The sequence below is a fragment of the Ambystoma mexicanum genome, chromosome 6q (genome assembly GCF_040938575.1).
Source record: "Ambystoma mexicanum isolate Mex_15411 chromosome 6q, UKY_AmexF1_1, whole genome shotgun sequence".
NCBI lineage: Eukaryota > Metazoa > Chordata > Amphibia > Caudata > Ambystomatidae > Ambystoma > Ambystoma mexicanum.
In genome coordinates this window covers 415,417,697-415,561,875 of record NC_090937.1, presented here as the reverse complement: position 1 = coordinate 415,561,875, position 144,179 = coordinate 415,417,697, and positions in this window count along the sequence as shown.

The window sequence follows — 144,179 nt, the reverse complement described above, 5'->3', positions numbered from 1 at the left end:
CTCTGTCGTGTCAGCGACCCACTTGCAATGGTACTTCATTTTTTTCTCCCGGTACAACTGTAGCACATAACACATGTATTCCAGTGGGGTAAGAATGTTCATAATTACATATGTTTCTACACTCAGAATAATATTCTGCTTTTTCGACACTGATCCAGCAGTTCTGATTTATACTGCCCTCCCAATACTGCCTGCAATCCCAGTTTCCCTCTCCCCATTCTTCTCATCCCACACACTTATTGTAGAACACCTCTCTTGACACAATCAATAATCACCACTCCACACTATGACCATTCCACAAAACACATTACACCACATATCAATAAAAGACAATTATGTACACAAAGGTCACCTGGTCTTTTACAATCCACACACTCCCAATCACTCACTCCACTCAAACTCTCTTCTGGTTGTTTTCTGTTGCAACATTGTACTTACAGCTATATGTTCTCCCGAGTCCCTCCAATATGGAGTTCCATCAAAGGCCTGCACAGCTGGGAGCAGTGCCTCCCTCCAAAGAGCAGGTAGGCCTTCTGGCAAAGTAACTACAAATTGGAGTTTGAAGGCAGTTGCCTCCTGTGTATACCTCAGTATTATAACACATATGTAACAGAAGGCTAGGTAATTACAAAAGTTATTCCTGACGCTGAGTCCCTAGCACAAAGTTAAATGACCCTACATGTAAAAAATCTTGTATCAATTGTAAGATGGCCCTAGTGAGTGCTGCTGAGCCGACTACAAAAGATGTTGAGATCCTGACCCTATCCTCTCTAAAACACTTTCCTAGTATCTACAAGTGCGCACAAAAATGGAGGTCGGTATTTTGTTTTTAATCTTTCCGCCCCCACAACGCGTGTCTTATCGTTAAAATAACAAATGTCCTCACTGACAGTTAGTCACTAGAGGAATTAAAAAACCCTATTACCTCACCACTAAGTTATAGTGGAGATAGAGTATATAGTGATAACTTCAACAATTTCTTTGTACAACCCCTTTCTCTATATAGAAGGGTATTGGAGTCTGGGTTATCAACCAGTACTCTTAAACCAACAGTCAACCGGTTTCAGCGGGATTCTTGGGTGGCAGCTTTCATCAGGACGAATACTTTTCTGATTTTAGTATTCTCAAATTGTATTCAATTTTTTGAAGAGTTTAGGGGTATCTTCCGTTGTCCAAAGTAGGTATAGTGGAAAAATCCCTGATCCTATAAGGACAAAGACAAGAAAAAACAAGTGGGACCGTTGTCAGACTCGAAGTACTTTTTTAAAAACCTTTTTAAACTATAGGCTACGTGGTGTTTTCTTTACCTATATCTGTCGAGGTACTAGATCGTGTATTAGTCCCGATCTCAGTCTTCGACTTTCTGTTCGGGGAGGAAGGTGTTGAGTCCTCTCTTCTCTCCCGGATTGTTCTCACTAGAATGAGAGCATCGGTGTCAGATCATTTGTGTGAGGTTTTACAGCCTACTATTAAGCATGTTTACTATCACCAGTGTTCAACGGCTTCACCCTGGCTTGATAAGGTTAGTCTGGTGTTCCTTCTATGTGTTCTAAATTAAAATATTATCTAGCTTCTATTGGTAGAGCAAGAGATAGCTTGTGCGTTATTTTCATCGCAGTTCACATGCATTATTGTTGGCAATGCGGTCACTCTCGGTAGTGCTTCCCTACTCACTGCGTTTCGTTAGTTTGGTTATCAGGTGGTTTGGCTTGATCTATCTTTTTGATTAATCATAGCGAACAAACACTGGACCGATTCCAGGCTCTCCTGTGAGTTTAGTCGTTACAATCTAGGCAAATATTTAAAACGCTACTTGGGAACGCTTACCTCTATTTAATCGTGGTGACCGCTTCTCGTTGCACGTACCGTTATCGCGCCATCTTGGATGATGTCTGTTTATATCTCAGCGTCACGTGTGCGCGATCAAGTGTGTGCTTCAGAAGGGACTCTGAACCCCCTGGGAATTGTAGTTCAACGCCGTTTCTGTTTTTCATGGACATGTTAGGGCTGTAAATGTTTCAAAAAGAAGAAATGTCTGGGCATTATGGCGAATAGTTTGAAGTTCCACAGTGGCCAGTGCATATATTCCTTTGGAAATTTGTGTATATCTGTGACATATTAGTGTTCGGCATATAGCAAACTTTTGAAAAACTGATCCTCAAAAAACTCGAAGAGATCGAGGCAGAGGATACTCATGGGGTGTTCCATAATATGACCAAAATGGAAAATATACCCTTAAAAGAACTAAAAACAAACGAAGATATAATCATAAAACCCGCAGATAAAGGGGGAGCCATCGTAATTATGAACAAAATGAATTACGACGGGATGGTAAACACCAACATCGGCTCAGCATCGGCTCAGCAGCACTCACTAGGGCCATATTACAATTGATACGAGATTTTTTACATGTAGGGTCATTTAACTTTGTGCTAGGGACTCAGCGTCAGGAATAACAAGGCCTTCTGGCAAGACAGTGGCCCTCATTACAGCACTGGCGGTAACCCATGGCGCTATTAGCACCATGGTTGCTGCCGGTGTTGTAACGAGTCCGCCAATGTTCAATGGGGAATTACCACCCCATTACAAGGTTGGCGGGGCGGTAATTCCCCATTGAACATTGGCCCTTCCCCATTCCCATTTTTGCCCCATAGGGCTCAATGGGACTGGGGAAGGTGGTAATTACGGTACTGCAAATTGCGGTAGCGTAATTACCTCGAAGGTCCCTTTGCGGGTCTCTAGTTTAATGGCTGGTCCAGACCAGCCGTTCAGGTTGGGTCCTGCAAAGGGACCTCGTAATTAGGCACTAATGGATTAATGGCGCTGCAGCCTTTTACGGCGCCGTTAACCCCTTAGCGCCAGGGTCGTAATGACCCCAAGTGCCTGCAAACCTCTTCAAGTCATGCACAGGGGACTGGTAGCAAACCATGGGCGCTGCGCCCCAAGATGAGCAACTGGGACACCTCTGGGATCAAGTCGGGGTCAACAATTTGTAAAGAGAAGCGGCAACCCAAAACACAAGCAATATAAATAATCCAAGAGATCAAATAATCACTGCACGTCTTTGCAAAGGAAAATCAGGTTTATCACACTGAAAAAGATCTCAGACAGACCCATAGAATCAAACTTACATGGTGCTCTCTATGTTCCAGGAGGTTACAGGTTATATAGCGGAAAACCGTAAATGGATATGGTATGATTTGATGTGGCATTTATAATGCACCTGCACACAAGTGTTACTAGGCGTGACAAGACAAGGAGGGGGAATCAAAGGGAGGACAAAATATTGATCTTACTAGGCCTTGTTTCATTCAGACTGTGCAATTGTGGTGAAGAGGGAAGGATAGAAGTGCCAAGGGGGAAGGTTAGGGGGAAGTGCAGTCAACTCACGAGTGCAGCAAGCAGGTGGCTCATAAGTGCAGAGAGAAGGGACTGTAGGGTTGCAAATACAGCTCCTTAATTGCTGGGTAGCCCGGAGGCAGTGCAAGTGTAATGGACATGCAGGAGCCTGCATACATAGGTTACAAGGTTATCCCACCACCCTCATTGGCTACCACCCATACAACATGCTAATGCCACCTATAGTCACTGGACCAATTAGCCACACTTTATCTAAATCCATTCCCCTTTCCTCATGGCCCACTATATCTTCACTACTAAATCCAGGGATGAGATTGGTTAATAATGACATTGTTACAATGATAAATCGTGACTGTCATGTGGTGTGCACCCCTCTGATCCAGACATTTTCAAAGTAAACTGGTGAGACAAACTCTGATTTGATAAGACAATAAACCTTCTCAATATACCAGATACCACAGCACACACAAGCTGCACCCCTGACCTTGTACTGAATTTATTGGCATCACCTGTGCTCCTCCTATCCCAAATCACGAAACGTTCCAGACATTTCTCCCACATTATCTCCTTCAAACCCCAGGTTCCCAGTTATGACATGACCAGGGCACAGCTCTCGATTCTGAATGTCAGGTATTTATTTTGTTTAGTTGTGCATCTACTTGTAATTCACATGGGAAGACCATTCCTTGCCTTGAGAATGTAGTGCACTAAATATTTGGCTAGCCTCTTGGCATCACAAAATGTAAATGCCCTATTCCGATGAATGTGTCCTTCAACGGACACATCCCTACCAGCTCTCCCAGCAGCTAACATTACATTTCCACCATGTTCAGGCCATGCAGTTGGATATAATTTGCATTTATCTGGACACTGCGGGTGCCTCTGACCTTACCTCCTCCCCTGGGGGACAGAAGAAGTGTGTGTCTTGGGATTGAGCTAAATGGATCTGCAGCTTCACATCCAGGCCTGCGTTCTATTCTGTTCATTTTGTACCTTGTCGTAACATCAAATATGTCTGCACTCTTGCCATGTTAACACACTGATATCACTCCTCCCTCAGTATCTTTCTGACTCCATCTTCTACCTCCTTCAGTCTTTCCTTGCACGTCACTAAAAAACATAACATTGTATACAACTACTAAACACAGGGCCTATGAACTGCCCCATCTATCACCTCTGTAACTGCAACAGTAGTACATGTGTTTCTCTTTCTGTGTTTCTATGTGTCAGTATCTAATATGTGTCAAAACTAACTACAAGTGATACATGCACCTTCTGCCACACAAACTCAACCTGCTCCCAAGTATATGCCAGTAGGTTTTACCCAGCCCGAACATTTTGACCTGGCTGAAACACTTTTTATGCATCCCAACCATTCCCTTCCATTGGCATTCCGTACTCCCAGAAATCAAAATATTACAAACAAACAAAGTTGTAACTGAACCCTAAAGAGACACCCTAAAGAGACACCACTGTGACCTGCAAGTTGTACCCATAGTGTTACTCAGCTTATTATCCTCCCTTTTTTCCTGGCAAGGCTAAACTGTATATGCGTGTAGGTAGTGCACACACTGTAAATAAAGTCGGTATCATCCCTTTAATGCTGTAATGGTCTTCATTACTCGACTGGTCATTCTTACAATACAATGTACATCGCTATCAATGCTTAGTACCCTTTAATCAGAATGCTCCATTGTGTATGATACAAATATCTTCTGGAAAAAACACATTAATTAATATTATTAATCTAATTGTAGCTGGTTTATCATACACTGATCTAATGCTTTCTGTATCTGTGTATGTTTGCTTTCAGTCTCTCTCTCTCTCTCTTTCTCTCTCTCTATATCTCTCTCTCTTTCTGTCTCATGTTTTCTTGCTGTTGTTATGAAGTTTGTGCTTGCCAGTAGGGTCTGACTGGGGCATACAATAGTTTCGGGCACCAATGAAAAAGTCGTCCACAGTTGAAAATGGCAATTCATTCCTTTTGTGATAGACTGCTTTTGTAGTACCCAACGAGGAGGTTTTTGATAAAATGCGAAGCAAATTGCGCATTTTAAAGAATATTTATTCAGTAACACTGGTCAAAACTAGTAGCCACACGGTGAAGCAACATATCAAACTGGCACAGATGGGCAAAAAAAGTGTTTTTTCGCTTGGGCATTGCCTTATTGCCTTATAGGCCAGTCTAAACCTATTTGCAAGAGACGACTGGATGTTTGTGACATCATGCAACCACAGATAGCTTGGCAAAAGAGGGGCTGCTGTGTGTTTGTATGCCTAAAAGTAAAATGAGTGGTATGGGCCAACCTGGTATTTGGAAATATACATTGCTGTCAAGTGTGTTTTTCAGGGATGTCACCTTCACACTGTGGATGCCTTGTCTGTACACTGTAAATGCGAGATGAGTGAGGATGCTGATAGTCTCTGCCAGGATTGCTGGGGTTTTGATAATCATGTAAGTTGCAATAACCCATCTAATTCAATCTTTGTGCATTATCCGTATCCATCCTTTCCTTTCATGTTGATCCCACCCATCCTTTTGAATATGTTGTGTTATGTTCTGTCTTGTTTGTCACGTATGTTTTAATCCCCTCCTCCCCAGATATTAAAATACTTTCGGTTTATTACCCCTTTTAGGCCTATATACATGAAAATCTTCAACTTATTCCAAATGATAATTTTGGATTTCTTCTTTCATTGTTAACTCATATATTCATCGGTTTCTGCATTATATTGTTAATCTGTTTTATGCTTTGTATGATTATTGTCGATAATAAAAATCTCTTAACCAAAAAAAAGGAATGTACTACATGGGAATAACATGCTCTATTTGGAAGTGCAAAACGTGGATGTGCGAAGTTGAAGTCGTGCCACCTGGTGACTAAATGATGTAGATGAGGATCCACAGGCATTTGATATCAGTACTTGTTCAGTTGAAGCTGTGTTTGTCGAATGATGGGAGCCCTTGGACTTGAGGGACTATACCTCTTAAAAGATTGATCTCTCACAAAATGTTCATGCTGCCGCATTAAAAGCATTTTGACATGTTAAGATGTCCCTGACATATTTCAATTGTACTAGCTATAGACCTTATGCGGAATACAAAGCCAGCACCTGCATATATGATGCTATACTTGGAATGCATGATAGCAGTTATATGGTCAAATATCCCTTCAGAACATACTCCATAGTAAAAATGAAGAGGGAAAATAATATTTGTTGTTAAATGTGATGTAATCAGTACAAATAGAGTAAGACAAATAAGGCACAAACATTTGTTAGGCAGAATTACATGCAGTGCCCTTGGGAACCATACACACAATCAAGACTACAGGTGTAAGAACAATCTCACCTTTGGTACAAGCCTGTACTACACAGTTATATAGCCGTGGCTGAGCAGACAGACTTATCTCAAGAGGGATAAAAATCACACACAATTACTTCCAGAGTCAGGGCAAATGGTTTCAGTTCACCACAAGAAGCAATTCAATTCAAAAGGCCCGGGTCAAAGTCAATGGTTCAGTGTCTTGGATAGGATAACACAGTTCAGGTAGTAAATGGTTAAGTCTTTGCCAATGTTCTTAGAAGTAGTTTGCCAGAAAAATAGTTATGTGTCAGAGTAGGAGCGAACAAGACTCCAAAGTTGGGAAAGTTTCACAAACTTTCACCACAGGAGAAAGGATTTCCACACCATGTTTGCACAGTACTTATTGATGAAGAAAAGTTGTAGGTGAGGCAGTTTTTCCAGGCAGTTCCTGCAGATCTCGCTGTTTCTGAGCTTCAGTCATGGGGACAAGAAGGAGAACGTCGCGTTTCTGCACTGTCCTGGAAGAAATCACAAGCTTGGTTAAATGTCGGTTTTAAGGTGTGAGTGCCTTAAAGTCCACAAACTGGTATCCTTCTCACTGGCTATCTGGTTTTCAACAGCACTCTGATGAAAATTCGACCAGTATGAAGACGGTGTCCAGGTGGCTTGCGAATTGGTTGTTCCCACCAGTTCAAGGGAAGAAGTCGTCCTTAAAGGGCTTTTCTGTCAAGGGAGTTTCAGGTAAGTTGGACCTGCAGCAGGGCTTCGCCGGGCAAACCAATTGTCCAGGAGTTGCAGCAGTCGTCATCCTTCAGCTCGTCTTTGGTTCTTTCGTTACAGTGGTCGACCCTGCCTTCCAAGTCCCAGAGACCTGCTTTTAAACAGTTTTCTCCCATTCATTCCAGCCTAGCTGTCACTCATCCAGCAAGGTGGCTGTCCTTCCTGGACAGTGAGCCAGCCAATAATGCTAGAGTGCATTCAGGTCTCCTAGGAGACTAAGGGCAGGGCATTTCGAGCACCTCCCTCACATCCTGTCCACCCCAGACACTCAGGCACCAGAGGAAGGCTTCATCACCAAAGCCCACCAAAGGGCATTGAAGAAAGGGACCAAACCTGTTTTAACACAAGAAGGACCTTTTCTAAAAGAAATGGCAAAAAAAGATGACCAGAGTCTGTTTTTACAGAGGGGTCTTGGGCGCCATAGTGGAAAACATGACTAGCCTGGTTTTTGGCCACCGGTGTTCGCGGTCGTGAAAAATAATGGTAGTTTGTTCTAAAACCACTGCTGGCCGCCATTTCAAGAGGAAAGGGTAACATTTGACTGTTACATGAGTGTTTAGACCTAAGGAATGTTAGGCAACCCCTCCAGCACTCTATAGGAAGATAGTGTGTGCTGGGTCTATGAATTTAAAAAGACTAGCAAAGTCAATTTAACTTTACATGCACTGGGGGATGGTAGTCAGTCCCAGAGAAGGTATTTAAACCTTGGGGAGTCTGAAAGACATCCCTGTGCCACTGCACTGAAGGTGCTGTGTGACACACAAGAAAAAGATGATGCCTATGTAGTTTGTCTAAACACTCCATATCCACAGAACACAAATGTAAAACACACATCAAAACATATGAGATAGTGGGAAAAAAGGCTCACACTCTTTCCAGGTAAACATTAAAATCCTAGAAATCCAGCAAAGTTGCTGTGGGTCTCAAAAGGTAAGGGAAATTAGCACAGTCTTGAGAATTCTCCCTAACAACATTGAAATGAAATAAGCCCTCATTTTTAAGTTTGAAAAATGACCTTCTGTGCAAATAATTATGTTTTCAACAAGGGGATGTTTATTTTATGTTATTGAGCATGTGTTAGGGCCATGTACAACTGAACAGTGTTTCAAAGTGCCAATGTTTCCATTGTAAACGGTGGGTTAAACCAAGAGGGGCCGTTCACCCTCAGCACCTCAAAACTTTGCCTTAGCAAAATCATTGTCAAACAATATAGTGTTGTTATATAATAATAGGGGACGGGCTATGTACCCTGAATATTCTGTCAATAGTCACACATTAACAACTGAATGACGGTTAGCTCGCTTGAATTAAAACGTCTCCCTTTCTTTAGTTCCCTGCTCAGTCAGCAGACGTCTTTACCCTCCTGCCTGCCTATGATTAGTTACACTTTTTGCATTCCAAATTGTAAACACTGTGATTCATGACGTTTTAAATGAGTCTTTTGACTTCATTACCTGTTATCTTAACTGTTTCAATGCAACTGCTCATGGCTCCTGAACATATATGCTCATATTTTCTTTGCTAACCTGATGATTATATTTATATTCAGATGCTTGTTTTATATTATCACACAAATGGAAAGATCAGTTTTATGATATAATTTATTATACTCATCTCTCCCCACCCCTCACCCTGCTCCCATCTGTTTCTTGTAGGTCTCCTGTTTGTCTCCCAGTATGTCTCCCCATATTTCTATTCTTTTCTCCATATTAGTTACTCTTTACAGACTTTTTTTATAATAATACTTGTTCAATTGGTACTTCCTCTAACTTCTATTCTTGTTCAAATTGGTACAATTATTTAATTCGATTCATGAATGTCTTGGATAAAGATCATATTCTTGCTTGTTAAGATTGTTAACTATGTTCATCATTTATGGTTACCTGTTCCACTCAGAGTCTGTAACTTCCTAACCCATGTATCATTATCAGTATCGTGAACAATAAAAATCATTAAAATAAAAAAAAGGGGGCTTATTTTTTCGAAAACCATGGCATGCTTTTTCTTCTTTATACGTGAATGTCATGTACAATTCATTCATTTTGCTATGGAATACTTGACCTGGTCTGCGCATTTGAGGCTGTACCCTACCCATGGAGACCTCATGGTAGACTATATCTAGCATAATATGGGTGTCAGCAGATATGTTTCTCTCAACTGACATGTGAAGACATTTGACTCAGTCGATTCCGCTTGTTGTACACGTGTGACCTATGATATCAGGACTGCAACCATGGCGCATGGATAACCCGAGCAAAGAAACTAGATATGGTTAATGGAAAGGCTTCCAGCCTTCACGTCTTGATTTTAATTTGTCTCCCTCAGTAAGAGACTGTGGGCCTGAATTACAAAGGTTTTTCTATGGGGTTACACCAGTGTTAAATGCATGTGTAAATCAGGCCCTGTATGTACAGGACCTTTATCAATGTGTTATAGTGAATTAAGCTGCCTTGCTGACAAGACCCAATAAGGCCGATAGATATCTGTATTTGCTTGTATTTTAGTACATTGAGAATGTGGCTGAACAGTTCGAGATTGGCTACTGCCATTGGTGGCAGGAAGATGACTGGCAGTTCCCTTTCCGTAAAGGCGAATATGCACTAAAAAACAATGGTATGAAAGGCTGCCCAGATGATTGCAAGTGGTTATGATTACTTAAAAACACACCTTCCATCACTTTTCTGCCATCCACAGTGATAGATGGCATGCCCTGAGATGAAACACCTGCTTGCTGTGCCAAAAAGGGACATGCTGCTCCTAGAAAACACGGCTGAGTCGTGTCTGCTGTTGCTTGTGGCCCTCTGCAGATAGCATGTGGAATAGCACTTCCGCCTTGCCAGCTCTCGTCAGTGGCAGAATCAAGAGTTATTTGTATATGGCGTGTTATCGTCTGCAATGGTTGAGAAAGCCTGAATATAATGGGATGCAAAGAATATCCGTGGTTACGATTCATTCAATGCCCTTCATCCTTCCGTTTGTTTTGGTTTCAGTGTGTTGCCTTAGATGACAGAGGGTATGCACATATGCGTTTGCCTACATGCTGCAGAGTAACTGAGCTGATGCTCACTGATGAAGCCCAAAAAAGCTGAAACATGTCTCGGGTTGCTTGTGTTTTTTATGGTGAGGTGATGTACATTAAACTGTTCCCATCAGTGGCAGAGCAAAGCCAGATTTGCATATGTCTGGTACCCTTTTGGAATAGTGCATTCAGGCTAGGAAAAGCTTGTATAAGTTTTCCCAGAGCAAAGCCATTGTTTATAATTCATTCAAAGGTTTTCCAACATTAATTGTTTGTTTTAGTCTGTCTTTCATGGGCTCCTTATTCAAAATATGGTAGGCAACTGAAAGGAATTTTATCTGAAACAGTGGCTATTCGTTTTATACATCTTAATATGTATTTGAGTTGTAATTATGATTTCTCTTATTTTCACAGAGTGACAAGCTATTCTATTTTACTTCATGGGATTTTGTCAGGTGTGAGATGCCACATCAACTACCCCGGGCATTTTGTTGAACAGATTTCCGTGGCACACACCTTTCTCACAAGTCAGTGCAGCATTCAATTTCCCTTTCATCTGTGTCTTTGGTCCCCTGATCGTATGTATATACCCAGGCCAGCCAGTATATACATGTCGATTCACATTTCCTCCCACAGATGTGTCTGTCAAACAGAGTAAAAGTAAACTTGTTTTCTGTATGGGTGAAAATGTATCTGTGGTCCATATCTTCTGATAAATGAACATGCGTAACGCATGCTTTCCTGAAAGCCAATGAGTTTTATGTCGCTTTTTAATGTGTGATGACACCAATCGTCCTATATTTGAGGTGCAACATGTAGCTATTCAAAGAGTATCAACATGATATAAATAATAATAGCTTTATTATGCACATATATTGGAAATGTATCTCACAGTTGCCATTAACACTTGATAACCGACCTCAGTCCACTCAGCCTATTAACTTTAGCGGGTTTCAACTAAACGCCAGTAAAGAGAATACAATATGTGTCCATTAATAACCTCATACAGTTGGTTTATTGGCTAATACGCATCAGGAATTACTACATCAATTGACCATTGAAGGGGCCTTCCCAAAACTGGACTTGGATCTCTTAAAGCTATAGAGCAGCCTGATTATCCAGGCACAATGTAATCTAATATGAGAAATACTGGAAGAACATTTTAAAAGCACCTTTGCAAAAACAACTGAACTGAGTACACTACTAGATTTTAAAGGCATCAAAGTGCTACAGAGCATACCACCTCTCTTCTAGCTCTTTCAAAGAATCCCAAACAACCGACTTTGAAAGTAGCCTACTCGCATAGAGAATACCTGAAACGTGGAACAACCAACCACAGAGGGAGGAGAACAGTCTCCCGAGACTAATGGAAATAGGGACGTCATTTCACCAAAATGTCAGGGGTAACGGAAGTGGCATCCTACAACATCTGATGACATCACAGGAAGTGATGTCATTTGACACCACCTCAAAGTGACATTATGGGAAGCGATGGAACACAACCTCTCACCCCGTGACAAAACAGGAAGTGGCATCACATAGCATTGTTCATAAGAACACTACGGAAAATATGGTTACGATATCACTATAATGTGATATACATTTCAAACAAGAATGCATCACCACATGTTTCATTAATATCAGTGTGTGTAGGCCAGTATTACCAAGTTACTGTGAATGTAAGCAGACGTCCAAGGCCAAATGATAATGATGTTTTGTTACATAGTGTAAGAGATATCAAGCAGGCACACACCCAAGTCTCGCCTAGCATGTAGTGTGCCAATGCAACCTTATTTTATTTTTGTCTATAAGTTCAATAGTCTGAATGATATACCATTCATACCACACCGTTCTCAAAATCCCCCCCAGGTCACACTGAACCAGGAATCAGACTAGTTTGAAAATATTTATTTATGTATTTTAATATTCAAATCACATATAGATTTAATTACATGGCCACGGTAGTGGCCACGCAGTTATGGTTAAGTTGGTGTTTCCATTGGAAGAGCACTTTTTGGGTGGCTTATAACTTCCCTCCCCCTGGATGAATCCTCACCAAACATAGCAAAAAAAGTATATGGCCCACTCTGAATTGTATTACAAAGTTTGGTGAGGATTCGTCCAGGGGGGGAAAAGTTATAGGGGGGGTCCCAAAATTTTTTTTTTTCCCATAGACTCAATGGGAAAAAAATGTTGCTTGCGCCAACAGCCCAAACCACTGGACGGATTTTCACCAAATTTGGACCAGGAGCAGCGGCTTGGTCTTGAAAGCGTGCCTTTGCAAATTTGGTGAAAATCCGTCCAGTTGTTTTTTTTAAAATGACCAAAAAGTAGGTAAAAAAAAATGAGTGATATCTGTGTTAGGTCCGCGGACACACTTCCCTGTGTTGCTCCGTGGACAGTGTCCTGATTGGCCGAGTAGCTTACGTCATGTCCGCGGACATATGGCGTGTTCGCTGATTGGACGGTGTTAAGCATGAAGCGTGTCAGATTTTCGGTAGCGCCCACCATCTTGGATTTGCAGATGTCCGCGGACAGTGCGGTGAAAGTTTGTTCAAAATCTGTATTTAGTAGAGGGTGTTGTTGTGTGGGAGTGTTTGGGGAGGATGGGAGGGTTTGAGATAGGTTAAATTGTGTGCTTTTTTATATGGTGGACGTTCTTTTTGTGTTCGATTTGTCTGGGGACATCGCAGAGTTTCTGAAATGTTCTAAATAAACTGAATGGGTGGTGTTCTGAGGACTCAACATGTGTCCGTTTTGTTTGCAAGTAAACTGAATGTGTTCTAAGAACTCTTGCAGTGTCCTGAAATGTTCGCAGATAAAACAAAATGGGGGTGTGTTCTAGGAACTCACGCGGTGTCCTCAAATGTTCGTAGGGGGTGTCCTGAAGACGCTGTCCGTATTGTTCTGTGGCAACCTGAATGTGTTCTAAGAACTCTCGCAGTGTCCTGAAATGTTCGCAAATAAAATGGGGGTGTGTTCTAAGAACTCTCGTGGTGTCCTGTAATGTTCGCAAATAAACAAAATGGGGGTGTTCTGAGGACGCTGTCCGTATTGTTTGTTGTCAAGTTGAAAGTTTTCTAAGAACTCTCGCGGTGTCCTGAAATGTTTGTAGGGGGTGTCCTGAAGACGCTGTCCGTATTGTTCTGTGGCAAGCTGAATGTGTTCTAAGAACTCTCGCGGTGTCCTGAAATGTTCGCAAATTAACAAAATGGGGGTGTGTTCTAAGAACTCACGCAGTGTCCTCAAATGTTCGTAGGGGGTGACCTGAAGACGCTGTCCGTATTGTTCTGTGGCAAGCTGAATGTGTTCTAAGAACTCTCGCGGTGTCCTGAAATGTTCGCAAATTAACAAAAAGGGGGTGTGTTCTAGGAACTCACGCGGTGTCCTCAAATGTTCGTAGGGGGTGTCCTGAAGACGCTGTCCGTATTGTTCTGTGGCAACCTGAATGTGTTCTAAGAACTCTCGCAGTGTCCTGAAATGTTCGCAAATAAAATGGGGGTGTGTTCTAAGAACTCTCGTGGTGTCCTGTAATGTTCGCAAATAAACAAAATGGGAGTGTTCTGAGGACGCTGTCCGTATTGTTCGTTGTCAAGTTGAAAGTTTTCTAAGAACTCTCGCGGTGTCCTGAAATGTTTGTAGGGGGTGTCCTGAAGACGCTGTCCGTATTGTTCTGTGGCAAGCTGAATGTGTTCTAAGAACTCTCGCGGTGTCCTGAAATGTTTGCAGATAAACAAAATGGGGGTGTGTTCTAAGAACTCACGCGGTGTCCTCAAATGTTCGTAGGGGGTGACCTGAAGACGCTGTCCGTATTGTTCTGTGGCAAGCTGAATGTGTTCTAAGAACTCTCGCGGTGTCCTGAAATGTTCGCAAATTAACAAAATGGGGGTGTGTTCTAAGAACTCACGCGGTGTCCTGAAATGTTCGTAGGGGGTGTCCTGAAGACGCTGTCCGTATTGTTCTGTGGCAAGCTGAATATGTTCTTAGAACTCTCGCGGTGTACTGAAATGTTCGCAAATAAACAAAATTGGGGTGTGTTCTAAGAACTCATGCGGTGTCCTGAAATGTTCGTAGGGGGTGTCCTGAAGACGCTGTCCGTATTTTTCTGTGGCAAGCTGAATGTGTTCTAAGAACTCTCGCAGTGTCCTGATGTTCGCAAATAAACAAAATGGGGGTGTTCTGAGGACGCTGTCCATATTGTTCGTTGTCAAGGTTGAAGTGTTCTAAGAACTCTCACGGTGTCCTGAAATGTTCGCAAATAAACAAAATGGGGTATGTTCTAAAAACTCACGCGGTGTCCTGAAATGTTCGTATTATTCTATGGCAAGCTGAAAGTATTCTAAGAACTCTCGCAGTGTTCTGAAATGTTCGTAGGGGGTGTCCTGAAGACGCTGTCCGTATTGTTCGCTGGTAAATTGAAAGTGTTCTAAGAACACTGATAATGTCCGCGGACATTAAAAGTTTCCATAGGCCATAGTTGAAATGTTTGAGTGTATGGGTGTGATATGCTGCGGTGGTTGTGGCCAGGGCATAGAGTGTTGGGTGCCTGACCATTTGGTCATGCACCCAACACTCTATGCCCTGGCCACAACCACCGCAGCATATCACAGTTATAGTTGCTTATAACTTTGGGTCAAATACAAATTTATAAGGAACAAAGTTATAAGATATTATGGGTGTGATATGCTGCAATGGTTGTGGCTATGGTATAGAGTGTTTAATATACTTACTGTTTGGTTTAGTAACTGGAGTACATGTATTACTTGTTCATTTCTGTGATAAAAGAAAATAGCATGTTAGTATTAGTATTTTGTAATGGCTTATTACATTGTATAATCAACATTTTTTTTTTGTTGGACCCTCATATTTAGTAGATTACAAACCAGAGTACTGTGCAATTTGCTCAGTTTCTGTGTTTGTTGCTAAAATCATTGGGTCTGTGGGAGAAAAAAAAAATCCATGTTGGATTAAAAAAAAAACTTTTTTCTGTTATGCTACAGTTTATTTGTTTTTTTTGTTTTCAGTGTTCACTTGTTGCTTCTGGCTAATGGTTTATACATTGGGTTGTTTCATTTTTTTGGAGCAGTAACATATTATTTATTTGTTTGGATATTATAACATGTTGGAGCAGTTAGATACCGGTAGGCGTATTCCAACTGTCTATTTATTGATATATTTCAGTGGTATTGATTTATTTGTTTGGATATTTTTACATTTTGGGACAGTTAGATACCAATTGGCGTATTCTAACTGTCTATTTTATGCTCTAATTTAGTGGTATTCATTTATCTGATTAGTTGTTGTAGAATCTTTGGGCAGTTAGATAGCTTTTGGAATAATCTAACAGTTTATATTTTTTTTACTACAAGTTTAGTTAAGGTTTAAGTACAGTTTAGTTATCAAATTATGGTTTTAAGAACATTAAATAAGCGTTTGTAAGATTTGCTGGTAATTTCTGCTTGAGAGTAATGGTACTATCATTACATTCAAACCATCCACATTTCTTTTTTATATATGCAGTGTAGTGACCTGCGTTGGTTGTGGCTCCTGCGTGGTAGATTATACCTATTGTTGTGAAGGTTTTCTTGCCAAGTGATATTTGACCATGTGTGAATCCAGTCAGCTTGCAGTTGTTTTTGGTACCATCTGCATTGTAACGTAGAAACATTAGTATTACGTATTTACTATGTGTTTGTATTACTAATGTGGAGCGATTATCTGAATTGCAGGTAGAACATCATCTACCATGGTTTGCATCTTGTACAAGTTGCTGAAATGGAATGGATTCACAATTAGGTATTGATATATATACAAAGCGTTCATTGGGGATTTCTTCTTGTGTCACATTGTTGCAGAGAGTGCATGTATGTTTCCACATGTATGAAATCTGGAAGATTTCATTTATAGGTATGTTTTTGTTTTCCAGTACTTTTAGTAAGTACATTAGAAATTCTTGTGGATCTTCCTGTGAGTATATATTGAATTTAACAATACCAGCAAAGTAGTCCAATTGTTGTCTTATTCCATAAACACTATATGGGTTATCAGGATTGTTTGCTGCATTTCTGTGAAGTACTAACATTTGCATACACAATGAGTCTGTACTGTGTAAGTAAATGTTGTCAACAATTGGTGGTAATTGAAATAGAATATCCATTGCTACATTTGCGTAGCAACTTACACCAACTATATTTGAGAGTTTAAATGGACCAGGTAGTTCTGTATCTGACTGCTTTTTCTGGAGTTTGTCTTCGTTCTTTGAAGAAGTACCTGGTTTACATTCCCTAATTGATTCTTTTTGGCTTGTTGTACTTGATGAAGTATTACTTTCTTTTACTCTCTTTGGAGGATTTGCAGTGACATCCTGTTGCTTTTCTGTTTGATTTATTTTTCTTTTATAAGGTTTTACTTTTTGTGGAACAGAATATGTGTTTAGATGGGGAGTGTATAGTGAGCGAAGTCTATTGTGTTCTAAAATGCAAGTAATATCAGTGTTTATTTTACTTGCATCAAAGTTGATTAGAAATAGACCGTCAAGTGTACGTAAGTGTGATAGTGCTACGTAGCTCATGCCTTCTTTAAAGACTGTGTTACCAATATCTATCATAGCTTTGTCTAGGGTAAGACCTTGTGATTTATGAATTGTGACTCTGTATGCAAGAGTTAGAGAAAATTGTTCTCTGCGTACATACATGTCTTTGAAGAGAAGGAATCGAGCTGTTGACCGTCCTATCCTTTTTACTTCTGAAAGTTTGTCAAAGAGTATATTGACAAACTGAATTTTGTTGTCACGTGGGTATGTTTGAAAGCCAACAACTGTACCCAGTGCTCCATTAACTAGTCCTTGGTCCACATCAAGGTTATGTTTAAGCATTACTCTGCAATTTAAAGATAATTTTAAAATCTTTTCTAAGCCTGCTGTGGTTGAGATTGATTTTTCTAAACTATTTAGTCTTGTTGTGGCTTGGTCACACATAGGTAGTGTCATACCATGTACATCTAGTTTGTCTGTGGTGCTAATTTCCATTATTGGTTGCATTTCTTTACTTAACATTATTTAATTAAATTTGAAACAGCTTGCAAGAGTTGGCATTAAGGCCACACAATTGACATTTTTGTGGGCTAATTGTTCCATAACATCTGTAGCACATTCATTATCGCCATAAAGTGCATTAATTTGCTGGGTTTTCAATATTGTTTCTGCTTCTTTAGAAAGTATACCAACTCTGATACTTTTTAAGATGTTGGCATAAGTGAGATCTGCAGATTGCCGCATGTTTTCTGTTAATTCTCTGTATTGAAAATGTTGCCAAAGGTTAACATTTCCAATGCTGCCAACAGTTTTACGGCAGAGTTTGTGTCCTAATGTTTTAAAAATAGGCTCACCTTTTACTGGTGTCAATTGAAGAAGATCTCCGAAAACAATAATGTCTTTTCCTGCAAAGAGCTCTTCATAGTTTGTTTTGAGTACTTCTTGTAATCTGAGGTGAATCAAAGCCAACATTAGGTTGGAGACCATGCTCACTTCATCTATTAGTAGCATTTTCATTTGTTTCAATACTCTGCGTAGTTCCATTGCAGCTTCTGCAGAAAGTTTATAATAGTCTAATTTGTTCTGGTGTTCTACTGGCCATAGTAGTAATCAGTGTAAAGTGACACCACCTATGTTGTAGGCAGCTAAACCTATGGGGGCAGTGACAACAGCTGACAGTTTGTTGTTTGTCAATTGTTGAAGGATTTTACTGATGATTTTGATTAGGAATGTTTTGCCAGAACCAGCTTCACCACTGACGTACAGTAGTATAGGTTTATAATTATGGCAGGAACATTCTTTATTTTCATGTTGTACACCATGTGCAATTTGTTTTGTTACTTCCTCATGAATGCTACATTGTTCATTGTTTAGTTTTGATTGTAGTATAGTTAAGTCTTCTTTATCTTCATACTGACATATGGTGTTTTCTACTTCTACCATAGCTAATTCTGCATCATTTAATATTAGTGGTTCTCCCAGTGGTTCTTGGCTTACTGTTACAGAAGGTTGACTACTGTCAGGAGTGTCTGTATCTAGTTGGGCCTGGAGTTCTTTTTCGTGTTGTTGTTCATTGTGCAACATTGTTTTGTATTGTGTAAAGTGTACATCAGTTATAGTGCTTTCATTTGCTTTGAAAGCATCTTCATATGAGACATAGTTAGCTAGTATGTCTTTGTTTTTTCCCCATGATTTAAAGAGTTGTAGCAGGGACATGTAATATACTTCTTTATGTTGTGGAGTCTTCAATGATATGATTAATTAAATTTGGTTTAGTGAGTTTAACTAAGCTTCCTTCACGTTTTGTCACTCTGTATTTACCTTTTTTTTCATCAGGTTTTATATTATTTTTGTATGTGTAGTTTTGGGCTATGTGGTATAGACACATGGTTTCCAAAGTATAACTTCTGTTTGGGTAGTATGTGTCCAATAAATTGTTTTTTAAAATGTCTTGGCTGTTGGGATCATGTTTGGCTATTGTTTCTATATCTTCGTATGATTTTAGAACTCTTTTTCTAGATTTAGCTGGACCAAGACTTAGACATACTATATTTTCTGATTTACCATACAATGCAGTACCAGTTAAACGATCAGCTGCTTCATATGATCCACATTCTCTATGGGAGAGCATTTTTATGCCCAAGCTGTATAATTTCTGAGACACTGTTTTATCTGATGACAGGTCATTCCAGAGGTCTTGGAGCTCTGTCTTTTCTGCTTTGGTTAAGTATGCTGTGACATATCGTGCAACTGCAGTAGAATTGTCTACAGATGTACTGCACATCTATGTTTGCATTCCATAAGTGGTCAATGATTGCATTATAATCATTGATATATTTTTATTCTTCTTTTCTTTTTATGTAATATGTATTTTTAGGTGACTGACCTTTAACACTATCTCTAACTGAAGACATGAGGTTGTTCACTTGACCTGTATTTGTAACTGATCTAGGGAAACCAAATCGGCATTTGGTGTAGTATTTCCCTTTGTTTTTGTATTTGCAATGACAATATTTGCCACATTTGTGTCTTTGAAATTGTAAAATGTGTGCATGAAGATAACTATTTGTGGATTCTGATGGAATTTCACAAGTGACATATTTTTCAATAAACTGTAAAACAGTGGCCTCACTGTCTTGACCAAATTTAGGAGCATCTTTAATCCATAAAAGCATGTGGATATGTGGTGCTCCTCTGGCTTGGTATTCTTTTCTCCAAAATAAGTGTTGCACTTCTCCAAGGGGAGGAACAGTTTTATTACAAATTAAATGTAGCATAGCAATGAAGCAATGATGAAAATATCTTGAAACATTAACAGGATCCAAAGACAAAGTTCTCCTGGTGTTAGTATATCTATGTTTGTTTTGTTTTTGTTTGATATGTGTAGGAAATCATGTAAATCTCCCCATGCATATTCTGCACAACTTAATGTAACAAACCAAGTGGATGGGCCAAGGTTTCTGATCATACAACTCCATGACGTCGAAACCAGTACTCTTTAGTACCATGCATATTTGCTAATAGATTTGTAATATTTGATTGTAAAACCTCATCCTTTTGTTGCACTTTTTGTAATAAGTGTGTAGCTGTCATATTTTGAAAATGTGATTCTGATTTTAGTATGTGTTCAACTCCGTAACATAAAGTTGCTAGTTTACTTTCAAAGAGTAGGTGGAATATGTATTCCACATTTTGTCTAAATCTGGGATCTTCAGAATACATCCGTAATGAGCGGTATTCTGATGCTGATATTTGAATAGGTCTATCATCATACCTTCCTCCTTTGCCAGTAGGAAAGAGTAGAGGAAAAGCATGTGCTTCTATACTTTTTTCCCATATGCTGATTGGTGATCCTTTTGTTTGACGCATTTGGTATGTTTCCAGTGCATCTTCTGTGGTGTCATTAGAGTGCAAAGGATGGATTGTATAATGGTCTAAAGTATTTCATATTGTAGCAGGATCTGGTAGCTCAAATTGACCAGCTCCTTGTGTTTCTTGAATTATTTCAGTTGTTTCTTTCAAGTTTTCTTCAATATTAATTTCTTTGTAATATTCATTATTCTCTTTAAGATAGATATTGCAAGGCTTGTCTAACTTTATGTAAATCTGCCAGCTGTGTCCATATTTTTTTGTCTTTTGTAGGTACTCCATTTACTAAGATAATTAAAGATTGCTGCATTGGACGTTGCACTCCTAGAGTATGCACATTTTCTTTTAGATCTAATGGTAAATAAACTACTTTTCCACAAATGCCTTTTACCAATTCAGAGGGAGGTAATTTTGCTGTTTTTGGTTGAAGGCGTATTATTGCTTGAAATGAGTGCACTGTTTGAATTATGATGCTCTCATATAAATTAAGTTGTTGTAGGGGTTTTGGTACTGGGTATAATTCCAAATTATTTGGATAGCATGTGAAGCAGTTGGTTGTTGTTAAGTTTTGTAGTGCAGTAACTGCAAAGTATTAAGGGGTCAGTTATTTCATATCTGTTTTCTGCTACAAGGTAGAGAGCTGATTTAAACCATTAAGAATCTTCATTGTCTTCTATTTTATATGGTAGGTCTACAGTTTTTGTGTTACTTGTATAAAATGTTCTGCGGCAACATACACATACATGGTTTGGTACTTCAGCTGATGTACTTTTACATTTCAGTATTTCTTTTTTGTATGTGTTTAGCAAAAGTTTGCCATGTGTAGAATTGTTGCTAATTTGGTTTAAAGCTATTTCATTCTGTAAATGGCTTTCACTTCCAAAATGTTTTTTCTGGATCTAGTCAATTTCCTGAAGTAGGTCTTTTGCTGTACCATGTAGAAGAATGTTATTTAAATTTGCTCTTGCTAAAACAGGACTTTTAGCATAGTACAGTTTATAGACTACATTTCTTATAGTTGAATGATGTGTTGATATTCTTTTGATATCATGGAAGGTGGTTTTACAAGTAGGTCCTGTAATGCAGGCCCATAAATGTCCTTGTAGTCCTGTGTATTTGCGCACTGGACAGGTATATATTTTGCAGTAGTTTAATTTTGATTTTGTCTTTGCTTTTTCCATATTGATTGAGGAATTGTCGTAAAGACTTGAAAACTTGTTTGGGAATGTTACACATTGGCGTGCATGGCCATTTGTACAATAGACGTTCTGATTCAGTTGAATGGAGGGGTAATTCTAAGTTTTCAGGGCATATTTTTGTAAGGAGTGCTTCTTATTCAATTATGGTATTATTCACTTTTTCATAACCTCGACCACTGCTATGTATGGCTATTGTATTTGTTTAGTTTTGTTTGTACGCTTCTTCATTAAAGTATGGTTCTGTGCTCGTAGTGTGATTCCATTCACCTCCGCAGATACTTAAGACGTTCTTTCTATTGACATTTTGTTTATTGTGAAGTATTTTTTGTAATTTAGTTATTAGTTTTGTTAGTGGTTTCATTTTGTTTAACACTAAAATAAATAACTTTCTTTTGAGAATAATTGCACTGTCTATCAACGTTTCTAAGATTAATTTCCTACAATAGGTTTTAAGCATTGGACCTGATTTCTCTCCTGTTTTTACAAGATTTTGAAGGACTTTGTGATGGAACATTTTGGCTAAAATATTTTTCTTGGTATGCTTACTTTGCACTATATCAAGATTTATAGAAGCAGTTTTATTTGTAGTGATATCTGATTTTCCGTTAATTGTTTTTTGGTTTGTTTTACATTTTGATAGATGAGGCAAAGTTTTTGTACTTGAAACTTCTTGTGTTTCAGTAAATTACTGTATTAGCTGTTTTGTTTCAACTTTTTTTTATAAATTCTGCTGGAGATGGATGCTTATGTTGGACACTTTTATTTTCATTTGCTCTACTTCTGCGTTGCTTTCTACGGACTTGACTTTTGGTAGGCATTCTTTAGGGTCTGTTGAAAAAAATAAAGATGGTATAGGTTGAGGTGTTCTGCAATGTATGTGTGCTGTGTGCATGAGTGTTTGAGTAAGATGATGTATGTAACAGTGTGTGATTGTGCATTGGGAACTACAACTAGTAGGGATGGGTATTCTTCAATTAATATGTTACTAAACTCAGGTTCAGATGACAGAAACATAAATAAGCTAGTGGTGTGCAGAAGTACAAATAGTAAATCTAATGTATACAATTAAAACAGTTGTTTTTTCTATAATATGAAAATTCTAGCGGTTGAGTTGGGTAATTTGTGTGTCCAAAAATAGGAATTTGTGCGCCATTCTGGCTGTAAATCACTGTTTAAGACATGGGGATTTTCGGACAGAATGGTGCACAATCTCTATTTTAGGCACAGAAATAGCATGAATTAACTTTACAATATGTTTGAATAATAATACAAATATTATGGTGATATTCTACTTACTATTTTTGTAAAATGAACAGGTTAATTCTTAGTTCTTCCTTGTTCTTCAAATTCGGCTGCTTCTTTTCAGGAGAATGATCTTCACTGCAATTGTAAAAGAAACAAATTAGTAATTTTGTTTGTATATAGCACTGTTTTAAATTTAGATATTGATTTTCTTAATTGAAATCCTCAGCGGATTCCTCAAAACCATTAAATCTATCGTATTTACATAAGATACGAAGCACAAGTTTAATACATATGATATGTTCTTAATGAACAAATTGTATTGCAATGACTAACTGTAACAAACAAAATATCTCTAGTATGTCTTGTGAAATTCATAATGTACCACTGAATACCACTATTTCTGTAACTTATCTGTTCTATGTAATAGTGCCTGAATGTCATGCTTAAAATAAAATAAATAAATAAATAAATAAATAAATAAATGTAATTGTATAAGTATTATTTTTGGAGATTTGAACATACATGTTCATGCATGCAATTTTTTTTGAATATATGTAATCTATAAGTTTCATTTAAAAAATGTTAGTTTAACATGATTTGAGTGTGTGTATAAAGCAAGTAAATAGTATAAAGGTTTGTAAGTGATAGTTGATTTTAGGAAATTGGAAAAAAGACAGTGGGCCTCATTACGACCCAGGCGGTAAGTTACCGCCTGGGCCGTGACTTTACCACCATGGCGTAAACTACGTTTACGCCATGGTGGTTGGCGGACTTACCGCCCCATTCCGAGGTCGGCGGGGCGGTAAGTCCCCAATCCCCATTTACCCTTCCCCATTCCCATTTTTGCCCCATAGGGCATAATGGGAGTGGGGAAGGCGTTAATTACGGTGGCGTAATTAACTCCATGGTCCCTTAGCGCCATGGATTTTAACACCTGCTAAAAGCAGGTGTTAAAAGCGCCATTGCGCTAAGGGACCTCATAATTGGCGGTAAGGGGTCGGCGCAGCTAACGCTGGCGTAAACCCCTTACCGCCAGGGTCGTAATGAGGCCCAGTAGGTTCATTTTACAGATTACACAAGCTAAAAGTCATTTTGAAAATGTGTTCATGTACTGTACAGAAACTATGCATACCTGTAGTTTGTGTTCATGCATATGGATATGCATGGAGCTGCAAGTAGAAATCTTGGAGACTAGTACAGTATTTCTTGTAGATGGTGCTTGTCAATGATATGACACTTGTACTCAGAGAGATTCACAGTACATTTGCAGTGCTGATCTATGATGATGCAGTTAGATGTTGAGGTCTTTACGATATGTTCGCGGACATGGCAGTAGTTCGCGGACATGAGGAGTTACATCTGGGGATTTTTGGGTTCAGAAGACATGCAAATGAGAATGAGCACTGAATTGGTCAGGAAAGTTTAGTGGGTGTGTTGTGCCAGGAGAGAGTTTCTCAGATATTTTTTTTGCTGAGAGAACAACAGATAGCTATGGCTGTGTGTTTCAGAAAACAGATTGTTTGGATTCTGGGAGATTTGTGGATACATTGGTTGACGGTCCATGCAGAAAGCTGTGGAGTAGCTGGAGATCTTGGATTTGCGCATGTGGAAGTACATTGGCATGGGGTACGTGGAATAAAGTGGTTGGACTTGCTACCTCTCTGTGGTACTTTGGAGACAGAGCACCATCCAGACATAATTGTAATTCATTGTGGAGGGAACAGTTTAGGACATGTGTCTGGAATTTCTTTGCAATTTGCTATGAAAGAAGGACTTGGGAAAGTCATGGACATGTTTCCTAATTCTCAAGTAATATTTTCACGGATTGCGCAGAGACAATGTGGCTTTGTTCTTCTACATTTGGTCCACAAATGGAAAAAGCAAGGCACAATGTTAATAAGGCTGTTTGTGTATTTCTAAGAGATTCTGGCATGTACTCTTTTCACAATGAAAATATTATGTTTCGTAGTACATACTTTTTTCGCAGAGATGGAGTCCATCTTAGTTATGCTGGCAATCAGATTTTTCTGAGAAATGTACAAAATGCATTGCAACCTTTTTTAGAAATACAGCATCCATTTTGAAGTAGGTGTTAAGTATTTATAATTTTTGACATACAAACACCTCTCAAAGGCTCTTTTCAGAGCCACCACTTCCATACAGAGAAAAATGCAATGGTTATAATAGGGTAGCACCCCAATTTTTTTCGCGAACTGTCTGCGGACTTCTAAGAAATACTGTGGATTACTTGAAAATGTACTTTTAAATTGTTCAAGGACACAAACAGTGTCCGCATTCAGAACACACGATTAGCGCGGCTGCGGTCACATGATTTCTTCGCGAACATGTCCGCGAAGGAAGTGCCTTTCCGCAGGACACCAGATACACGGACATTGGTTTGCGAATGCGCGCTGATGTTCTACGGACACTGTTCGGGCCCTGAAGTAATTAAAAGTGCGTCACACGGCAAACGAACATTTCAGGACACCGCTTGTGTTCTTAAAACAGTTTCAACTTGCTAGCAAACACCACGGACAGGTATAGTGTTCTTCAGGACATCGCCATATTTGTTTATTTATGAACATTTCAGGACAGCAATTGTGTTCTTAGAACAGATTCAACTTGCTAGCGAACAGTACGGACAGGTATAGTGTTCTTTAGGACACCTCCATTTTGTTTAATTACGAACATATCAGAACACCAATTGTGTTCTTAGAACAGTTTGAACTTGCTAGCGAACAGTACGGACAGGTATAGTGTTCTTTAGGACACCTCCGTTTTGTTTAATTACGAACATATCAGAACACCAATTGTGTTCTTAGAACAGTTTGAACTTGCTAGCGAACAGTACGGACAGGTATAGTGTTCTTCAGGACGCCTCCATTTTCGTTTGTTTACAAACATTCCAGAACACCTGCGCTGTCTGCGGACACCTACATTGTTTTTTTTTTAAGAAAGGAACCTAAGTACAACACAATACAAAAATGTAACTTTATTTAACATATATGAATAATTTATGATAGAGAAGGTGAGGCAGAAACGGAAACAAAAACAGGAGAAATAGCGGTTTCAACATGATTGGTATCAGGTGAAGAAGGGATGGAAGTCTCATCAAAATGTTTTGGTTCATGGAGAGGGTTTGGGGATAATTGACTGAGATATGGTGAGGGGGAACAGGTACATGTGGGACAATGGTACAAGGTTTTTGTTTTAAAATGATCTTCAACAAAAGTTTTCAAATTATTAAAATTGGTCAACAATAAATCATTTTTTTCTTTTATGCTGTCAAGCATGGTTTCCATAACAGCTTCTTCAGAGGTATTTTCTATTTTGGTATGCTCTGTACAAAAATATATATATATATATGTTAAATGTATATGAAATAATAAAAACTAGATGGTTTATATTGTGAAGTGTTTATCATTAGTTTCACTATCTTCTGAGATTTCCTCATGTGGGACATGCTCCTCTAGCCATTCTAGCGTACTAGACATTTCTGTGAGAAAAAAATATATATATTTTTTGTATCTAATACATAAAGTTTATAAATATATGAGTAAAATGAAGTACACTTACTATTTCAGGTAAGATATGTTCTAAGTACTCTGTAGGTCTGGTCTTGTTCTTAGTTCTGTAGTGTCTGTGAGGTAATTATGTTGGAAGCCAATTTATCTTCTTGTGGTATATTCCATTTTAGGACATATTGCATTTAAATGAATGGTTAGTGTGTTAAATATATGGGTTACATTTCTTATGCATTACTACATATAATGTGTATGTGTGCTGCTTTTTGAATTTGTTAAATGTTCATAAGTTATGATGTAAGAATCAAACATACTCCCCCCCAGAGTTTTTAGGTAGTGGTACTGTTCTCTGAACATGTCCGCAGACATTAAAAGAGTTCGCGGACATCAAGTTTAGTAGAAGAGGTTCAGTATGGTCCATATTAGATGTACATTAAGCCAAAGCTATTATTATTATGTTGTGCTACTAAAAACCTATGAAATTCAGTAAAAAAACTTTGTTAATGGAACGTCATGGTTAAGTTGCGCTACTAAAAACCTATGAAATTCAGTGAAAAAATGTTGTTAAAGAGACGTTATGGTTCCAAGTAAAACCAAAAAACCCTTGAAATTCGCCAGTTATGGTAAGCTAAGCAACCATAACTCACGCCACCATTGTACACTGCTAAGCCTAACACCCAGGACATCAAACTGTTGACCGTTTTCTTTCCCCATTGTCAAAGGGGTGCAGTGTGGCGCATTGGCTGGATAAAAATATTCCACCCCCCGACTCCCTCGTGACATCCGGTCGTGGGGGAGTTGGGCAAATGGGATTATATTTCTTTCGGTCCTTGTGAAAAATCTGGTTGCTTCTCCCATCAGCGATAGATGCAACACGCTCTGCTTGCTGGTTCTGGTTGGGAGTTTGGAGCGACACTCCGGCTCTTGGTTCTTTTTCCTTTCCGTCCTCAAGGAGCCCTCCTTGGTGATTAGCTGAGTTTTAGCTTCAGTGCTAGAAAACAGAACATAGCTCGGTTAAAGAAATATCTCCACTACTACTCCCCAAGGGTGTAGTGGGGCTGATGCATGCATTGAATACAATTTACAATATTTCCCGCCTACGTTTAATACTGGTCTTAACGCTCTTTCCTAGTATGTACTCCATGAACATTTATTAATTATTTTATGTCTCTGGATTTATCCAATCTGGGTTTCCGGTTGACTCCTCGATTTGCCACGAAGTATCCCTGGTATGGCAAATCTTCAGCTGGTTTATGTGGACCCACTTGTCTTCCCCTCTGTCAAACTGCCCTTGGGGATGCAGAATCTGTAGGCGACTGGTGAGATTCTGCCCGCAATTTCAAAAGGACCCCGCCAACTTGGGAGGAATTTCTGCTCTTTGGCTTGGTTCCTTTGGAAATTGTACAAGTAGACCCGTTCTCCTACTTGATATTCCCTTTTAGTTGTTTTAAGGTCGTAGTGGGTCTTCATACTGTCCGCAGATCTTTCTAGATTCTGCTGAGCATATGCAAAAGCATGTTGAAGGTGTTTTATCAGATTCTCAACATACTCATGAGTTGTGGAGGCATTTATCAAGGTCTGCTCTTGAGTTCTGTAGAGCAGATGCTGGGGTAGCACCATCCATCGTCCAGTCATCAGCTCAAATGGAGACACTTTTGTTGCAGAAGAAGGGGTAGATCTGATGGCCATCAGGAGAAGGGGTAATTGAATGTCCCAACTTGCCCCAGAATCTGCAACAAACTTTTTTAATATGCTCACAATAGTTTTATTGTACCTCTCAACTCCACCACTAGAAGACTGCCGGTAGGCAATGTGTAGTTTCCTTTTTACCCCAAGTATCTCCCACATCTTTGTCATCACTTTGCTAGTGAAGTGACTACCTCGGTCATGTCAATCCTTTGGGGTAGTCCAAAACGCGAGAAGATGTGATTGATCATCAGGACAACTTCTGTTTCTCCCTTGCAATTTGGGGCCGGGAGTCTTTCCACCCATTTAGTGAACAAGCATGTTATGGTTAACATGTACTTGTTCCCCCTAGAGGAGTGGATCATGTGCCCGATAAAATTGACTTGCAAATCTGAACAAGGCTGTGTCATCCCCTCTTTTGGATGGGAGCATGGTGTGTGAGTGTTGTGCACACACAAGACACCCCTTCAAGTATTGGTCGAGGTCCTGCCCCATGTGTGGCCAGTATGCAACCCCTTGTAAGATTTCTAATGTCACATGAGACCCCCAATGACCGGCTGTGGCCGCATCATGGGTGTCACTTAGCATCAGGCTTCGGAATGAAGTAGGGACCACCCACTGTTCATGGCCAGATATGGATCTCCTCACCATCAACACTCTGAGGTCCTCTTTCCCAATGCAATCGGTATCCGTCAGGGGAAAGTTCTTGGTGTCCTCAATGTGTTGATAAAACGTATCAATTATTGGATCCCCTTTTTGAGCCGTAATTAAATCAGCATCTGTGGTCTCCTTACTCCACTGGGCAGTTGAAAGTGCATTTGTCTGGGACCTAGTGATAGCAGTGACCTGGATTTCCCCCAAAAGGGACTCAATCTCAAGTAGATCCCATTTGATGGCTCTGGTTTTAGCCAGCTGATCAGCTATGTCATTTCCAGTTTTGTCTGGTCCCTCTACTTTAGAATGACCCTTGATCCTTTTCCAGTAGATGGTCATCCCATTCGAGGTGACCAGATCATCAAAATTCTGTATTCATTTTCCATGTTTTAGTGGTTTATTGTTAGCACATAGCATACCTCTGGTTTTCCAATTAACCAGGTGCTACACGAACCCATTCTGTACATAATCTGAATCAGTGATTATGACCAGTTTGTGGAGTTGGTGTTGGACAGCAGTGAGAATGGCTTGATGCACAGCCATCAGCTCTGCCACTTGACTACTATGGGGACTGGTTTTGTACCCAGCAGAGGGTTCTGGGGGATCATTCACTCATGCATTTCCCACGACAGTGGGCATTCCCTCACACTTGTCTTCTTCATAGACCTTGTGTAGGGAATTAAGGTATTCCTCCATGTTGTCCTTGATTTTAAGACTTTCGTCCTCAAGACAGCTTTCTCTGGCACAATCATGCAAGTCAGCCAGACCTCTTCTGTTTTGGCCATATCTGACCTCCACAGGAAAGCCTTGCATTTACAGAATCCAGGAAGTAATTCCGGAATTACTCACATTTCTGGCCTGGATTATGTAACTTTGAAGATATTGCAGAGGCTGGTGTGGAGGCTCCACTTTGATGTGTTCCCCCTTTATGAACAGGAAGTAATTCTTCAATGCCCACATAGCTGCCAGGAGTTCCTTCTCGCAATCGTTGAATCTTTCTTCCACAGAGGATAAAGTCTTACTCACATAGTAGATTACTTTAATGACCTTGTCATGCTTTTGGTATAATACTGCAGTCAAGCATGTGTTTGAGAATCCTGTCTCCAAGAAGAACTCCTTGTTTTTGACAGGGTAAACTGGCAAGGCGCTTATGAGAAGCTTTTTTTGAGTTGGCTTCCTTTTTTTTTGTGTTTTGTATTTAATCGTGGTTAACAATGTTTGCAAATTTGGTACAGGTTTTTGTTTTATAGTGTCTTTTTCTTTCTTTACTGAGAGAGAGAAACCTTGTCTTCAAGCCGCTTTGTCCTCTCCATGTGAGATTTGGTCTATAGTCTTTCCATCCAGGTCTAAGCTATGCAAACATTTTGCTGTTGCTATTGTCTAAGATGTGGAATCCCTGCTCATCATTTGGTTCCACCAGACTTCGTCAGTTGTCGTCTGATGTCTGTGCGGTCGGTTGTTCATAGTTTGTCTGTTCCTGGGCAGAGCAGAAGAAGATGACGCACTGTCTCGATGTTTTGTGTCACTGAGCAATAGCAACAGATATTGTTTTCGGATTGCTTTTGGAAGTATAAGACTTTGTTCGTCTTTAGGACGCTCAGATGTGCTCTTAAGAAGATTGTTCGAAGATGTTTATTCGGAGATATGTTTAGATAAGTTCTCACCTCATCTATTTTTTGAGTGTTGAATGCCAAGTCAAGGCTTGGGCTGCAAGAGTTTTTGTCCTTGCTTAAAGGTGTTCCTGCATGGAAATTTCAATTTTACTGCGGCAGTGTTTTATTGTTGATGTTTTTGACTTTACGATGATCACAATCTTCGTTTTGTTTGTATTAATATCCAAATCCTTTTTTTTTAAGTAGGCTGAGAGGCTGTCTAATTGGCGTTGTAGATCGATTGACCATACACACTCGGCATTATTTGTCGTTCGTCTTCTCCATTGGTTTTAAATAGGTTGTTGAAATGTTCCACCCATTTCTAATCACTGACACTGTTTGAGATAGTCGTGTCTGTTAGCCCTGTTGAGTTTTTGACTACAGACCAAAAGTCTTTCAAAGATCTTCCACAGACTGCTCTTAGCATAGTCTCAGCCTCGTGTTGATATAGCTTCCTTCGATGGTTTTTCAGCCATGATTTGTAGCCTTTTAGTTGTCCACATGCAAGGGCTATGTTTTCCTTAGTTGGGTGTTTTTGGGCACGTCTTGAGGCTTTTCTTTGCAAGGCTTTCCTGGCCCTGAGTTCCTCATTGAATTTGTGGAGATGTTGGTGGTCTAGACCTTTTCTCAAAGGCCTGGGTTGTAAGTAAGGGACTAGAAGTGGGCGATAGTCCAAGAATGTTTGTCGTTGTTATTCAGTTTCTGATTCCTTCTTTTAGTTGTAAGCCGTTGTGGTAGAGGAAATGGCTTCTTTCATCAGTTTTAGCCGATTCCCTTGGGCATTTTTTTCCAGCTGGTGTTGGGTTTCTTTTGGCGTCTCTTTGAATGAGGACCAGGTTGCTGTAAGTAGGTTGTGGTCACTTCTGGTAGTTTTTATTATCTCAAATGATTCCGTTAGGGAGTACAGTTCCTTTGAAGCGAAGATGTAATCGATGATACTTTTATGTCCCGATAGTTCCCATGTCGCCACAGGCAGGGAAGCTGTGTCCAAAGAGTTAAGGTTGTGCAGGTCACGAGAGTCCATTAATTCCGACCAGGCACTGCCTCTTTTCTTCACTTGTAGGCTATGATTTGATTGCATAGTGCTTGCTAGATGTCTTTCTTCTGGACCTGGACAGATGGCGCTTAGGTCGCCACAAATCAGTGTGTGGTTCACACTGAAGTTGATTATTGCTTCGGTTAAAATTGTTCCGACCTTGTTTATGAAATCCTTGATGGAGATCGCCACAGGGTTCCAGTAGGTTTTAAGAAGAAGTATAAGCTTGCACATTTTACTCACTGACGGCCAGCTGTGTTTATCCCATTCTAAAATAGTGGCTTGAATGAAAGCTGACGATGCCAGGGTTCTGAAATTCGCAGGCTCCCACCTGTGCGGACTAATGTTAGGAGGCCCGATATCGGGCGACCCTTGGTTCCTTTGTGTGCTGGTGAAAGATGAATCTCTAAGCCGTCTATGCTAGGAGGTAACTGAAGCCAAGTCTCTTGAATGCTTAGGTGATCAAATTGGCCTATGTTGATCTCTCCAGCCTGGGTGAGGTGGATGTGTCCTCGGGTATTCCATGAGCCAACAGTACGTTTTTGAGGAACCGTCTTCTCCACGGATGGTTCTGTGTTAATGCTCATGGCCACTTTAGTTAATTGCTATTTCCTTGAGTGTCGAGCGAGCGCGGAAGGTATCCATGGCCACCTTTTTGTTTCTTTCTCGTTGATTTTTCGTTGTCCTTCTCTTAGCACTGTCGGAGTTGTGGATTCTCTATTCTTTCCATTGTTAGTTTGCAAGTTTGCAAGCAGCTGGTTTTCTGGATCCATTTTCCTCCGTGTCTCTGGTCATCTCTTCTCTTCCCAATGTTTGATTTCTCTTCGGTTTTTCTCATATCTGTTTTTTTACAGTTAATGGCTGGTTGGTCTGATCTTTCCCCCGCTGGATCATGCTCTCATTGTGTCTGGCTCTCTCTGTGTTCTTTATGATAGGAAGGTTGAGACCTCTTTCTTCTGCAGTTGTTTCTCGGAGTAGGTATCCCCTCTTCAGTAGTTCCCAGCCACCGACAACAGAAAGTTCTTCACTGAGTGAAATTTAATATGCAAGAAGATGCTATCTGTACATCGTTTGTGAGCAACTTCAACCACCTTTATGTCAGTGGTTCGGATACGGTCATCTTTCCTGGTTTTTTCAAAGTCTTAACGTTGCTCTTCTGTTTAGGAGTATTCTCTCTCTTGAGCCTGACTGTTTTTCCAATTTCAGTGTTCTCGTTGACTTGCTTCTATGAGTAAAGAGAGCTGACGTTATTGTTTGGTTGAGAAATGAAGAAGTGCTGGAAGTTCTCTGTTGATGTCTGTTGTTTTTATTGAAGAGGTTACCTTCCGAGCTATTGCTTTTGGTAGACGGATGGTGTATTCGGTCATTGTGGTAAGCCGGTTTTGCTTTAGTTTCCTTTGCGTTTGCGTGGGTTTCTCTGTTTTTCCTTTCGCTATTAGGCGTTCTTTCATTGAGCCTAAAGTCTGTTGCATTTGAATGGTTTACTCTGTTTTTCCTTTCACTATTAGGCATTCTCTCGTTGAGCCTAGACTCCTTAAATTTTGGGTGGTTTTCTCTATGTTTCCATTCTCTACTAGGTGTTCTTGCATTGGGCCTTGGGTCAAGAAAAGTATGAGTTATCTCGTGTCTTGAGTTTGGTGTGTTTTGACCGTTGTGGTTCCTTTCTTTAATTGGATGGCCTTTGTTTGGGTTTTGGCCAGAAAGCCGCTCAAATGTGCTCTTTTTTGGTAAGACCACTGCCTCTTGTTATTTGTTTAGTTGTTCTTTTGATCGTTTTTTTGAGGCATTACTTTGTGTTCCGGACCATTTTAACTCAGAGTTTCCGTTGTTAATTCTTCATCCTCGAATGACACCTTCCTTTTTTTTGGTTTTGGACGTGGGATTTCTGAGTTCTCGATAGAGCAAATGCTAATGTCCAATAGATCAATCGAATTATCTTCGTGTTCTTGATGGAGCCCCTCACTCCTTTGGCTGTGCGTTTTCTATATTTGGGCTTTTGTTTTCTAGGATTGTTATCCATTTTGTCATAGTTTCTTTTGGCTTTGCAATAGTCTCCGTTTGCAGCTGAGATTGCTGTGTTTTTGGGCTTTTAGATGCTGAAGCTGATGTCTGTTTTTTAAGAGACGTCTGTCCAGTAAGTTTAGCTCTGTTTGCCCCAGTGTCTAGTGATAGTTTAAGTTTTTTGATTTTTCTTTCGCCGTTCCCCTTAGGATTTTTTTTTTGACCAGCGGTATCTGTTTCGGGTGGCTCCTTTTTTCTTGAGTTACACTCAGTAGGCTCTTCTTCAAGTGGTATTTCCTTCACACCTGTTGGTTTGTTCACTTGAGTTTTCTCCACGATCTTTTGAGGACTGCTTGTTCGGGCGTCTCTCGGGTGCCCGTCGTTGGTTGGTCCATTTCTGTAGTTGTTTCTGGAGTACTGTGTCTGGAAGATTGGGTCCTGTAGTTGAGGATTTTTTTTTGTTGTAGTGAAAATCCTCTTGTCTTTGGTGGTCCAGCAGGATACTAGGTGTTTGTCGCTTGTCTGTCATTGTACCTTGATCTCTTGTATTCTCCTTCCAGGCTTCTTCGGCCGTTATGTAGCCTTCTAGGTGGCTCAGTTTTTGAGCTTACAGATGCTAGCAAATATGTATGATCTTTTAAAGTTTCGTTGAGGGATTCATATAGCTTCCGAAAGGTGCCAAGGCTATGGTCACTGTAGACATTGTGGCAAAGATGTCTAATCTTTTGCCAGGCAAATGTTTTTCTGAGGATTTGGAAGATTCTCTGTCGCTTTATCCTTTGGATGGAGTGGACAGGAATGTCCACCAGGGTGTTATCCATTGTGGTGTTGAAGTGTCAATTTTGGCCTAGGATTCTTCTCTCTTTGTTTTGAAGCTATAAAATCGTTATGATTTGGGGAGTCCTCTTCGGATTCAGCTTCCTTGCTGCCTTTTTTGTCAGAGGCTGTGAAGTTTGTTGTCGGGGCTTGAGTAGACTGCCCCGGGCTAGTCTTCTCTTTCTCTGGGGTCTTGTTCCTTGTGTTTTCGTTGTAGACGTTTGTTTCTGATCTTGGGAGGACTCCTCACCTTGTGGTTTGGTTGGCTGTGCTTTGGGAAAGGAGCTCTCTCCTATAGTGCTGAGAGTTTTGGGTTGGCCAAAGTGCCAGCGGGCTTGGCTGGCAAGTGGAATGTTTGTAGGAGTCTGTTGTATTTCCTTTTTTATGGAGAGTTTCTCACGGGGTGATGATGGAATCCCCTCTAGTATTGCAGCATCTGATAGTTCAAATTGGCTTGTAGATTGAATTCTTGCCAGTTTGTTGAAGAATTTGCCTATCGGGTTGCTGAGTTAAGCTAAGTTTTGTGTGTTGAAGCTTCGTTGACGTTCGCTGGTTCGGGGTTGATGGCGTCGTTGTGGTGGTTTTTTTTCTGTCTTTTACTTAAAAGACATTGGGCTTCAGGGGGTTTATTCAGTTTCAGAGCTGGGGTGTTCCTTTCTATATTTGACCTGAGGGCAGGTGATTTTGAGAGGTGTTCAACTCACTGTTTAACTCACTCAAGTTGGACTCATCTAAGTGCTTGTCCGATGCCGAATCGTTCCAATCTTTTGCCCAATTATGTTCACTCAGTATGTTGAGATCACCTGTGTCCAAATCCGCTGAGTCTCCTGAGTTAATTATTGTAATGTTAAGGAAATTGTTTTCTCTTGGATCTGATAAATGTTGGTATGGGCTTGGTAGTTCCGCCCTTGCTGTTACTGGGTGAGTCTCATTATCTGTGATTGGGTGTGAACTGTTTGGCAAAAGATCCTTTTTAATTTCCTCTTTTTCCTTGGTGATGTTTAGGAGTAATTTAGGCATTATTGCCTTGCTGATTTTAGGTGGGAACAAGGGTTGTTTCTGGTGTGTTTTTTCAATGAGATTAATGTTCCCACTTATAAGGGGTTTCTGTGGGTTTGAAAGTTTGGGGTCTTTCACTGTGCATTCCCACTTGCTCTCTATCGGCCATTCCTGCATGAGTGGCCGAGAGGACTCCTCTGTACATATGTCTGTCTTCCCGGCAACAGACAAGCCTCCTCCCGTGGGCAGAGCTAACAAGATGTCGGGAGCCAAGGCAAATTCATCGTCCTCCAGAGCTCTCCCACCCGTGCTCTCCGGCGCCACCAGAGCCGACGGTGCCATTGAGGGTCCAGTGGGCTTCTCCAGCTCGCAACCACTGACCCCGTCATGTTTCTCTCCCACAAACCCCCGAGCCTTCAAACACCTGGGCCGCGCCGGAGAGGCGGGTCCTGCCAGCAGGCCCAGAGTGCCGCAAAGACACGCCGAGGACCCCTGCCCAGAGGGGCCAGGTGGGTCGCTGGCAAAGCCCTTGTTCGCTGCCCCCCTCCCTTGGTCCCCTGATCCTCCAGACGATCGCACCACGCCGAGGAGGGGGAACCCACCCCAGGCGCGAGACGCCACCAAGTCCAGCGGGGATCCGACGCTCGGAGGGGCCGAGCAGTTCACTAGCCGGGCCTTCGACCAGGGGTAAGTTGTGTTTCTGGGGGGACCTCAGAGTGGGCATTGGGGGGGAGTGTCTGACTTTCAGCAAGGCTGTTGATCGTATTGCATTATTGACAAGGAGTTCTGGGGACTTCAATCTTGTGTGTATTTGGCTTAGTCCTTTTTCGGAGTTCAAGGAGGGAGGGGGTGAATTGGAGGCTGGGTGCTGTGAAGGTGTTTTACAGTCTGCTCTTACTAGCGGGTCTTTTACTGTGCAACAACCACTTCGAAGTAAACAACCTTCTTCCTGGGTTACCTGGAAATCCTGAAAGTCTTCTGATGTGATCCTCTGCTTCAGACTTTCGTGGATGCAGGAGTCTTCCCGTCCTGTTTGGTCGTAATGTCTTTATTGTTGGGCAGGGCGGGCCAGGCTGCCATCCTGCTGGATGGCCAGACTGCACTTCCACGCAGCTCCCCGCGGCCGCTCCGCAGCTGGAATGGGTTTTTAAGCCCTCCTTCCCTTTCAGTAGCAGGAAAGAAAGACTTGCTTCTTGCTGCTAGAAAACAGAGATTACTGCCTGACTCCACCTCCACGTAGCTCTCAGTTGGCTTACTGCCTCGGTTTGTTCTGGACCCCACTCCCACTTGACCCCCCATTCAACAGATGGATCAGGGGTCTTGTGATCTCTTCATAATCCTCAATTAACTTTGTACTGTAATTAGTCAGTCCAAGGAGGCTCCTTAGCGCATGCATAGTTGTGGGGTCTTTTAGTTTCTGGAGTGCTTCTACTTTCTTTTCCTGGGGAAAGAGCCCCTCAGGAGTTATCTCATACCCCAAGAAGTTGCCACGGGTCCTGCACCACTGTGCCTTTCGGAAAGAGAGTTTTGCTCCAGCAGCCCTCAACTGTGTCAGAACATAACGGATCTCCGCTATGTGTTCCTCCACAGTTGAGCTTTTGATTAGAACATCATCTACATAGGCCAGGTTACCCCTTTCACCCAAGTCGGGCATGGCCTTATACAAAAAGATATTAAATGAATTGCCGGAGTTGATGTATCCAAAGGGAGTCTGGGTCCAAGTGTACTGCTGCCCCCCAAAGGTAAAGGCCAGCTTGTATTGGTCCACTCTACTGATAGGTACAGTTCAGTACCCATTAGTCAGGTCAATGCAGTGTATACCTTTGACCCCTGTATCTGGGCCAGCCCTTGGTCAATGTAGGGGAGAGGACATCGGGAAGTGTGAACCTGTTTGTTTAGCTCCCTTAGGTCAGCACAGAGTTTCCATTGGCCGTTTGGTTTCAGAATCCCCAGCACAAGATTATTGAAGGTGCTGTGGACTGGACAAATTATCCTGCAGGACTCAAGGTTCTTAATTATTTCTGTAAGGGACTTCATTGATACGAGAGTCAAGCAGTATTGCTTCACAAACAGTGGAGTCATGCCAGGGATCGTGGGAATTGTGTGGATTTCGGTGCAACCACAGTCATATGAGTCCACTGCAAAGAGATCTTGAAAATCTAAGAAAACTTGTTTCAATTTTTTACTTTTTCTCAAGAGTCTCACAGGCATCAGCTAGGTTGACTCTCTCTTCAACCATCTGCCTGAAACCCGCAAAGACTTCTGGTTTGGCTATCTCAGCGTCCTCTTGAGCTGGGTGTAGAAGTCCCTGGTTAAAGTACTGATTTGGACTGATGGCTTCAGGTGGGGAAGGAAGTCCTGGGGAACTTGAAAGATCACCTCATCCCTCCTGAAGTCACAAGTCACCTCTTCCTTACCATAAGGGCAGGAAGAGTACACCAAGAATTCCTCCCATGCCGGGTGAAGATCCTATCTGGTGTTGTGTCATTGTCGCTATCGCTGTCAAATCAGTCATTGGGGATTGGTCCTACCAGTTAATTACCTAAATCTATGGAAAAATTTCGGTCATCAACCGCCATTGCAATAATGGTGCCTGCGCCCAGAGTGGTACTCCTAAGGTCGCTGTTATCCAGCACTATTGGAATGGTGTTGTGTTCTGTATTGACTAGTGGTGTTGGGTTTAACCCCAACCCTTGCTATTGGAAATGGGCATTGAGGTGAACGTATGCATCAGGATTTTGCAGTTTCTGTCCTCTTTTAATTTTTAGTTCAAGTGTGAATTGTCGGGTCCGTTCTGGGATGGTGACTTACTCTCGAATCTGAATTCAACTGCATATGGCAGCAATTGACCTGACCAAAATGCTTTCTCTGGATCATCAAAGTCCATGGGATTACTCACTAATCGGGACCAGACTTTAAAGTTTATTAGGTCCAAACTAATGGCAAAGCGATTGAGAATGTCACTGACTAAATAAAATGCAGCAGGTACATCTCGCACGACCCAACAATTATGGACTATGCTCTTGTTGCCTATGGACATTTTGAGCATACACTTGCTAGTCAGGAGATGTTTTGAATTGGGTGTTTCCAGGTCCATTTCCCATTTGTCTATCAATTTAAATGTGGGAATGGCTGGATCTTTTGGGAGTTTTCGGAACATCGCTTTGCTGATGAAGCTCTTACCGTTGTTCATGCACACTCGGGCAAGAACAGAGTCTTCCCCCCTCATTTAACTGAATAGGGATGAACAACTGATCTCCAATTTTCTGAATGTCTGCTAAGATTGGAGCTGGTTTCCCATCATTTTGTACTATAGAGGTGGGATTTTCTGATTGTGGATTGGTATAGAATTTCAGAGTGTTTCCTTCCAGTGTGGAATGCCACGTGAGACTGGAAGGAAGGTTGCTTTTCAGAGATAGAGATGACTTCCCATCACCAGTTTGTTGTCCTACTGCAATTATTGTCATGTCAGAGATAAGGTTGTTTTGAAAATGGAATTCAATTTGGTCAGGGTTTTGTTCAACCATGTGGCATGTGCCATTTAAACGAACATGGTTGACACTATGTTTTAATTTTATTGGTTGGTTAATCTGAGTCCAGGGGACCTTGTTTACACATTCTATGAGGGGAGACAATCTATGCAGGATGTCACTCCCTAGTAAACATGGTGTGCCCTCTGGAGTCACAACTATGACCGGGTGTTTCACCTTATGTCGACCAATTTTAATGTCTAAATCCGCAGTCCCCTCGACAGGAATTTCATTCCTATCGAAGTTCTGAAGTTGTCTAGGAAGAGGGGTGAGAGGGATCTGGTATCTCTCCACTTTCCTGAATTCAGCTTATCAAAGGCCCTTTTTTGACAGAAGGGTAGCTTGGGATCCAGTGTCCACCAGTGCCAAAAATGTACATTGCCCCTGTATTTGGACCGGGACATAAAAACTTCCATCCTTTTCCTCAAGGGGGCAAAGATAATGCACATTTTGGGCCAATTGGTGGGTCAATTTCTTTACTTTTGATTCTGACAGACGGGTAGTTTGGGCAGGATTTTGTTTGGGAGCTTGGGAACCTGTAAGAAAAAGGTGGCAGTTGGATATTGGGGAAGTTTTGAGCTCCCCTGGTTCTGATTCTGGGTTGCCCCCGCCCTTTTTGGAGGCAGTCACCAGAATTGGTTTGGGCAAGGTGATTTTCTGGCTTGTCATTCTGGGGTTCGGTGATGGGCACTTTCAACTCAGTCCCCACATCTACCCAGTCTGGTTTAGGATCTCTTGGGACCCACATTTCTTTGGGAAGAGTTCCCCCATCCCTGAAGGAGAAGATCATGTTCCCATAATCCTCTGAGGACCCCTCTGCTTCAAATCGGAAGATTCTAACCTCCTCCACAAAATTGGTCTTTTTAGGCCCTTTATTTCTCCTACCCACCCTCTGTTCCTTAGGTTGCAGACTTTCGGGGGCAGGAGATTCTGGTTCCAGTTCCTGGGTTTCCAGGGGCTTTTCACAAGTGGGGAAGGAAGCTTCCGCTAAGGCTTTACACCCTCCTTCCCCCTGTGCCTCCTCCCTTGGAACCAGCAGATTTTCTGGGTGCTCTCCCCATCATTGCTCTGGAGTACCAGACCCTTGATTTGAGGGGTTCTGGGCAGCCATGTTCAACATGCAACACAGATCCTGTGACAAGTTGTAGACCTGGCGCTCCAGTTGGGACACCCGCACTGGCTGGTATGGGGGTCTTGGGTCCATCCTAGCTTGATCACGGGAAGGGTAACTGTCCCTTCTCACATAATACCCTGTGTTGGGATAGTTCTGGTACCCCTCCACCCTTGGTCTCCCCTCTCCTGGATTGGGCTGTCTGGGCTCAGGAAAGTGGGGAAAGAAAGAAGAGTTGTTTTGGGGGTTGATGTTTGGTGAGTACCGGGGAAAGAAACTCAATGCGGCATTTGGGGGATTACTACCCTCCTGGGGAAAGTTAGGAGTGAAGTTTCCTGGGTTTCCAGCTACTTGGTTGGATCCCCCTTGGGCTGGGGGAGTCCACACATAGCCCAGGATGGGTCTGTTGCTCTTGTAACAGGGGCTGATATAGTAAGGGGTGTTAGAGGTCCTATTTGTGGGATTACATCCCTGACTACCTATTTGGGATTGGCCAGAGGGCCTTCTGGGTCTTTGGTTATCAGGATTTTTCACAGGAATATTTTTAGCCCCCATATCTCCAGATCTAAAATGGGGGCAAACTTCACCTCCGCCACCTTAGCAGCAGCAGGGGTGTTGGCTGGTTTGGGGTTTATATTTGTATTTTTGTTCTCAACCAGTTTCTGCACTTCATAAATGCGAGTCACCTGAATGCCCAGTCTAGTGATCTCTTCTCATGAAAGTCCTCACCAGCTGGGTCATGATGTATTTAGGGAGTGCATGAAAGAAGGTATTAATGAACTCCCTACTGTCTGTGTGCACCTTTCTGGTGGTCTGTGCAGAGGCACGTTTTAACTCTTCTACAAATTCTTGTGGGGCCAGGTCTTCCCAACATTGCAGATTGTAGGCCACCTTGCAGGCCTCTTGAGGGTTCCTATGTATGGAGAAATGCTTTAAGATGGCCACCCTATAGGTTGACCATCTTGAGTGCTTCTGATCCCCCAGCCCCACAAAGAAGCTGGAGTATTCAGGGGAAAATGTCCACTTGACGTATTGAATGCAACTCTGGCTATCTTTCAAATGGAAAGTATCCACCTTTTGCTCATATAACTCGAGGTGCTCCCAAAATGAATATTTGGCATTTTTATGATATGGAGTTATGACACTCCTAATGGCCTTGATTTGTTTCAGAGGATATTTCAGTAGGGCCCTCTTAATTTTGTTTGCCTTTTTAGTCTTAGTCACACTTGTCCACTCATCCTCTGACTAAGAGGCACTGCTACTGGAGGTGGCTATCTGATCCTCTAGGCTCTCCCTGATTCTGCACACTTGGAATGGCTTGCAGAATGTGGGGGCTTAGTCTCTTGAGACCTGTGGCGCTCGGAAGAGTCTTCTGACTCTCCCTTGCTCACAGGATTGGCTGAGTACACCGCCCACCCCACTGCCCTAGCTGGGAAGAGGTCTTTAATATACTCTTTGTGGGCCAAGTTTCTGGAATTCCCCACCAAATTTGACAGACTGATCTTTTGTTAAGCAGTATTTTGAGGATCCAATTCTCCAATTCTCCCCTCACTGGAGTCTTCCTGAGCAGAGAGGCTAGCCCTAACATTTGGGAATCTTTACAGAGATGCCCGCCCATCCATTTATGGGAGGCGCTGATCTGTCACTCCCATGTTTCCCATTCTACTGAAGTCCACCATCACTGTGGCCCTTGGTTCATATGTGCCAGTGGACATGAGGGCGGCAGGAGTCCATGGTACTGAAGGGGTTAAAGCCCCTGATGACAGGGTTCATGAGGTTATGCTCAGGGGTTTCTCTGTCTCTTCTTACCTCATCTCGTTCAGCCCTATTCCCTGGTGACATTGCTCCTCTATTAAGGCCTTACTGGTCTCAATGATTTGCTCCTGCATAGCTATCTGTTTGTGGAGCCTGTCATTCTTTTCAGAGATATCCTCATTGTCTCTCTGTGCTTCCTACCTGGATTGGGAATACTTGGCCAATGTTTGCTGCAGGAGTCTCACCTCTTGAGTTTGTCCTTATAGGTCTGAGTGTTCTTTGCCAGAGCATCCTCCACTCGCCTGGTGTGCCCTAGTAGCTTATCATATTCAGTTTTAACTTCACTAAACTCCTGAAGAGCCAGCTTTCTTTCCTCTAACTTAGTTTTTAATTGGTTGACTTCCTGGCCTAAGGCATCCCTTTCCTGACTTAGAGTGCCCCTCTGAGCAGCCAGGTCATCCCTTTGTCTTATAAATGCATGGGATTTCTGGCGCTCCTCATCAAATTCCTCTTGAGAGTGGATGTCTTTAATAATTAAATTATTATTTTCCTCTTTCAAGGATTCTATTGGTTCTGTAATGTGGCTACCTGCTCTACGCAGGATCTATTAAAATGTAATTGTTGTGCCAGCTTTTGTTGACTCTGTTGTAAAGAGTCAAGCCTTCCCTGGCATTCCTTTTGCAGTGTCAGCACTTGGGTATTGTGTTCTGCATTATCTTGCTGTAATAGAGCCAGATCTTCCTTTAGTTTGGTAATGTACTGCCTATCCTCTGTTTCTGATTCTTGGCTTTCCTGGAGTTTTTGCTCTGCAGAGTCCAGATTAGCCTCTTTGCCAGATGTAAGTTGTCTGCATGCTTTTCCTGTATTACTCCTATGTGGAGGTACAGGTAGGCCGCCATTTTGGCAATTTTACACTTCTCCGCTTTTATTTCTGGGGCCATGCACAGTTTGCTAAGCGCTTGATGTAATGGACCCTTTTCCTGCCATGTATTCAGGTCTATTGCAATGACTTGTTCTTTTATTTCCTGCAGCCATGCCTGTTCTGGTCACTCACCCCTGACAAACAGTTTGTGCAGGAAGTGTTCCCTAGCAATATTAATTTCCACTGGGGTCGCCATCTCAGAAATATCAATTTCCTTATGGCTTATTTCGGGGTTGATTTACTTTTGCAAACAGGCCCAATTCTTTTGAGTATTTCTTTTTGAGGGGTGCTTGTACAGTGTAGCACAGTATGCCAACCCAGCAAGGTGTCTGTACCCTGCAGGCTAGTATGCTGTGTTAGACAGTCACAGCTTGTATTTCAATTAAGAATTGCTGCACGAGCTCCCAAGCTGTAAGGGATTTCAATCAGACACACACCCAAGTCTCGCCTAGCATGTAGTGTGCAAATTAAACCCTTATTTCATTTCTGTCTATAAGATCAATATTCTGAATGCTATACCACTCATATCACACCCTTCTCAAAATACCCCCAGGTCACACTGAACCAGGCATCAGGCTAGTTTGTAAAGGTAAAGATTTACTTATTTCTTTTAATATTCAAATCACACATAGGTTTAATATAGATATATATGGGGCAGCAATCACCCAAAGGGTGACAATACAATTCAGAGAGATAAGCAAACCAATTGAATTCACTTCTAAGGAAGCAAAATAGAAAACACGGGGAAAAAGAATAGGTTTTTTTGCACACAGATACCGTTTAGGTTAATGTTCCCCCTGCAAACTTTTGTTTGAATACAAAGGAGCAATCCTACACCAATGTGAGTTATCAGCAGGTTTTCAGGAATGAAATACAATGTCTAGAGTTATAGGCAATCTTACTCCCCAAACAAGAGAGAAAACCTTATTTTGGCAAATGACGCATTGAAAATGCAGGTGAAAATGGCTTTGTGAAATACTGCAAAAGGTGCAAAAAAGCTTAAATGGAGACAATTTCTAAAGAAAAGAAGCAACACTAATAAGGTCCTAACATACATGAGCTATAATATAAACAACAATACACACTCGAGATTAGGATGGCATGGAAAAAAGCACTTTGAAATGGGGAAATGACACGTGTAAACTTGGAAATTTTGCAAATTCACAGCAAACTTTTACTACTATGCTATATTGAAGAAGAATGGGTCAAGTACACTATTCCATGATGTAGATTTTAGGTATCAGTGAGAGTTGAAATTTCATTTCTATCTTTAAAAATTAAGGATTTATAGAGGTTTTAGTGAGAGGTGTTTTTGCAAAACAGGCGCGAAAATGAAAACAGAAAAGCACTTGTGAAAATGACAGATGGCTTTATTACGCTATATTATGACTATAAACAAGAGAATGCCACAGATGTTTCTTACAGTCACGTGATCAGCATAACCCGCCCTGTTGTGGATACTCTACTTCTTCCAGGGATTTACTTTAGTTATTCAAAATCACCAGGGAGTTATGGTTTTGGAACACAGGTGAGACAATCAGCGCAAGAAGGATTCTAATAATACTGGATTTCTGAATTAAAGATGGGATGGGTTTGAGATAGGGATAATACAACACAACTATACTATGGGTCACTGTTCTTCCTGTTAATACTTACAGAAGGAGTTATTAAATTGGACCGTCAGCTCTGGTCAATAAATTTGATCTGGTCTACCGTCAGCAGGGCCCCTTTAGCGGGATTGGATCAGCAAGGCGGTTCTGGTCAACTGGACTGCACCTCAGCCTGGATTTGGAAGGGCACCTTCTGGTTACTGGACACGGTAGACAGCAGGATGCACGTTTTCAGTGGGCAAGCCTAAGTGGTAGCAAGCCAAGCTGAATCAGAATTAAATCCCTTCAAGTTTGGGATGTTTGCAATTGGGTCAGGCTAGCAATAATTTTGCAATGCTAGAGTCTGGATTCTGCAAAGACATCTGGATCTTTCAAGGAATTCTGGCGTCCACTACAAGTTGAAGAGTTCTGGAATAAGGTGTTGTGCAGACATCTGGATGGGTTCTGAAAGCAGGGTGTTCTGGAAACAGTGTGTTCTGGAAGCAGTGTGTCCTTTGTGTAGTAAAACTTCTATATTTATACATTACAAATGCCATCCCCCAGTTTATGGTGTGGGCAGAACTTCAAAACACCCACCCATGTCTGTGAGTGGCTACTAGCGTGTGCTTTGTCCTGGTTGGCAGTCTAAACATAGCTGTCATCTTATGACAGGATTTAGGAACTACCACCTGGATACCACCCAAAACATACTTTTGCACAAATGTACTTTTCTACCATTATATACCCTCATACAATTGTACAAATTTACTTTATACTCGATTATCTACATTTACATTCACTTCCCATCTTTGTGAAAGCTGTATTGGTCATTCTATGGATTTTTATCAATTTTACCCATAACACTTTGGATTAATCATTTCTAATTCGATACATCTCTCGGTGCTGATCAGGGGATCATGTGCATACAATTTTAAGTTTGCAACATTAATAGTGTTGCCACAACCAGTGTTTTAGTGTATCTTTGGTTCCATATGTAGTAATTCCTACCACATCTTCAACTGTCTAGCATGAGTTCAGATTTATAAGTTTGTATTTTAGACTTGTCCACCTATTTTGGCTGTCATGTTAAATATCATAAAGTTCTGAGGCAAAAACAGGTAATTTCCATTAAAAATCCAGTCCACATTTTTTTTTCTTACTTTCAAAGTGAACAAATTGCCAGTCCTTTGAAGTTCACTGAGAAACCTCTTCCACATCCGGCCCCTCCTTTAGGAAGATGGGTGTCCAAGCCTTAAATTGTCCTTGGGTCAGCTAGGAGACAAATATCTGAGGCTTTCTTTGTTTTCATTATGCAGGAACCATTAACAGCCATTAGCCTTCCTGTTCTCAAGGAAGTGTCAAGCAGAGTTGTCAGTTTTCCCAGGCCAGGCACTGTCAGATCAGAAAAAATGTTGATTCGCTCCAGACTGGGTTCCTATACATTAAAGTCTTTTCAGTTCACATATGAAATACAAGCACCACATATAAAATACAAGCACAGTTTATAAAGGATTTAAACATTTTAAAAGAATTAGCCCTTCACCAACAGAGGCGATTTTTGCTATTTTAATTAGAAAATAGAAACGCTTTTAAACTGTGATTGGCAGCTAATTTTCTGATGTAGCTGTCAGTCAGTGAGGCCTGGATTCCTCTGACTGCCTGGAGAATCCATGATTTCAGCACACTTTCCTTTCAATAATTCACTGGGTAAAATGACTGAATTTAGCGCCAAAACAGCACTTTGAAGGTTGCCATTGATTAGGAAACTGTAGCAGAAAAGGCATTGATGTTCAGGAGTCTGTTCTCTGGGGCCCACTTACCCCCATTTTTCATGAACCCACAGGCTCGACGCCTGGCTACCGACTCAAGAACTAAGTCTGGAACCGAGTGCAATGCTGTTCTGCCATCCAGGCTTCCACGTCATAAATGTTTTTGAGGGATGAGTCCTGAATATAGGAAGCCTTTGTGAAGATGAGGGTCTTGAAGCCCCCAAAATCCCCTGTAAACCAGAGGGACCATAAATATGTCTTGGATCATAGAGCAGAAAAGAGATTGCCCTGCAAATGTAGTTATCTTCTGAGAAGGAATTCATAGGCATGAAGATAGAGTGGTTACTTCAGGATGGGTTGGAGGGCAACATTGCATGGTCTAGCACATTTTCCATTAACCACTTAACTGCCAAGAGCCGCCCTCTCCGCCAGTGCCAATGGCTTTTTTTGGTGATTTGGTTTGTCGCCATTCAATCCCTTGTAACTGTCTTGTTACATAAGATATCTCGGCCAAATTTGGCCCCTGTTCTTCCCACATGTAGCCGGTCATAATGCCATCAAGGATTCCTAGTTTGCTGCATGGGGGCAAGAGAAAATATCCCAAAAGTGAGAAAATGTTGGGGGTTTTCAGAAAATGTCAATACAATGATGTTACAAAGAAGCCTGTGGTTTTCTCCATGTAAGAGCTAGGAACACATGGTTTGCTGTGCTGAATTCGCCATTTTCCAGGCTTTCAGGAACAGGCTCAGTGGAAACCAAAGGTTAGGCAAGATTGTATGCAGTACCATTTGGATGCACTACAACAAGCCTGATCTCCTGGCAATAGGAACCTAACCTTTGGTATAAGTCTGTACTACCAGGTTGGTAGCTTGTTGAGCAGCCAGGCTTATCTCAAGAGGGGTCAATGTGAGCTGTAGGGGTGTTACACAGAGATTCACAGTGGCAAGTATTCAAATAAACTCTTACACACACGGTTTCTTGGTTAGACAAATATTGATTTATTTAACAGTCAATTTGAGTAAGCCTTTTTCAGAAGGGGCAATATAATAATAACACCCAAATACACTTCAAAATACACACTCTTAGTTTTCCTAAATCAGCAAGTACCGATTTGGGATGGCACACAGAAACTTCCTACACCCTGAGGTAAATTCAATAGCCAGGATACTGTGGACTTTAATATATCTTTGTTGCGTTTAGGGCAGTACTTAGGAGTATGTCAAAGAAAAAGATTATTAGAATAAAACAAGAGATCTCACAAATATTCTGAAGCAGGTAAGTACTTTTGGTAACCCCCAATGCAAAGTAAGTTAACCCCTTCCTAGAAGGAAGACAAAACACACAGTCAGAGGGAAGAAGATGTGTTCAGGGACCCAGGCTTGCCCAAAGTCAATTGGACAAAAGTCTAGGTGAGCTGAAGCAATTCTCGCAGGTAGGTAAAAGTCTTGCACAATGTTTTAGAAGTCTGTGTAGAAAAGAAGAAATCAAATTAGGACCACAAGCTGATTATGCTTGTGAGGTAAATAAGTTGTTAGTAACTCTACAGAAGCAACCAAGACAAGTCTCCACTGTGAACAAGTGAGGTTTCAAAACAAGAGGTAAATTCTCTTAGACTTTCAGTACCTTTAGTTAGAAGAAAAACGGTTCCAGATGGCTTCTGTTCCTGTGCAGCTCTGCAGATCCTGTGTTCCCGGGCCTCAGTCATGGGGACAAGAGGGAGGACTCCTGGAGGACTCTTGCGCTGCAACGGGACAGTCAGTGACAGAAAAGGGCAAATTCTATTCAGTGGCACTTTGCAGTTTCAGCTCCTTGCATCTCAGCAAATAACACCACTGCAGACTCTTGGCTGTTGAGATGGGCTTTTATAGCATCTGGGGTCCAGCACTCTCTTGAGGTGGCTCAGTCAGTCCTGCTTCCTGGGAGTCTCGAGGATATTCCTGGAGCTCTTGGCCAACTTAAAAGCAATGCACACAATCTGGTGTTCCTCTCCCTGGCTCTTCAGTTTCCAGCAACAACTGAAGTGAAAATACAGACAGCTTCGAAAGGATGTCCAGGTGGCTTACTTTGGAGTTGATTGGTCTCACCAACTCAAGGGGAGAAGTCGTCCTTGCAGGGCTTTTGTAGCCGAGGCATATTCTGAGCTTCCGCACAGCAGCAGTGCTTCACCGGGCTAACTTACGGTCCAGGAGTTGCAGCAGGCGTCTCTTTCAAGTTCTTCTTCAGATACCTTCATTCAGTGGTCGACTCTACCTTCCAAGCTAAAAAGCTGTACCTTTTATGTAGGTTTCTCCCATTCATTCCAGCCTAGCTGTCAGTCACCCAGCAAGGTGGCTATCCTTGCCAAACGGTCAGCCAGGCAATCACCTAAGAGTGCATTGTTGTCTCCTAGGAGACTATGCACAGGGGGTTTGGGGCACCTCCCTCTCTTCCTGCCCCAGCCAGACACCCTGGAACCAGAGGTGGGCTACACTTGCAAATCCTGCCAAAGAACAAAGGGACAAAACCTGGTAAATCTCAGGAAGGACCTTTCCACAAAGAAATGGCAAAAAAAGAAGACCTGGCCATTTTGACAATAATGGCACCCATGGGCGCTTTACTGCAGCTATGGACGCAGCCCGCTGTAAAAGAACACCACAGTAGTTAAAAGTAAACCACTGCCAGCAGCCATTTATCAAGGAAAGGGTAACGTAAAAATGTTACATGAGAAACTAGACAAAGGGGATACTAAGTAACCCCTCTAGCACCCTATTGTAAGATAGTGTGTGCTGGGTCTAGAAAGTTACAAATGTAAGTAACGTCAATTTCACAGTAGTTTATCCAAGAAAAGTTATTTAAACCTTTGGGAAATCTGAAAGTCTTCCCTGTGCAACTTCACAGAAGGTGCTGTGTGACACAACGTAAAGATGATGACTATGGGTTTGTCAGACTCCATATTTAACAAAGAAACACAGAGTTCAAACCACATTAAAGATACATGAGAGAGCAGGACAAGGGGTCTCATGTCTCCAGGTTAAAATTTAAAAGTCTTAAAATCCAGCAAAGTTTCTGGAGGTCTCCAAGGTAGAGAGGAATTAGCACATGTCTGAGAATTCTCCCTAACAGTTAGAGGTAGGCGATTTTGCCCTTTTTTTCCAATAGGACATGTGTGGATGGAATGGAAGAAGAGGATAGGAAAGCTGAATGGGAAGACAGAAAGGCATTAATTTCTGAAAAGTAGGCATAGTTCCAAGTTTAGGAAGGGATGATTTGCGCAGGTCAGGCCACAACTATGTCGGGAAAATGCCCATAGTATGGGGAAAAAATTGAAAAATGACAGAAAAATGATATTTGGTGGACATGGTGTACCCGGTAAGGAAATGAGAAAAGCAATGCTCTGCTACATTTCCCCGACTCTTCCAGTTAGGAAATCACACATTTTTCATAATGTTTAACAAAACAAGCAAAACCACATGCCAAAAACAGAGCCATGATACACAGGATTTGTATGCTTATGGCCTAAACAGACATACTTAGCATGTCTAAACTAGGAAAGAAATGTAGTGAGGAATGGCAAGCATACATTTTTTGAAAGAGCACAAGCCAACCCTTTGAAGGGTAGGTGACTTATGCAGATTTAAAAAGTGTATAGTGCCTAAAGAACCAACTAAATATAGGTCACATTTGATAAATGAAAGGGTTATGTGACAAAGGGCAGCAGCAAAGTATGAAAAATGTATGAAAATCAAGGGAATACAACAAATGTCCTACCTTCCCGTGTTCCCAAATGTATCACGATGACAACAGTACCTCAAATGTGTGGGTGCACCTACCTGGGCGTAAAGGCTAAAGACTAAACCAATGGTTACCCCAAGTCTTTCGTCAGAGCAAATTTTGCAGGAATCTGCTCTTGTGCACAACCTACAGATTTGGGACTGGGGTGTCGCAGCCACCAAGGAAAACAGAGAACTACATGCATTTCCAAAAAGAATGTATTACGCACAATCCCCGGCAAAGTCTGCAATTTGACAAAGAAAACACAATTTTCAGATATTTCCCACCGAAACACGCAGCCAACAACACATGTCCTGCCTTCCCATGTTCCCTGTAACGCTCACCTGATTCCCACGGAGGCGCAGCTCTGGCCTTGAGTGCTGATGCTTCTTCAATGGTGAAGCACAGGACTCTGAAGATGGACAGGAAGGGCCCTCTACTCTGGCTTCTCCGGCTCGCAGGAATATTCCCCTGTGCGTGAAAAGGGAGTATTACCTACTGACTGAGTTATGCTCAAGCCTCCCACTCTCTTCCAACCCTCCACGATACCCTTCCACGATTCCCTGTGAAGTCTCACCTTAGGGTCAGGAAGGAGGAGCTCTCCATCCTGCTTCTGATGCAGGGGCGCGTTCAAACCCAGTTACTTCACTGGAGTGAGGATTGATGGGAGTTCTGGTAAGCTTGACTATTCAGGTAAGGCTCTGTAAAAGTTCTTTTGCAGATTCAAAAGTCCAAGCTTAATGATAATGTTCATTGTCTTTTTGCAGCAAGCGCTAATGCTTATGTCTTTTTTCCCCTTACGGGCCGGGGTTCGGAATGCCAGAGATATGGCGCCGACCCGAAGTGAAACGTGCAGTTCCAGTTCCAGTAAATGGCAGGTTAGTTCTGGATGAGCGCTCGGGAACTGTCTTTGCATATGCTCATTCAATGTCTTTGTCTTTTTTCCCCATAGGGGCCGGGGTCTGGAAAATGCCTGGAAGCGGCAAGACCCGAAATGAAATGGGAATGACCCAACAGGTAAGTCTTATTCCCTTCCTTCTCTCACCTCTTATTCTTGTCTTTTTCTCTAGGCTCTGGGAAGTGGCTGTGTATCCGGATGATCGCTGCTGAAGATGGAGGAACCCAGGAAAGGTGAATGAAATGCAGCGCTGCAGCGATCGTAACGAAATGCTTTTAAAAATAATGTCTTCCCTTTCAGGATCGTCGGTGATGTCCCCTTGGTGCAGATTTATCTGGTAAGGTCTCTTGTCTCCCTTTGCAGGTTACCCAGGATGCTGACAGGCGTGGCTGAAGTCCAGATGCAGGAGCTGACACGGTGAGCGTCCAGCTGCGAGGAGCAGAACAACGCGAAGCGTGAGTTGCTGATCAGGTGTGGTTTAAATAGCTTTGGAAGAAGTTCCAAGTGTGTATCCTTCCTCCGATCAGGTATGTATCCTTCCCCGACCACACCCGGGTGGAAAGTAATCCCACAGGTAAAGTAGTTCCATTCAGGCCTCAAGAGGGCCTGGATGTGGCAGCATGGTCTGCATCAGGTAAGTGTACATTAAAACACTTGAACACATGTATAGCTTTATGAGCCTGGCGCTTAAGGCGCCAGGAGAGGGGTCCAACATGAGCCTGGTACCTAAGGCACCAGGATTGCGTCCAAAGGGCCCCAGCTTGGGCCTGCTGGCACTCCCCTGGGGGAAATGATGCCTGCCCCTGGGGTTGCTGGGTCGGACCTGGCTCCTTGGAGGTAGGCATCATGACAGTACCCCCCTCAAGGCCCCTCCCAAGGTTCTTCCCTCCGGGGGTTTTGGCTTGTTCGGAAATCTCCGGTGAAACCTTTGTACTAATCGAGGTGCGTGGACATGGTTACTAGGCTCCCACAATCTCTCCTGAGGTCCATATCCCTTCCAGTCAACAAGATAGAAGAGTTTCGACTTTACCACCTTGGAGTCTAAAATGTCTTTAACTTCGAATTCTAATTCCCCTTCAATTTGAACTGGATCTGGAGGCTTGGACAATCGGGTTCCTGGTTGTACGGGCTTCAAAAGTTATGCATGAAAAACTGGATGTATACGCATGTTGGACGGTAGATCCAGTTTAAAGGCCACTGGGTTGATTATAGCCTTGATGGGATAAGGTCCTATGAATCTGGGATTGAAGGTTTGCTGGCCCTTGAGGGATAAGTGTTTAGTTGCTAGCCATACCTGGTCTCCTACTTGGTAAGGCAGAGTTTTACTCCGGTGCAAATCTGCGTTTTCTTTATACTTTTTCTTGGCTTGCTGTAAATGAGTTACAGCTTCTTTGAAGGCTCGGGTTATTGTGGAATGCAGATGATTTACTGTGGGCATTTCCAGGGTCAGAGGTGGATCTAGGTCAGAGGTCCGAGGATGGTGACCATACAAATTATAAAAGGGGGTTTGTCCGGTTCCAGAATGCACTGAATTTTTGTATGCATATTCTGCGATCCAAAGGATGTCTTTCCAATTTAACTCGGATTGGTGCAACATGCACCGAAGATATTGCTCGAGAGTCTGATTGGTTCTCTCGGTTTGTCCGTCGGTCTGGGGGTGGTGGCTGGTGGATAATCGCACATCTATTTGTGCTAGTTGGCAACACTTCTTCCAAAAATGGGAGATAAATTGACTTCCACGATCCGAGACTAATATGGAAGGGAAACCATGTATGCGAACTACATTCTCCAGGAATTCCTTGGCCAAGGTGGAAGCAGAAGGCAAACCCTTTAAAGGGATAAAGTGGGCCATTTTGGTGAATAGGTCCACAATTACAAGGATTGTGTTGTAACCAGCACAAGGAGGCAGGTCGGTTATAAAGTCCATTGACAGGGTGTGCCATGGCGCCGGTGAAATATCCAAGGGTTAAAGTAGGCCAGCTGGCCTTTTCTTTTGAGCCTTGTTTTGGGCGCAAATTCCGCAAGACAGAACAAAAGACTTTATGTCTTTTCTCCAAGAAGGCCACCAGAAGTGACGTTTAATTTTTTCCTCCGTTTTAGCGATACCAGGATGTCCTTCCATTAAAGATTCATGATGATGGGCAATAACAAGTTCTTGCAATTCTTTACTTGGCAGAAACAACCGCTCCTGGAAGTAGGGTAAATCATCCTTAACGGTGTAATGAGGACCCTTCTGACTCCATTCCAGTAAGGTTGAAGAGTCTAGAAGTAGTTTTACTTGCGTTTGGATGTCCTCAATAGTGTGCAATGAGGTTAAGTCTAAGATTCTTTGCTCAGGTATGATGGGCACAGGTTCTAAGCTCGAATTAGGTTCTTCCATGCCAATCAGGGATAAGGCGTCCGCTTTTCCATTCTTGCAGCCAGGGCGATAGGTAATTACAAAATCAAATTCCGCAAAGAATAGAGCCCAGCGGAGTTGTCGTGAAGATTGAGCTTTGGCCGTTTTTAAATACTGTAAGTTTCTGAGGTCCGTAATTACGGTGATGGTGTGTCTTGCCCCGAGAAGGTAGTGACGCCAAGCCTTGAAAGCAGATTTGATGGCCAGTAACTCTTTATCAGTAATTGCGTAGTTGATTTCAGGAGGAGAACATTTTCTGGACCAAAAGGCCACTGGGTGTAGTTGGTTAGTTTTTGGGTCTCTTTGCGACAGGACAGCTCCCATGGCCGAACAGGATGCATCGGTTTCCACTATGTACGGGAGATCTGGGTGCGGGTGCTTCAATACAGGTGCAGAGGTGAATTTGGTTTTCAGGTCCTGGAAGGCTTGTTCGGCCTCAAGAGTCCATTCGAAGCGTTTGTTTTTCTTTAGGAGAGCGGTGATGGGTTGGACTGTTCGGGAAAATTCCGGGATGAATCTTCGATAGAAATTGGCAAAGCCGAGCATGCTCTGAACTTCCTTCACCGAGCTTGGAGATGGCCATTTGAGGATGGCGTCCACCTTTCGCGAGTCCATTCGGACTCCTTGAGGTGTCAGGATGAATCCGAGAAACTCAACTTCTGTGGTATGAAAAACCCATTTTTCGAGTTTTGCAAATAGTCTGTGCTGGCGCAGTTTCTCAAGAACTGCCCTAACATGTTTACTGTGATCAGATTCTGAAGAAGAGTACACCAGGATGTCGTCAATGTAAACAATGACACAGACATCGATAAGTTCCCGAAGAACATCATTCATAAATTACTGAAAGGCGGCAGGTGCATTGCACAACCCGAAGGGCATCACCTGATATTCGAAGAGCCCAAACTTGGTGCGGAATGCAGTCTTCCATTTGTCGCCTTCTTTTATGCGCACCAGGTGATAAGCTCCTCAGAGATCTAACTTGGTGTACACACAAGCATCTTTCACCTGGTCGATAAACTCAGGGATCAAGGGCAGAGGATAACGATTCTTAATCGTTATTTGATTTAGGGCGCGATAGTCTATACACGTTCTAAGGTCGCCTTCTTTTTTCGGCACGAAGAACAGAGCTGAAGAGACAGGAGACTTGGACGGGCGAATAAAACCATTGGCTAGGTACTGATCTAAATACTGACGCAAATGCAGGTTCTCAGGTTCCGTAAGAGCATAAATCCAACTACAAGGTAGTTGAGCATTGGGTACCAGATCGATTTGGCAATCATAAGACAGATGGGGAGGTAACGTGTTAGCCTGTTCTTTCTGAAAAACGTCTTGGAATTCTTGGTATTCTGACGGTAGCTGTACAGGGGTGGAAGTTGCTGAGGCTAGACCCATAGCTGGATTTCTTGGATAACAAGTTGGTTCACAATCAGGAAACTTATCTTCTTTGCTCGCCAGTCAATTCTGGGATTATGTGTTTCTAACCAAGGAATTCCGAGAATTACTTGAAATTGTGGGGCCTTGATCACATCAAACATGATTGCTTCCCAATGTCCATCCTGACTCACCAGTGTCACTTCAAAAGTGGAATGCGTTACAGGCCCTGAGGCTATTTCGGTTCCATCTACTGTAGTAATGACATCTCGGGTTACTTTCGGGCAGAGAGGAAGCTTAATCCTGGAAGACAATTCACGGTCTATGTAATTTCCAATAGCTCCACTGTCGATGTATGCTTTAATAGCATGCAACTGCTGAGACTGTTTTGGGTCCACGAGCACCATTGGCATGACAAAATGCGAGGTCAAAGAGTTAGTTTTCAAGCTCGGCAAGCGGACCCCTACGCTTGCCGGGCTAGGTCGTTTCCCGAATCAGGTGTCACTTATTCGTTATCAGTAGCTCCAACCACCTTCTTAAGTGGTTTAACTGGACAATTTCGAAGAAAGTGACCGGAAGTCCCGCAATACAGACAAAGTTGCATTTGCCGCCTTCTCTCTCGTTCCTTCTGCGTTTATAGTCCTTTAACACCACCGATTTGCATAAGTTCAGATACGTCGGTACTCTTGGAGTTAGCGTGGGTTTTGATCGGTGCTCGGTTTTCATACTTGAACCGATATGCTTTTCTATTTTGAAGTCTGTGATCAAGTTGAACCACCAAGTCAATGTAGTCTGCGCAGACCTGGGGTGGGTTTACTATCTGAGCTAGAACATCCTTAAGCTCTCCGCGCAGGCCTCGATGAAACAATGTGATCCTTTTGCTTTCTGGCCATCCAGTTTCCACAACCAGTCTGTTAAAGGTGGCTATGTAGGACAGAAGATCCTGATTACCTTGTCGTAAAGATAGCAGTTCGTTATCAAGGGCCTGTCCTTGAGAGTGTCGAGCGAACAATCTTTCCATGCTGGCCTGGAAGCCCTGAAAATTCTGGAGGATGGGATCTTCCTGATTTACCAATGGAATAGACCAATCGGCAGCACTGCCACTGAGGTAAGATAGTATAAAGGCTAACTTGGTCTGGTCATTAGGGAAGGCTCCGGGTCTGCATAGAAAGTGTAAACGACATTGGTTCATAAAGACGGCATATTTCTTGGGATCCCCCGCAAAACGTTCAGGCGGGGCCAAAGGCATGTGTCCAGGTAGATTAATTTGTACCGGGTTACTCAAACCCATTGATGTGGAAATGTCTCCGGAATTAGGTAAAGGAGTGTGCCCTGCCTGGGCCTGTAATAACCTTTTGGCTAGGTCATCTGTTCTTTCCTTGGATAAGATCAGTTCTCTTTTGAGAGCGTTAGTCTCCTGGCGGGCTGAGTGCACCTCCGCCCGTAATTCCCCCAAAAGCTGGGCCAGCTGGTCAGTCTCGCAAGTCTCCTTAGCGCCCGGGTGGGAAATTATGGGTAGGCTTCGCGTTCTGTAACGCTCACCTGATTCCCACGGAGGCGCAGGTCTGGCCTTGAGTGCTGATGCTTCTTCAATGGTGAAGCGCAGGACTCTGAAGATGGACAGGAAGGGCCCTCTACTCTGGCTTCTCCGGCTCGCAGGAATATTCCCCTGTGCGTGAAAAGGGAGTATTACCTACTGACTGAGTTATGCTCAAGCCTCCCACTCTCTTCCAACCCTCCACGATACCCTTCCACGATTCCCCGTGAAGTCTCACCTTAGGGTCAGGAAGGAGGAGCTCTGAATCCTGCTTCTGATGCAGGGGCGCGTTGAAACCCAGTTACTTCACTGGAGTGAGGATTGATGGGAGTTCTGGTAAGCTTGACTATTCAGGTAAGGCTCTGTAAAAGTTCTGTTGCAAATTCAAAAGTCCAAGCTTAATGATAATGTTCATTGTCTTTTTGCAGCAAGCGCTAATGCTTATGTCTTTTTTCACCTTAGGGGCCAGGGTTCGGAATGCCGGAGATATGGCGCCGACCCGAAGTGAAACGTGCAGTTCCAGTTCCAGTAAAGGGCAGGTTAGTTCTGGATGAGCGCTCGGGAACTGTCTTTGCATATGCTCATTCAATGTCTTTGTCTTTTTTCCCCATAGGGGCCGGGGTCCGGAAAATGCCTGGAAGCGGCAAGACCCGAAATGAAATGGGAATGACCCAACAGGTAAGTCTTATTCCCTTCCTTCTCTCACCTCTTATTCTTGTCTTTTTCTCTAGGCTCTGGGAAGTGGCTGTGTATTCGGATGATCGCTGCTGAAGATGGAGGAACCCAGGAAAGGTGAGTGAAATGCAGCGCTGCAGCGATCGTAACGAAATGCTTTTAAAAATAATGTCTTCCCTTTCAGGATCGTCAGTGATGTCTCCGTGGTGCAGATTTAGCTGGTAAGGTCTCTTGTCTCCCTTTGCAGGTGACCCAGGATGCTGACAGGCGTGGCTGAAGTCCAGATGCAGGAGCTGACATGGTGAGCGTCCAGCTGCGAGAAGCACAACAACGCGAAGCGTGAGTTGCTGATCGGGTGTGGTTTGAATAGCTTTGGAAGAAGTTCCAAGTGTGTATCCTTCCTCCGATCAGGTATGTATCCTTCCCCGACCACACCCGGGTGGAAAGTAATCCCACAGGTAAAGTAGTTCCATTCAGGCCTCAAGAGGGCCTGGATGTGGCAGCATGGTCTGCATCAGGTAAGTGCACATTAAAACACTTGAACACATGTCTAGCTTTATGAGCCTGGCGCCTAAGGCGCCAGGAGAAGGGTCCAACATGGGCCTGGTGCCTAAGGCGCCAGGACTGCGTCCAAAGGGCCCCAGCTTGGGCCTGCTGGCACTCCCCTGGGGGAAATGATGCCTGCCTCTGGGGTTGCTGGGTCGGACCTGGCTCCTTGGAGGTAGGCATCATGACATTCCCACAGGTGTCCCAACGAAACTGGTACCTCACATGTGTTGGTACACCTACCTGGGCGCAAAGGGAAAAGGCTAAACCACTAGTAACTACAAGTCTTTCGGCAGAGCAAATTTTGCTGTATTTTGCTCTTGTGGACGACCTACAGATTTGGGCCTTGGGTATCGAAACCACCAAGGAAAACAGGGAACTCCATGCATTTAAAAAAAGAAGACACCCATGGGAATCCACAAAGATCTGACTTGCGCTAATCAGCCAAGGATTTATTACCCCGAATCAAAGTCTGAAATTTTGTGAAAAAGCCACAATATTCAGACATTTCCCCCTGCCAACCTGCCGAAACACACCGGCAACAACACATGTCCTACCTTCCCGTATTCCCCAAGGTGTCCCAACAAAACTTGTTCCTCACATGTGTGGGTGCACCTACCTGGACGCAAAGGGAAAAGGCTAAACCAGTCTTAACCCCAAGTCTTTCGGCAGAGCAGATTTTGAGGGATTTTGCTCTTGTGGAAAACCTACAGATTTGGGCCTTGGGTGTCGATGCCACCAAGGAAAAAGGGAACCCCATGCATATCCAAAAAGAAGACATCCGTGGGAATCCACAGAGGTATGACTTACGCCAATCGGCCCAGATATTATTACCTATAATCCCAGGCAAAGTCCGAAATTTGGCGAAAAAAACAAAATTTTCAGATATTTCCCCTTGCCATCCCTCCGAAACACGTGGCCAACAACACATGTCTTACCTTCTGGCTTTCCCACAGGTGTCTCTACAAAAACAGTACCTCAAATGTTGCTCTTGTGGAAAACCTACAGGTTTGGGCCTAGGTTGTCGAAGCCGCCAAGGAAAACAGGGAAACCCATACATTTCTAAAAAGAAGCCTCCGGTGGGAATCCACAGAAGTATGACTTGCTGTTAGGAAAGATTTCATCTGTGTATGTAATTTTCCCTCCATGTGTCAACCCCCAAACCTTTTGCTGCTGTTTAGACACAATTGACTGACTTTGCCAGAGAAGCACAGCCTTCAGCTGCACTCCTCTGGGCTTTCGCTCACTTTTTATGGGGAAACTGACATGCCTTTAAGACAGTCAGTACTGGGAGACTTTGTTTCCCTTAGTCCTTTCCTCATGTTGCATCCTTTGTGCAACATGTAACAAGTGTGCAATGTATCCTACCATACAGCACACTTGGGTCTCTAGTCATTTCCAAAGGCCCTAGATACTCTCGCTGGACTTTTTATGAACTGTGCAGATATGTCAGGGACAGGACTGGTGGCAGCTATCGTTTTGCATTCTTTTGAACCCTTTCCTGCCATGTTAACTACATTAACCGCGTTTGGCATAAATAAGTGGCCTGGCTCCAAAATGGCCATGCAACGAGGTTCTTTGTCCTGTCCTTTGGCCATATTGCCCCTTCACCTTCCCCAGGTCGAGTCAACCCGGGCCAGTCCTTATTTGGTCAAGCATTTTCCAACGAATCCCAATGCTTTTGCGGTCTTCTGCATGTCTTGTGTGTGTGCCTCCAGGATGTGGACTGGGATGTCTGGTACCAATACACATCCTGGGTGCCAGAGAGTCTGTACTGTCCTGAATGCCTGAAACCACCGTGGTCTGTGATTGGTCCACATATGGAGTATTTTTTTTGTGAGCAGATCTCCCATCCGGTCCTCTCCGTTTTGGCACAAAGGAAACTTTGGATAAGAGGAGGCTGGAAACACCACTACCATGTCGATCTCCTGAGTTCACACTGAACAAAGGATAGGATCCAAGTATCCTGCAACTACGAAACCGAGTTGAGGAACCGCTGGTGACCCGCTGGAAGGTTTGGCACCCTGAGCCCGCTGTCGTCCCATGGGACCCCTCTGCATCTGATCATCCTAGAAGGTCTGCAAAGATGCTTAGACCCATTGAAATAGTAGGACCAACTATTCTCTGCACCTTCACCAAACCCTGCAAGTAAGCCTTCTCGGAAGTGTCCCTGGGACAACCAGTGGGCTGACCAGTTTATGCAGGACCTTTGCTCTGTCTCTGTCGTCGTTTCAAGGTGAAACGTGGTATACTGCTAGCTCTGTGTCCACAGCACCCTCACACTGAATTTCATACACATGGCATTCCCAGGTCTGAAGTGAGACGAGTGCGCCTGGACCGGAGTATCTGCTGTTACCGTGTTGCCCTGCTGTGGCAACGTCCTTTGCAAGACCACTGCATCTGTGACCCTCTTGCCCCTGAAGCCTGCTGCAGTGAAACTGGGGCGATTCATCCACCAGGAGCAGAGAAATCACCACTGTCCCGTTTGGGAGTCCTCGCTGGAACTCAGGAACTAAAAGGCGCCGAGCTGTCCTTTTTGCCGCCTTTGAACCTGCAACCAAACTGGACTAACCTGCCAAAGTTTGGGTCTCCTTGCCTCAGGGACCGGTGAGTAATCTTTACACCAACCGGTGGCCACTAGCGCCAGAGCCCAAATTACGCATGAGTGACCTCTGGGGGCTCCTCTCCTGTCCACTGCTATTGCGGGATAGCGAATCCATCCCGCTCTCTAGAACTGCCTCTGCCTTCAAGTGGAGATCCTTTTTGAATAGTGGGAACTTATTCTTCATCATCTTATCCACCTTCCTGAGCTGCTAGAGACCCCTGAAGAGACCCTGTTTTGTCCATTGGAACAACCGTGTGCACCTGCACTACATGTACTATTGAACAATTGATGTTGAACTGGGGCTAAAGATTAACTGCACTGCCTGTTTCCTTCCCCTCTAGGTTGTCAACATATTTTGTGCAGTCACCCCTTTAGGCCCTCCTGGTCTTGTGTATATATACTGTATTGAGTGTGATGTATTGGTTTACTTAGTGTTACTGTGATTCTTTGCTCTGGTCTTTGTTACAAAGGCCTTGTAATAAATGTGTCTATATTTTTAATATAGCACCTGTCTGAAGTAATTTGTAAGTATCCTTGCTCTGTGTGCTCATTGAGGTCCTTCAGTCACCCTCACTGTGATGCTGGAAATGCATCAGAGGGACCGGGCCTCCGTATCCTTGTCCTTTACTGCTTTTTTATTGTGTGTTCTGTCGTGTTTTCCACACAGGAGTTCATGTGGAGCTCCTGGCAGTGCAGCTCTCTCTCTTTTGGTTTGGTGAACGGACCCGTGGGATACCCTTATGGCACCCATGGGTGGGGGTACAACCCTGTGCCCCTAGTGTATGTTTTTGGCACCTGTGGGTGGCCCGCAGAGCAGGGTAGGGGCTGGTGGCAGCTCCATGCTGAAATTGACAGGTGCGCGGACTATCCTCCATTTTGGGATACCCCGGCCCTGCCATCGGGATCAGTTGATTCCTGGTGGAAAACAAGATGGCCCCTGTGGCCTCTTGCTTTCTATTACCCATTACCTTGTTTTCCCAAAGTCCTGGGAAGCCCTGACTCTGTCCCTTCCCCCTGACTGGCTGTTGGGTGGAAATGCCATATATGGTGTTGTTGTGAAGGGCCGGCCAGACTAGCTGCAGCCTTCCCGGTTATGTATGTTGGGGGTACCTCCTGTGGGTGGGACCTGGGTGAATAGAGTGTGTGACGAATATACATTCTGTGTTGTGGATGTCTAGTATCTGGTGGTTGACACAATGACTGAGACAGCCCTGCCCGAAACCGGTATGAATGCAGCTTGGAGTGTTGAATTGCTCGGTACTTGTCCCAATACACATAACTTTTTGTGAGTGTCTGGAGAGAAGTGAATGGCCTGAATACCTTGTGTGCCTGATTGGCTGCCTGCCTGCATGAATGCCCTTAGGCGTGATTGGATGCTTGAGTGTGACCCAGTGGAATGAATGGGAGATCAACAGTATATCTGGGGACCTCTCACTGCTAGGAATTGTGTTCAGAAGCTGAAGTCCACTACGACGAGTAACTGGAGTAACTGAAGCTTGACCTTGAAGCCCCGCTGGACGAGAAGAAGTGCTGTTGCTCTCCTTCACAATCTGAAAGCTGCTTTGTCTCCAAGAACTGACCCAGAGAGGACCTGGTAAGGCGCCCTCTTCCCGAGCTACGAGGGACCATTGTGCAACAGCAGATCTTTGCCAAAGCTCCCTGGTAGACAGACCTTCGACAGGCTGCCGATCCGAGACGGGGACTGCCGCGGAATCTCAAAGAGAAGCACTCGGACTGTTGTCCACCACTGTCGACGACCGCCGTCGCTGACCGGAGCCGCCGTGCTCCTGTTTGCCTAAGAACTTCAATTGATCATCGGACGCTCTTGTCTGCATCGTCGCCCGCTTTCTCCCACTGGAGAAGGCCCGACCGTCGATGCGCCGAGGAGCATCTGCCGGTGGGTTTCCCGCCACCTAAAGACCACAGAGACGCCGACGACTCGACGCCCTTGCTGGGCCACAGTTCTTCGAAATCTCTTTGCGGTCCAGAACTATTGTCACCGATGTGCCCCGCACGCCTCTTCCTTGCAGGACACCAAAGCTCTGTCGTTGATGAGCACCGCTAGGAACGAAGCTGCCACTTCACTGCTGTAGTTCAACCTGTTCGCCGTCGGACGTTCGACGACCCGTGACTCCTGCCTTAAAGGGAGGGCACTCAAGAAGGGCTGTCGATTCCCCGACACTGAACGCCGAGTTCCTCGATGCCTCTCGACGATCTGTGGCTCCTGCTTTAAAGGGAGTCACTCAAGAAGGATCGGTCGACGCATCTTCGGAGAACTCTACTCCACCAGGTACATTGGGTGGGGTAAAACCTTAGTAGGAGGAAATAAGACTATTGAACAATATATGGACTGGGCTTGTGCTACATATCTTTATTTACAGGTTGCCCAGGTGGGGGGATCTCCACACAGAACTGTGCCTACCGGTAGGGATCAGCATTCTGCCTATTGTTTCAACCATCCTGCGTTCCTTCCTATCTCTATTGCTGGTTTCCTTGTTATTGATCTGTGTGACATTTTAACCGTACAGTTGATGCACTTTAATGAGATTCGATAACCTTGGTGGTACCACTTTAGAATTGTATATATTTATCATTATTGACTTCCGAGTACAAAGTGCGTTATTGTGATCGTATAAAGACTGTGTTTTCAGTAATACAGTGTGTGGACATTCCTTTGTGGGGGTTCGGGGACTACACTGTACTTAAGAACCAGCCTGCATCACCTCCTGAGAAGCTAGGCCTTGATTGCTCGACTACATTACCAATAATAGAGAATCTTGGCTGGGGTCCTCTGTGCCTCTCCTCTACCATATAGAGAGCGGAACTACAGACACCCCCTAGCAGTCTTTACACTGGTGGCAGCGGTGGGATGCTTATGGTTTTAAGAATCAGTGTATAACCGTGCCACTTACAAAATATCTGCACTTTATTAGATTAAGGTTTGGGTGTATACAAAATAACTGCATTACAAGCAATGGAGTCTATTGCAAATGGTAAATTGACTCGGATGAGCTTAGAGGCTCTCCAGAGTGCTTGTGAAGCCAGGGAGTTAGACTTTGTGTGTAAGTCTAGGGCTGAGCTGATAGCTGCCCTGGTGGACTACCAGACCGATGGTGAAACTCTTGATTAGGGGGGGAATGCAACCAGTGAGGACTCTGCCCCTGGGGTTTCTACTGAATCTGTTTCTGGGAATGCCACCATTCCTGCTGCCTCTGTTCCGAACTCCAGCAATTCCTTGGAGCTTGAGTTATTAAGGATGAAATTGGTCTTTGAGTATCGCAAGTTGGAAATAGATGTTGAGCTTAAGAAGGAGGAGCTGGCTCAACAAGTTAACTCAAGAATAGGGATCTTGAACTCAAAGAGAAGGCTACTGAATGTCAGAGAATCCAGCTAGAGAAAGCTAGAGTGGAGACTTCAGCGAAACCCAGAGAGAGTGTCAGGTCCCCAGCAACTACATTTATGAAAGATTTGGTTGTTGTGTTTGCGGAGGGTTCAGATATCTTCCAATGGATTGAAGTGTTTGAAATGGCTTGTGCAATTCAAGATCTTGACAAAAGAGATTGGGCTAAGTGGTTGCTAAGCAGAGTGCCTCAAACTGGATATAACTGTATTCTGAATCTGAGCGGAGAAGAAAGGGGTCAGTATGAGTGTATGAAATCTGCTTTGATTGCCAAGTTTGGCAAGACACCTACCCAATACCTTAAAAGGTTCAGGGATTATAAGAAAAGAGAGAATGTGTCTTGGGTTGACTGGGTGAGTGCTGCGCAAATGAATATGATGGGGTGGATTGATGGTTACAAGGTGAAACCTTTTGTTGAATTTTCCCACCTGTTGTTTTTTGAGCATTTTTCTGAAGCCTGTTCACCGGAGCTGCGTCAGTATGTTGCTGACCAGAACATTTTGGATCCCTTTAAGCTGGCTAGGCTGGCTGACAAGTGGGTCTCCCACCAGGTGTCCCCTAGGGACTGCAGTGGGAAGGAAAAGGACAAAGAAAAGGGGGCCTCTCAGAAAGCTGAGGGGTCCCAAAAGCAGTCACAGTCGAATAAACCTAAACCCTCCTCTCCTAATACCCAAAAATCTAGTGGGGATAAGTCATCTGTGGGTGGGAATAAGAGTAGTGGTACACCTGCTGCAAAGCAGGCTCCCGGTGGTTCCAGTACCGTACCCCGCACTCCCGCCACTTGTTGGGACTGTGGGGCTCTGGATCACAAAAGGGGTGACTCTAAGTGTAAAGGTAAGGCACTCAGAGTACAGGCTGTCAGCCTGTTCTACCCTTAACGCATGTCTGAGGTGGAGGCCACGGTCCTCCCCTCCTCTACAGGGATCACATTTGGTGCTCCCGTAGAGATTTCCTTAGTGTCCCTTGAGGCCTGGGACCAGTACGCGGAAGTACTGGCGACTATCCCACAGAACACCCATAGGTTTTTGAGAAGTGTCCTCCTGAATGGCCAGCCTTCTACTGGTTTGAGAGACACTGGGGCAAGCATGAAAGTGGTGGACAGGACCCTGCTCAAGCCAGAGGACTATGTAGGTGCTCCTCTGAGAACCACCAGGTTAGCTGGTGGGCCTCCCACATTATCGCCTGTAGCCTTAGTCACACTCGTAATTGGAGACAAGACAGCAAAGCTTCGTGTCCTGGTTCAGGACAATGTCCCTGCTAACATTCTGTTAGGTAACGATCTAGTAGAGTTGGGATTGATCGCGGATGATCTTCCCATGACTGCTGCTGCGGTCATTAGATCACAGGTGACACCGGGTCTGGCTGTGAGTCAGGTACCCGAGCCGAAGGCGCGGCCTATGGCAAAACGAAGGAAGAGCAAGAAGGCCACCTCTGTGGAGGGAGCTCCTTCTCTTCCTGCTGTTTCTACAGCACCCATTGGGATCCATGCTCCGGATGGGCTGGTTCCAGTGGTAAACCCCGTCTCAACTCCTTTGGGAGAAGAGCCAGAAGACTCTCCTGTGGGAGAGGTTCTCAACCCGGAGGATCATCCCGACCTTAAATGCTTGTTAGCTGAAGGGGGACCCTCCCGGGCAGACTTCTGTAAAGGACAGAGAGAGTGTCACTCTCTCGAGGGTCTGAGGAAACAGGCCCTGTCCCAGGCACAAGGAGAAGTGCCTAGGACATTCTGGATTTATTGGGAGGGTGAGCTCCTTGTTAGTGAGCCCACTAAGCCTGAACCTGGTGCCCTCAAGAGGTTGGTGGTACCCCAGGTTTACAGGCCCTTCCTACTGCAGTTGGCACATGAGGTGCCCTTGGCTGGTCATCTTGGTACCAAGAAGACTAAGCAGAGGCTCTCTGCCCATTTCTACTCTCCTCGGAGGGGAGTAGAGGTGGAGTCCGACGGCAGGACCTGCCCAACTTGTCAGTTGTCTGGCAAGACTGGAGGCAGTATTGTTGCCCCACTGCAGCCATTGCCAGTGGTTGGCACACCATTTGAGAGGGTGGGCATCGACATTGTCGTTCCCCTTGACCCTCCCACGTCAGGTGGACATCGGTTCATCCTGTTTTTGGTAGATCATGCCACCAGGTACCCTGGGGCTATACCCCTTCGGACTGTTACTGCCAAGGTGGTTGCCAGGGCTCTCCTAGGCATTTTCACCCGTATTGGATTCCCCAAGGAGGTTGTCTCTGACAGAGGATCCAACTTCATGTCTAGTTACATGAAAACCATGTGGAAAGAGTGTGGGGTAACCTACAAGTTCTCCACTTCTTACCACCCCCAGACCAATGGTCTGATTGAGAGATTTAATAAAACTCTCAAGGGCATGCTAGGTGCTTTGGAAGAGCCCCTAAGGAGGAAATGGGATCTCCTCCTGCCATGCCTGCTGTTTGCTTACAGAGAGGTACCTCAAGAGGGTGTTGGTTTCAGCCCCTTTGAGTTACTCTTTAGACATCCCGTGAGGGGGCCCCTTGTCTTGATCAGAGAAGGTTTGGATGCCACCACTCCCGGTCCCGCCAAGCAAGTGGGGGACTATGTGTTAGGCCTCAGATGGAGGATGACACAGATGATGGGTCAAGCAACAGCGAATCTCAAGGCCAGCCAGGAATTGAACAAATACTGGCATGACCTAAAGCATCGCAAGTGGATTGGAATCCGGGACAGGAGGTCCTCGTGATGGAGCCTACCAAGCCTCGGGCATTGGCAGATAAATGGACTGGACCCTTCTGGATAATCTCCTAGATGGGCGAGGTCAACTATCTGGTTGACATGGGAATCCCAGGGTAGCCCCTCAAGTATTCCATGTTAATAGGCTCAAGCCTTTCTACAGGCAAGCCAAAGTCTCATGTCTCTTGCTGGTTTCAGAGCAAGAAGAGGATGAGAGTGATCCCTTCCTGATTTGCTGCATAGCAACCCTCAGGATGGCTCATTGGAGGGAGTGCATCTCTCTCCAGATTTGACAACCGGGCAGCAGAGGGCCTGCAGGACTTTGCTCCAGCAGTATGCCTCTCTGTTTTCGCTGATGCCAGGCCTTACACCGTGGTGTAAGCACGAGATTGACACTGGTGACAGCGTGCCTGTCAAGAGCAGGAGCTACCGAATGTCAGATACGGTTAAGAACCACATCCAGGCTGAGGTCGCCAAGATGTTGGATCTGGGTGTTATTGAACCCTCAACCAGTCCCATGTCCACTCCCGTGATCCTTGTCCCCAAAGCAAGTTCCCCGACAGGTACCAAGGATTGGAGGTTCTGTGTGGACTACTGAGGAGTCAATGCTGTCACCAAAACTGACGCGCACCCTTTGCCCAGGGCTGATGAGCCCGTGGACACCATAGGTGCTGCCAAATTTGTGAGCACCTTTGACCTCACCTCAGACTATTGGCAAATAGCTCTGACGGACCATGCCAAGGAAAAGACGGCGTTCTCAACAACAGAGGGACTCTACCAGTTTAGGGTCATGCCTTTTGGGTTGAAGAATGCCCCTGCCACCTTCCAGAGATTGGTCAATCATGCTCTCAGTGGGCTGGAAGCCGTTTGTGTAGCTTATTTAGACGACATTGCCATCTACAGTTCCACTTGGGAAGAGCACTTGATACATCTGGGTAGAGTGTTGCAGGCCTTAAAAAGGGCAAACCTCACTATCAAGGCCACCAAGTGCCAGATAGCTCAGGGGAAAGTCACGTATCTTGGTCATGAGGTAGGAGGGGGTCAAATCCAACCTCTCCCCAGTAAGGTACAGGATGTACAGGACTGGGAGACTCACACTACTCAAACCCAGGTGAGAGCCTTTTTGGGCCTCACTGGGTATTACTCTGACTTCACCCAAGCAGCCTAGGAAGGTTAATTGGACTGAAGACTGTCAGAGGGCCTTTGAGGGCTTGAAAGAAAGTCTGTGTTTGGCACCCGTGTTGTGTGCGCCTGACTACAGCTGACCCTTTATCGTCCAGATGGATGCCTGCGACACCGGAATTGGAGCTGTCTTGTCCCAGTTAGATGACAAAGGGAGAGAACATCCTATCATATTTATCAGTAGACAACTCAAGGTTAGAGAACTTAGGTGGGCTACTGTTGAAAAGGATTGTTTTAGTATAGTTTGGAGCCTTAGGCATTTTAGACCCTACCTTACGGGGTCTATATTCAAGTTCCAAACAGATCATAAGCCCCTGAAGTGGCTTATGCAGATGATGGGTGAGAACCCGAAACTGCTCAGGTGGTCCATTAGCCTGCAAGGGCTAGACTTCACCATAAAGCACAGACCAGGGAAGAGTCAAGATAATGCAGATGGCCTTTCCAGAAGGTATGTTGACCGTCTGGATGAGGGTGTCTATCCTTTGGCAGATTAGGCACCCTCCACCTCAGTCTGGGGTGGCGACTGTGATGCTGGAAATGCATCTGAGGGACCGGGCCTCCGTATCCTTGTCCTTTACTGCTTTTTATCGTGTGTTCTGTCGTGTTTTCCGTGCAGGAGTTCATGTGGGACTCCTGGCTGTGCAGCTCTCTCTCTATTGGTTTGGTGAATGGACCTGTGGGATACCCTTATGGCACCCATGGGTGGGGGTACAACCCTGTGCCCCTAGTGTATGTTTTTGGGCACTGTGGGCGGCCCGCAGAGCAGGGTATGGGCTGGTGGCAGCTCCATGCTAAAATTGACAAGTGCGCGGAGTATCCTCCATTTTGGGATACCCCAGCCCTGCCATTGGGATCAGTTGATTCCTGATGGAAAACAAGATGGCCCCTGTGGCCTCTTGCTTTCTATTACCCATTACCTTGTTTTCCCAAAGTCCTGGGAAGCCCTGACTCCCTTCCCCCTGACTGGCTGTTGGGTGGAAATGCCATATATGGTGTTGTTGTGAAGGCCCGGCCAGACTGGCTGGAGCCTTCCCGGTGATGTATGTTGTGGGTACCTCCTGTGGGTGGGACCTGGGTGAATAGAGTGTGTGACGAATATCCATTCTGTGTTGTGGATGTCTAGTATCTGGTGGTTGACACAATGACTGAGAAAGCCCTGCCCGAAACCGGTATGAATGCAGCTTGGAGTGTTGAATGGCTCGGTACTTGTCCCAATACACATAACTTGTTGTGAGTGTCTGGAGAGAAGTGAATGGCCTAAATACCTCATGTGCCTGATTGGCTGCCTGCCTGCATGAATTCCCTTAGTCGTGATTGGATGCTTGAGTGTGACCCAGCGGAATGAATGGGAGATCAACAGTATATCTGGGGACCTCTCACTGCTAGGAATTGTGTTCAGAAGCTGAAGTCCACTACGACGAGTAACTGGAGTAACTGAAGCTTGACCTTGAAGCCCCGCTGGACAAGAAGAAGTGCTGTTGCTCTCCTTCACAATCTGAAAGCTGCTTTGTCTCCAAGAACTGACTCAGAGAGGACCTGGTAAGGCGCCCTCTTCCCGAGCTACGAGGGACCATCGTGCAACAGCTGATCTTTGCCAAAGCTCCCTGGTGGACAGACCTTCGACAGGCTGCCGACCCGAGACGGGGACTGCCGCGGAATCTCAAAGAGAAGCACTCGAACTGTTGTCCGCCACTGTCGATGACCACCGTCGCCGACTGGAGCCACCGTGCTCCCATTTGCCTAAGAACTTCAATTGATCATCGGACGCTCTCGTCGGCATCGTTGCCCGCTTTCTCCCGCTGGAGAAGGCCCGACCGTCGACACGCCGAGGAGCATCCGCCGGTGGTTTTCCCGCCACCTAAAGACCACAGAGACACCGACGACTCGATGCCCTTGCTGGGCCACAGTTCTTCATCATCTCTTTGCGGTCCAGAACTATTGTCACCGAGGTGTCCCGCACACCTCTTCCTTGCAGGACGCCAACGCTCTGTTGTCGACGAGCACCGCTAGGAAAGAAGCTGCCACTTCACTGCCATAGTTCAACCTGTTTGCCATCGGACGTTCGACAATCTGTGGCTCCTGCTTTAAAGGGAGTCACTCAAGAAGCATCCGTCGACGCATCTTCGGAGAACTCTACTCCACCAGGTACATTGGGGGGCAAAACCTTAGTAGGAGGAAATAAGACTATTGAACAATATATGGACTGGGCTTGTGCTACATATATTTATTTACAGGTTGCCCAGGTGGGTGGATCTCCACACAGAACTGTGCCTAGCGGTAGGGGTCAGCATTCTGCCTATTTTTTCAACAATCTTGCGTTCCTTCCTATCTTTATTGCTGTTTTCCTCGTTATTGATCTGTGTGACATTTTAACCGTACAGTTGATCCACTTTAATGAGATTCGATAACCTTGGTGGTACCACTTTAGAATTGTATATATTTATCATTATTGACTTCCGAGTACAAAGTGCGTTATTGTGATTGTGTACATACCTTTGAATATTAATTATATAAAGACTGTGTTTTCATTAATACAGTGTGTGGACATTCCTTTTTGGGGGTTTAAGTGACTACATTGTACTTAAGACCAGCCTGCAACACCTCCTGAGAAGCTAGGCCTTGATTGCTCGACTACGTTACTAATAATAGAGAATCTTGGCTGGGGTCCTCTGTGCGTCTCCTCTACCATATAGAGAGCGGAAGTACAGACACCCCCTACCAGTCTTTACACTCACCCCTCCTGAGACTTAGTCTTGACCGCCTGGAATAGCTACCCTGATTGGTGTGGCTTGTCCAGAAGTTACCCTGTTCCAAGAAACTAGGTTGTCCTTCTGAAACTCTGCTCCTCCTGGACAGAGTTCAGAAATCCTTCTTAACAAATTGGTGTACAGCGGTGGGATAGCACTGAGGGTATCCAGTGTTACATATTAGTGAGGGCATTTCAAGTTATTACTAACAGGACACATAGTGAATTGTTGTAGTATAACCGAAAAAGGCCATAGTCCTGTCAAACAGCATGGAAACAAGTACCTTGTTAACTTTATATGCTTCTAAATCTGAAACATTGAGAAGGATGTGTGCTGAGAGATGCGTATCTGCTCAAGGCACAAAAATGGAAATTACCCAAAGAATCATAGACTGGCAAGAAGCTCAGCTTAACACCATAACCCCTAGGGACAGTGCAGAAGGACGTGGGGCTGCTCCCACTGGCAGAACTGACAGTTCTGTTGCTGCACTTCAGTCGCTGCACTTGTTCATGGGACACTTGAGGATTTGGAGGATGTAATGTCTAGTGTTTCTTCTGCCAGTACTGAAGGTGAGGCCATGCTTGAATTCAAGAAGCAAGAACTGCTGTTTAGGCAGAAGGAGCTTGAATTTAAAATGTCCAAACTTAAAATAGACCAAGCAGAAAAGCAGAAAGACAGGGATCACCAGTTGGAATTGGCCAAGCTTCAGGTTGCCAATTGATCCAAGGGTCCTGGACATGGGTATGGGGCCTCCTCACATCCAAGGTTTCCTAAGGATCTGCTCAGTATGTATGAGGAAAAGAATGACACTATGGACTGGCTGAATGCATTTGAGTATGCCTGTGAAGTTCAACAAGTTGACAATGCTGATAAAATTGCCTGGTTACTTAGCAGACTGCTCCATTCTGGATGCAGTGCCATCATGGGAATGTCAAAAGCTGAGATTTTGAGCAGAATTTGCAAAGTTGAAGCAAACTCTCATCTATAAGTTTGGAAATACTTCTGTAGATTCAGAGAGTACAAAAAGAAAGAAGGTGGTACTTGCGTATCTTATGTGACTGAATCCTTAAAGAACTTGACTGGCTGGGTTGAAGGTTATAAGGTCTCTTCTTTTGAAGTTATGATATGTCTTGTCATGCTTGAACACATTTTTGCATCTTCTTGCCCTGAGCTTAAGCAGCACTTGGCGGATTCAAAGGAGATTGATCCTAGGAAACTAGCCATAGCAGCAGACTTGTAGGTGTCACATAGAGTGTCCCATAAGGACAAGACTCATCCTGGTAAGCAGGAGGAAGGGAAAAAGTCCAAAGATAAGTAGGGTGGAGAAACTGATAAAACTTCCTCCCAGAAGGGCCACAAAAGAAGAAATAATGGTAAGACACAAGAGAACTCACAGGGTAGTGGAGGTCAGCCTCCAAAACAGAACTCTGGTTATAGTAAGCCTCCCTATGTAAACAGACCCAATGGATCTTGTTTTTCTTGTGGAGCCACTGACCATGTGAAGGGGGTCCCAGATATAAGGTCAAAACCTTTGGGGTCCACTCTGCTAATCTGGCCTTCTCCTCCTATGCGGAAGAAGAGATTACAGGAGTATCCTTATCCTAAGACTCATTCCCCAGTGGGATAGAAGCTGAGGTAGTTTTAGTTTCCCTGGGTTTATGGGAGCCTAAAGTCTCAGAGGCTTATGCAAGGATTCCAGACAGTACCAAGCACTACTTTAAAGACAGTGTGCTGATCAATGGAGTAGATACTCCAGCTCTTAGGGATAGTGGGTGCAGTCAAAATGTAGTGGATTCTACCTTGGTAGACCCAGAGGAAGTTGCCAGAGCTCCTTTGGCCCCCACTAAGTTGGCTGATGGCCCACCTCTCATGTTCCCAGTAATCCCTGTTACTCTTACTATCAATGTTACAGCAGTCAGAATTCCAGTGACCATACAGAGGAATGTCCCAGGAAGGTTCTTGCTGGGAAATTATCTCAGAGCTTTAGGGCTTGTGGGAGATACAGCTGAAAGACCCTGCACAAGGTCTCAAACCAGGGCAGCACTGGCCAAGACCAATGCTATGCCCCAGCCAAACAGAAAACCCAAGGCTAAAGTCAGTCAGAAAATCCAAAAGAGAGAAAGAGAGCATTCCCCTTAACTTACCTAGCACTGAGGTGGAGGTAGTTGGTCAATCACCAGGACCTGACGAGGAGGTGGTGATACTGGAAATAATTGACCCACATAACCATCCTGAACTAAATGATTTATTAGTGGAAGGTGGTCCTAACAGGGAAGAATTCAGTAAGGGCCAACGTGAGTGCCCATCTCTGGAAGACCTAAGGAGACAAGTCTGCTCCCAGCTTGAGGGTGAACCTCCTGGAAAGCACAGGATTTATTGGGAAGGTGGGCTCCTGTATAGTGAGCCTACAGAGTCTACAGAAGGAGACCATAGGAGGTTGATGGTTCCCCTTGCTGTAAGACCCTTCCTCCTGCAGCTGGCACATGAACTGCCCCTTGCTGGTCACCTTGGAATCAAGAGAACCAAGCAAAGGTTATCCATGCACTTCTACTGGCCCAAAATGGGGGTGCAAGTAGAAAGTCACTGCAGGAGTTGTGCCTCCTGCCAGTTTTCTGGTAAGAGTGGCTCTACAATCCAAGCTCCATTGGTACCACTCCCAGTTGTGGGGGTGCAATTGCAGAGGGTAGGGATTGACATAGTTGGTCCCCTTGAACTCCAAACATCCTCAGGCAATAGGTTTATCCTGGTACTGGTCGACCATGCCACCAGGTTTCCTGAAGCCATCCCATTAAAAACTGTGACTGCCAAGTCAGTTGCAAAAGCTTTGCTTGGCATATTTACTAGGGTTGGCTTCCCTAAAGAAGTTGTGTCTGACAGAGGCAGCAACTTTATTTCCAAGTATATGCAGGCCATGTGGAAGGAATGTGGGGTCACCTATAGGTTCTCCTCTGCATATCACCCACAGACCAATGGCCTGGTAGAAAGGTTTAACAGAACCTTAAAGAGCATGATTGGGGCTCTGGAAGAACCGCAAAGAAGAAAATGGGATCTTCTGTTACCATGCTTACTGTTTGCCTACAGAGAGGTACCACAAGAAGGTGTTGGCTTCAGCCCCTTTGAACTTCTGTTTGGTCACCCTGCAAGGCGACCCTTATCCATAGTCAAGGTGGAATAGGAGATGCCCACTCCCGCCATTACTACCAACATAGTGGACTATGTGCTAGGGATCAGAAAAAGGATGGTACTCCTGATGGGTCTGGCTAGTGAAAAGTGGAAGGCAGGGCAAACTCTGGTGAAACATTGGTATGACTAGAAGGCTTCCCTCGTCAATTCCACACCTGGTTAGCAAGTCCTGATCATGAATCCTATAAGGCCTCGAGCTTTACAGGACAAGTGGTCAGGCCCTTACACAGTGGTGGAGTCACTGGTTGAGGTCAGCTATTTAGTGGAACTTGGATGGGCTGGTCAGGCTCTTAAAGTGTTCCATGTAAATAGGCTGTAGGCTTTCATCCCAAGAGTTGAAATCATGGCAGTGCTGCTGGCTTCAGATGTTTAGGAGGAGGAGTCTGAACCTCTTCCTGACCTGTTCCAAAGCAGTCCTTCAGCCAGCTCCATTGAGGGTGTCCAAGTGGCCCCTCACCTGACTTCTGATCAACAAGCTAAGGTAAAAACGTGCTTAGGCAGTTTTCCCCCTTGTTTTCGCAGCCCCCTGTTTTGACACCTTGGTGCAAACATAACATAGACACAGGAGACAGTGTACCTACCAAAGGTAGGGGATACAGAATGTCAGACAAAGTAAGGTCTTACATTAAGACAGAGGTCAACAAGATGCTGGATCTTGTGGTGATTGAACCCTCCAGTAGTCAATGGTCCAGCCCAGTGGTTTTGGTTCCAAAGGCGGGTACTTTTGAATTGAGGTTCTGTGTGGATTACAGGGATCTGAATGCTGTCACCAAGACAGATGCACACCCCTTGCCTAGAACATATGAGCTGGTGGATACTTTGGGTGCCTCCAAGTACCTCAGCACGATTGAACTCACTGCAGGCTATTGGCAAATAGCCCTTGCAGAACCTGCCAAGGAGAAGACAGCTTTCTCAACCCCTGAGAGTCTTTACCAGTTCAGGGTAATGCCTTTAGGGTTGCAAAATGCCCCTGCCACTTTCCAGAGGCTTGTGAATCATGTGTTGAATGGGTTGGGTGAATTCTGTCTTGCATATCTTGATGATATATCAGTTTTCAGTGCCACCTGGGAAGACCATGTGAAACACCTTAGGATTGTGTTACAGGCTCTTTAGAAGGCACACTTAACCATAAAGGCCAGTAAGTGCCAGATTGGACAAGGATCAGTGGTCTACCTTGGAAATGAAGTAGGTGGAGGGAGGATACAGGGCCTCATTACACGGAAGGCGGTGAGCCATGGCGCTATTAGCGCCATGGCTCATGCCGGTAAAATACCGGCACCGCCTTGGCGGAAAGGGGATTTACCGCCCCATTCCAAGGTTGGTGGGGCGGTAAATCCCCCTTCCGGCATTGCCCTTCCCCATTCCCATTTCTGCCCCATAGGGCTCTATGGGAATGGGGAAGGCGCTCATTACGGCACCGCAATTTTGCGGTGCCGTAATTAGCTCCGAGGTCCCTTAGCGGGTTGGTTTTTAACGCCTGCAAAAAGCAGGCGTTAAAGCACCAACCCGCTAAGGGACCTCGTAGTAAAGCGGTAATGGTTAACGGTCACCGTTACCATTAACGGTGGCCGTTAACCATTACCGCCTTCCGTGTAATGAGGCCCACAGTCTTTACCCAGTAAAATACAAGCAGTACAAGACTGGCCTACCCCCACTACACAGACCCAAGTGAGAGCATTTTTGGGACTCACTGGGTACTACAGAAATTTAATGGCAGACTATGGTACCATAGCTGCCACTCTGACTGCTCTCACTACCCCAAAGAAACCCAAGAAGGTAACGTGGTCTGGAGAGTATGAGAAAGCCTTCGATGGCTTAAACGACTCCTTGTGCTAGGCCCCTGTTCTCAGGGCCCCTGATTACCAAAGGCCTTTTATTGTGCAGACAGATGCCTCTGAAACTGGGATAGGAGCTGTACTATCACAGGTAGGTGAGAAGGGTAAGGAAAACCCTATTGGCTTCATTTTGTCGCCAGTTTAAGGACAGAGAACTCAGATGGTTCACAGTAGAGAAAGAATGTTTCTCTGTTGTGTGGGTCCTAATGAAGCTGAGGCCCTACCTCTATGGGACCCACTTCACTGTGCAAACTGGCCATAAGCCCTTAAAGTTGCTAATGAACATGAAGGGAGAGAATCCAAAGTTGCTTAGGTGGTCCATAAATCTGCAGGCTTTGACTTCACTATTGAGCATAGGCCAGGTGTCCAACATAGCAATGCTGATGGATTGTCCAGAATGTTTAACTGACCTGAACAAAAGACTCATCCAGGGGTGGATTAGTCCCCACCTCCTTAGTCTGGGAGGGGCGAGTGTTAGGGACGATTTCATCTGTGTATGTAATTTTCCCTCCATGTGTCAACCCCTAAACTTTTTGCTGCTGTTTAGACACCATTGACTGACTTTGCCAGAGAAGCACAGCCTTCAGCTGCACTCCTCAGGGCTTTCGCTCACTTTTTATGGGGAAACTGACATGCCCTTAAAACAGTCAGTACTGGGAGACATTGTTTCTCTTAGGCCTTTCCTCATGTTGCAACCTTTGTGCAACATGTAACAAGTGTGCAATGTATCCTACCATACAGCACACTTGGGTCTCTAGTCATTTCCAAAGGCCCTAGATACTCTCGCTGGACTTTTTAAAAACTGTGCAGATATGTCAGGGACAGGACTGGTGGCAGCTATCGTTTCAAATTCTTTTTAACCCTTTCCTGCCATGTTAACCGTGTTAACCGCGTTTGGCACAATAGGTGGCCTGGCTCCAAAATGGCCATGCCACGGGGTTCTTTGTCCTGTCCTTTGGCCATCTTGCCCCTTCACCTTCCCCAGGTCCAGTCGACCCGGGCTAGTCCTTATTTGGTCATGCATTTTCCCGTGAATCCCAATGCGAATCCCAATGCTTTTGTGCACTTCTGCATGCCTTGTGTGTGTGCCTCCAGGATATGGGCTGGGCTCGGATGTCTGGTTTCAATACACATCCTGGTTGCCAGAAAGTCTGGAGTGTCCTGAATGCCTGAGACCACTGTGGTCTGTGATTGGACTACGTATGGAGTGTGTGTTTGTGAGCAGATCTCCCATTGGGTCCTCTTCATTTTGACGCAAAGGAAACTTTGGATAAGGAGAGGCTGGAAACACCACTACCATGTCAATCTCACTGAACAAAGGATAAGATCCAAGTATCCTGCCACTACGAAGCAGAGTCAAGGAGCCTCTGGTGACCCGCTGCAAGGTTTGGCACCCTGAGCCCACTGTCGTCCCGTGGGATCCCTCTGCATCTGATCGTCCTAGAAGGTCTACAAAAATGCTTCGACCCATTGGAATAGTGGGACCAACTATTCTCGGCACCTTCACCAAACCCTGCAAGTAAGCCTTCTCAGAAGTGTCCCTGGGCCAACCAAAGGGCTGACCAGTTTACGCAGGTCCTTTTCTCTGTCTCCGCTGTCGTTTTGAGGAGGCCCTCGAAACTTGGTATACCGCTAGCTCTGTGTCCACGGCACCCTCACACTGAAATTCATACACTTGGCATTCCCAGGTCTGAAGTGAGACAAGTGCGCCCGGACCGGAGTATCTGCGGTTACGTGTTGCCCTGCTTTGGCAACGTCCTTTGCAAGTCTACTGCATCGGTGACCCTCTTCCACCTGAAGCCTGCTGGAGTGAAACTGGGATGATTCATCTGCCCGGAGTGGAGAAATTGCCACTGTCCTGTTTGGGAATCCTCGCTGGAACTCAGGAACTAAAAGGTGCCGAGCCATCCTTTTTGCCACCTTCAAACCTGCAACCGAACTGGACTAACCTGCTGAAGTTTGGGTCTCCTTGCCTCAGGGACCGGTGAGTAATCTTTACCCCAACCAGTGGCCCCTAGCACCAGAGCCCAACTTTATGCACGAGTGACCCCAGGGGGCCCCTCTCCTGTCCACTGCTATTGCGAGAAAACGACTCCACCCCGCACTCAAGAACTGCCTCTGCCTTCAAGTGGGAGTCCTTTTTGAATAGTGGGAACTTATTCTTCATCGCCTTATCCACCAACCCGAGCTGCTAGAGACCCCTGAAGAGACCCTGTTTTGCCCATTGGAACAACCGCGTGCACCTGTACTACATGTACTATTGAGAACAAGGCTCCCCTCTCTTAGGGCTCGTACTGCCTCATGAGTTAGGTGAATAATTGATGTCGAACTGTGTCTAAAGATTAACTGCACTGCCTGTTTCCTTCCCCTCTAGGTTGTCGAAGTATTTCGTGCAGTCACCCTTTTAGACCCTCCTGGTCTTGTATATATATTGTATTGAGTGTGATGTATTGGTTTACTTAGTGTTACTGTGATTCTTTGCTATGGTCTATGTTACAAAGGCCTTGTAATAAATGTGTCTATATTTTTAATATAACATCTGTCTGAAGTAATTTGTAAATATCCTGGCTCTGTGTGCTCATTTAGGTCCTTCAGTCACCCTCACCCCTCCTGAGACTTGGGGCCTCATTCTGAGAGGTGTGGTAAGGGATAACGGGCACCAGTAAGGAGACCGGTGCCGGTAATCCCTTACCGCCCTACTACGAGTTCTCTTAGCGGGTCCCTCCTTTCACGCATGGTCTGACCAGGCGTTATGAACGGGACCCGTTAAGGGAATTCAGAGCCAATAACGGTACCGCAATTTGCGGTACCGTTATTAGCGCCTTCCCCATTCCCATTGAGCCCTATGGGGACTCAAATGGGAATGGGGAATGGCTTTTTCAATGGGGACTTACCGGCCCCGCAAAGGTCAGACTACACCAGTAAGTCCCCATTGAACCATACCGGTGGCGGACCCGTTATTGGAGGCAGTCATGGCGCAAATAGCGCCATGACTACCTCTAATCTCGGAATGAGGCCCTTAGTCTTGACCGCCTGCCATAGCTACACTGATTGGTCTGGCTTGTCCAGAGGTTACCCTGTTCCAAGAAACTAGGTTGGCCTTCTGAACGTCTGCCCCTTCTGGACAGAGTTCAGCAATTCTTTTTAACACTTGCGCAAATCGTCCAAGAATCTTTATCCACAATCCCCGGCAAAGTCCAAAATTTGGCCCAATAAACTGTTTTCAGACATTTCCCACTGCCAATCCACGGAAATACATCGCCAACAACACATGTCCTACCTTCCTGTGTTACCACAGGTGTCCCGACAAAAACGGTTCCTCACATGTGTAGGTGCACCTACCTGGGTGCAAAGGGAAAAGTCTAAACCACTGGTAACCCCAAGTCTTTTGGCAGAGCAGATTTTGCGGGGGTTTGCTCTTGTGGACAACCTACAGATTAGGGCCACGGGTGTTGAAGCCACTAAAGAAAACAGGCAACCCCATGCATTTTTTTTTCGAAAAGAAGACATCTGTGGAAATCCACAGAAGTCTGACTTGCGTGAATCTCCCCAGAATTTATAACCCACAATCCCCAGCATAGTTCAAAATGTTGTGAAAAAAAAACACAATTTTCAGACATTTCCTCCAGCCAACCCACCAAAACATGCCGCCAACGACACATGTCCTACCTTCCCGTGTTCCCACGGGTGTCCCAATGAAAAAAGTACCTCACATGTGTGGGTGCACCTACCTGGGCACAAAGGGAAAAGGCAAAACCACTGGTAACACCAAGTCTTTCGGCAGAGTAGATTTCGCAGGATTTTGCTGTTGTGGACAACCTACCGATTTGGGCGTAGGTTGTCGAAGCCACCAAGGAAAACAGGGAACCCCATGCATTTCCAAAAAACAAGACACCTGTGGGAATCCACAGAGGTCTGACTTGCGCAAATTCGCCCCAGAATTTGTTACCCACAATCCACAGCAAATTCCAAAATTTGGGAAAAAGAGCACTATTTTCTGATATTACTCCCAGCCAACCCACTGAAATATCCTGCCAACAACACATGTCCTACCTTCCAGCATTTTCACAGGTGTCCTGACGAAAATTATACCTCACATGTGTGGGTGTACCTACCTGGGGAAAAACGAAATCGCTAAAATTCCCCAAAGAGTTTGGGGAAACAACCTACAGAATTGGGTCTGGGGTGACGCAGCCACCAAGGAAAACAGGGAACCCCATGCATTTCTGAAAAGAAGACACCCATTTGGCAAAAAAACACAATTTTCAGACATTTCCCACCGCCAACACACCAAAACTTGCCGCCAAACCACATGTCCAACCTTCCTGCATTTCCACAGGTGTCCGGACTAAAACAGTACCTTACATGTGTGGGTGCATCTACCTGGTCACAAAGGGAAATCGCTAAACCACTGCTATCCCCCGAGGGGTTTGGGTAGACAACCTACAGATTTCGCATGTGGTGTTGCAGCCACCAAGGAAAACAGTGGACCCAATGCATTTCTTAAAAGAAGACACCCATGGGAATCCACAGAGGTCTGACTTGGGCGAATCGCCTTAGAATGTATTACCCACAAGCCCCGGCAAAGTCCCAAATTTAGGAAATAAAACTCAAATTTCAGACATTTCCCAAATGAAATCTACCAAACACGCCACCAACGACACATATTTAACCTTCCCACATTCCCACAGGTGTCCGGATGAAAATATTACCTCACATGTGTGGGTTCACCTACTTGGTTGAAAAGAAAAAGTGTCAACTGTCCACAAGTCCAACGGCAGTCCCTGGCATCTGTTCCCAGAGAGAAATTCTGTAATGCTGCCTAGCAAGAGCTCCAGGCTGGTCGAGGGGGATGTCACTGGCCTTGAGTGGCTGTCCCTCATGTGGATTTACCATCCACAAGTCCAGCGGTGGTTTGAGGGAGTCTCAGCAGGCTCCCCATCCTTTCCCAGAGAGAGAAGGTGTAACGCAACCTAGCCAAAGCTCAAGGATGGTCGGGGGTAATGTCCAAAGCCTTGGGCACCCATCACCCATTTGGGTTGACCATCCCCAAGACCAGCATGGAGCTCTGGCTGGGCTGCGTTACAACTTCTCCCTTTCGGGAGGTATGGACACACTGCCAGGACTCCCTGGTGGGGAATAGCTGTAACACAGGCCAGCAAAAACTCCAAGGTTGTTGGAGTTGATGTCCCCAGCCATGGACAACCTTTTCCCATGTGGGTGTACCATCGCCAAGCAAAGTGGCTGCACCAGAGAGCCCCTGGCAGGGTCCGCTTCCCTCCCCAGCTGGAAATTCTGTAACACAGTCCAGCCAGCACTCCAGGATGGGCAGGGGTGGTGTGCCTTGCCTTGGGCGGCTGTCTCCCATGTGGTTTGACCGTCTCCAAGCCCAGCAACAGTTCCAGGGAGCCTCAGCAGTGTCCCTGACCTTTGCCAGAGGGAGAAGCTGCAACACAGACCAGCCAGAGCTCCAGGATAGTCGGCGGTAATGTCCCTGCCCGTGTTGGGTTGTCTCCCATATAGGGCAACCATACCCAAGTGCAACGGCCGTCCCAGGGAGCCGTGGCAGGGTCCCTATCCCATCCCTGAGGGAAATTCTGTAATGCAGCCGAGCCAGAGCTCCAGGATTTGTCAGCAATGATGCTCCTGGCCTTAGGTTGCTGTCTCCCATGTGGGTCGACTGTCCCCAAGTCCAGTGGCAGTTCCGCAAGGGTCCCTATTCTTCCCCGGTGGGAAAGGCTGTAACACAGCCCAATCAAGCTCCAGGCTGGGCTTGGGGATGGTGAACCTGCATGGGAGATGGGTGCCCAAGGCCAGGGACATCACCACTGACCATTTTGGAGGTTTAGCTGTGATGCGTTACAGAATTTACCTAAGAGAAAGGGGGGCCCCTGCCGGTGCTCCCTAGGACTGCCGCTGCACTTGGGGATTGTCAACCCACATGGGAGACAGCTGCCCAAGGCCAAGTACATGATCCCCAACCATCCTCGTATTCTGGCTGGTCTGCTTTATAGATGTCACCTCCGGGGAGGACTGGGGATCCTGCCGGGGCTCCATGAAACTGCCGCTGGACTTGAGGACGGTTGACCCACATGGTAGACAAGGCGCCCAAGGCCGGAAGCATCACCTCCAACCATCCTGCAGTTCTGGGTGGCCTGCATTAAAGCTTTTACCCCTGGGAAAGGACTGGCGCCCTGCTGGGGCTCCCTGGAACTATCTCTGGGCTTGGGGACAGTCAACCCACATGGGAGACAGACGCCCAAGGCAAGGGAAATCACTCCCACCTTCCTGGAGCTCTGGCTGCCCTGCATTACAGCTTCTCCCTCCAGGAAAGGATGGCGACCTGCTGAGGCACTCTGGGACTGCCGCTGTGCTTGGGGGTGGTAGACCAACATGGGAGATGGATGCCCAAGTCCAGAGACATTACCCCTGACTTTCCTTGAACTCTGGCGTGCCTGCGTTACAGCTTCTCCCTCTGGAAATGTCGGGGACCCTGCCGGGGCTCCCTGGAACCCGTGCTGGGTTTGGGGATGGTCAAACCACATGGGAGACAGCCGCCCAAGGCCAGGGACATCACCCCTGCCCATCACGGAGCCCTGGCTGGGCTGCGTTACATAATTTCCCCCTGGGGAGAAAAGGGACCCTGCCAGGGGCTCCATGGTGCTTCCGATGTAATTGGGGACAGTAAACCCACATAGGAAACGGATGTCAACGGCCAGGGACACCACCTCCAACCGTCCTGGAGTTCTAGCTGGCATTGTTAAAGCTTTTCCTCCACCAGGGAGTCCCGGAAGTGTGGGTCGAACGTTCCCAAGTGCAGCGGCAGTTCCAGGGAGCCCCAGAAGGATCGTCATTCCTCCCCAAAGGTGATATATGTCATGCAGCACAGCCAGAGGTACAGCCTGGGCTTGCGGACAGTCAACCCACATGGGAGACAGCCGGTCCTGGGGAAACACCAATATTATGCTGGCATGGGGGGCAATTTGTGGTCCGACCCTGCAATTGTGTGCCAGCCCACCAAATACCTCCCCAGAGGGCCCACTCCCACCCACACCACCAACAATCCAGCTCCAGTCCCACCCACCCTACCGAAAATGGATCCTAACCATAGAATAATTAAAAAACAGTACTCCCATAACGTTGCAGCTGCTCGTGTAGAAAAAGTTGTAAACAAAACAAAAAACATTTGTTACCAATGGTTACCCCAGCAAAAACAAATCATAACTACTACTCTCTGATCACGGCCCCCCTTTCGAGCCATCCCTGGTGGTCTACTTACCGTCACCCCCAGTATAAACACATTTGCCCCTTCCTAAATCCATATTGCAAGATTGCACTAGCAATCTGCCCAGGGAGGGCTACATGAGAGGCCTCCCATCCATCTGGGGTGGGGGGGGAGAGCCACCCCCCTTTTCATTCCAGATATTCACTGGTGGTTTAGTGACCCCGCAACCCCACCCAAAACACCCTTATTATTATGTTTTGCCCATTTCCTAGGGACAGATGGGCACATTAGTGTGCCCATCTTCCCCCAGGGGAGGGGAAACGTACTGCCTCATGCTTGGTGGGGGCCTGAACAAAGATTTCTGGTGTCTCTCTCCCCCCACCTCAAGTGGATGGAGGGCATCTCATCTACCCCTTCCTAGGGTCAGAAATCTGCCCCCAGGGAGAGCTACATGAGGTGCCCCCGATCTACTTGGGTTATGGGGAGGGGGCCATCCCCCGTTCATTATATATAATACCTCGTAGTCTAGTGTGTCTCTCCAATCCCACCCAAAACTTTTTTTTAAACTCTGTTTATTGATTGTCTTAGCAGATACATTACATTGCACAGTTACGATAATAATACATTACGTCTTCTGACATACCACAATCATGTAATGATACATTTGCATTTATATAGAAGTGTCATCGTCTAATGCCATTTCACATAAATACATTCGAACCGGAGCCCATACATCTTTGGGGGCGATTGCTTATTGGTACTGTCAATGTGTATCGTTCCCCTCCTTCATTGACAAATGACAGTTTTTGGAGAAAGTTCTCAACGCTTAGTGGAGAGGGGTTCTTACTTACTTGAGCTTACTACTCAATCTAGGCTCATCGCACCTACTCACTCTAAGGGCAGAATCCTAGATTGGATAGCTGACCTTAACTGTGATTCTAAGGTCAACTCCAATTTACCATGTGCCTGGACGGACCATCACCTTATCACATTTAGCATCCCCACTAAAATCACTCACCCCATCCCTAACATAGCACCTGCCACGTCCACTAGGAACAAGCGCAACATAACATGTGCTAAACTTACTCCAATCATCCTCCCCGCACTCAATGATCTTGCCTCTGCATGTTCGGACCCTACTGTCCTGGTCGACACTTACAACCAGACTATGCTAAAAGCACTTGATTTTATCGCTCCCTCAAAACTACGGAAACCTAAACCCCGGGCTCACCTTAACACCTGGTTCACGCCACAGCTGAGAACCCTACGTAAGGAAAAAGAAAAAACTTGAAACTCGTTGGAGAAGCCACCCCATGGAATCCAATAAAGCAAGCATGGCTCTAGCTGCTTTAAATTACAAAGAAGCCATACTGGCTGCTAAAAAAGAAACATACAATAAACATATTGAACAGGCCCAATCCAACACCAAGGAGCAATTCAAAATGTTAAAGGAACTGGAATCCCCTGCTACTCCTCCAGACACCTGCTCCAAAGACAGCGCTTTGTGCACAAACATCCAAGAGGCTCTCCTGGGAAAAATTACTATGCTCCAAACCAAAATCAATGAGAAAAAAACAGTCTACACTCCTTTATAGCACAGCTTGCCCCTCAGGCTAACTACAAACCGACTACTGCACCTCAGCAACCCTTCTGCTTCTCACCCCTCTCTATTTCTGAAGTTGAACACATCATTAACAGTCTTAAGCCCTCTAACTGTCAGGGTGACTCCTGCCCTGCCTCTATTATCAAGGAGGCCTCACAGCACCTGGCGCCTTTCATAACTACACTCATAAACTCCTCCTTCAAGTCAGGGATCGTCCCTGACAACCTCAAGGACGCCTGGGTTATTCCTCTACTGAAAAAACCTACCTTGGACGCTAACACTCCTACCAACTACAGACCTATCACCACGGTGCCATTTCTTTTAAAAATTCTCGATCGAGCGGCATACCTGCAGATCCAAAATTATCTTGAATCTAAAAACCTTCTGGGTCTTAGGCAATTGGGCTTCCGCCCTCACTGTGGCACAGAAACTGTGTTACTAGATTTAAAAACACAAATAGAAGACTTAAAAGATAAGGGAAAACTGACTCTCTTACTCCTTCTAGACCTCTCCGCAGCATTCGATTTAGTCAATCATCAAATCCTCTGCCACCACCTTAAATCAGCGGCTAACTTCTCGGAGAAAGCCACAGCTTGGATTACATCATTCCTGGACAATAGATCTATGAGGGTCTTCTCCCCCTCTGCCACTGCTGAACCTTCCCCTGTCACATGTGGTGTCCCCCAAGGGTCATGTGTGTCCCCGACACTCTACAAGGTTTTCATAAAACCTCTGTTTGACATACTGGACCGTATGGGCGTCACGTTCAACAACTCCTCAAATGATGGAATGGATGTCAATGGAGGATGCAGCAAATTTCTCTAACCATATGTGGGGTGAGCGATCCGATATGTCATACCAGTGTTTGCCGAATTGCGCCTGAGCAACCAGGTAGTATAATTCAAAGTCTGGTGCTGCGATACCCCCGGAGCAGTACGGTTCAACCATTTTCTCCTATTTGATTTGAGCAGTTTTCCCATCCCATATGAACTTTATCGCCATTGAACGTAGCTTATTAAAAAGGGTTCCTCCCGGCCATATTGGTATGTTCACGAAGAGATAAAGTAGTTTAGGCACAACAACCATTTTTAACATGGCGACCCGGCCATATAAGGATATGGGTAGTTTGGCCCATGTCTGGAATTTAGCGCTGAGGAGCTGCAACACTTGTTTGTGGTTTTCTATGTATAGTGTTTGTCTGTCTCTGGATACCAATATGCCCAGGTATCGGATGTTTTGGGTCGACCATTTAAGTCCTGAAGTTGCCGTTGGGCACATAGTGGCTGGTGTCAAGGGGAAGATATCTGATTTTTTAGTATTAATCTTATATCCTGAATATACAGCAAGCTCATCTATGTCAGTGATGAGAGGTGCAAGATTGATTTCAGGGTCCCGGATATACAAGAGGGTATCATCTACATATACTGAGATGGATTGGGTTGGGCCTGACATTCTTATCCCCCTGTCTACGTGTTTCTGCCTAACGAATACCGCCATGGGTTCTTTGGTGAGTGCAAGTGGTATAGGCGAGAACGGGCAGCCTTGTCTGGTGCCTCTACCCAATAAGAACTTGGTGATGACTCTAGCATCTGTTATGTTGAAGAGGGAAAATCGAGATCAAACTCCTGCCCCTCACCCCAGGCACATCGACAGACAGGACAGCAGGAAGAATAAGGAGCACACTTATCATTTGAACCAGGCCCCAGCGCACGCATGGCTGGCAAATATGCTGAAAGACACCCACTTCACCAACATTACAACTTCCATGCTACATTAGCCAATGCAGCAATACCAGAATCTACAAAACACAAGAATCCCTGTTTAAAGTATTGCGGATGCCTATATGAATTAACCTGATCTAATTGCACAGTGTAAAGCCATGTTTCAGGAAAATCACAGGCAAGTGCATTTGTCTCACTGAACACCAGCCGCAGTGGGGATTCCTGCTGACTTCAGCAATGCTCCTCGCAAACCCAGGAGCAGCCAAGGTCGCACAGTAAGATAAGATTGCTTCTTTGAATGACAGTGAACCCTGGCAGACAAACATTTTTAATTCTTCACAAATATGAGTAAGCCACGGCAGAACATCCAGAGCCCAGTGTTTTTCCCTGGGAACGAAAGAAGACCCACACATCATTTGAAACATAATTGTAGCAAGAATGGCTCAGCTCTGGCCAATGAACCCTGAGGGCCCAGGGGCGAAAAGACTGTTTCAGCTAAAACTGATGGGAACAGATTCATACTGCAACAATTTTAGAATTAGGTAATGAGGTGGCGCAGCTAAACCAACCCACTGATGCAAAAGTCCTAATGCCCAATGATCATGCCCAATAAGGGCTACATAGGTAACCTGTCACTTAGCAGCTAATAGTAGGATGAGATAGGTTTCTGAGAGCTGGTCCAATTCTGTAAGGTCAGTCTGCAGTGTGTTACAAAGCTGGCTTGCAAGCCAGCCCCGGGGAGACGGTGCCTGGATTCTCGCTATGCACAAAGCTCTCTGTGTGTTTTTTTGCTGTCCAGAAATAAACGCAGTTTGGAACATGTTGCTGCCTGCTTGGGACTCTGATGCATTTCTTTGGGCAAAATGAGAGGTGTTGCCCGGGTGGGGTCCAACTTCTCCCCAACAATGTAAAATAGTAATTTTACATATTGTACAAAGTTAGGGCTCATTCCAAACTTCCTTAGTACTGCCAGGAGATACACCCATGACACAGAGTCGAACGCCTTCTCAGCATGTAGGGAGACCGCTACAGCGCATGCTTCTGGGTTTATTTGTGCCATTATTCCAAACAGCCTATGTAGATTTAGAACCGTAGATCTTGTGGGGATAAAACTGCATTGGTCAGGATGGACCAAAGTCGGCATGCTGGGTAATAGTCTGTTTGCTAGTACTTTTGCAAACACAGTGGCGTCTGCATTGATTAGTGACAGAGGCCTATAGGATGACATTTACAGTGGATGGTGTCAGGGTTTCGGTAACACAGTAATTATTGCTTCCCTCATCGAGTTGGGGAGTATGTTCCATTCTAGTGCCTCCTCCCATACTTTTAACATAATCTGGACCAGTTCCTTCTGGAATTCCTTATAAGGTTTGACTGCCAGTCCATCCGCCTCGGGGGCTTTCCCAGATGTTAATGCCTTTATTGCCTCAGTCATTTCTTCTTCTGTTACCGGTTGTTCAAGGGCCAGCTTAGTTTCTAAAGGGAGCTTCGGGAATTCTAAACTATTGAGGTATTCCTGTATATCTGAGTCAGATTTTTGGTCTCGGTTTGCATATAACTCTTGATAAAATTTAGAAAATTCACGGTTTATGGCCTGTTCCCCTGTGATCACCCCATCATCCATTGTAGTGATGCTTGTGATTAGGATGCATTGGTGATCTGCATTGATTAGGTTGGCCAGGGACCTCCCCACCTTATTGCTTTCCCCATATCTGCATGCTCGAGCTTGAGCAGCAATGTACTGTATTTACCGTGTGGCTAATTTATTGAAGTCCTTTAAGAGTGTATTGATATTCACCAGAATATCTTTATTATGGGTGTATGGGTGTATAAGCGATTTCCAGATTTTGAAGTTTAGTCTCGACATCTGCCAATTCACGCTGTACGGGATTCAATAGTCCCATGGTTTTGGATATCAAAGCCCCCCTGACCCATACCTTGAATGCTTCCCAGAGTGTGGCGTACCTATCGACCGTTCCCACATTGTTGGTGAAAAATTCCTCCATTTCTATACGCAGGGACTCAACTATATTAGAGTCACTCAGTATATTGGCGGCCATTCTCCATCATCTCGGAGGTTTCGGGATATTTCGGAATATCAACTCAAATGTCACAGGGGAGTGATCAGACAATGTGCGTGGGTGTATTTTGCATTTCCCCAGCGAGTCTGACATGGAAGTAGTGAGGAGCCAGTAGCCTATACCTGACTCTGAGTCATGCAATGTGGAATAGTAAGTGTATTCTCTTGTGTTGGGGTGTAGTTCCCTCCATGAATATATCAATGATAGTTGTGGTATGATTTGGCTTAGCGTGATTGTCGCCTTTGCTGGCGCCCTATTGATTGTTGAGGGTCTATTGAGTAGTGTGTCTAGAACTAAATTAAAATCCCCTCCCTAGATGATGTTGGCATCTTCCAGTGATATGAGTATGACCATTATATTTAGGTAGAACCCCGGATCATCTAAATTATGGCCGTATGTGTTGACTAATGTGACCGATTTGTTTGCGATATCACCCCATATAATTACATATCTCCGAAGGGGGTCCATTTTTTGCCCTTTTGTTTGAAATCCCAGCGATGGGTGCAATATCGTAATCACCCCTCTGGCCTGGGTGGAATGATCTGTATGGTATCTTTGCTGACCCAAGGTGGCCAGTACGTCTGCATTGTTGGTTCCCTGAGTATGCATTTCCTGTACCATCACTATGTGGGGAAAGGTCCTGTTTACGTAGGCCCCTATTTTCATAGATTTTCAGGGGTTATTAAGCCCACAAACATTCCACGATAAGAGTTTAATCTTCAGTTTGTCACCTCTGATGGCTATGAGTATATTTGTATCTAATCATTGCTTTATAGGTAAGGAGATACAGTATAGTATGAGTCCTGCAAGCATCTGTAAGACCTTGAATTTGAAGACTTTAAAAACTTTTAGCAGTCCACACAACATAAGCCATGGTAACTTGGCTTTGGTGGAGCAATCTCCCCTTCGCCCCCAACCCATCCCGCCCACCCTCACCATCCACCCCAACTTGATGATGTTCCCATTTTACAAACTTTTGGAGTTCTCCCGAGGCTGCCATGCATGTTGCAGACACCTTTTATTTTCATTATTATTGTTTGGTCCCTTGCTTAGGGGCACATGGGCACAATACTGTGCACATCTGCCCCAGGGTGGGCAAAACATAGTGTTCCATGCTTTGGGGCCCTATTCCTAAGGTTTCTGGTGGCCTTGTCCCCCCCACCCCAAATGGATGGGGGCATCTCATGTACCCCTTAATAGGGGCAGATTGCACTAGCAATCTGCACCCAGGGAGGTTCACATGAGGTTTCCCCTATCCATTTGGGGTGGGGGGCACCGTCCTTTCCCCGAAAAACATCTGTGGTAGTTTAGTGGCCCACCCTCACCAAATAAATGTTGTATTTGTATTTTTTTTAAAAAATGTGCCTCTTCCTTAGGGGGAGATGGGGATATTAGTGTGCTCATCTGCCCCCAGAATGGCCACAATGTGATGGCCCAAGTTTGGGGACTCGGGGCAGAGGGCCACTTACATAGTTAGCATTCCTCTCACCCTCCCCCCCCCCACTGCACAGACGGATCCCTGGTGGTCTAGTGACATTACTGGGCACAGATCAAGCAATGCGCCTCAGCAATACTTCAAATAAGGTGTTGTTGGAAAGGGGAGAGTCTCCCCTTTCCAATGACACCTCCCTCTATCTGAACGGCACAATAATGCAGCAGATCTAGGGAAAGAAAGGTAGACCCTTACCTTCTCTTTTCATCGCGGCAGCTGTAAATGGCTGCTGCAGTGAAATTTACTTTGAGTTTCAAGTCAGCGTGCATTACGCATGCTGACGTGAAACTGAAAGAAAGCCTACCCTCGGGCCGTGAGGAGGAACCTCCTCCTCCCATAGCCTGGGGGTTGGATATCACTCTTGTGCAATCCCTGGTTTGCAGGTATCGCATAAAGTGCAGTACCAAAAAGGATGAGGCATCTCGTCCTTGGCACTGCAATGGTAATGTCAAGGACAATATGCCTCGTACTTGGCACTTAAGGGGTTAAACACGGTGGAAGAGGGGCATAGAGTGGAGATAATAGCCATCCACTTGGTTTTACTCCTCAATTGGATTTCCATGCAGGTTTAAAATGAATGGATTCCTATCGAATTCACCTTGCATTATGTAATCTGCCTCATATTATCACCTGCTAAAGACCAGGTGGATTCCAAAGAGATCAATTAGTAAACTCATTCTGCAAAGTATACTTTGTAGGTGAAGTTTACGTTTTTGCAAAGTGGAGCTAAAAAGCCATTTTGATTTTATTCACTCAGCCTGGCAAAATTTGAACATTTCAAAATGACCGCCTTCATTTCTATGACAAACAACATATTTCATCATTGGGAAAGGAGGCGTGTACCACCTTTCCCAATTATCCAGGATGCCCACGTTATGGGGATAAATGACAGCCACAAATGACATGAACTGAAAGGCCTAGTAGGCCTCTGCTTTGAAAGGCATTGCGTCTACTAGCAAGGCACCTTGAAGGCCTAAAAAACATAACACAGTGAAAGGGCCAGGTAAATGAACATGTGTGTCTTGCTAAAGATGACAAAAGGAACAGTGGATTAAAGAAAGTGTGTGTCTTTCTGCAGTTGAAACCAAGAGAATGCTGAAAAGTATAATCAGAGTGCAACATGGAAAGGCACATCATCACATTGCTGGCTGAGTGAAAAAGGCAATATTTTCACTGAAACTGGCAAACTTTGAAATGCTGTGTACACTGAAAAGTAAAGGAAATTGGGCCTTGCATGTGAGACTAAAAGCCAAGTAACATTTTCATTTAAAGCGAATAATGCCCACCTTTTAGTACAGAAGCCTACATTTAAAATGTGCTACATCATTGCTGTGTGCCAATCAAGGGACTGAAACTGAAAGGACCTGAAGTGGGTTTATTTGCAGTTAAATCTAGACATGATAATAACGTTCCCGTGCTAAAATAAGAATATCAGGGAAAAGATTTGCTGTGTTATGGTGAGATGCAAAGTGTCAAAACTATGAACAAGCTTCACATGAAGAATACCTGCCAAAATTGAAAAGGACAGGTTGTCTCAGATACAATATGTGAATCACCTTAAACACAGACACATGTCCTTCTTGTTGTTGGGTTGATTCTAAGTGCCTGCCTTGCAACAATGTGAAGCTGATGTACAACAGGTTTACGACAAGGTTAGATCAACACAGACCCAGCATGGGTCGGTGAAAATGCTTGAAAATATAGAGTATTAGATTGAAATTGTGGTTGACTCAAGATTACCAGGACAGAATGCCAGATGTCAGCTTGGTCTTATGACATCACAGCGCCGGCACTGCTCCTTATCTGCAATAGGAGATATGGGAGATATCTGTGTGGCCTTTGCATCACAACCATTTATGACCAGAAGCTCATTAAAAACGGCTAGAGGATTTATTGCAGATAGTGTCAATTGTGCTGCCCAACAGTCTCTGGGTCAAATGGGTTGCAAGGAATGAACTCCTCAGAGCTAAAGTCAAACTAACTGTGGCATTAATGAGAGGAAATATATATCATGCATTTTGCCATTGAATTGCGCATAGGACACCTAGCCAAAAAGTGATCACAGCTCCCCAGAATGAGGGAAGACGTTGTAACTTGACACAATAGTGAAACTATGTATCACATAAATTTGATCATAATCACTGCTATTGTTTTCATGTAATTGGAAAAACAAAATACCACTTGCACAGGCAAAATGGTGCGAACATGAGAGACATCTAGATAGGTGTGTCTCGATGGGAGGAGCACAAATATATATACATTATGGGGATTGCTTGTAAAATAAAAATAGTTACCATGAAGGGATCTTTTTAGGTGAAATTCTCTAAGATAGCATATAAACAAATGTCACTTTAGACAGTAGATTCATCTCCTCACTTCCTTTTATCATAATTTAAATGTCACCACCCCCAGAACCTATTGGTAGTCAGGGGGTGGAGAGAGAAGGGTAACTGTCCAATTGTGGTTGCAAGATACGTTGGCACCTCCTTTGATTAGGTTTGTGAGTGTGATGAGAGTTATATAAAGTGCTAAAGTGGATGCACTATGAGAGAGCAGAAAGAGTTGCAAAAGAAATACCAACTGACAGGTGCCAATAATCACCAAAGGAGACGTGCCAAAATTTCATCTTGGTTGAGCTTGGAAGAGGACTGGAGCTGTCTATTGATGGGTATGCCTAAATGTTAACTGGGATCTAAGGTGAAGAGCCTGGGACCATGCTTGTTACCAAACCCCTGCCCTGTCAAAAAGACGGTCATGAAATGCATCAGAATTTGCTGAACTTTAAATAGAGGTTTTCAATCTGAGTAAAATGGAGACATTTGAAACCAAATGTGTGGGGGAATGTGCTGGCATAAACTTGTTCCCTTATTAGTGGGTGGGAGGGGACAAACTGTTTATATCCTTAACATATATGACTGAATATTAATTTAATTAATTCCCCTATTGCAAAACACCACTTGGTGATTTTTGTTAACATTCAAAATTAACAAAGCTCATTTCCAGTGTAAGCTTAAAAAGGTTACCAGACATTTGGTGGAAAAAAAAGGTTGACAGGACAAATGGTCGACACCATTTGGTCGAAAACCAAATGGTCGAATTTTTTTTTTTGTATTTTCACTTTTTTTTTTTTTTGGGGGGGATCCCCCCAACTCCTTTTCTTTCTAAAAAAACCTTTTTTTTCCTAAACGAAAACCTAAAAATAAATATATATATAAAAAAAGAAATTCAACCATTTGGCTTTCGACCAAATGGTGTCGACCATTTGTCCTGTCGACCTTTCTTTTCGACCAAATGTCTGAACACCGCTTAAAACTATAGCCTGTAATGTAATTGGTAAACCTATTCTTCTTGTTAACCCTGACTTCTTTAAAGAAGAAAAGTGTCCTTGCCCCTAAACTAAAATCCCTAAAACTGTGCATCGGCCTTTAAGTGGTGGGTGATCTGAACCACACAATCAATAACTATCCCCATGTTACTGTACACCTTTCCCTACATAGGCACTGAAGTGAAGGGGGGTCTGAAAAACCCATCCATATCTATCCACATCCCTCAACAGGGACCTTTAAGTGAAGGGGGGATTTAAAACACATGAACTGAATGCTTTTCCCCATTTCGTAACTCTGGTCTTTCAGTAGAGGGGTGCTGCAAGTAACTGACTGTCTGGTTTTGGGGATGGGGCAGGAAAAGTGTTTCCTCAAGGGTAAATTGAATAAAGCTTCTGATTAGAACAGTGCACTGTATACTAAAGGTGGGTTAAAGTAAGAGTTGTGAAGTATTGCTGAGAGTGTAGCACCAGTCTAAATTTGTTTTAAATGTGATCAAGTTGAACCAAACTGCTAGCCTTATTAAGCATGCAGGAAACGTCGAAATTGCACAACACTGCATATATAAATTGATTGTGTTCATTAACCAGTGTTGATTATTCTTCACATTGAAATCTGCCTAAAGTAAAGTTTGCAACTTATCATGTTTTCAGGTTCTGATGTGCTACATGCTATAGAAAAGTATACCCCAGAAAGGATTGTGGTTTGTCTTCTCCAGACCGACTTGTGTTATTTATTCATGTAAAAAGAAGTTTAATTGTGAGCCACAGAGAAGGTGGTGTGTGTAGTTTCAGTGTGATCTGCATTAAACCTATATTTAAAATTGTTTAAAAAAAAAAAAAAAAAAAATATATATATATATATATATATATATATATATATATATATATATATATATATATATATATATTTTCTGTACACCACTCTGGTTCTTGGCTCATTGGTGGCACAGGGGGAGGGATCTAAGGATCTAAGGTGGACGATATGAATCTGAAGTAGTTCTGAACAAATAGTTATACAAAGGTAGCGGGTGCCCCTCTCTCGCAAGAACAGACATGATAACCTGTTCAGTGGTTATTAACCACTTGAGAGTTCGCAGCCACTGCTTTTACTCACTGTGCCTTTCACAGATGGGAAATATCCATTTGCATATCAGTCTTTGTCCTGCCCAGGGGCAGTCCAGCACTGAAACACAATGGCAACTCCAATCTGAACGAGAGTACCACCAGCAACCCCATACACGTGTTTCACCCTTGTTGGGGATCATCAGTGAGGTGAAGCTGATGCCTCTCTAAGCACAGTGAGAGGGAGACCACGTCTGGTTGCCCCCAGGAGACCTAGGGTTACCAATCCCAGGTTCCTTAAAAAATAGTTATACAAAGGTAGCGGGCACCCCTCTCTCGCAAGAACAGACATGATAACCTGTTCAGTGGTTATTAACCACTTGAGAGTTCGCAGCCACTGCTTTTACTCACTGTGCCTTTCACAGATGGGAAATAACCATTTGCATATCAGTCTTTGTCCTGCCCAGGGGCAGTCCAGCACCGAAATACAATGGCAACTCCAATCTGAACGAGAGTACCACCAGCAACCCCATACACGTGTTTCACCCTTGTTGGGGATCATCAGTGAGGTGAAGCTGATGCCTCTCTAAGCACAGTGAGAGGGAGACCACGTTTGGTTGCCCCCAGGAGACCTAGGGTTACCAATCCCAGGTTCCTTAAAAAATAGTTATACAAAGGTAGCGGGCGCCCCTCTCTCGCAAGAACAGACATGATAACCTGTTCAGTGGTTATTAACCACTTGAGAGTTCGCAGCCACTGCTTTTACTCACTGTGCCTTTCACAGATGGGAAATATCCATTTGCATATCAGTCTTTGTCCTGCCCAGGGGCAGTCCAGCACCGAAATACAATGGCAACTCCAATCTGAACGAGAGTACCACCAGCAACCCCATACAAGTGTTTCACCCTTGTTGGGGATCATCAGTGAGGTGAAGCTGATGCCTCTCTAAGCACAGTGAGAGGGAGACCACGTCTGGTTGCCCCCAGGAGACCTAGGGTTACCAATCCCAGGTTCCTTAAAAAATAGTTATACAAAGGTAGCGGGCGCCCCTCTCTCGCAAGAACAGACATGATAACCTGTTCAGTGGTTATTAACCACTTGAGAGTTCGCAGCCACTGCTTTTACTCACTGTGCCTTTCACAGATGGGAAATATCCATTTGCATATCAGTCTTTGTCCTGCCCAGGGGCAGTCCAGCACCGAAATACAATGGCAACTCCAATCTGAACGAGAGTACCACCAGCAACCCCATACACGTGTTTCACCCTTGTTGGGGATCATCAGTGAGGTGAAGCTGATGCCTCTCTAAGCACAGTGAGAGGGAGACCACGTCTGGTTGCCCCCAGGAGACCTAGGGTTACCAATCCCAGGTTCCTTAAAAAATAGTTATACAAAGGTAGCGGGCGCCCCTCTCTCGCAAGAACAGACATGATAACCTGTTCAGTGGTTATTAACCACTTGAGAGTTCGCAGCCACTGCTTTTACTCACTGTGCCTTTCACAGATGGGAAATATCCATTTGCATATCAGTCTTTGTCCTGCCCAGGGGCAGTCCAGCACCGAAATACAATGGCAACTCCAATCTGAACGAGAGTACCACCAGCAACCCCATACACGTGTTTCACCCTTGTTGGGGATCATCAGTGAGGTGAAGCTGATGCCTCTCTAAGCACAGTGAGAGGGAGACCACGTTTGGGTGCCCCCAGGAGACCTAGGGTTACCAATCCCAGGTTCCTTAAAAAATAGTTATACAAAGGTAGCGGGCACCCCTCTCTCGCAAGAACAGACATGATAACCTGTTCAGTGGTTATTAACCACTTGAGAGTTCGCAGCCACTGCTTTTACTCACTGTGCCTTTCACAGATGGGAAATATTCATTTGCATATCAGTCTTTGTCCTGCCCAGGGGCAGTCCAGCACCGAAATACAATGGCAACTCCAATCTGAACGAGAGTACCACCAGCAACCCCATACACGTGTTTCACCCTTGTTGGGGATCATCAGTGAGGTGAAGCTGATGCCTCTCTAAGCACAGTGAGAGGGAGACCACGTCTGGTTGCCCCCAGGAGACCTAGGGTTACCAATCCCAGGTTCCTTAAAAAATAGTTATACAAAGGTAGCGGGCGCCCCTCTCTCGCAAGAACAGACATGATAACCTGTTCAGTGGTTATTAACCACTTGAGAGTTCGCAGCCACTGCTTTTACTCACTGTGCCTTTCACAGATGGGAAATATCCATTTGCATATCAGTCTTTGTCCTGCCCAGGGGCAGTCCAGCACCGAAATACAATGGCAACTCCAATCTGAACGAGAGTACCACCAGCAACCCCATACACGTGTTTCACCCTTGTTGGGGATCATCAGTGAGGTGAAGCTGATGCCTCTCTAAGCACAGTGAGAGGGAGACCACGTCTGGTTGCCCCCAGGAGACCTAGGGTTACCAATCCCAGGTTCCTTAAAAAATAGTTATACAAAGGTAGCGGGCGCCCCTCTCTCGCAAGAACAGACATGATAACCTGTTCAGTGGTTATTAACCACTTGAGAGTTCGCAGCCACTGCTTTTACTCACTGTGCCTTTCACAGATGGGAAATAACCATTTGCATATCAGTCTTTGTCCTGCCCAGGGGCAGTCCAGCACCGAAATACAATGGCAACTCCAATCTGAAAGAGAGTACCACCAGCAACCCCATACACGTGTTTCACCCTTGTTGGGGATCATCAGTGAGGTGAAGCTGATGCCTCTCTAAGCACAGTGAGAGGGAGACCACGTCTGGTTGCCCCCAGGAGACCTAGGGTTACCAATCCCAGGTTCCTTAAAAAATAGTTATACAAAGGTAGCGGGCGCCCCTCTCTCGCAAGAACAGACATGATAACCTGTTCAGTGGTTATTTACCACTTGAGAGTTCGCAGCCACTGCTTTTACTCACTGTGCCTTTCACAGATGGGAAATATCCATTTGCATATCAGTCTTTGTCCTGCCCAGGGGCAGTCCAGCACCGAAATACAATGGCAACTCCAATCTGAACGAGAGTACCACCAGCAACCCCATACACGTGTTTCACCCTTGTTGGGGATCATCAGTGAGGTGAAGCTGATGCCTCTCTAAGCGCAGTGAGAGGGAGACCACGTCTGGTTGCCCCCAGGAGACCTAGGGTTACCAATCCCAGGTTCCTTAAAAAATAGTTATACAAAGGTAGCGGGCGCCCCTCTCTCGCAAGAACAGACATGATAACCTGTTCAGTGGTTATTAACCACTTGAGAGTTCGCAGCCACTGCTTTTACTCACTGTGCCTTTCACAGATGGGAAATATCCATTTGCATATCAGTCTTTGTCCTGCCCAGGGGCAGTCCAGCACCGAAATACAATGGCAACTCCAATCTGAACGAGAGTACCACCAGCAACCCCATACACGTGTTTCACCCTTGTTGGGGATCATCAGTGAGGTGAAGCTGATGCCTCTCTAAGCACAGTGAGAGGGAGACCACGTCTGGTTGCCCCCAGGAGACCTAGGGTTACCAATCCCAGGTTCCTTAAAAAATAGTTATACAAAGGTAGCGGGCGCCCCTCTCTCGCAAGAACAGACATGATAACCTGTTCAGTGGTTATTAACCACTTGAGAGTTCGCAGCCACTGCTTTTACTCACTGTGCCTTTCACAGATGGGAAATATCCATTTGCATATCAGTCTTTGTCCTGCCCAGGAGCAGTCCAGCACCGAAATACAATGGCAACTCCAATCTGAACGAGAGTACCACCAGCAACCCCATACACGTGTTTCACCCTTGTTGGGGATCATCAGTGAGGTGAAGCTGATGCCTCTCTAAGCACAGTGAGAGGGAGACCACGTCTGGTTGCCCCCAGGAGACCTAGGGTTACCAATCCCAGGTTCCTTAAAAAATAGTTATACAAAGGTAGCGGGCGCCCCTCTCTCGCAAGAACAGACATGATAACCTGTTCAGTGGTTATTAACCACTTGAGAGTTCGCAGCCACTGCTTTTACTCACTGTGCCTTTCACAGATGGGAAATATCCATTTGCATATCAGTCTTTGTCCTGCCCAGGGGCAGTCCAGCACCGAAATACAATGGCAACTCCAATCTGAACGAGAGTACCACCAGCAACCCCATACACGTGTTTCACCCTTGTTGGGGATCATCAGTGAGGTGAAGCTGATGCCTCTCTAAGCACAGTGAGAGGGAGACCACGTCTGGTTGCCCCCAGGAGACCTAGGGTTACCAATCCCAGGTTCCTTAAAAAATAGTTATACAAACGTAGCGGGCGCCCCTCTCTCGCAAGAACAGACATGATAACCTGTTCAGTGGTTATTAACCACTTGAGAGTTCGCAGCCACTGCTTTTACTCACTGTGCCTTTCACAGATGGGAAATATCCATTTGCATATCAGTCTTTGTCCTGCCCAGGGGCAGTCCAGCACCGAAATACAATGGCAACTCCAATCTGAACGAGAGTACCACCAGCAACCCCATACACGTGTTTCACCCTTGTTGGGGATCATCAGTGAGGTGAAGCTGATGCCTCTCTAAGCACAGTGAGAGGGAGACCACGTCTGGTTGCCCCCAGGAGACCTAGGGTTACCAATCCCAGGTTCCTTAAAAAATAGTTATACAAAGGTAGCGGGCGCCCCTCTCTCGCAAGAACAGACATGATAACCTGTTCAGTGGTTATTAACCACTTGAGAGTTCGCAGCCACTGCTTTTACTCACTGTGCCTTTCACAGATGGGAAATATCCATTTGCATATCAGTCTTTGTCCTGCCCAGGAGCAGTCCAGCACCGAAATACAATGGCAACTCCAATCTGAACGAGAGTACCACCAGCAACCCCATACACGTGTTTCACCCTTGTTGGGGATCATCAGTGAGGTGAAGCTGATGCCTCTCTAAGCACAGTGAGAGGGAGACCACGTCTGGTTGCCCCCAGGAGACCTAGGGTTACCAATCCCAGGTTCCTTAAAAAATAGTTATACAAAGGTAGCGGGCGCCCCTCTCTCGCAAGAACAGACATGATAACCTGTTCAGTGGTTATTAACCACTTGAGAGTTCGCAGCCACTGCTTTTACTCACTGTGCCTTTCACAGATGGGAAATATCCATTTGCATATCAGTCTTTGTCCTGCCCAGGGGCAGTCCAGCACCGAAATACAATGGCAACTCCAATCTGAACGAGAGTACCACCAGCAACCCCATACACGTGTTTCACCCTTGTTGGGGATCATCAGTGAGGTGAAGCTGATGCCTCTCTAAGCACAGTGAGAGGGAGACCACGTTTGGTTGCCCCCAGGAGACCTAGGGTTACCAATCCCAGGTTCCTTAAAAAATAGTTATACAAAGGTAGCGGGCGCCCCTCTCTCGCAAGAACAGACATGATAACCTGTTCAGTGGTTATTAACCACTTGAGAGTTCGCAGCCACTGCTTTTACTCACTGTGCCTTTCACAGATGGGAAATATCCATTTGCATATCAGTCTTTGTCCTGCCCAGAGGCAGTCCAGCACCGAAATACAATGGCAACTCCAATCTGAACGAGAGTACCACCAGCAACCCCATACACGTGTTTCACCCTTGTTGGGGATCATCAGTGAGGTGAAGCTGATGCCTCTCTAAGCACAGTGAGAGGGAGACCACGTCTGGTTGCCCCCAGGAGACCTAGGGTTACCAATCCCAGGTTCCTTAAAAAATAGTTATACAAAGGTAGCGGGCGCCCCTCTCTCGCAAGAACAGACATGATAACCTGTTCAGTGGTTATTAACCACTTGAGAGTTCGCAGCCACTGCTTTTACTCACTGTGCCTTTCACAGATGGGAAATATCCATTTGCATATCAGTCTTTGTCCTGCCCAGGGGCAGTCCAGCACCGAAATACAATGGCAACTCCAATCTGAACGAGAGTACCACCAGCAACCCCATACACGTGTTTCACCCTTGTTGGGGATCATCAGTGAGGTGAAGCTGATGCCTCTCTAAGCACAGTGAGAGGGAGACCACGTCTGGTTGCCCCCAGGAGACCTAGGGTTACCAATCCCAGGTTCCTTAAAAAATAGTTATACAAAGGTAGCGGGCGCCCCTCTCTCGCAAGAACAGACATGATAACCTGTTCAGTGGTTATTAACCACTTGAGAGTTCGCAGCCACTGCTTTTACTCACTGTGCCTTTCACAGATGGGAAATATCCATTTGCATATCAGTCTTTGTCCTGCCCAGGGGCAGTCCAGCACCGAAATACAATGGCAACTCCAATCTGAACGAGAGTACCACCAGCAACCCCATACACGTGTTTCACCCTTGTTGGGGATCATCAGTGAGGTGAAGCTGATGCCTCTCTAAGCACAGTGAGAGGGAGACCACATCTGGTTGCCCCCAGGAGACCTAGGGTTACCAATCCCAGGTTCCTTAAAAAATAGTTATACAGTGGCTGCGAACTCTCAAGTGGTTAATAACCACTGAACAGGTTATCATGTCTGTTCTTGCGAGAGAGGGGCGCCCGCTACCTTTGTAAAACTATTTTTTAAGGAACCTGGGATTGGTAACCCTAGGTCTCCTGGGGGCAACCAGACGTGGTCTCCCTCTCACTGTGCTTAGAGAGGCATCAGCTTCACCTCACTGATGATCCCCAACAAGGGTGAAACACGTGTATGGGGTTGCTGGTGGTACTCTCGTTCAGATTGGAATTGCCATTGTATTTCGGTGCTGGACTGCCCCTGGGCAGGACAAAGACTGATATGCAAATGGGTATTACCCATCTTTGAAAGGCACAGTGAGTAAAAGCAGTGGCTGCGAACTCTCAAGTGGTTAATAACCACTGAATAGGTTATCATGTCTGTTCTTGCGAGAGAGGGGCGCCCGCTACCTTTGTAAAACTATTTTTTAAGGAACCTGGGATTGGTAACCCTAGGTCTCCTGGGGGCAATCAGACGTGGTCTCCCTCTCACTGTGCTTAGAGAGGCATCAGCTTCACCTCACTGATGATCCCCAACAAGGGTGAAACACGTGTATGGGGTTGCTGGTGGTACTCTCGTTCAGATTGGAATTGCCATTGTATTTCGGTGCTGGACTGCCCCTGGGCAGGACAAAGACTGATATGCAAATGGATATTACCCATCTGTGAAAGGCACAGTGAGTAAAAGCAGTGGCTGCGAACTCTCAAGTGGTTAATAACCACTGAACAGGTTATCATGTCTGTTCTTGCGAGAGAGGGGTGCCCGCTACCTTTGTAAAACTATTTTTTAAGGAACCTGGGATTGGTAACCCTAGGTCTCCTGGGGGCAACCAGACGTGGTCTCCCTCTCACTGTGTTTAGAGAGGCATCAGCTTCACCTCACTGATGATCCCCAACAAGGGTGAAACACGTGTATGGGGTTGCTGGTGGTACTCTCGTTCAGATTGGAATTGCCATTGTATTTCGGTGCTTGACTGCCCCTGGGCAGGACAAAGACTGATATGCAAATGAATATTACCCATCTGTGAAAGGCACAGTGAGTAAAAGCAGTGGCTGCGAACTCTCAAGTGGTTAATAACCACTGAACAGGTTATCATGTCTGTTCTTGCGAGAGAGGGGCGCCCGCTACCTTTGTAAAACTATTTTTTAAGGAACCTGCGATTGGTAACCCTAGGTCTCCTGGGGGCAACCAGACGTGGTCTCCCTCTCACTGTGCTTAGAGAGGCATCAGCTTCACCTCACTGATGATCCCTAACAAGGGTGAAACACGTGTATGGGGTTGCTGGTGGTACACTCGTTCAGATTGGAATTGCCATTTTATTTCGGTGCTGAACTGCCCCTGGGCAGGACAAAGACTGATATGCAAATGGATATTACCCATCTGTGAAAGGCACAGTGAGTAAAAGCAGTGGCTGCGAACTCTCAAGTGGTTAATAACCACTGAACAGGTTATCATGTCAGTTCTTGCGAGAGAGGGGGCCCTGCTACCTTTGTAAAACTATTTTTTAAGGAACCTGGGATTGGTAACCCTAGGTCTCCTGGGGGCAACCAGACGTGGTCTCCCTCTCACTGTGCTTAGAGAGGCATCAGCTTCACCTCACTGATGATCCCCAACAAGGGTGAAACACGTGTATGGGGTTGCTGGTGGTACTCTCGTTCAGATTGGAATTGCCATTGTATTTCGGTGCTGGACTGCCCCTGGGCAGGACAAAGACTGATATGCAAATGGATATTACCCATCTGTGAAAGGCACAGTGAGTAAAAGCAGTGGCTGCGAACTCTCAAGTGGTTAATAACCACTGAACAGGTTATCATGTCTGTTCTTGCGAGAGAGGGGCGCCCGCTACCTTTGTAAAACTATTTTTTAAGGAACCTGGGATTGGTAACCCTAGGTCTCCTGGGGGCAACCAGACGTGGTCTCCCTCTCACTGTGCTTAGAGAGGCATCAGCTTCACCTCACTGATGATCCCCAACAAGGGTGAAACATGTGTATGGGGTTGCTGGTGGTACTCTCGTTCAGATTGGAATTGCCATTGTATTTCGGTGCTGGACTGCCCCTGGGCAGGACAAAGACTGATATGCAAATGGATATTACCCATCTGTGAAAGGCACAGTGAGTAAAAGCAGTGGCTGCGAACTCTCAAGTGGTTAATAACCACTGAACAGGTTATCATGTCTGTTCTTGCGAGAGAGGGGCGCCCGCTACCTTTGTAAAACTATTTTTTAAGGAACCTGGGATTGGTAACCCTAGGTCTCCTGGGGGCAACCAGACGTGGTCTCCCTCTCACTGTGCTTAGAGAGGCATCAGCTTCACCTCACTGATGATCCCCAACAAGGGTGAAACACGTGTATGGGGTTGCTGGTGGTACTCTCGTTCAGATTGGAATTGCCATTGTATTTCGGTGCTGGACTGCCCCTGGGCAGGACAAAGACTGATATGCAAATGAATATTACCCATCTGTGAAAGGCACAGTGAGTAAAAGCAGTGGCTGCAAACTCTCAAGTGGTTAATAACCACTGAACAGGTTATCATGTCTGTTCTTGCGAGAGAGGGGCGCCCGCTACCTTTGTAAAACTATTTTTTAAGGAACCTGGGATTGGTAACCCTAGGTCTCCTGGGGGCAACCAGACGTGGTCTCCCTCTCACTGTGCTTAGAGAGGCATCAGCTTCACCTCACTGATGATCCCCAACAAGGGTGAAACACATGTATGGGGTTGCTGGTGGTACTCTCGTTCAGATTGGAATTGCCATTGTATTTCGGTGCTGGACTGCCCCTGGGCAGGACAAAGACTGATATGCAAATGGATATTACCCATCTGTGAAAGGCACAGTGAGTAAAAGCAGTGGCTGCGAACTCTCAAGTGGTTAATAACCACTGAACAGGTTATCATGTCTGTTCTTGCGAGAGAGGGGCGCCCGCTACCTTTGTAAAACTATTTTTTAAGGAACCTGGGATTGGTAACCCTAGGTCTCCTGGGGGCAACCAGACGTGGTCTCCCTCTCACTGTGCTTAGAGAGGCATCAGCTTCACCTCACTGATGATCCCCAACAAGGGTGAAACACGTGTATGGGGTTGCTGGTGGTACTCTCGTTCAGATTGGAATTGCCATTGTATTTCGGTGCTGGACTGCCCCTGGGCAGGACAAAGACTGATATGCAAATGGATATTACCCATCTGTGAAAGGCACAGTGAGTAAAAGCAGTGGCTGCGAACTCTCAAGTGGTTAATAACCACTGAACAGGTTATCATGTCAGTTCTTGCGAGAGAGGGGCGCCCGCTACCTTTGTAAAACTATTTTTTAAGGAACCTGGGATTGGTAACCCTAGGTCTCCTGGGGGCAACCAGACGTGGTCTCCCTCTCACTGTGCTTAGAGAGGCATCAGCTTCACCTCACTGATGATCCCCAACAAGGGTGAAACACGTGTATGGGGTTGCTGGTGGTACTCTCGTTCAGATTGGAATTGCCATTGTATTTCGGTGCTGGACTGTCCCTGGGCAGGACAAAGACTGATATGCAAATGGATATTACCCATCTGTGAAAGGCACAGTGAGTAAAAGCAGTGGCTGCGAACTCTCAAGTGGTTAATAACCACTGAACAGGTTATCATGTCTGTTCTTGCGAGAGAGGGGCGCCCGCTACCTTTGTAAAACTATTTTTTAAGGAACCTGGGATTGGTAACCCTAGGTCTCCTGGGGGCAACCAGACGTGGTCTCCCTCTCACTGTGCTTAGAGAGGCATCAGCTTCACCTCACTGATGATCCCCAACAAGGGTGAAACACGTGTATGGGGTTGCTGGTGGTACTCTCGTTCAGATTGGAATTGCCATTGTATTTCGGTGCTGGACTGCCCCTGGGCAGGACAAAGACTGATATGCAAATGGATATTACCCATCTGTGAAAGGCACAGTGAGTAAAAGCAGTGGCTGCGAACTCTCAAGTGGTTAATAACCACTGAACAGGTTATCATGTCTGTTCTTGCGAGAGAGGGGCGCCCGCTACCTTTATAAAACTATTTTTTAAGGAACCTGGGATTGGTAACCCTAGGTCTCCTGGGGGCAACCAGACGTGGTCTCCCTCTCACTGTGCTTAGAGAGGCATCAGCTTCACCTCACTGATGATCCCCAACAAGGGTGAAACACGTGTATGGGGTTGCTGGTGGTACTCTCGTTCAGATTGGAATTGCCATTGTATTTCGGTGCTGGACTGCCCCTGGGCAGGACAAAGACTGATATGCAAATGGATATTACCCATCTGTGAAAGGCACAGTGAGTAAAAGCAGTGGCTGCGAACTCTCAAGTGGTTAATAACCACTGAACAGGTTATCATGTCTGTTCTTGCGAGAGAGGGGCGCCCGCTACCTTTGTAAAACTATTTTTTAAGGAACCTGGGATTGGTAACCGTAGGTCTCCTGGGGGCAACCAGACGTGGTCTCCCTCTCACTGTGCTTAGAGAGGCATCAGCTTCACCTCACTGATGATCCCCAACAAGGGTGAAACACGTGTATGGGGTTGCTGGTGGTACTCTCGCTCAGATTGGAATTGCCATTGTATTTCGGTGCTGGACTGCCCCTGGGCAGGACAAAGACTGATATGCAAATGGATATTACCCATCTGTGAAAGGCACAGTGAGTAAAAGCAGTGGCTGCGAACTCTCAAGTGGTTAATAACCACTGAACAGGTTATCATGTCTGTTCTTGCGAGAGAGGGGCGCCCGCTACCTTTGTAAAACTATTTTTTAAGGAACCTGGGATTGGTAACCCTAGGTCTCCTGGGGGCAACCAGACGTGGTCTCCCTCTCAGTGTGCTTAGAGAGGCATCAGCTTCACCTCACTGATGATCCCCAACAAGGGTGAAACACGTGTATGGGGTTGCTGGTGGTACTCTCGTTCAGATTGGAATTGCCATTGTATTTCGGTGCTGGACTGCCCCTGGGCAGGACAAAGACTGATATGCAAATGGATATTACCCATCTGTGAAAGGCACAGTGAGTAAAAGCAGTGGCTGCGAACTCTCAAGTGGTTAATAACCACTGAACAGGTTATCATGTCTGTTCTTGCGAGAGAGGGGCGCCCGCTAACTTTGTAAAACTATTTTTTAAGGAACCTGGGATTGGTAACCCTAGGTCTCCTGGGGGCAACCAGACGTGGTCTCCCTCTCACTGTGCTTAGAGAGTCATCAGCTTCACCTCACTGATGATCCCCAACAAGGGTGAAACACGTGTATGGGGTTGCTGGTGGTACTCTCGTTCAGATTGGAATTGCTATTGTATTTCGGTGCTGGACTGCCCCTGGGCAGGACAAAGACTGATATGCAAATGGATATTACCCATCTGTGAAAGGCACAGTGAGTAAAAGCAGTGGCTGCGAACTCTCAAGTGATTAATAACCACTGAACAGGTTATCATGTCTGTTCTTGCGAGAGAGGGACGCCCGCTACCTTTGTAAAACTATTTTTTAAGGAACCTGGGATTGGTAACCCTAGGTCTCCTGGGGGCAACCAGACGTGGTCTCCCTCTCATTGTGCTTAGAGAGGCATCAGCTTCACCTCACTGATGATCCCCAACAAGGGTGAAACACGTGTATGGGGTTGCTGGTGGTACTCTCGTTCAGATTGGAATTGCCATTGTATTTCGGTGCTGGACTGCCCCTGGGCAGGACAAAGACTGATATGCAAATGGATATTACCCATCTGTGAAAGGCACAGTGAGTAAAAGCAGTGGCTGCGAACTCTCAAGTGGTTAATAACCACTGAACAGGTTATCATGTCTGTTCTTGCGAGAGAGGGGCGCCCGCTACCTTTGTAAAACTATTTTTTAAGGAACCTGGGATTGGTAACCCTAGGTCTCCTGGGGGCAACCAGACGTGGTCTCCCTCTCACTGTGCTTAGAGAGGCATCAGCTTCACCTCACTGATGATCCCCAACAAGGGTGAAACACGTGTATGGGGTTGCTGGTGGTACTCTCGTTCAGATTGGAATTGCCATTGTATTTCGGTGCTGGACTGCCCCTGGGCAGGACAAAGACTGATATGCAAATGGATATTACCCATCTGTGAAAGGCACAGTGAGTAAAAGCAGTGGCTGCGAACTCTCAAGTGGTTAATAACCACTGAACAGGTTATCATGTCTGTTCTTGCGAGAGAGGGGCGCCCGCTACCTTTGTAAAACTATTTTTTAAGGAACCTGGGATTGGTAACCCTAGGTCTCCTGGGGGCAACCAGACGTGGTCTCCCTCTCACTGTGCTTAGAGAGGCATCAGCTTCACCTCACTGATGATCCCCAACAAGGGTGAAACACGTGTATGGGGTTGCTGGTGGTACTCTCGTTCAGATTGGAATTGCCATTGTATTTCGGTGCTGGACTGCCCCTGGGCAGGACAAAGACTGATATGCAAATGGATATTACCCATCTGTGAAAGGCACAGTGAGTAAAAGCAGTGGCTGCGAACTCTCAAGTGGTTAATAACCACTGAACAGGTTATCATGTCTGTTCTTGCGAGAGAGGGGCGCCCGCTACCTTTGTAAAACTATTTTTTAAGGAACCTGGGATTGGTAACCCTAGGTCTCCTGGGGGCAACCAGACGTGGTCTCCCTCTCACTGTGCTTAGAGAGGCATCAGCTTCACCTCACTGATGATCCCCAACAAGGGTGAAACACGTGTATGGGGTTGCTGGTGGTACTCGCGTTCAGATTGGAATTGCCATTGTATTTCGGTGCTGGACTGCCCCTGGGCAGGACAAAGACTGATATGCAAATGGATATTACCCATCTGTGAAAGGCACAGTGAGTAAAAGCAGTGGCTGCGAACTCTCAAGTGGTTAATAACCACTGAACAGGTTATCATGTCTGTTCTTGCGAGAGAGGGGCGCCCGCTACCTTTGTAAAACTATTTTTTAAGGAACCTGGGATTGGTAACCCTAGGTCTCCTGGGGGCAACCAGACGTGGTCTCCCTCTCACTGTGCTTAGAGAGGCATCAGCTTCACCTCACTGATGATCCCCAACAAGGGTGAAACACGTGTATGGGGTTGCTGGTGGTACTCTCGTTCAGATTGGAATTGCCATTGTATTTCGGTGCTGGACTGCCCCTGGGCAGGACAAAGACTGATATGCAAATGGATATTACCCATCTGTGAAAGGCACAGTGAGTAAAAGCAGTGGCTGCGAACTCTCAAGTGGTTAATAACCACTGAACAGGTTATCATGTCTGTTCTTGCGAGAGAGGGGCGCCCGCTACCTTTTTAAAACTATAGTTCTGAACAAAGAATTCATTAAACAGTTGGGATTGGGCAGGGAAGGAACTCCCCAGGTTGACGGTGGCCTTTCAATAAACCTTTAAAACGTCTTCAGGAAAGCCATACTTCCAGACCCATGTGCGAGCACATGAGCATTTTGGACTGATTCATTAGCAGGATGTATTATGGTGTTTGATCATTATACACTTAAAGGGCTATGGCCACCAGGCGTAGGAGATTGGTGAAGCATCATAACGTTGAACAGTTATTTAAAGGGTGATTGAGTAATTGCTAGATCTGTATGTTTCAGAAAAATGGGGGGGGTTTGTAGAAGGGGCAGATGAACATGCACTTGCGATCTAATCTGTGTTGCCAGTCCCTGGATACAGTAAATCACACAGGATGTTCATGTCCCCTATATTGAAACGTTCATAGACAACCAATATATTAAACATTTTGCGGTTTACAACAGGACAGAACTCTTTATTTTCCTTCTTTAAATGTTTCTTATAAGCAGCCCTGTGGCCCACAGCGGAAAGCAAACACTAACCCATTTATGAACCAATGCTGAGAGTTCTCAATGAATTAACTTTGAGTTTATGATGGAGAAGACTAAGGGGGAGGGATTTTGGGGTAAACATGACTGCAGTTCGAATTTCAAAGGTATGCAAAAACAGGCTATCATGGTCCCACTTGAGGGCATGTGTGCTAGGCCAGAGGGATTTTGGAGAGCCGTTCAGCTGAATGCACGTTGCATGTTAAGTATTTAGATTGATTGTCTGTTAAATTGAGAACGGGAGTGAGGATGGAGGATTTTGAAAGCGGATTAATGTTGTGTATGTTAGAGAAATGATTTCATGTTCCCTTTGATTCAAATAATTTACATTATTCAGCAGAATTTTGTAAATTCGTGTGTTGTCTATTACCAATTATCTGCAGTAGGTTTGACGGTAAAGAAGACTATGTGGCAGATATTCCGGCTTTTGCTATGCCTAATGAAAATCTTACTATGTACATAAATGTAGTGCAGGAGCCTTGGTAATACAAAACATGGAGACAGGCCATCTGGATTCTGCCATTTGCATGGGTCTAAGTGGCATCACTCCCATAATAATATAAATCAGCAGAGTTATTACGTGTCATAAAGGGTTATGCTTTCCCTCCTGTCATAATAATATGGATCTCCCTTACAGAAAATAGCCCATTATCGCATTTGTCGAGGGGACACCATTTTGAAAATGACGCTGTCCCTCCCAATAACCAAATCTCTTCATTGCTAAGCTGATTCTTTATTACTGCCACCACTTCCCCCTGATCGTGTTCGCTCTGTGGAGTATATTAATCCAGATATATTTGTCTTTGCAATGCAATCATGCATAGCAGGAAGCAGCGGTGTTGCTAGGTCTGGAAAAGACCTGGGGGTACCTGATGTCAGAACTGTCAGGACTGGGGGCTAGCTAGCCTTTTGGTTGAAGCTCTTGAGATTCTATCTGGGGCTACAACCAAAAGATCAGGGGCTATAGCCCCTCAGCCCCACCCCCCCAGCAACGCCTCTGGCAGGAAGCCCAAACGCAAGTTTCACCGGGTATTAGCAGTACCGCATCCATTCAGTCATGCCTACAAGCTGTCGGATAGTCAGGAATTCGGTGACAGAAATAGGCTTTTAAATATTTTAAAAGCAATTATAAACAAGGGTTTCTTAATTAACCAATTTCCAAAGACTAATTTTGCCTCAATCAGCTCTGACGCTAGTTGTCAGACTCCCCCACACGAGAGGAAGGATAACTTAGGAATGACTAACAACCCACCCACCTGTGATTCTGAAATCACTTTTAATAGACTCCCGTTGTACTGAAGCAGAAGATCTTGGCGGTGTGAGTAAGCACTCGATTGTTTAACATCCGAGCCTCCTCGTTTCGTGAGAACAGCGGATGGTAATGTTAACCTTTTTATGCAGAGAAGATAAATGCGTGTGACAGCTGTGACGTATGGAAGTTCATACACTCCCTCCCCCCTCTCTGTCATATCCAATGCTTCCACTCTATTTTTACTTGAAAATGTCACTGATGGTAAATCGTTTCCACACTTCATATCAGTCTCACATGTACGATTGCGGTAAAAGCAAACAAGAAATCCATATACATACATTTCTTTCATATTTTATACAAACACCTTACATTTTTATAAATATTTCTTCAACGAAAACATTGTCATTGGGCCTCATTAAGACCCTGGCGGTAAGGGGTTAACGCCAGCGTTAGCTGCGCCGACCCCTTACCGCCAACTACGAGGTCCCTTAGCGCCATGGCGCTTTTAACACCTGCTTTTAGCAGGTGTTAAAATCCATGGCGCTAAGGGACCATGGAGTTAATTACGCCACCGTAATTTACGGTGGCGTAATTAACGCCTTCCCCACTCCCATTATGCCCTATGGGGCAAAAATGGGAATGGGGAAGGGTAAATGGGGATTGGGGACTTACCGCCCCGCCGACCTCGGAATGGGGCGGTAAGTCCGCCAACCACCATGGCGTAAACGTAGTTTACGCCATGGTGGTAAAGTCACGGCCCAGGCGGTAACTTACCGCCTGGGTCGTAATGAGGCCCATTGTGTTTCTTTTCAGAAACAATACCACGCAATATATTGTTTTCTAATAAATGATCAATCCTTCCTAAAATATTAAAAATACATGTTGATCAATTACATTATTAATATAAAATATGCATTCCTTTTTAATTTCTCGTCTTTCCTGGCACTTTAGCCACCGACTGGTGCAAACAGTTGGTAAATGTTGGAGAAAAACAGAACTCTGCACAATTAACAATATTCCACCATGAGTGCGCGTGACTGGGACTGGGGCTAAATAAACAGGAGCAGAGTGTCTGCATGGCTTCCCTGTGCTGACCCTTCCACTTCCAGGACTCCTTAATGGCCCATACTTAATTCTGCATTGCAGTCTTTCAGTTAAGGGTAGGCTTCCTAATCTCTTTATGTGTTCTGGTGTTCTGGTCTGTCAAGGAACATATCATTGTCTTCTATAGATGAAGCATGACTCCCTATTGGCTGGCATCCATTGTTTTTAGTTAAATATCCCTTGTTTATGTAGACACTGTTTATGTGTTATTTTCTGTTCTCAAATCTGATTGTCTGTCATGGAACAAGCAGACAACTTTGTCGTATGCCCGTAGTGGTGTTGACAACATCCTCTCAATACATTTTGCCATGAATTTGTCTAATTCCAAGTGTCTGCATCTGGCTTCTTAAACAGCGGGTTATTCACCGCATATTTTAGTACTTTAGACATTTCTCTTCTGGAGGGAGGCATTACAAAGATGAGTGGTTCAAAGAGACAGTAAATACATTTGGTCATTCAATATGCAGGCAGAACAATTGTGGTAAAAGGGCAATGACAGCTTTCATATTTTTTCAGCAACATGTCAACAAAGGGGCTGACAGATTGGATGCCAGTTCTTGAGAATATCTGATATTGGAATTAAAGTGTTTGGTCTTTGTAAGTGCACTTATGCAATGGAAGCATAACTTAGTTTTCTTCGGAGCTTCAAAGGTTGGAGAAATATTTTTATTTTCATGCTGTTGGGAGGAACTCCCAGGTATGCCAGAGTATGGCTGGGGGTCCGCCTGACTTCGAGGGCCCAACACCCACCCCAGAATAAACAGAGGACTCAGCCAGCGGCAAGTAATACTGTGCAAATAAAACAACAGAGATGAATAAAAGAAAATGGGCATTCTCCGGTACATCTCAGCTCTCCATGGCGTGTGTCATAGTTTTTTACCTGTATTTCGTCATCACCTGTGCCCTTCCCAAAATCACAAGGTATTGGGTATCAAGAGTACTATTACCTATAGGAGGACCCTATAGGGGTTATTCTACTGGTCCTTGCATGTCAGGTGGCTTGCCGGTCGCATCTCCAAGAAACTATTACATTGTTACAGAGTAAGGGCCTGACCATTGGTTCGTACCCTTTGCCATCCACCCCAGCCTTTCTAAGCTGTGATTGGTTAGAACTGATCTCCACAGGCCTGGGACTCGATTAAGTTCTCAGCCCTCTTTGCACCTCAAGGTGATGTGAACGATTATGTGTCTGTATTGTAACTTGTGTGTACCACCTTTGCCTATGAGAATGCACTCCTCATGTTGCAACACTTGTAGCTGTTCGCTTCTGACTTGCTGGAATCAGTTCTGCTTTCCCACCATGGGTGACTGTCCTTTGTCTCGCTTGGCTGTACCACCTGCTTAGGGACCACAGAATTGAGCTCTGCAGCTCACTTTTATGAGGATTTTTTCTGTTTCTCTACAGCTGGTCCCTTTGTTGTGTGGAGATTGGAATGTGTACGTGAATCTCTGACCTTGTCTGTGAGCCTGCTTTGTGCTCTATGCTTCTTGAATCAGCTCCCCCACCTCTGCTTCATGGCTTTTGGGCCTTCTGTAATTTTCCTTAGACGTATAATATAAATGCTACATGTTCATGTTATTCTAAGTCCTCTATATGTTAGTCACACTTGGTCCTATCAGGTTCCATAAATATCCCTGTAGTCCCATGGGGCTGTTCACGTTAAGCTAAGCATCTGCAAGCTTGCTCATGATCTCTTGTGCCTTGCGGTTCAGCGTTACTGCATTTGGCTAATGAAAAAATGATAAAGCATTGACAGTATGTATATGTATCTGTCCTCTAGCTATAGAACTGTGCAAGCATGTCCTTCGTGTATACAAATGCCTGTTTGTGTGATGTGGTGCAGAACTGCGAGTGTGCTTCATGTCTAACGCTGCTACGTCCTGGTGTCACTAATGACGTCAGCAACGTGGCTTCTTGGTGCTTAGTGGAGTCTGTCCATATAGGTGTCTCTGTCTAGGATCTCTGGTTCTTCTCCTATACATGTGAAGACTTGCATTGTATTCGGTCTGTATGGCTGACTGAGAGGATACCTTTCAGTGTACTTGTCAATCATTGGTGCACTCAGGATTCGTCTAAAATATGTGGCTGCAAGCATTTCTGGCTCTTCATCTTGGGGGTGATGAGGGACATCTTCGGGACCCTCTCTTCAGTCCCCCCTCTGGCCTTCCCTGTCAACCACATCCTCATATTTCACACCTTTAACTCTTGGTTGGCATATTTTGTTATCCCTTCGAGGTATCCATAATAATGTGCATGATTGTCAAAAGTCCAGTCCATATAGGTGCATTCTCCTTCTGGGTAACACCATACACATTTCCCTTTCATAGAGTTTAGCATCAAATGGATTGTCTATCTTCATCGCCTCAAGTGGAAATAATGGACAGTTTGCTATTCTTCATCTCAGCGTGTCTCTTTCCTCCACTATCTTGTCCTTCATTCCGCCTATGTTCACATCCATCAGCACCTTCATGCCAATAGTTTTTTCTGCTGTCTTTTGGCACTGGGTGATACAGATCTTTACCATGCATAGTGTCACTAGTGCAATTATCAGTGCCCCTAATATTACCTTCAGCCAATCTGATAGCCATGATGATATCCATGACCACAGGTATTCTATCCAGCTCTGGTGCTTTCCAGTCCCCTTGGCTTCTTCCTCCATCTTGGCATGCAACTTAGAGAGCTGGGTTACTGCTTTGGTCAGTATGCCAGCATCTTTGTCATTGACAGGTATGAATGTGCAACAGGAACTCCCGATTTTTGCGCAAAATCCTCCTTCCTTTGCTGTGAGCAGATCCAGAACATTCCTATTCTGGAGAGCCCTCAACCTTACTGCTCGAAGTACTTCGTTTATTGTGTAGAACCCATTCATTGTAGAGTTTATTGTCACATCATCAGCTCACACCGGGCAATCTGCAGCCATTTTGCATTCATATATGTCTGTAGAAATGGAAATACTGATGCAACAAAACATTTGCGTTCTGATGAATAAGCTGTGTTCTGGTGGCACATCATTCAGAGCTGCTTCTGATTTTTTGGAAAAAATAGCTGTTCCTTTTCTCTATTCTTATTTCTGTCAACCTCTTCTCTTTTCCTGTGTGATCTTCTTCCACTGACCTTTTCTTCCATATGTTAGTCCGGTTGACATCCCTCACAATAGTAGAGCTTCAGGAGAGGGGTAAAGGCCACACACAATCTAGAGACACTTACACAGTCCATTCAACCGGCATATTTCACCAAGCCTCTGGCAACTAGCCCCGGTCAGTTAAAACCCAGACACTCACAGAAAATGACATAAACCACAGTTAAAGACTGGGAAATGAAGCAACCCTAGGATAACTAGGGTCCTTCCCACTTACTCTTCATTTGAATTTTCTTAAAATACTTTTTCAAAGCCCCATCCCATTTTGTTTCTTCTTGTTTATCAGCCCCTGGCTATATGGGTTCTTTTTGCAATGATATTAATCATCTTCTTTCTTACATTCTTCCTACCACCCCCTGTAATACTCTCAGGGGACTTAAATCTCCATATTTTGTCTAAACACTCTACTCTCCAATTTTCTGATTCTTGATTCCATCTCCTCCATCCTCTCTCTACTACCCCATCCCATATTTCTGGCTCCTACCTTGATCTCATTTTTATTTTGTCCATTTTGGCTTCTGCTGTGTTCTCGCTCCCACTCTACATCTTTGACCACTATCTTCATTCTGTATCACTGTCCCCTCAAGTCCCTGTACACTCCTCTGCTTTTTCCCCTGCATCATCTTTTTCTCTGAGTGATTTATGCCATTTAAATCCTTCACTCTTTATTTCTGCTTATCCCTCTGTTCTCCCTCCTCTTTCCTCTTTCTCATCTCTAACGTCTGATGAGATTGCTTCCCTCCATTTCATTGTCTCTTTCTTCTTCTCTTGAAATGCATTTACCCTTTATCTCTTTTCCATCCTACCAAGGGAGAGTGCAAGAAACTGCAGGTTATTCAGAATAGTGTGGTCAGAGTGGTTACAGGATTCGCTTGCGGAGAACATATCTTAGAGGCTTGTCGTGGCCTCCACTGGCTGCCAGTGGAAGCCAGACTGCTTTACCATCTTGTTTTAATAGTGCATAAATGTCAGTTGGGCAAATGCCAGAGTATCTTCAGGACTTGATTAAAGAAAAGAGCCACTCTAGGTGTCTGAGATCCAATAATACTGATCAGCTCAATGCACCAAAATGTAATATGGTCAAGGCTGGTAAAGGGGCTTTCTTGCATGCAGCTACAAGAGCCTGGAATGGACTACCCCCTGATTTAGGGGTATTAAATCATCAGAAATGTTTTAAAAGAAATTGAAAACCTGGCTTTTTAATTAACTCTTCCAAGCTTTAGGATTTGTTCATTCTACACTTCTCTTGTTTTTGTTTTGTGTCCTTGGTTTTGTTATTTTTTTATTGGCGCCCTCAAGCCTTAGGGTCCATGGACAGCGCGGTTAATTAATAAAGTAAAGTACATGCAAACCTTCCCAACCTTGGCTTTCCCCTCATTTTTCTTACCATGCACTGTAAGATGACTGTTTATTCTCGGCTAAACGCCTCTACTTTTCTGACCTCTTACACACGCAGTCCTCACACTAGGGTTCTTTTTCAAATTCTCGTCCGGCTTCCGTCTCCTCCTACTGTCGATTATTCTGCTAATTCAACTTTGTCTGCCTCTGACTTTGCCAATGTTTCTCCTCCATAGTAACCTCTCTTCACAATGATATTGAAGCTTCTATTTCATCTGAAGTTATGCCTCCTTCTATCTCTGCTTCCCTCACCTCCATTGCTAGCATTCAAAATATATCTAATACTGATGTTTCTCTTCTATTAGCTAAGGCTCACCCAACTGCCTCTCCTACTGACCTAATCCCTTCTGCATTAATTGTTAAGGTGCATCCCTCACTATTGTCTTATTTTACCTCCTTCTTCAACGTCTGCCTCTCTACTTCCACTTTTCCCACATCCTTCAAGCATGCTTCCATCATCCAAATCTTAGAGAAACCCACTGCTGAGCCACTGATTGTTCACATTTTCACCTTAATTCCTTATTACTGTACCTTTCTAAATTACTGTAACAGCTCCTCTATTCTCAAGCCTCTACTTTTGCCTCCAAATCTTTATTCTCCCACAATTCCAATCTGGCTTTCGCCCTCTCCACTCCACGGAAACTGCTCTCCTCTCGGTTCTGGATTCAATTCTTTCTACGTGTTATTCCAAACACTCATTTTTTATCATCCTCTTGGATCTATCAGCTGCCTTTGACACTATCGACACTCTCTACTATTCGTTTCACTTTCTTCTTTTGGTCTCACGGGTTCTGTCCTCTCCTAGTTTCAATCTTATCTATCTGATGAACATTTTCTGTTTCCTGGGCCAGCAAGTCATCTAAATCTTTCCTACTTGCCCACAGTGTTCCCCAAGGGTACGTCTTTTGCCCTTTTCTGTTCCCTCTTTACACTCCCTCCCCCATTGCGGTTATTTCTTCCTTTGGTTTTTCACACTACTTTTATGCTGATGACACTCAACCCTTTCTCTCTTTCTCTTTGTTTTCCTGTGAAATTCACCACACTCTCTCAGCCTGTCTAGTGGCTATCAAATCATGAATGTCCTCTCTCTACCTTACGCATAATGCCAGGAAAACTGAAGTCCTCTTTTTCCCCACTAACACCCGCCCACTCTTATATCTCTTTTCCTGCTTGCCAGCTTTCAATCTCACCCACGGCCCAAAATCTTGGCCTCCACTTTGACTCTGTTCTTTCCTTTTCTCATCACATTTCTCTTACTTTGTGAGCCTGTCGCTTTCACCTACACAACATTCAGAAAGCCTGTCCATTGCTTACCTTTCAAGTGTCTAAACTACTGTTACACTGCCCTCTTTGGACTTCCTAGCTCTCGTCTTGCCTCTCTTAATTCTGTATTCAGCTCTTCTATCCATTTTCTTTGTCTTCTCTGCTTCTGAGATTCTATTTCCTCTTCTCTTACCACTCTTGGTTGGTTATCCTTTCACACTCAAATTTAATTTAACTTTCTCTGTCTTGTTTTTAAATCTCTCTGGTCATGCTCCCAGCTATCTTTCTGCACTGATATCTTCAGTGCTTTAAGTGGGGTAAGAAACTGAGGGGGGGGGGGGGGGGGGGCTTATTTGGGGGCGTGGCCTAAGACATAATGGGCGTGGCCCAATTGGTGGGCGGGGCCTAAATGCAACATGGTAAAACTGGTCGGGCCTACATTACAAAGTACATATTATGTAGCAGACTGCTTGCTACATGGCTTAAAGTATAACAAATCAAAGCTCAAGGTGATTATTTATTGGACCCTTAACTGGGCCGTTGACAAAAGGATAGGTGTTGAGGTACATTAACAGGTGCATTCAAATGTGTAGACAATTAATTGACAATTTCCCAACTGGTCGGGCCTACATTACTAAGTACATATTGTGTAGCAGACTGCTTGCTACGTGGCTTAAAGTATAACAAATCAAAGCTCAAGGTGATTATGTATTGGACCCTTAACTGGGCAGTTGACAAAAGGATAGGTGTTGAAGTACATTAACAGGTGCATTCAAATGTGTAAACAATTAATTGACGATTTCCCATAACCCCACATAATAATCTTCAAGGGAGTCCTTCTTTGCATGAGCTTGCTCGCAGTGTGTTTCCTCAGCTGTTCGTCTCCCTTTTGCCAGCCAGCTTTTTACAAAGGACAATGGCTTAAATGCTTTTACTGGAGGGCCATTAGGTTTCAGCCATAAACATGAGGAAATAGTGGCCACATGGAGGGATGCTCGGCTTGGCGAAGCAATTAAATTCATGGCGCTGAAGCCCCTTTCGCAATCTGCATTACTTGCGGGCAACGTTTCCATGCAAGCAACCAAAGCCCTAAATGCTTCAGGGCACCTTTAACCACCAAATTCCTTAAAATCCCTGAAGGCATGGATGGTGTCTCTGATTGGGAGTTGAAATTTCGTACACAGTCTCTGAATCTCATTTTTACCATAAAGTACAATGTCTTCATCATTCGGTAAATTCTTTGCATCCAAGACACTGAAACTGGCTACAAGTTCTTTATCCAAGTCTGGAGCACACCTTTTGGCAAGGTTAACTGAAAGGCTTTGATAAATTTGCCTTTCATTCAGAGACACAGAGTTTGCCCTTCCCTGGGAAATATGAACGCCCTTGAAGTGTCCACAATCAACTGCACTCTGAGCAGTAGAAGCAAACTCCCCCGGAGATTCTTTCATCGCAAAGAATCTCCGTACTTGCCCCACCAAGAGTCTGTGTGCATCCACAATTGTGATATCAGTTCTTGAAGGGCATCGCACATAAGCCCTAAATCTTTCACAAAAGAGTTGGAGGTAAGCTTCTTAAGCAGACCGTCATATTTTCTTCTGTCCCTTGTGGGTCTTGAGAGATCCTTAGCAGCATCTCCGAAATGCTTACACAAAGCAGGGAAGCAGTTCCAAACAGCTTGAACCGTCCTATAACTTGATGCAACCCATCGTGTGCCCAGCATCTTCCCTATCTTCTGCAGCTGCAAACCCAGATCACTGGCAGCCATTTGTAGCTGTCTTGTGATTTTTGGTGACATGCTGTATGTGGCATATAAAGAGTCCATGAACATTTTAAAATGATTGGCCCCACCAACATCATCAATAGTGTCTCCAACGGCCAGTTCAAGGCGGTGAGCTAGACAATGCCACGATAACACAAGATTTGGGAATGCCGCTCGCAATAATGTTATCACCCCCCCTTTGCTACCAAACATTACAGCTGCACCATCCGAACAAATAGCAATCCAGATCTCATGCAACAGGGTCCTTGTGATGCCAACATTCTCAAAATACCCCAGCAGAGCTTCCTTTATGGCCAAGGCATTTGTCTCTTGGAGCTCCACTAGACCAAAGAAAATGGTGACTGGTTTACAATGAGCCCCGAAAAGACCCGGCAGATAAATAATCAAAGTTGATTTGTTGCTGACAGTGGTGCTCTTGTCCACAAACACAGAAATCTTTGGCTTGTGTTCTCTGATATAACACACTAACTTCTTTTGCATTTCTGATGCAATATGTCTCACTATCTCTGTTGCAGTAACATTACTGCGCAACACACGACCCATTTCAACACCATTCACCTCCTGGAGGTCCACCAAATCAGGGTGATCTGTGAATGGCCGATTCTTTTTGGTCAAGTAGAAAACAGTGTGAAACACTCTGCATGTGCTTTCCAAATGTTTGCCACTGCTTTGCTGCATGACTTCTGTCAAGTGGTTATTTTTTCGCGCTGTTAGAATGTCTTGTGATGCCTTATGAGCACCACTTGACTTGTGCCCCATAATCTTCTTTCGGAGCTGCTTCTGCCTAGCATGTTTGCCAAAACCTGAAGGACCCACCTTTCCATCGGCCCATTCCATGCTTATGCGCAAACCTTGCACACAGGAGTGCACGGATAAGCCACCTGTTGCTTTCACGTCCCTACACACAGAGCATCCAATGTGGCCGGAAGCCAGAAAAATCCATTCATATTCCCCCTTAAAATAGCACCATTGCTGCACGCTCCAGCAATCAGGGGTTAGAAGAGGCTCTTCTGGCACAGGCTGCAGTGTAGCGGGAGATGCACTGGAGCTACTGGCCTCCTTAGTGCAAGAATCCTGGCATATTTCTGGTGCCTCACTTCTCGAATTGACTGGGCTAGCTTCCTCATCCCCACTCAGAATGGTGGCAGCCTCCTCCACCTTACATCTTTTCGCTGATGGCAAGTAGTCAAACAATGAAGTCTGCACAGACTTGCGCTTGGGAAGTACCGCAGACATCGTTAATGGCCGCTCAAAATCTTTGGTGTATCACTAGCAGATCTGTTTCTAACCTGTGCACGGCCAAAACTCTCGGCTTCCTATCTGTAAAAAAAAGAAAATGTGGTTTACTGCTCTGAACCTAGTTTATATATAAATTACTACATCTTATTGCAGTGACAAAGGCAGTATTCTAATTTGGGTGGTAAATAAACCTAACAACCACTAATAAATGGATTCAAAGCCTTCCTGTAGCATAAGATGTTATATCCGACACCTTGCCATTCCTAACCTGAGATCCATCCTGTAACATGAGATGTGATAGCTCAATGCTTCTAATACCAAACCTGAGACCCTTCCTATAAGATGAGATGTGATATCCAACTCCTTCCCATTCCAAACATGAGACCCTTCCCATAGCCTGAGATGTGAAATCTCAATCCTTCCTATTCCAATAATGAGACCCTTCCTATAGGATGGGATGTGATATCTTACAACACAAGAGTGTGAGTTCAGTTCACAGAGGTATGTAGTGTCCCCAACCTCGCATCTTACTTCTGGGTATCGATGTGATGATGCAAAGCACCTGAACGCACCCTGTAGCCAGGGGGCGCACACTGCAGCATCCAAGAGACAGATTTAGCGTAGAGCGTAGTGTGGTAAAAGGCCATGGCTACTGTCCGCTGCCTAACCCTTTACTGTTTTCCCTTGGACCTCTCTGCAGTTAATCATATACTTTTAGTTCTTACACTTTCCACACAATTTTACACTATAACCTATACTTCTCACTTTGTTCTCGACTATCCTGTTGACCTTTTATCTACCTTGATGCTTGCAATATAGTCTCCCATACTGTATCATCTGTTTTGGACTCTTTGTACTCCCAATTTTGTACCTTGTGTATATATCATGCAATGTCTGTAACATGAAGCTTAAAGTAACCTTGTAACCTTTGCGCCCAGTTACCCGAGGGTTTGGTGTGCCTTATAAATGAGGAAACAAACAAACAAACACACTCACTTTCAGTGAGTTTACTTCTCACCTCCCAATACATGGTTGATTTGTGGAGCAAGCATACACAAATAAGGATTGAAAGCAAAGAGGGAGCTCCACAACTTGGAAGATACTATGAAGGGGAAGCACTTGGAATTGTCTTCAATGGCACAGGGGCATTATGTATTGAGGTGGGACACCAGGCGCTGCCGCCAGGTGCTGACCTCACATGCATTGTAATGAAGGAGCACACCCTAGGGTAGAACCATATGTGCCCGAACATTCTGGCCGTGGAGACTGTTCGAAGCGGTTGGTTAAATGTGCCATAATATGAGAATGCAATGCTGAGCTCTGTATAACCAATACATCACAAGTGAACACAAATCTGAATTTGTAAGAAGTTTATTTAAATACATTAGAAGTAAGAACCCTACAAATGGCGACGAGAGACGGGACGTAAAGAAATCCGCATAAGAAGGTCCATCGAGAGACAGAAGCAGAGCCCTAATGGAAAAACACTTGACAAAGAAAATGACGACACCAGGGAAAAGCCGAGAATTCCAAGAGCTGAGATTCGCCAAGAGGGAAGACTCTCTCCTTGGAAAGAAAGCAGCTGTGTGTAATCATGAAGACAAGAGCAGGAGGCAGGGCTGTCACAAAGTGTGGCGAGGCCGGGGAAAAATGTTTGGTGAGGCCCCCTAATGATTTTTTGTACTGGGCCACCAGCGGCGCCGCCGCCGCCGCAAACAGGAGATGCGATAACTCTCCCCTGGTGTGTGTGGAGGATCCCAAATATGGTTCTTTATTATGACAGCAAATCAACTACAGCTAAGTTATGTTTCTCTACTGAAGACAAGTTCACTGCAGACTAACATTTTTATGCATAAATATATATAGGATGGCATGACGGCGGGTGGTGTGACGCCAGCTTTTGGGAGGACTGCCCTGCCCCTTTGTGCACATTAAAACACACATCATACACAGTGACAGGTAGATGATGTTCAGTGGTGGCTGATTAATTTTTGAACTGAAGAATGTCCATGGAGACTGCAATCAATCTATTTTATTTATTTATTCAGCATATGTAAGGCGCGCCAAACCCAAAGGCATCTGGGCCAGTATTACCATATGAGGACTCACAGCCACTAAAAAAAAAAGAAACATGCCACGGAATTTATATCCAGACTAGCTGTGCACTATAAGTGTTATTACTGGCTAGACTGCCCAATATTCAATGCAGGCCAGTCTAGCCACCTCATAACACTTATGTTTTCTTTACCTAGGCATGGCTGAAGATGATTACTTAGAGCGGAAAACAGTCTGAGGCACCCGTTCGGTACATACATTATAATGCAGACAAAGAAATACAGCTAGGAGTTAATAGCCGCTGATTATCACAAGACGGCCAGCCAGCAGGGAGCTGAAACACAATGCCCACTGAAAATCTTTAAATCCTCCTTTGTCAGCAAGTGGTTAATGTGGAAGAACCAGTGTCAAAAGGCAATTTATAAGGCAACCATTTCAAAGCACTAATTTCAAACCCAATGAAGGCCCTGCATAAGTCTTGGTACAGAAAGGTGCAACATTGCAAGTTATGGTATTGGCACTAGGGCTAACATTCATACTTTAAATGTATTTTCGCATCAGGGCAATTAATTGCCCAGGGAAAACGCCATGCCTTATTATCAATAGGACAAATATGGCCCTGGGGGCCACAATGCATTAAAAGAACACATTTATTGTACTGGGGCGGATTTTGCCGTAGCGCATAACTGCACTTGCACCAGTGTAAGTTTAATGAATCCCACTGTGCCTGTCTAGATTTCTAAGTTAAGCACGTACGTGTAGCGTAAATGAGGTGCAACAACTTGCATTTTTGACACTCAGTGCAAACAATATATTACAGGCGTTGAAAGGCAAAAATGAAGGGTAAGGCTCATGATTGCCATGAGCATTTCCGCTCTAGGCATGGCCATGCAAGCCGGGGTATGAAAAGACCCGTTTCTGAATCGTGCTTTCTGCTGGGCCTGGCCTCCACCAGGGCAGACCATATCCAGTAGAAGGAGCCGCAGATGTAGGGTATCCCATGCAACATCATTTTATGAATAAGGGATGCACTCAGGATGGAATATGCTTCCCACTCCGCTCGCACACCACATTCATGTGTATGTTTTATTGTGAACAACAGGGCATGTGCCAAAGTATTGTCCGTCCCGCTCCCCCACCATTTATTCATTAACTTATTATTTATCTTGTTTCCCTCCTATGCTCTGCACTTTCCACTTTCTCCCCCCTCCCATGTACTGTCCCCATTTTTCCCTTCCCCATGCACTTGGCGTTCTCAATGTCACTGGGCCTAGTAAGATCGTTTGTTTTTGTTTTCTTCCCTGTTTGTTCCCCTTCGCTTTGCCTGGTCACGCTCTGAAACACCTGTGCATGAGCGCGACATAAATAAAATAAATCCTATATCATATCATGTATCCATGCTGTGTTTAACTTTTTTTTTTAATCTTTTTTTTTTTGTTTATCTCTACCATCCAGATGGCCGCGAGGGCCCGAGGCCTGGGGCAGTTTGCCCCCCCACCCCCCCTTCGTGACGGCCCTGGCAGGAGGTATAGTAAGTGAAGAAACTATGATGGGAACACAGGCTGTTCCCTCGCATGTATTTTCTTTAGTTTCTTTTCCGCATTCCAAATGTTTGAAAACGGGAAAGAAACTAAATAAAATGCAGAAAGTGCATGCGAGGGAACAGAAAAGTAAAACATGTAAAGGGGAACATTGATTTGAAAAATAGATAACGTTTATTTTTAAACGTAACAGAATTGTCTGTTGCAGTTTCAACTTTCCAAGGCGAACACGTACACATTGAAGTGCGAAGTTCGCCTTGACCAGCTGAAACTGCAACAGCAAGGAACATTAAAGCAGGCAGCCAGTGGCAGACTTACTTTACCAGTGCCAAGAAGAAGCAAGCAGGTAAGGAAACCGACGGACGGTCCAGTCCACCACTCCCAAACACATCTAATGGCGCACTTTCACTCCTCGTGAGTGAGCCTGAGGAAGTCACGTCACCAAGGCTCAAGAGGAGTGAAAGTGTGCCATTTCCAACGACATTCCAGGCAGCTGTGACTGGCAGAAGTGTCAGCCAGTCACAGCGTCGCTCAAGCTGTGACTGGCTGGCAAGTCTGTCAGTCACAGCTTTGCCTGCAGTGTTGCCTGACTCTGCTGTGCGGCACCGGCGCCTGACTTCTTGATGGGCGACCGGCGCCGACCGGCGGGCTCATCTCCCGTCGCGCGTCTGTGGTGGGAGATGCACTTGCCGTGGCTTGGTGGCATCGGGGGGCCCCGGCAGGGCCCCGGCTCAGTCTCACTTTTTGGAGACTGCCGGGGCCCAGCCCCGGCAGGCCCCAGCCCACTTAAAGCCCTGGATATCTTCCTATACTTGTTCTCATTTTCTCTGCTCTTCTTCCCAGCTTCTACTGTTAGTACCTCATCCCCCTTGTGCTCAATCTCGGTTTCATACTTTTTAGCTTTTAGCTCCTCTTCACTGGAATGCTCTCTGCCACTCTCTTCATTCTATCTCTCGGTATTCTTTATTTCGTAGGTCACTGAAGTCTCATTTACTGCAACATCTGAATTTTTTGTTTACTCATTTTACTGTACCGTTCCTCATTCTCTGTACAGTGCTTTAACTTAAGGCACTCTATAAAAACCAAATAAATACAAATAAAAATAACACCAAATTCCCAGAGACCTGATGAACAATTGATCAAGACATGGGGCCCCACACGCTTGATGCACCAAACATGAGACACTTCCATTAAAGCAAGAGCTGTATGAATTCCTACAGCACTCCAAAGGCAAGACCTTGGCATGCAAATTGTGTGGCTTTCATTTTTATTCCGTTTATCTACATGTGAGAAGGAGAGTTGTGCTGCGGCTTATGAGCACTGGACTTGCCTGCTGCTGACTCCATCTCCCAGAGTGCTGTGCAGTGCCTAAGGGGCTCGCACACGCTCTTTGAACCACTCTGTTTTTTGTGTTTATTTGGGAAAGAGACGGTGAAGCACCACACCAGCGGCGTGACTGTAAAATGCGCGAAGCGTGCAAAGCGCAGTGCCCTCACGCCATCAGACATCCAGGCGGACCAGATGAATGACAGGGACTTTAACCAAGATAATGGGGCACTGCTGGCTGTTGATGGATGGGAACTCGACGATGTGGGTTTGTTGTGTGCAGCTGAGTTAGTCGAAGTAACGCAAACTGCACCCACTCGTAGTATCACAAGGTCATGTCCACAGAAAACCATCAAGGTCGCTGCCTCACACGAAGACTTTAAGAACACGGTAAACATTACAAAATTTTTGTTGTATTAATGAGGAATCTGAGCTCTCTGCCGAGACGCTGCGGAGGAGGAACTGACAGCATCAGCGCCATGCTTGGGTTCGAAAAACATTGAAGACGATGAATGTTTTTCAGTTTTTGTTGGTTAATTGTGACATTTTAGTTCGGTCGAATGACATTTTATTCAACAAGGACTCTTGTGAATTCTTGTCAAGAGGCACTGGTGCCCCTACTGGGTTTGAAAGTGGATGATTACACTGTTGGACTACCCCCTTTAATGCACATAGATAACCCTATTGATTGCCCTTCTGATATTCATGAGACTGACTAATTACTCTCAATCTAAAACACTCTCAGTCCATCCTACTCACTCTTCTATCTAGCTTTACAGCCCTCCCTCTAACACCTCTTATGCTTTCACTTCTAATGCTCTCAACTTTTACTACATTTTTCAGCATTTTTCACATATCAACTTTTTTCAATTTCCGCACCTCTTCTTTCCCCACTTTCACTCTCAATTCTATCTCTGTTTAGCTACCAGCTTCTATGGGCCTCATTACGACCCAGGCGGTAAGTTACCGCCTGGGTCGTACCTTTACCACCATGGCGTAAACTATGTTTACGCCATGGTGGTTGGCGGACTTACCGCCCCATTCCGAGGTTGGCGGGGCGGTAAGTCCCCAATCCCCATTTACCCTTCCCCATTCCCATTTTTGCCCCATAGGGCATAATGGGAGTGGGGAAGGCGTTAATTACGCCACCGTAAATTACGGTGGCGTTATTAACTCCATGGTCCCTTAGTGCCATGGATTTTAACACCTCCTAAAAGCAGGTGTTAAATCCTCCATGGCGCTAAGGGACCTCGGAATCAGGCGGTAAGGGTCGGCGCTGTTTACGCCGCCGTAAACCCCTTACCGCCTGGGTCCTAATGAGGCCCAAACATTCTATGCTCGTTTTATCTGTCATTTTTCACCTAAATCACACACATTTCCCTTTCATCTCCACCACTCCGCCCCACCCGATCTTTCCAGGTTCCCTCTCACTAATATCAATCCAACATAGAATATCGTGTCGCTTAAAATGAAAAAGAAAATAAAAAAAAACGCCTGCTCAGCATATTTCATAGTGACAAGCATATCAACGTTGAAATACATCATTAACATTTCTAACATAAAACACTGCAACCCATATTGGAACAAGGGAAAGGGAGAGGATACGGTATCATGGTAAATAAACTCATCTGAAATTGACATCCCATAGGGGATCTTATTCCCTTACTTGCTTCCTGAGCCTAGCCCCCTGAGAGAGTCCCTTCCCAATAGTCCAAAAGACACAGGTCCCAGAAGAAACATAACCCACAGGCATCAAATCAGTGCAAATCAGCAAGCTCAATTATGATCCACCTTCAACCCTTCAACACGTCAAGAAAAGATTTTAGCTCCTCTTCCTGCGTGTTCTGAAATGTCTTCCCTTCATGTTCTACTTTTGGCCATTTTGAGAACCATACAACAGACAATACCATATATTAGATAGATTCTACTTAATGTTGAGAGGAATGGCTTTCTAGATAATTGTTGTATTTTGTCAAAGGGCAGTATCAGGCCCTTGTGCCACATCGCAAGCCAACCCGGTCCACAGAGATCACATGGGCCACTGTTACACATCCAGGCACCATGGGTGCTCTATTGTGCACGTGACGTGCCCCTTTTAATAAGCACTCACAGGGGAGTTACACAGATGCCACTCCCCTCCTTTATCATAACAATAAAACACAGCACACTATAGAATGCTATCCAACTTATGATACTAGCAATGACCAGTTCAGTGTCCTGGGTGCCAGCTGCTGCCCTGGGGGTCTGTTAAGGAGTTCAGTACATAGTCACTGAGGTGGGCATGCCTTCCGCTTGCCACTCTCTGGAGATACCTTCTGTCCCCTCCTGGCATGGACTCTCCTCATATGTGTCCCCTCAATCCATGGGAGCCGATGTATGTGCCGGACCTCCCCATTCGCCGGGCACCTCAGCGGATTCTCTCCTCGGGTTGGGCTCTGGCTGGACAGCCTCCACCACCTTCCTGAAGAAGTTGGCGTTCCTAGTGACCATCGACCACCCATCTGACACTGTCACTGTTAGGCAGAATTACATGCAGTGCCCTTTGGGAACACTACACACAATTAAGACTACATGTGTAATCACAATCTCAACTTTGGTATAAGTCTGTACTACCCAGGTTATGGTAGCAGGGCTGAGCAGTCAGGCTTATCTCAAGAGCGATGTGAGCATTACAAGGGGTTACACAAAGGACTTGCAATCACAGTCGGACCGCCTCCAACAAGGCCCGCGAGAATAAGGCTGATGTCTGTTCTCTGCCTGTTTACTGCCGTTTCTGTGTCTGCAAGGCCCCCTGGACCTCGAACACACACCTGCCAAGGTAACTCTTATCATGCAGTAAAATTTGCCGTAGAGGCCACAACTTATCAGCATCCCATAAACACACCTGACCCTGCTGACACAATCCTCTGCCCAGCATTTCCACGTACTGCTTAACCCTACAGCCTGCTACTGCATACTTCTCCCACATGAAAGATATTGTCAATACCTCTCACGGCCCGGCGGGACGTCAGACCCTTAGATCTATTCTGACCCTAGCCTTGCCACGCCAAGTCACTTGGTCCTCTTAGCCTACTGCACTACTAATCTAGGTGCTGCATTTCAGCCCACTGCGCTATCTCAAATCTAGGTGATGCCCTGCTCCGTGTTGTTTAGCCTACTGTACTGCTAATCTAGGTACTGCATTTTAGCCTACTATACTGCTAATCTAGGCACTGCATTTTAGCCTACTGTACTGCTAATCTAGGTACTGCATTTTAGCCTACTGTGCTGTCTCAAATCTAGGTGATGCCCTGCTCTGTGTTGTTTAGCCTACTGTACTGCTAATCTAGGTACTGCATTTTAGCCTACTATACTGCTAATCTAGGCACTGCATTTTAGCCTACTGTACTGCTAATCTAGGTACTGCATTTTTGCCTACTATACTGCTAATCTAGGCACTGCATTTTAGCCTACTGTACTGCTAATCTAGGTACTGCATTTTAGCCTACTATACTGCTCATCTAGGTACTGCATTTTAGCCTACTGTGCTGTCTCAAATCTAGGTGATGCCCTGCTCCGTGTTTTCAGCCTACTGTACTGCTAATCTAGGTACTGCATTTTAGCCTACTATACTGCTCATCTAGGCACTGCATTTTAGCCTACTGTACTGCTAATCTAGGTACTGCATTTTAGCCTACTGTGCTGTCTCAAATCTAGGTGATGCCCTGCTCCGTGTTTTGTAGCCTACTGTACTGCTAATCTAGGTACTGCATTTTAGCCTACTATACTGATAATCTAGGCACTGCATTTTAGTCTACTGTACTGCTAATCTAGGTACTGCATTTTAGCCTACTATACTGCTCATCTAGGCTATGCATTTTAGCCTACTGTACTGCTAATCTAGGTACTGCATTTTAGCCTACTGTGCTGTCTCAAATCTAGGTGATGCCCTGCTCTGTGTTTTTTAGCCTACTGTACTGCTAATCTAGGTACTGCATTTTAGCCTACTATACTGCTAATCTAGGCACTGCATTTTAGTCTACTGTACTGCTAATCTAGGTACTGCATTTTAGCCTACTGTGCTGTCTCAAATCTGGGTGATGCTCTGCCTTTCGCCTTTAGCCCACTGTACTGCTAATCCAGGTACTGCATTTTAGCCTACTGTACTGTCTCAAATGTAGGTGATGCTCTGCCTTGCACTTTTAGCCCACTGTACTGCTAATCCAGGTACTGCATTTTAGCCTACTGTACTGCTAATCTAGGTACTGCATTTCAGCCCACTGTGCTGCCTCAAATCTAGGTGATGCTCTGCCGTGTGCCTTAGCCTACGGTACTGCTAATTTAGGTGCCGCACAGGCATCTGCCACCCAGGCACTACCTGTTTGCACATGCATCTTAGCCCTACGTTTGAATCCCTGAATTTAGATGAACCTGCTTGCACATGCATTTTAGCCTCACTCCTGATTTCTGAATCTAAGTGAACCCTGTGTACCTAGACTCACTCGCGCAGCCGTTGTGTTGCCTTACCAAGCCATTGTGCAGCCCACATCTAACCACCGTGTTGCCCACACCTAGCCAGTGTGCCGCCCACACCTAGCCTTTGTGTTACCACTGCCCATACTTAGCCACTGTGTTGACAGCCATTGTACGCTCTATAGAATGATCCCCACCCTCTTCCTCCTGATCACCCTTTGCCCTACAATGACAACAGCAAACCACCCACCGCAGTCTATGCCTACTGCAACGTCAAACTCTGATGACGAGCCCCGACCGACCAGCACCCCAGACACTAACCCACAAACTATAGAGATAAAGATACCTACCACCCACCACCCCATAACAAATATCCCATGCGATACCTTAAGTAGAAATGCAAAATTACGATCTAGACTACCCAAAATCTATGAACCACTAGCCAGACTAGCCACCAAACCTAGCAATACAAGAAACCACTAACGCAATGCCCCCAAACTAGACACCTCCCCCACCAAAAGAGATTCCCACACCGACAGTCCCACTAACAACCACCGCAAATCAAGCAACAGACCCACCAAAAAGAAAAGCCATGTCACCCCTGCGACACCCAAACCAAACATACCGCTGAAGGGTGCCCTCATGAATGCTAGATCATTGATAGCACATGCCACCGAAATTGCCGATTTCATCCAAATAGGCAATTATGACCTTCTAGCCATAACGGAAACCTGGCTTCACCAAGCTGCAGGACCCGCTTTGATGCTTGCCCTGCCCCCTAACTACAACATTCTCAGAGGGGACAGAACCAACTCTCGAGGAGGCGGCCTAGCCTTCATCGCTAAAAACAACCTCGCCATAACAATAGAAATGCCTTCAATTACCAAATCTTGTGAATCCTTAACCGCCAAACTCTCAACATCACCCTCCCAATCTATCAATATACACCTCATCTATAGGCCTCCAGGTCCCATTGGAACCTTTGAGGAGGACATCTCTATGATCCTCTCAAATAAACTAAAAAACTCATCGCAAGCCATCCTCCTGGGAGACATGAACCTAGGTTTCAATGACCACAAAGACTTGCAAGCGACTAACATCGCCAATGTCATCACAGAACTGGGATTTACCCAAAGAATCTCACAACCTACCCACGAAAAAGGTCGAACACTCGACTGGGTAGCCAACCACAACTGTAATGTAACAATTACCGATGTCTGCCCACAAATCTGGACAGACCATGCACTAATAACCTTCCTCATAAATGAAAACACCACCCAACCCAAGGAAATTGTACTGCCCGCCCTACCGACCAGAAATAAAAAAAACATAACTACAGACAAACTGCTACCACTTAACCTCCCAACCCTAAATTCCTTATCTGAATCGCTAAACCCAACAGCCCTAGTGAACGTATTCAACTCAACCATGACCACAGCCTTGGACACTATCGCCCCGTTGAAAATGAGAAAAAGCAAGCCCAGAGCACACTTAAATACTTGGTTCACCCCTCACCTCAAATCCCTAAGAATTGAAAAACGCAAATGCGAATCCTCCTGGCGACTAACTCCATCAGAGACTAACAAAATAGCTCTCATCAGTGCCTCTAAGATCTACAAAAATGAAATAAGGAAGGCCAAAAAAGTAAACTTTAACAACAGAATATCACAGGCTAAGTCTGGAACCAAAGAACTATTTCTTATACTAAAGGAACTGGAAAACCCTATCCCTGCTCCAGGCAACTGCGATAAAAATAAAACGTGGTGCTCCAACATCCAAAAAGCTCTAAACAACAAAACTGCCACACTCCAAACCAAAATTGAGAAAAAGAAACATACCATACCCACCTCAACCAATCCAAGTGGTAAAGCACCCACCTCCACCAAGCCAGAACACAAATTCAACTTCACCAAAGTAACATTCCTGGAGATTGAAAAAATAATACTCTCGCTCAAACCAACTAACTGTCGAGGTGACATATGCCCAGCCCAACTGATAAAAGACGCGGCCAGAGACCTTTCCCCATTTATGACCAAACCTATTAATGCTTCCTTTGCATCAAGCACTATACCAGACAATCTTAAGCAATCATGGGTCCTCCCCTCCTTAAAAAGCAAAACCTGGACCCCGCCATCCCGACTAACTACGCACCAGGCTCATCAAAACCATTGGTCCCGGCACTGGAAGCGCCGGGCTCATAATTGGTGTGAAAGTGCTTGGGTGGACTTACCTGCGGCAGACCATGCTGCTTACTTACCAGCCACTTAGAAGCCCTCTGTGAACAGGAACTACTTTCTTACCTGGGTGGGGCAGCTCCACTCCCTGGATACAGCACTGGAACTCTTCTGGAAACTGGAACTCTTTTCTTACCTAGGCGGGGCCGTGGAAGAAGACGCCTCATCACTCCAAGGCTATTTAAACCACACCCGATAGATGAAACGTGCTTCGCGTTATTCTGCATCTGCAGCAGAACGCTCACCGAGTCTGTTCCAGCCTTTCCTCTTTCGATCCTGAACCTGCAAGAATTATACTTACCATTCCTGTATCCAGTCAACATCAGCACCTGCAAAAGACAAGAAACAACAGGTTAGCAAGACAAACTTTACACACAGTGCTTCTTCACCTGATCCATCAGCAGCGGCCGTGTCTTCACGCTGCACCTTTCCCTGCAAAGACAAAAGCATTGTTATACTTACCGGCACGCCGTGAATTCCGGATTTCTTCATTCTGCATCGCCGCCTGTGAAGACAAAGTTTAGTTAAAACTTACTAGCATTCCGCTGACTCCGGCACTGCAATCCAACATCTGAAAGACAAAAGAAAAAGACATTAAGCAGGTATTTACTCACGCCCATCACGCTCCTCGCAATAAAACGCCTGCGAATACTCCGGCGTCTCTTTAACACGAACTAAGCTGCAAGGAAAGAGACAGTTAGAGCGCTTGCCATACTTACGAATTTCCAGGCGCCTCACTCCATCTTCCATCCCAAGAGTCCTGCAATACATAAGGGAAAAGCATTATACAGAGTCTTCAATATTAACGTGCCACGCATTTAAAGACTATAAAGACAAAAGGTGTCCAGAAACTCAGAAGCTCGTGCAGATAACGACGGTAACCATCCTCTGAATTCAAGAGGCCAATGTTTCACCAGTGAAGGAACTGGCAACGGCACCCTGCACCAGACGCAGATGGAGAGCCCAGCATTCACCTATCTAAGGTGAGCATGTTGACCTGGGGGGGCTCTACAGAAAAGCTGGGAAGAGAGAGAGAGAGAGAGAGAGGGACATTCAACAACCCAGGCCATTAACCCCCATATTCTTTCACCTGCAGAAACCTCACTCTTCAAGTTCGACACACAGTGCGAAGAGGTTCAACCCCACAAGCCAATCGAGTCCTGCACATCACTTTTCGAGTCACAGACACCCTCCTGCCAAGACCCGCGCCTCCGTGGGAATCAGGTGAGCGTTACACCTGGTGGATCATGATGTGCTTTGTACCCACCTGGAAACCGCGGCCCACTTCTCCACACATGCCATTGCATGGATCAGGTCGTTCCTAAGTGGCAGAACCATGAGGGTCTTCTCCACCTCCGCAGCGGCTGACCCAGTACCTATCACAAGTGGCGTCCCCCAGGGATCCTGTGTCTCTCCGACCATGTATAACATCTTCACGAAGCCCCTGTTCGATGATCTGGACCTTCTTGGTTTCACCTACAAAAACTATGCAGATGACACTCAGATTCTCATCCCACCTTCGGGGGATTATGAACAGGATTTGGCCTTGGTGAACAGAATATACCTCATCATTCAGGCATGGATGGCCCGTCATGGTCTATGCCTGAATGATGACAAAACGGAACTCATCATACTGGGGAACACACAAAATATCAAAAAACTGAACGATAACTACTCATCATTTGTCATAGATGGCAACACCATTAAAGTAGCGAAAGAAGTAAAAACACTAGGTTTTTACCTCGACCCTTGCCTCTCCCTAACAAAGCAGGTGAATGCGATGGCCTCTAGCACCGCTTACACCTGTAAGCTGATTAGAGCAGCTAAACCATATCTATCCTCCACCAGCTGCCTCACCCTATCAAGAGCCCTGGTATTATCCAAATTGGACTACTGCAATGCACTATACATAGGGTCCAATAAACAAATACTGCAAAAAATCCAAACCCTGCAGAACAATGCCCTTCGAGCCGCCCTAGGAATCCCAAGAAGAGAGCACATCTCAGATGTCAGAAGACAATCTAATTGGCTCTCCACAGCTGACAAAATTAAACTCAAAACAGCATCACTGACTTTCAAAAGTATTAATGACCTAGCCCCCAAATACCTAACAGAAAGATTCAAAAGGAGAACTTCTAGCAGACCTACCAGAGAAGCAAATACCAACCAACTAGCCGTGCCCCCATTTAAACTGAGCACAGCCGGAGGCACCAGCTTCCCTGTCAAAGCGGCCCAGCTATGGAACTCCCTCGCATCATCCTTAAGATCTGTCCAATCTTATCCACACTTCAGACTCAATTGCATTAAATGGCTCAAAGAAAATGACCTATAGCCTACTAGACTAGGACTATTCACGTCTGACCCACCTGTTAATCTGCAGCCGAACTCATACCGCGTTCATCACCTGCTTAACCCACCTTGCTCCCGACACTCAATGCTTACTGTGTACACATCTTTGTGCACACTCACCTGCGCATGTAACCACGCATACTGTCATCACTTACTATTGATTCACCCTGTAACCTTCCTGAAATGTGTAACTGTAACACGTACATTGTCTTCATTTACTGCTAATGCACCTTGTAACCCTCCTGAAATGTGTAACTGTAACATGTAAGCTTAAAGTATTCTTGAACACGCGCCCGGATACCCTCGGGTCTGGCGCGCGCTACAAATAAATAAACAAACAAACATAAACAAACAGTGGTTGAAACACACACTTACTCAAGGTTTCTTGGTAAAACAATATTAATTTATTTACACATTTAGTTAGAAAACATTCCACTAGTAATAAGCAGCTCAGTATCACACTATAATGCACTACAGGACCAAACCAATAAGTTTCTGAACAAGTTAGGCTCCCCTGAAATGGGAGCAAAATGGCACTTCAGTCACTTTCAAAAGGGGTGAAAAGACACAGGTTATAAGAATCAAACACAATTACTTTCATGGGCAGGGCAAATAGTTTCAGTCACAACAAGAGGAAATTCAATTCAATAGGCCTTGGCCAAAGTCAATAGATCAGTGTCTTGGATAGGATGGCACAGTTCTGGTAGTAAACGGTTACGTTTTTGCCAATGTTCTTAGAAGTAGTTTGCATGAAAAAGAGTTATATGTCGGATTAGGAGCGAACAAGACTCCAAAGTTGGGAAGATTTCACAAATTTTTCACTGCGGCAAAGAGGATTTCTCTACCACATTTGCACAGTACCTTTTGAATGAAGAAAAGCTGTTGCTGAGGCAGTTGTTCCTGACAGTTCCTGCAGATCTTGCTGTTCCTGAGCCTCAGTCGTGGGGACAAGAGGGAGGTTGTTGGGAGGCTCCTGGAATGCACAGGAAAGGATACACAAGCTAGGCAAAATGTTGGTTTAAGGTGTGATTGCCTTAAAGTCCACAAACTGATATCCTTCTCACTGGCTATCCGGTATTCAACAGCACTCTGAAGAAAATTCAACCAGTATGAAGATGGTTTCCAGGGGGCTTGCGAGTTGGTTGTTCCCACCAGCTCAAGGGAAGAAATCGTGCTTGAAGGGGCTTCTCTATCGAGGGAGTTTCAGGCAATTCAGACCTGCAGCAGGGCTTCACCAGGCAAACCAACGCTCCAGGAGTTGCAGCAGTCATCTTCCTTCAGCTTGTCTTCAGTTCTTTCGTTCCAGTGGTCAACTTGCCTTCCAAGTCCCAGAGACCTGCTTTTAAACATTTTACTCCTATTGATTAAAGCCTAGTTGTCACTCACCCAGCAGGGTGGCTGTCTTTGCTGGACAGTAAGCCAGCCAATCATGCCAGAGTGCATTTAGGTCTCCTAGGAGACTAAGCATAGGGAGTTTCGGGCACCTCACATCCTGTCCACCCCATACACTCAGGCGCCAGATGGGGGCTTCAGTACAGAAGCCTGCCAAAGGCAAACAAACAAAGGGATCAAACCTGGTTTGGCACACAGAGAAAAACACTAGAAGGACCTTTCCAAAAAAGAAATGTCGAAAAAAGCCGATCGGAACCTGTTTTTACAGAGGGGGCTCAGACGGCATCTTGAAAAAAATGGCTCTGGTGGATTTCAGCTACCGGAGCATTTAAACGGGTTGTGGTTGGGGAAATAATGGCAATACCACTACCACCAGCCATTCTGAGAGAAAAGTGTAGTTTTTGAGGGCTGCATGAGATTTCTAGGCATAGGGAATACTAGGTATTCCCTCTAGCACTCTGCTGCAAGGCAGTGTGTGCTGGGTCTAGCAATTTAAAAAGACTAGCAAAGTCAATTTAACTTTACATTCACTGAGTAGTCAGTCCCAGAGAAGGTATTTAAACCTTTGGAAGTCTAAAAGACATCCCTGTGCCACTGCACTGTCGGTGCTGTGTGACACACAAGAAAAATATGATGTCTGTGGAGTTGTCTAAAACTCCATAGCCAAAAAACACAAAAGTAAAACACACATCAACATACATGAAAGAGTGGAAAAAAAAGGTTCACACTCTTTCCAGGTAAAACTGAAAGTCCTAGAAATCCAGCAAAGTTGCTGGGGTTTGAAAAGGTAAGGGAAATTAGCACATTTATGTGAATTCTCCCTAACATTCACCATTGACCCTTTCACTGCCACAATGTCCAGAGGAGTAGGCTCATAGTTCAGCGGATATCTTTCCTTGGGGTGGAAGTTTCTGACCAGCACCTCATTGCCCAAAGCCAGTTGATGTGGGCGGAGCCTTCTTCTCACATTTTCACTCTCGGTCAGCTGTCTCCTTTATGGTTCCACCTGGTCATCAACGATCATTGCCACCTCTCTCGACACCGCATCTGGCAGAAGACCTCTCAGGCACCTTTGGAACATGCCTCGGCTTGGGCAACTACGGTGGGGCCATGAGGAGTTGTTCGGTACTCCCGAAGGAATTGATGCAGTTCCCGACGTAGGCTCTTTCGTTGTCCGTGCACATTGCGGAATACCTTGTTCAGTGTCCTCATGAACCTCTTAGCCTCGCCATTGGCCCGTGGCTAAACTGGTGTTACCTTCCTGTGCTGGATTCCATATCCTCCCATCAGCTGGGCAAAACTTCCTCCCTGGAACGGCTGCCCATTATCAGAACACAGAGTTTGGGGTAGCCCATGTGCGAGAAGTCCTTTTTGAGGGCCATCACCACATCATCAAAAGACAGCAACTTCACAAAATCCACTTCCAGGTACTGTGACCACAGGTTGACCACCACCAAGAAGTTGACACGAATTTAAGTAGAGCCAAAGTCTGCATGCACCGTCTCCGACGGTTGTGTGTACCTTGGCATGCATTCAATTTGTGGGTCACGTTGCATGGGCGAAGCTGCCTGGCGCCACTCACATGATGCCACAAACTCCTCCACTCGCCTCTCCAGGTCAGGGAACCACTCATTGAGACATAGCTATGCCTTAGTTTTGGACATTCCCTGGTGTCCTTGGTGGGCCAACTCAATCACTTGGTGTATCTTCCCTGCTGGCATGACCATCCCATCTCCCCGCAGCACCAGGCCTGACTCCACGAATGTCAGCTCCTCCCCCACTCACCAGAGTTGCTCAACTGTCATACGTGCTTCCTTTGTCCTTTTCCCCAATCCTTCCAGCACCGACTTCCCGTCACCACGCCGGAGTGCATCATACAAGATCTGAAAGCACATTTCACACTCAGATGCCTTCTTCAGCTATGGGATGGGCAAAGAGTTTGGAGTGGCCGACTCTACCAAGAGCTGGATATACTCGATGCTTGCTTCTTCATCTGCATGCATTTTCTCTGGCCCGGGGAGCCGTGGCAGATAGTCCGCTGCTTTGTTGGTTCCCGGCCGGTAGATCAGCGACACTCCACATTCAACAAGTCAAGCATCCACCTCTCTATTCTTGCTGGTGGCTTCGACGACGACCCTGCCATGATCAGCAGCAAAGGTTTATGGTCCATCACGACCATCACTGGTCCTCCTAGAATGTAAAAATAGAAATGCTGGCACCCCCACAGCACTGCCAAGGCCTCCCATTCCATGTGGGAGTACTGTTGCTCCATATCAGACAGTGCCCGACTTGCATAGGCGACATGCTGATCCTCCCCACTGCTGTCCTTTAGCATTAGGACTGGCCCCAGCCTGAATGGGCTGGCGTCCGCAACCAGCTCTGATGGCAATGAGGGATCAAAGTATGCCATGGTGTCCTCTGCCGTTAGCACTCCTTTCATGTCATCAAACGCTGCATGTTCGAGAAGGCCCCATTGCCATGTGGAGTCCTTCCTAGTGAGGATCCTCAAAGGATCAGATCGCGTTGCCTGGTTCTTGATAAATCAGCCACAGTATGTGACAATACCCAAGAAACTGCTGACCTCCATCACATTTTCAGTGGCCTGGTCGCCACAATGACCTAGACCTTCCTGAAGTCTGGTGACACACCAACTTCTTTGAAGACGAACCTGAATAATTCTATGCTTGTTCGCAGCAACTCACACTTTTCTTGATGTAAGGTCAGTCCCAACTCCTGAATTCACTTGAGTGCCTTCACAAGGCATGCCATGTGTTCCGTTTCTGATTTTGCGAACACCAAGTTGTCATTGATAATGCTTAGGACCCCTTCCAGATCAGCCAGGGCCCCATGTATTATTATCTGAAAAACCTTGGATGCCAAAGACACCCCAAAGATCAGGCGCTTGTACCGGAGAAGCCCCCGATGCCTGGTGAAAGTCGTTCTGAATCTTAAATCGGGGTGAAGGATGACATGATGGTAGCCTGCTCGGAGGTGAAGCTTGGAGAATAATTCTGCTCCTTGTAGCTCTGCATTGATTTCTTCTATTGTTGGCATGAGGTGCCTTTCCTTTTTGAAGGCTTTGTTCGGCAGCCTCATGTTGACGCAGATCTGAACCGTGCCAGGATGCTTTGGTTTGCGGGAATCAGTATGGGGGACACCCAGGGTGTTGGTCCATTCACTCTCTCAATGATATCTAACCTCACCAGGTCTTCCAGCTGTTTGTCCACTAGGGCACGTAGGTGGAATGGAATCCTTCAATGTTTTAGGGTGACTGGCTGTATTGATTCATTGATGTGGATCCGCACTGGCTTACCAACCAGCTGGCCAATCCCTTTGAACAGTCCACCAAACCTTCTGAGTATGTCTTGCACATCCTCGGCATGCATGCCAGAGGCAAAGCTGACAATGCCTAAGGCCTCTGCAGCTGCACAACTCAGTGATGTGTTGTGACTCATCTCAGTGATATAGAAGTGGGCCTTGATTGAATTGCTGGCATGCTCCACTTTCGCCACAAAGGCCCGCAGCAGTGGAATTGCTGCTACCCTCCAAAGTGAAAATGCAGGCTCTGGGCTGTTGCAGTCCTGTTGACTTAACCATCGCTTTGTAGTGCACCTTGGCCATCATGTCTATGGAGGCACTGGTGTCCACCACCACCGGGTCTGGTGACCCTTCTGCATTCACAATGCATTTTCGGCTGTCACCGGGCCTTGGACTGTCGCACACTGATGCTCGATATGAAAAGATGTTCTCGTCATCTTCATCTCCTTCAGGCACCTCGTTGGCCCTTTCCTCTTCTTGGTCCACCAGAGCCACGGTAGACGGGCATTGTTGTCTGAAGAAACCCCTGTGAATGGGCCCCCTCTGTACTACCACTGGCAGCAGTGCATGGCACATGCACACATAGTGGTCCATCATGCTGCATGTCCCGCATGCTTTTTCATGAGTTGGGCAGTCCGCCAGGTGTGGCAAATCATAGCCGCACTTCAGGCAGGACTACAGGTTCCAACCTCCTCTGTCCCTGAGCTGGATTATCACTCAACGTGCTCCTCTCATGCCTTGGCCACGCCCCACAGCACACACCTACCTGCTCTTTGCAGTTCGAAGCGCAGCATTCACCTTGTATGTCCTTGTTTCTGCCACCTCATGCAATCTTCCCATCTCCAAGATCCATGGCAGCGTGATGCCAGCACTTGATGCCACAATTTGCCAGACGTACACCCTTGGATGGGCTGGTTGTGGACCATGCTCTCCTCATTATCCCATGCGCAGGATATCGCCATCCATCGGAGGTGGCCATGGAAGTTGTCCAGGGATTCATCGTCCTTTTGACTCACACCGTACTTGATGAATTTTTCATAATCGACATTGGCAAGGGGCATCAAATGCTCCCACAGTGCATTCTTTGCCCCCACATAGGTTTCATCAGGCACCTGGAGAGATTGATACATCTGATGAACCACTGGACCAGCAGAGTACAGGAGCGCTGTCACCTTGCGCTCATCATCTGTCTCCCCCGTGGCCTTGAAATAAATGTTCATTTGATTTATCCAAGCCCTCCACCTGGGCCCAAACTTGATGAGGCCCCAGACACATCAAAATCCAGCATGGGTGCCAATGCCCCCTGTTGACCCGGGACACACGCACCACCCGAGGCCACTGATGCTGGTGCTCCATTCACCTGCTGTTCATCTCCCATGATGGTGAGTACATAGGCTCCCTCGTCACCCTGCCCAAGGGCCACAACTCACCAGAAAATGTGAGCGTGCTACTAAACCTGTTGTTTATAGTCCTGACAGTCACATCCTCTGCCCAACCACACTCAGGATGGGTGCATATGGTAGATGCTTTCACACCGTGATGTTTCCTTAATCCAGTGCAAAATCAGCCCAATTCATTCACCAAATGCAAAAACGAATAGAACAAAAATGTAAGAATCCTGCTTAAACATGCTGCAGAACGTGGATCACACTCCAGTGTGAACAATGTCTAATCCCCTCAGTGGAACTTCCAAAAATTGGTGCCTGGATGTGCAGAAGCACTCCTGTAGGAGCTGCTACCTCCCTCTCCACATTGTTACAAAAGGGCGGCGATCATTTCACAGGCGTTGACCGAGAAGGCGTGAGCCAAACATTTGGGACAAACTAATCTGCTTTGCACTGACTGCCACAATGTTCCCGCTGGTCCGTTTGATCGGATGTGACCCTCTCATCGGCTCAGCCCCCCTGGTCCACAGAGATCACATGGGACACTGTTACATGTCCGGCTCCACAGGCACTCTGGCGCGCACATGACATGCCCTTTTATTAATTACACTCTGCAGAGTTACGTCACTGTGCCTCGTGTGTCATTCTTAAAGACACAGATACCACAATAATGTCTCCTCATTCAGATCAGGGAGAAGCAGTAGATTTCTATTACCAAGGCAACCTTTTTTTCTTCCTAATTACCACTGGCATGACCTCATCTTTCAAGTCCTTGGGATAGAATACCACCATCACTGTACCTCCCTAATCTCAATAATTAGCAGGCCTCTACTTAGCTAATTTGTAGGCCCTCTTCCCCATCTGGCACTCAGACAACACTGCAGTCCCCTCCAAGTGAGTCAATAGATTTCTCCATGGTGGCAGTTAGTTCCTAAATAAGGACAGTCAGAGGAATTCCTAAAACTCTCTATGTTGACCCCTACTGACTTTCTCTAGGTTTTCTGTCTGGATAAACATTTTTCAGATGGTGCATTTCTTGAAACTGAATGCCCCCTCTATGAAGTCCTTCATTTCTCTGCATATCTGTTTGAACACTTCAAGTCAGCACTCTCACTACTCTGGGGACCAGTGATTACAATATTCTCTACTCCCATAATTACAGCTTTCAAATTTCCTATACTATAAAATGCAAATGAACAGTGTTTTCTGCCCAGTACTTTCAGTTTTCTCTGAAGAGCCTTCATTCACCCTTTAATTGTGTTTCTTTTTATTTGAGGTGCCCAGTGGTTTATACTTCACAGCTCTCTTTCCTTTACGAGTCAGTCATCTTGACACTCCTGGACAAAATCACAAAAATGGCAGAAAAACACCAATCTGCAGAAAAAAATGGGTGCACCCTTTCAAGGTAATATTGCAGTTCTCCTGTAGCTGTAGCACAGGTGGAGAACTATTTGGCAAAGTTCTAAAGTGATTAGGCAGAGGAATTCAAGCCTGTACATGTTCTCTCCCAGTATTTTCTGCAGCATTAGTAAGACATCCCGCCAATCCAAAATCAGACTCAGGGGTTTGGGGTCCTTCTACAGCATCTGCGCTTCAGCTGCATCAATCCCCCCCTCCTCCTTGCATGCCCCCTGGTATTGCCACCACTGACATACTGCATTCCGTTGTCTAAGTTTTGTGGGGCAAGGAGACAATTTTGGATGCAGAATATCAGACACAGATACCATAATTTCTGCGCTTCTCTCCAGAACAAGGGCTCTTCCTGTAGGTCATGCACCTGCCATCACTGACATAGGCTCCCTCGAGGCGAGAAAGGCGTTCTGGCTAGCAGCAGAATTTAGACCACAGTGGGTGCTTTGAAAAAAGACATCTGCTTTGAGTCTCCTTTGGCTAGGTCTTTCTAGCCCCTACTTTGAACTCCATCTGAAGGTTGTCCTCGCATAGCAACCTCATTTAGTCTCTCATGTTTGCTTTCCACATTTCTTCTCTCACTTGCATTTCTTTCCCTCTCTCATTTCCTCAGCTTAATTCTCCAAATTCCCTATCACCTCCAACACAAACTATAATGGAACTATGGCTAAGCCCGGCGCGCAAAGGGCATCGTTTGTTGTGGATTAGAGGAGCTGTTAAGCTGTGGATGCGACCCTTCTTCACCCCCCCCACCTGCCCTCTGACAGCCGTTGGAGGATTTGAGGTGCCTGCCTGTGAGGAGAGAGCCGTGCAGGCTCGAGCGCTGCTGCGCTAGTTGGCTCCGCCCCCTGCCCGCCCTCTGTGACGACACCAGGAAGTGCAATAAGACCTGCCCCCGGACACCCTTGCGGCGCTAAGCCCGGCGCGCAAAGGGCATCGTTTGTTGTGGATTAGAGGAGCTGTTAAGCTGTGGCTGCGACCCTTCTTCACCCCCCCCCACCTGCCCTCTGACAGCCGTTGGAGGATTTGAGGTGCCTGCCTGTGAGGAGAGAGCCATGCAGGCTCGAGCGCTGCTGCGCTAGTTGGCTCCGCCCCCTGCCCGCCCTCTGTGACGACACCAGGAAGTGCAATAAGACCTGCCCCCGGACACCCTTGCGGCGCTAAACCCGGCGCGCAAAGGGCATCGTTTGTTGTGGATTAGAGGAGCTGTTAAGCTGTGGCTGCGACCCTTCTTCACCCCCCCCACCTGCCCTCTGACAGCCGTTGGAGGATTTGAGGTGCCTGCCTGTGAGGAGAGAGCCGTGCAGGCTCGAGCGCTGCTGCGCTAGTTGGCTCCGCCCCCTGCCCGCCCTCTGTGACGACACCAGGAAGTGCAATAAGACCTGCCCCCGGACACCCTTGCGGCGCTAAGCCCGGCGCGCAAAGGGCATCGTTTGTTGTGGATTAGAGGAGCTGTTAAGCTGTGGCTGCGACCCTTCTTCACCCCCCCCACCTGCCCTCTGACAGCCGTTGGAGGATTTGAGGTGCCTGCCTGTGAGGAGAGAGCCGTGCAGGCTCGAGCGCTGCTGCGCTAGTTGGCTCCGCCCCCTGCCCGCCCTCTGTGACGACACCAGGAAGTGCAATAAGACCTGCCCCCGGACACCCTTGCGGCGCTAAGCCCGGCGCGCAAAGGGCATCGTTTGTTGTGGATTAGAGGAGCTGTTAAGCTGTGGCTGCGACCCTTCTTCACCCCCCCCCACCTGCCCTCTGACAGCCGTTGGAGGATTTGAGGTGCCTGCCTGTGAGGAGAGAGCCGTGCAGGCTCGAGCGCTGCTGCGCTAGTTGGCTCCGCCCCCTGCCCGCCCTCTGTGACGACACCAGGAAGTGCAATAAGACCTGCCCCCGGACACCCTTGCGGCGCTAAGCCCGGCGCGCAAAGGGCATCGTTTGTTGTGGATTAGAGGAGCTGTTAAGCTGTTTGGCTGCTTGCGGTGGCGGTACAGGTACTGCCTGGCTACCAGCTGCGGGAAGCTATTGAGGCGAGAGATAAAGAAGACCCCTTCGAGACAATGAAGTTAATCCCGATCTCAAAGGGTACACAAGGAACAGGACTAAGAACACGCCTCCAGGTAAGAGAGAGATTCGCTTCACTCCCAGAAGTAAATGGGAGCCCGGTGCAAACCCTGAGACCCACGATGCTAAAACAAAGCCGGCTACCATTTGGTACTGATAAAAGAAAAAGCCTATCAGTGGGAGACAATCAATCAAATATGGAGAAATCACTCTCACAGTCGGCGGAAAACGGTGACAATCTGTGGTTGGCACCTAATTCTCCAGATCTACCCATGGCATGTACTATCGCCACGGAAAGAGAAATCACAAAAACTCTCTCCCCTCCACCATTTCCAGGCCAGGTAGAGGTGGTATCTGATGGGATTTGCGAGAGGAAAGAAACTGGACAAAGCATTCTAGAATCCAATGAAGTAGCTGAAATAGCAATTGAGGATTTTCGCAAGGGGAAAGTAGCTCCACCTGCGGAAATATCAGCAGGTAAGGACACTAGCTCCACACAGGGAAAGGAGATAACAAAGTCAAACCAACTGTCAACTAATCCACTTGTAGACGCGATAGGAAATCAGAAGGCGCTACAAACAGAGGATGAGGCCCTCGGAACAGTTCCTAAAGATGGAATAGGGGTGGATCTTAGTGATTCAATAATTCAAGAAAGCCTGGACATGAGTCTAGAAAACCCTACAAGATCATTAGCGGCACAATTCAGTCCTGGCGTGGCTAGTATTGTAAACAGCCAGCAAACAGTAGATCAAGCTGACAAATGGGACGTGCTGGAATTGGGACATATTGAAGACGCTCTGCTGGATTCGATCAAGCAGAATAAAAATACTGACCTCAGAAGGACTTCAATGATAATGCAAGACCCAATAGACATTTTTCAACCAAATAGGGAAGAAAGGATTAGTCCCACATTGAGGAAATACACCATAGCAGCGAGCCCAACAAAGGAGACGGGGAATCGAACTGTAAAGCCCCTAAAGGAAGTAAATAAAGGAATTCTTACAGATAACCACGACACAGGATCCATTAGTTCCCGCCTGGGAGGACGGAGGCCGTTAGAAAGATTGAATAATAACAGTACAGCAGACACTGCACCGGCTAGCTTGAGTAATCTTAGCCTGGCAGATAAAATCATGCAAGACATCACTATAATAACGGATAAAATAGGAAGAGAAAAAAGAAGGAGTTTCTGCCTGATTAATGAAAAAATGGCTGCCTTGGATAAAGAACAGTTTGAGAATACCGTCATATCTCCTTTTGGCCTTCGAGAAAATATGACAGCCCTGAAAGGAACTCACTTGCCACTTTGGGACGACAGAAATAAAACTTTGCCAGTGGCGAGGGTGAACGAAGATATGGAAAAGGTTGAAGTAAGAAAGGATCACACGGGAAGTAATCTAGCCAGCCGCTTAAACTGGGAAGAGGAAAACAGGCCTACAGGAGACACATGGGATAAACAAATTCTAGAGATAATAACTGAGGCCTGCAAAACTGAAAGAGAAAAAGATTTGAACCATATTGAAAAAGTGGTTATGTCCTCGCTAACTATAACACTAGCCCCTTTTCTTAAGCTCTATGAGGAACTTAAAGACTCTGTTCAAGAGGTAACCATCAGCAACACTCAAATAAAAGAGAATCATGTTAATATGACCTCGGCCCTGCAGAGCTTAAATGAAAGAACAAACAAAGAAGCTGAATTAACTCAAATTTGGCAATCTCGCCTCAGTGACCTAGCTAGACGTGATGCGACTGATAAATCTGTATTAATGGAAGCTGTCCTGGAAGACTGTAAATGGGTGAGAAGCACCCATAAACATAACAACCAAAGGCATAAGGAGGACTGTCCTGACACAAAGCCTAAAGAAGGCAAGGAACCAATGAAATTGAAAAAGGATACAACTAACCTCCCGAATCAAAAGGTGCAACAACAGGAAGAGGTGATCCTGATCCCGTCCGGGATAAAGGAGACTAACAAGCTGAACTCTACAAATTTAGAACGATCTTCTTTTGCAATATTTGCTGTGGCGACACCGAAGGATCCGAATCACCGAAATGG